General features: G+C 35.3%; 1 protein-coding gene, 2 long non-coding RNA genes and 2 pseudogenes across 5 annotated transcripts; 2 read left to right on the top strand and 3 right to left on the bottom strand.

Annotated features, from left to right (window-relative positions):
- Positions 1-14,260: 14,260 nt before the first annotated feature.
- On the bottom strand, positions 14,261-15,183 carry LOC143669112 (olfactory receptor 2M5-like; annotated as a pseudogene).
- A 508-nt stretch (positions 15,184-15,691) lies between these two features.
- On the bottom strand, positions 15,692-32,814 carry LOC143669064 (uncharacterized). The gene is made up of 3 exons (XR_013168675.1): positions 32,729-32,814; positions 26,330-26,379; positions 15,692-15,805 (listed from the first exon to the last, which is right to left on the bottom strand). It is a non-coding gene; the product is annotated as an uncharacterized LOC143669064 (long non-coding RNA).
- LOC143669062 (olfactory receptor 2M2-like) lies at positions 27,990-28,915 on the top strand (annotated as a pseudogene).
- A 6,410-nt stretch (positions 32,815-39,224) lies between the features above and the next one.
- LOC143669079 (uncharacterized) lies at positions 39,225-120,026 on the bottom strand. Of its 3 annotated transcripts, none has more exons than XR_013168682.1 (3): positions 119,970-120,026; positions 115,131-115,257; positions 39,225-39,421 (listed from the first exon to the last, which is right to left on the bottom strand). It is a non-coding gene; the product is annotated as an uncharacterized LOC143669079 (long non-coding RNA). The 3 variants fall into 3 exon arrangements; XR_013168681.1 differs by lacking the exon at positions 39,225-39,421 and adding an exon at positions 87,047-87,431; XR_013168680.1 differs by lacking the exon at positions 39,225-39,421 and adding an exon at positions 94,239-94,671.
- On the top strand, positions 74,880-75,815 carry OR14I1 (olfactory receptor family 14 subfamily I member 1). Its single transcript, XM_077144087.1, has one exon. The coding sequence runs from the start codon at positions 74,880-74,882 to the stop codon at positions 75,813-75,815; it is 936 nt and encodes a 311-aa protein (XP_077000202.1).
- Positions 120,027-144,179: the final 24,153 nt, after the last annotated feature.

Genomic DNA, 144,179 nt, shown 5'->3' on the forward strand with positions numbered 1-144,179 from the left:
ACAGTTCTGAGCACTGAACGAAGAGCACTGCTCTAATGTAGTCAATATATGTTGAAAATTTACTTCAGGAGTAAAGGAGAAATAATATTCTCAGACAAAGGAAACTAAGAAAATTTATTACAAACACTGCAACTCAAAGTAAAAGTAAAGGAATTTTTCTAAATGGAAAGGAAATATTAATAGAAGAAAGATCGAAATTTCAGAAAAGAAAAAAAAGAGCAGCTGCATGGGAAAATAAATAGGGGTAAATATTATATATTACCTCCTTCCCTTGAGTTTCTTTAATCATATTTAATGGATGAAACAAAAGTCACATCATATGATCTGTGACTTAATGTATGTAGAGGAAATATTTAAGACAACTATATTTTAAAAGTCCAGATGACAAAATGACCTAAATGACCGCAGGACCTCTAAAATTCACTTAGAATGGTAAACTATCAATATCCATATGGCATGATAAAAGCTGTACGTGTGCTGTATAATACCTAAAACACTAAAAAATATATACAAGCAATGTAATGACAAACATAAAAGTAAATTCAATGAAATCCTAAAAATGTTTAATTACCAACAAACAGGTTAGAAAAGAGAAAAATAAATGAGAAAAGAAGAAACAATGAGAAAATAAAATGGCAAGATTGAGCCATAATATAATAAATAACTTCAATGTAGATTATGTAAACACATCAATTAAAAGGCAATGTTTTGAACAGTTAATGAGAATAATAATGATAAAAAACATTACTCAACAATATTATGAGGACAGATAAAAACATGATCCAACAATCATAATTAGGACAGATAAACTGAAGAAGAATATTCACCCAGGTCAATCTACAAAGACAGGGCAAGTTGTTTTCTTTGTTCATTCTTTTATATTGAAAATCATAAGGCACAGACACTTTAGAATCTAATTCCAGAGATAATGCAATGAAATATCAAAAGAATTAGGTTGCAAAAATGGATTATAAGACATACAAAGAAACAGATGTTATATTTCATCAAAAGGAGAAGATAAAAGCTTTAAGAACTATCAATGAAGAACACCAGACCTGCAAATAACATACAAAGAATGGTTTTTAAATGGTCCTGTAAATGCACAGAAGTAAAGGACATAAGAAAAATGATACATGAATGTACATAGCATCATTGAAAGGAACCAAACAAAGCTGAAGACTATAGTCACAGCACTGAAAAATTTCCAAATTCACCAAAAAATAAATATATAACATCCAAGAAGCTCAATGAATACCAAACAAGGTAAATCCAAATAGCTATGCAGCAAGATGCATTATAATTAAAATATCAAATGTCAAAGATAAAGATAGAATCCTGAAAGCTTTGAGAAAAACAATGTGCCACATGCCAGGGAGCTTCAATTAGAATAAATGCCAGTTTTCCTTCATAAACCATGGAACTGAGAAGGCACTGGGATGACACATATAAAGAACTGAAGGGAAAACATAGATCAACTGATAATATTCCATCTGGCAAAACTCATTTTTCAAAATTGAAGCAAGATTAAGACATTTCCAGATAAATAAATGCTGGTGGAGTTAATTATCACTAGACTGTCCATGCAAAAAATACAAAAGACAGTTCTTCAGGTGGAAAGGAAAAGACACTAGAAAACAGATTAAATTGCATGAAGAAAGAAAGATCTCTGCAAAAGCTGAAAACATGTAAATACAACTGTCAGTGTTATTGTATTTTTGGTTACTTATTACTGAGTCTAAAATGAAAACACATAGAAAGGAATTATAAATTAATTGTTTGGACACATAAGGTTTAAATACATATTTTCTTAATAAAAACTACATAAAAGCAAGTTGTTGGGAGATAAAGAAACACAGGATATGCATGCTACTGATGTTATTTTAACATACAACAAAGATTGTTTCATATTTTATGCTATTGAATTTAAGGGTAATCATGAAGAAAATATTGGGGGGAAAAGCACAGAAGGAAATGGGAAATTACTATAAATCATTCACTAAAAAATGGTTACCTAAAAAACACAGGCAGTAATACAAGAATAGAGGGAGTAAAAAGGTCTAACCACTCACATGCTCCCAGGGAGGCCTTGGAAAATGTGTAACTTTTTACTCATGGGGTCACAAGTAAGTAGATGGTTCAGCTCTTTCTTCCTCCTCCCCTGTTCTTTAGTTACATTTTTGACTTTCTTTACCTCGCAGCCTTATGAAATAAACAGTGCTGAGCCTTTCGGGGTTTTTGAGTCTCCATCCTAGCTCAGGGTCCCACCTGATCCCAGCTTTAGCCATATCTGTCTCTCATGTTTTCTTTCCAAGTTCCCTGTTGCCTCCCTTCAGTCCTGACACTGAGCCGTTCTGGCCACGGCATTTTACAAATGTCCTGTAAGTTTGAAATTGCTACAAAATAAAATGATAAAGAAAAAAATGTCAGTGCTTAGAATATAATACAGTGGTACAACAACTTTAAGAGAAGGAGTAAAATTCTTTGGAAGAGAAACTATCAGATAAAGTAGACAAGAGTAAAGAAATTTACCAGCAAAAAATTGGGATGTTAACTATGAAAACATTAATCCAATGGGAGGAGAAAATGACAAATCTTCAATTATAGTCTTACATTTCAATACCCCACACTAAGTAATTGATAGAAATCCTATACATAAAATAAACAAGAATATGGAAGAACTCAACAACAAAATAAAAAGTCAGTCAATGAAATCAACTATTTCAACAGGCTAAAAAATTACATGACTGCATCAATTTATTCGAGAAAAGCATTTGAAATGATTCAAAAACCATCCATGATTAAAAAAAACTATCAACAAGCTAGATGTCAAAGGGAATATTCTCTACTTGATTAATATCTACAAAAACAGCAATAAAATCTGCAGCTAACATCAATGCTTAGGAGTGAAAGATTGAATGGTTTAGTGAAAGATTGAATGCTTTCCTTCCAAAATATGGGAACAGACACATTCACCAATTGTTTTCAAAACAATATTGGGAATTCTGGATACTGTAATATAACAAGAAAATAAATTAAAAGACATGCTGATTCGAAGAGTCCTCATTTCAGTGGAGTTTGCTTTCTGGAGACCTCATTTACTTCACTCTAAATGATACATTGTATCAAGTGTGCTCATCTTTCATTCCCCTTCCCTGAGATTCTCTGGTGAGTCCTCTGATAGCAGGATCATATCCAGCCTAAGTACACTCATTGATTGTATGTGGGGTGGAGGTGTGGCATGGTGCTAAATTTCTTGCATGCAACTTCAATCAGGAGACTTCCAGAAGACGGTGGAATGAGGACAGACAAAACTCATTCCCTCACCATAAAACAAGTACAGAACAGGAAGAAACTGCCTAAAGCAGCCATTCCAGCACTTGGGTGATCAGAGAAGGACCATAGCAATAAATGAGGCAGAGCTGGATAAAAAAGGAGAGATGCTACAACTGAGAAATAGGGATGAGTGTATACAATTGTGACCTCCCTTGAGGACTGTGACTGTGCACTGGCAAGACAAGGCAGCTGAAAAGTGGTGCACTCCTCCTTTAGCTGCTGATGACTTAGTCAGTGTTTACAGTCTTGCAGACTAGAAGCATTCCACATGGGAGCTAGTGAGGCAGCTGATTCATTAGATCAACATACAGAGACCCTGGTGTGGCACCCAGTGCCCACTCCCCATCACTGACGCTGGCTGCTGTGGGAACCCAGATTTTTGGGAGACTGGAAAGTCCTCACCTCAGGAGAAGAGGAAAATACAGCAGAGTTGATCTTACAGCCAGTAAGGAAAACTCTTAGGGTCGTTCAGCCTTGATCCTTTCTGCGTGGGAGACCAGCATGCTCTGGGATTGACTGAATACATGAACAGAGAGGCAAAGGTAAGGGCGAGAGATGCATTGTGATGCCAGGTGCCCTGAGGCTGACACCTGTCTATTCTTTACACCATGCCCCTGGGCCGGCTTCCAGCTGGTGAACTTGAACCTTTCTGTCCACAGACTGGAATATTTCTATGTAGGAATCTGGGAACCAAAGATCCATTGTACCAGCAGGCACAGTCTTTGCTGCAGTGCACAGGACCCATGCCCCACACCCAGAGCCAAAAACTTCCAGTGCATAAAGCCATGGAGAGACAGTGAGGGCTTCCCATTGGTAAACAAGGGATACACGATTATTCCTGAACTAATAGTTAGTTGAAGAGTGTTGCTTCCATGGGACTGGAGTGCAAAAGATATTAAGGAATGATGAGAAAGACAGACAGGACCGGGGGCCTGAAGTTTAGTGACAACAGACTACAGACAACTTTATTCTTAACCAGCAGGGAGTAAACCCTGAAAAGTATAATACTCTGCTTATATACTGTAGGGTTTATGTGACAAAAAGAATGCATGCATTTCATGAGAAAGCAGAGTATTTACTTTTCAGCGTTTACTCCCTACATACTGAAGATAGCCATAAAGAATTTGGGGTTAAGAAAACACAAACATTCTCTCCCTCCCAGACTGTTCTCCATTAAGCTGATAACAGTCTCCACAGTTTATTGCCACTGCCACTCTGAGGCCAGTTGCTCCCAATAAATTCCGCAGGTCTTCCATCAACCTCTGCCCCTACAGAAGAGGGCGAACTTCTGGGTCCTTCACACTTCACAGAACTTTCCCCTGGTCTGAAAGCTGCCCAGTTGGCTGCTGCAATCAGGGAGAAGTATTGTGGGAAATAGATGGCCCAAATTTGCCCCCTGCTACTGAAGACTGGGAAAGTGCAATCTGGCAAGGTGCTTTTTGACCAAGCCTCTAACAGCCTTCTTAAAGGGGTAAAACACTGCATGTGACCCTGGACTAGCTTAGGCTGGGAACTAATGGCAGACCAAGTGCCAAAGGAGATGTTCAATGCAGACCCAAATAACAACAAACTCTTAGACAAACAAAGGAAACCAAATTTCAAAATAATCTTACAAGATAGCAAGCAAATAACAAGAAACAAGCAAAAAAAAATCACTAGGCACATGAAGAAAGAAGAAGATATGGCCCAGCCAAAAGATCAAATTAAAAAGCCAGAGGAGACACAGAATTTGGAATGACTAATCAAAGATGTTCAAACAAATCTAGATAACTTCAATGAGATGGTTAAGAGATAAAGGCTATCAAGAAGACACTAGAATACCTTAAAAAAAGAATTTTAAAGAATGAATGAAAAATAGCAGTTTTTCTAGAAACAAAAGATAATGGAGAGCAAACTAAAATTATACCAGAGACACACAAACATAGACTTGAAGAGGCAGAGTAAAGAATAAGCCAACTAGAGAACAGAGCAACCAATTTAGAATGCAAAAAGGGGAGAAAAAATTGAAAAAATTCAACTGGATCTTGGGAAAATGATTGATAACACAAGTACACAAATAAAAGAACCACAGGTGTCCTGGAAGGAGAAGAAAATAGCAAAGGGTCAGGACGATTATTTTAGGAGATAATTGGGGAAATTTTCCCAACCCTTGAAAAAGGCACAAGTATGAATTTAAAAGAATTCTAATATACTTCAAATAGAAACAATCCAAATAAACTCATTCCAGGATACATGCTAACTTGATTGTCAAATGCTGAAGAGAAGGAGAGAATCCTGAAATCAGCAAGAGAAAAGTGACTCAACACATAGAAGTGAAGCAAAATATGAATAATTGCTGAGTATACATCAAGCAAAATGGAGGCAAGAAAGCAGTGGTATAATATATTTAGGAATGTAAAAGAAAAAGGTGCCAACAGAGAATTATTTATCCAGCAGAGCTGTCCTTCAAAAGTGAGAAAGAACTTAATATATTCACAGATAAACAAATGCTGATAGAATTTCTTAACAAGAGATATGTTCTGCAAGAAATTCTAATGGGAGTTCTGTTAGCTTTTGAAAAGAATGAAAGACAGGAGAGAGAGGTTTTGAAGTGAATATAGAAATAATGATTATCAGTAAGGGTAAGTAAAAGAAAAAAAAACAGAGAAAAATGCTTGATCTGGCAAATAAAAGCCAAGGGATAATGTGGTTGAAGTAAGGATGGCTTTTACAGTAATAACATTGAATGTTAATGAATTAAACTTGCAAATAAAAGCCACTGTTTGGCATAATGAATAGAAACATGATTCAACTATTTGCTGCTTACAAGAAACTCACCTTAGATCCAAACATACAATGTTTAAAGTGAATGGATGGTAAAAGACATTACATGCAACAAGTAACCAAAAAAAAAAAAAAGGGAGAAGATGGGGTAGCTATATTAATATGAGAAAAAATAAACTTAAAATGCAAAAATGTTATGAGACAAGGAGGACACTATATATTAATAAGATGGGCAATTCACCAGGGAGAAATTACAATCATAAACAGTTATGTACCTAATCAAGGTGTTCCAATGTACATGAGGCAAACACTAGAAAAACTGAAGTGAGTAATAGACATTTCTGCAATAACAATGGGAGGGTGGGCCATGGTGGCTCAGCAGGTAAGAGTGCTTGCCTGCCATGCCCGAGGACCCGGGTTTGATTCCCGGTGCCTGCCCATGTAAAAAAAGAAAAAAAAACCACAGAAACAATGGGAGACTCCAACAGACCATTCTGTTCAATAGATGGGGGACCAACAAAGAAATAGACAACCTAAATAGTGTGATAAATGAATTAGACCTAACAATCATACATAGATTGTTTCACCCACAACAACAAGAAAGATATTCATTCTTCTGAAGTGCTCATGGAGCATTCTCCAGGATATACTATGTTCTGAGGCACAAAACATGGCGTGATAAGTTTAAAAGACTAAACTTATTCAAAGCACATTCTCTCATCATAACAGAGTTAAGCTGGAAATGAATAACCACCAGAGACCTGGAACAGTCACAAATATGGAGTCACAAATGTAAACAACATACTCTTACACAACCAGTGGGTCAAGGAAGAAATTTCAAGAGAAGTCAGTAAATATCTCGAGATGAATGAAAATTAGAATACAGCATATTAGAACTTATGGGATATAGTGAAAGTGGTGCTGAGAGGGAAATGTAAATGAAGCTGATCTGGATAGGACTGAGGTATATATCAGTAAAGGGTAAAGGAAGATATCATCCATATTTTAAAATTTCAACTTCTGTGTAAGACTAAAGGAAGAGATGTTTATTTGGTACAAAATTTATATTTTGGGTGGTGTATTTCCTAATTTAACATGTGTGGTTAGTTGAGATGAACACCATAACTACATGGAAACTTAAATAGTGCATGAGATTTTGTTGGTTTGTCCAGATTAGTGTGATACCCCAAAATAACCCAAAGGTGAGTAATTTGGGCAGTGAATAAGGAAATATTTACAAATTCCCCTTGGGGGACTGAAGAGAAAGAAGGAAATAGTGAACTTCCCCATTTAGAGAGTTTCTGATATTCACACAAGCAGTGGGGACCAAAGCAATAGGTCAAGTCCTTAATCTCGGGGTTCACAACTATGGAACTTATTCTTGCAAAGGATAGGCTAAGCCTACTTAAAATCAGGCCTAAGAGTCATCCCCAGAGAAACTCTTTTGTTGCTCAGATGTGGTCTCTCTCTCTCTCTAAGCCAATTTGGCAGGTAAACACACTGCCCTTCTTCCTACATGAGACTCCTAGGGGTGTAAATCTCCCTGGCAGCACGGGACCTGACTTCTGGGTATGAGCTTTGACTCAGCATCAAGGGATAGAGAAAGGCTTCATGACCAAAAGGGGGAAAAGAGTAAAAAGACAAAATAAAGTTTCAGTGGCTGAGAAATTTCAACCACAGTTGAGAGATTATCCTGGAGGTAATTCTTAAGCATTATATTCATATCCTTTTTTGGTTTGTGGTGTATTGGAGTGACTGGAGGAAAGTACCTGAAACTGTTGAGTTGTGTTCCAGTAGCCTTGATTCCTGAAGATGATTGTATAAAGATATAACTTTTACAGTGTGACTGTATAATTGTGGAACTTTCTGTCTGATGCTTCGTTTATCCATGGTATGGACAGATGAGTAAAAAATTTTGGATAAAAATAAGTATATAATAGGTAAGACTAAGGGTAAAATAAATTGAGTAGATGGAAATACTAGTGGTCAATGAGAGGGAGTGGTAAGGTGTATGGTATGTATGAGTTTTTTTCTTTTTATTTCTTTTTCTGGAGTGATGCAAATGTTCTAAAAAAAATGATCATGCTGATGAATACAAAAAAAACCTCGTTACAAAGGAAAGCCCAGGACCAGATGGCTTCACAGTGGAATTTTACCAAACATTCCAAGAAGAATTAACATATTCCTGTTTGAATTCTTCCAAAAATTAAAGTAAAGGAAACACTCCTTAACTTATTCTATGAAGCAAACATCACTCTAGTACCAAAACCTCATAAAGATACTGCAAGAAAGCAAAACTTCAGCCAATCTCCATAATGAATATAGATGCAAAAATTCTCAACAAAATGGTTGCAACTTGAATCCAATGACACATTAAAAGAAGTGTACACCATGATCAAGTAGGTTTATTACAGCTAATCATGGGTGGTTCAACACAAGAAAATCAATTAATGTAATACAACACAACAAATCAAATGGGAAAATCACATGATCATCTTGATTGATGCTAATATTGCATTCGACAAAATTCAGCATCCTTTCCTGATACGAACTCTTCCAAAGGTAGGAATTGAAGAGAACACCCTCAAAATGCTAAACAGCATATAGGAAAAACACACAGCTAACATCATGCTTAACAATGAGAGACTGAAAGATTTCCCCCTAAGATCAGGAATGAACCAAGAATGCCCACTGTCACCACTGTTATTCAACATTGTGTTAGACATTCTAACTAGAGCAATTTGGTTAGAAAAATAAATAAAGTGTATTCAAATTGGGAAAGAGGGAGTGAAACTTTCATTATTTGTTGATAACATTATCCTATATTGGGAAAGCCCTAAGGAAACTGTGACAAATTTATCTGAGCTAATAAATGAATTCAGCAAAGTGGCAGGATACAAGATCTTCACACCAAAATCTGTAGTGTTTTCATACAAAAGTAATGCACTATCCAAGGGAGTAATTAAGAAAAAAATTCCATTCACAATAACAACTAAAAGAATTAAGTACCTAGGGATTCACTTAGCAAGAGATATAAAGGACCTCTACACAGAAAACTATGAAACAATGCTAAAACAAATACAAGAAGAGCTAAATACATGGAAAGACATTCTGTGTTCATGGATAGGAATGCTAAATGTCAAGATGTCAGTTCTACCTAAATTAAACAGATCCAATGCAATACCAATAAAAATTTCAACAACCTGCTTTGCAGAATTAGAAAATGTATTAAATTTATTTGAAAGGGAAAGGGACCACAAATAGATAAAAACATCCTGAAAAAAAAGATGAAGTAACAGCAATCACACTGTCTTTAAAGCTTCTTATAAAGCCACAGTGGTAGAAAATGTCATGGTTCTGGCATAAAGATAGACATATTGATCAATGGAATTGAATTGAGAGTTCAGATATAGACTCTCAGCTCTATGGTCAATTTGAATTTTTACAAGGACTCCAAATCCACTTAGTTGGGACCACAATAGTCTATTCAATAAATGGGCATGGGAGAACTGGATATCCATATCCAAAGAATGAAAAAGGAATTGTACCTCACACCCTGAACAAAAAATTAAATCAAAGTGGCTCAAAAGTCTAAATATAAGAGCTTGTATCATAGAAGTCCTAGAAGAAAATAAAGGGGAACATCTTCAAGACCTAGCGATAGGAGGTAGCTTTTTAGACCTTACACCCAAAGTGCAAGCAATGACAGCATAAACAGATATTAGGGAACTCCTCAATATTGAATATTTCTGTACTCCAAAGTATTTTGTCAAAAGGGTAGAAAGTCAGCCAACTCACTGGAAGAAATTATTTGGTAACCACACATATGATGGAGGTTTAATATCTGGTATATATAAAGAAATCCTATGACTCACCCATTAAAAGATGAACCTAATTACAAAATGGGCAAAAATAACTGAATAGTCATTTCTACACATTGGAAATACAAATTGCTGAAAAGCACATGAAAAGATGTTCATCTTCATTAGCTATTAGACAAATGCAAATTAAAGCCACAATGAGATATCACTTGATACTTATAAGAATGGCCATTATTAAAAAAAAAACAAAGCAGAAGACTACAAGCATTGGAGAAGATGTAATGAAATAAGAACCTTATTCATTGCTGGTGGGAAGGAATAATGATAGAGCCACTATGGAAGATGGTTTGGCAGTTCCTCAAGAAAACAAAATATTGAGTTTCCCTATGACCCAGCAATTCCAATACTTGATATATACCCAGAAGACCTGAAGCAGTGACATGAACAGATGTGTGCATACCAGCATTCATAGTGGCATATTCACAATTGCCAAAAGATGGAAACAATCCAAGTGCCCATAACAAAATGTGCTATATACAGATGATGGAATATTACTCAGCAATAAGAAATAATAGATCCAAATAGACATACTCCAAGACACTTACTAATCAGAATGTCAGAGGTCAAAGAGAAAGAGAGACTCTTGAAAGCAGCAAGAGAAAAGCAGTCCATCACATACAAGGGAAACCCAATAAGATTATGTGTAGATTTCTCAGCAGAAACCATGGAGGCGAAAAGACAGTGGGATGATATACTTAAGTTATTAAATTACCAAATGAGAAAAATTGCCAAACAAAAATTCTATACCCAGCAAAATTGTCCTTCAAAATGAGGGAGAAATTAAGACATTCTCAGACAAAAAAATCACCGAGAGAATTTGTGTCCAAGAGACCAGCTCTGCAAGAAATACTAAAGGGAGCACTAGAGACAGATATGGAAACACAAAAGAAAAAGGTGTGGAGAAGAGTGTAGAAAGAAGGAAAATTAGATATGACATATAAAATCCAAAAGGCAAAATGGTAGTAGAAAGTACTACCCATACAGTAATAGCAGTAAATATTAATGGATTAAACTCTGCAATCAAAGAACATTGATTAGCAGAATGGATTTAAAAAATGGACCCATCTGCATGCTGTCTACAGGAAACATATCTTAGAACCCAGGATAAGCACTGGTTGAAAGTGAAAGGCTGAGAAAGATATTTCATGCAAATAACAACCAGAAAAGAGTGGGGAGTAGCTATACCAATATCCAACAAATTAGACTTCAAATGTAAAACAGTTAAAAGAGACAAAGAAGGATACTAATCACTAATAAAAGGAACAATTCAAAATGAAAACATAACAATCATAAATATTTATGCACTGAACCAGAATGCCCCAAAATACATGTGGCAAACACTGAAAACACTGAAAAGAGAAATAGACACATCTACCATAATAATCGGAGACTTCAATTCCCCACTCTCATCAATGGACAGAACATCTAGACAGAGGATCAATAAAGAAACAGAGAATTTGAATATTACAATAAATGAGCTAGACTTAACAGATGTTTATAGGACATTACACCCACAACAGCAGGATACACGTTTTTCTCAAGTGCTCATGGATCATCCTCAAAGATAGACCATATGCTGAGTCACAAAGCAAGTCTCAATAAATTTTAAAAGACTGACATCATACAAAACACTTTCTCAGATCATAAAGGAATGAAGTTGGAAATCAATAATAGGCAGAGCCAGAAAATTCACAAATATGTGAAGGCTCAACAACACACTCTTAAACAACCAGTGGGTCAAGGAAGAAATTACAAGAGAAATCAGTAAATATCTCTAGGAAAATGAAAATGAAAACACAACATATCAAAACTTATGGGATGCAGCAAAGGCAGTGCTAAGAGGGAAATTTATTGTCCTAAATGCCTATATCAAAAAAGAAGAAAGGGAAAAAATTCAGGAATTAACTGTCCACTTGGAAGAACTAGAGAAAGAACTGCAAACTAACCCCAAAGCAAGGAAAGGAAAATAAATAACAAAGATTAGAGCAGAAATAAATGAAATTTAAAAAAAAGAAATAATGAAGCCCTAAATCACATGACAACATGGATGAACCTCAAGGACATAATTCTGAGTGAAATAAGCCAGACCCAAAAGGAAAAATATGATATAATTTCACCAATATGAACTAACTAGAATATGGAAACTCATAGTCATAAAACAAAGAATATAGTTTACCAAGAGATGGATAGAAGCTAGAGAATCGTGAGCAGTTGCCCAATATGTACAGAAATTTTAAGAAGTTGAACTTAAATGTTTGGAAATGTATAGAGGTGTAGTTACCTCATTTTGGAGATTGTAAGTAATATTGTTGAATTTTAGGTCAGTTTGGTTGAAAGGGATTGTTTAGAGTCATGTATGTCACCAGAGGAAAGCTAGAAGTTAAAATATTGAATTGCATAACAGTGAATCTTGAGATGGATATTGTTTAAGATTAACATTATACATATGAATCAATTATTTCACAAATTAGTACAAATGTATAACACTTCTACAAAGATTTAATAATAGAGTGCTATATGTGAAAAAGTACCTAATGTATGCCAAAGCCTGTAGTTAAACATAATATCTCAATATTCTTTCATCAATAGTAGTAAGTGTACCACACCAAAGCTATGGATAAATAATTGAGGGGATAAGGGGTATGGGGTGTTTGAGGTTTTAATTATTTTATGTCTATCTGTTATGTTTCCTTTTGGAGCAGTGAAAATTGTCTATAATTGAGTGTGAATATTATTGCAACACTAGGTGATGACACTGTGAGACATTGATTATATACTTTGGATGGATTATATGCTATGTGAATAGCTCAAAAAAATCAGCAGTTAAATAAAATATTCATCAATGCAAAAAAATCCTCAATTAAAATCAGGTGAACCTCTCTTTATAAATATATCCTTATGCCATGATGAGGGAAATCTTAGAAGCATAGTATTTATTCCTCAGAAATTCCCCTATAGGAATAACTTAGGTTGCCCTCAGTAACAACCTGAAAAAAAATCCTTGACTTATTATTCTTCCCCTGTTTTACTGTCCCCAAACTTTCCCTTCTGCTCTATGAGGTTAATCCCCAAATAAACTACCTGCATGTCTGTGCTTGAATCAAGCTCTGCTTTGCAATAATTTATCAAATTAAGTATTTTAATGAACACAGAAACTTGATTAAAAATCATCAAACACATTTCCAAATGATTTAGAATTTGAACCCAGAATTTGCATCCAATCTATTTAGAGAATTTGAGAAGAAGCATATCAAGTTGTGCATGGACCTAAAATTTGCCAAGGACAAAGAAAAATGAAACCTTAAATGAAAAATGTCATTTAAAAGTTTATGCAAACATTATAAATTTTTAATCAGAAATGAAACACTGCTTTTACTTTCCACTATAAATCATATAACCAACATTGATGCTAAAATTATTTACACAGAAACTTTGGCAAAGGACACCAAAAATAAACAACTTTAGTGTATTAGAGTTTGGATCTGAAGAAAAAGCTAAAAAAATTGTTAACAAAAAGATAAATTAAGTATAATAAGTAATGTTCATGATTTCTAAAAGAAGTCATCATGACGAAGCAGGGAAACAAGTAAAAATTAAACTCAAACTATGAAATGTTTTCTTAACTGTAGAAATGTAATTATGTCTCCAGTTTCATAATGAAAATTTATTTTCATAATAAATTATACAGAATATTTATAATGAAATCTGTTCTGCTCCAATATATTACTTTTCCTGAAATAAAGAAAAATTTGAAGAATGCAATTGTGGAGTAAAAACATCCTTAATTATTTAATGAAAATTCCTTCCATATCCACTTGAAATCTGATGTGAATGGGTTGTTTTATAATCTTATTAAAGAAAAGTTTAATGGAGTCAAAGAAATTCTGATCTGTGTCATATACAGATAGAAGACTTTAGGTGTTGAAGCCAATCAGGAACTTTCTGCATTGGTCTAATTTCATGTATACTTGATGCTAAGTAAATCAGGCAAATCAGGTAAACTATTGTTTTTATCATAACTGGTTGGCTGCAAAGCCAAATGTTGATAATAACACAATAAAAATCAGTAAAGTAATGTATATACTTATTTACCATAGGCCAAATTATATATCCATTCATTTAGATAATTACAAATATTTTTTAATTTACATAGTGCAAACATAGTCAAAATTAAAAATTGCTAAGAAAACATATCACATTGCCCAAAGAAGTACTGAATTTGTTGGCTGAAAATTGCAACCAGATTATTCCGAAACTTTTAATATTATCATGTAACTTAGCTATTAGGCTTTACCCAGAACAGTCTTCAGAGCCTTTCCCACTTCCTTGTTCCTTAGGCTATGTATGAATGGGTTCAGCATGGGAGGGAGGGTGGTAGAGAAGACAGAGGGACCTTCATCTTGCTCTGAGGTATGGAAGGCTCAAGGAATCATGTAAATAAACATGGTTCAACCAAAGTAAAGAAATACTACCATCAGATAGGAAGAGCATGTGGTAAGAGCTTTATTCCTCACCTTAGATAATTCAGTTGGATAATACCAAGGAAGATAAAAATGTAGGAGACCAGAATGAGGTCAAAAGCAGTGAGGAGAAACACAGTTCCAATCACAAACACCACTTTCTCATAAACTGAAGTGTCCTCACAAGACAGCTTTAGTACTGCCTGTAGCTCACAGAAGAAGTGGAGGACTTCTCTTGAGCCCTCTTGGAAAATTCATAGTATATGTTGTTTGGGTTAAGGTGTTAAATGCACCCCCTAACCAGGACACAATGGCCATCTGCAGGCACAGTTGAGGATCCTTAATGATCACATATCTCAAATGGTTACAGATAACCACATATCAATCATGAAATATCAGAGTGAGCAGAATACGTTTGCTGCCTATAAGAGCTGAATGGAAATAAGCTTGAGTCCCATAACCAATGTAAGTCATATAAGATGCCCTTTATAAAGAATTTGTATAGCCCTTTGAAACAGTCCTGGAAATGAGGGAGATATTCATAAGGAAGAGTGGGCTGAGGAGAAAGCACATGGGACCATGGAGCTGGGGATTCAGAGGCAGGAGAAGGACCAGGACAGTGTTTCCTGTGATGGCGACAACCTAGAAGGGGAGAATAGTACAATCGAAGAAGTCAACATGCCTTGATCTTGGGAGGAGTCCAAGAAGCTGAAACCCACCATGGAGGTCTCATTTTCTCTCTTCATGCTTCCTATGCAGCTGAAAGGATGAAAGGCAGAAATATGTCAGTGTACTCTGGGGGAAATTTTTTCATAAAGGAAATAGATTTTCATATTTTTTACTTCTTGATAAAATTAACATCCACAATGTAGTCCTGAAGTTGATCCAATCTTGAAGAGAAAGCAAACTAAGATAAGCATTTGCATTTATTAGTAAGGACAGTGATTAATGACAACAATATATGTATTAATATTTGATTTTAACCACAGTTGACTTTCTACATTCATTAATCTTAGCATGTATTGAAAATATTGTTACTTCAGGATTTGAGGTTGTACTATATTCCAGGTTGTTTGAGACAGATTTGAATGTAAATGTGATTAACTCCAGTAGTTTTGAGGTAGAGCATAGAGATTATTTTCACAATATAAGTACTCAATATTCCAATTTTACAATTTATTCTATTCTGTGCTAGACAACATTTAGGAACATAGCTATTGCTTTGTCATCAGTGTCTAGGCAGCTAAACTGGAAAATAATGCCATAAGCAGCAGCTCACACAGCTTGACTGGAAGAGGCTACTTCTCTGTATCTTGGTGGAGTGTTCAGAAGGGCGACTGCAGGCTCCTCATTGATGTCTGATATTCTCTGGGGCACATCACATCAAGAGGTGTCATGAGACCCACAATCACAGTCTACCACATATCTTATGGACATCAAAAAATGCATAGAAATTGGCAGGCCTGTCCTCCTTACCTGTAAAATGAAGATTATGAGAATTGATAGCTTTACTATGAAGTCCAAACTAAGCTTACATTTACTTGCTGGTTGCTGTTATATGGAAAATTCTCATACATTTTCAGTCATGTTACATGATCTTCTGTTAGGAATGGCACATCATTTCACATCTAAAGACCCATATTTCTTTCTGAATGAAGACAGTTCTTTCAGGTTGCACAGTAATGCAATTAGATGGCAAGGTTTTCAAGTATTTAAAAATGTACATAAACCAATATTCCTACCACCATCATTCTGGGGAACACAGCAGCACCAACAAGTCATAAAATTCTAGACTTCAACAGATCTGGCGTAGGTCTCTCCTATTTTTTTCTTCCCAATTTTATCTAAGAAATATTGAGTGAGAATGTGCTATGTTTAAGGCACTATGCTGGTTGATATGAGATATGTAAAGCTTAATAAGATATTGTGGTTCTATGACAACTTAGAGCTTAGTGACAGAAATAAAAGAAAAATAAATGTATAAATAATTGTGAACCAAATCAGTGACACCACTGATAAATCTCTTTTTTCCATATATCCAGCACTTGACTCTAACTGTACATCTATATTTGTACAGCATCTTTTGTGCTGATGGACTAATAGGATCAACATCAAAAGGTACACAAGGAAAAGTCCTCAGTGCCCACCACCCAGCAGGTGATGTGCAAGCTGCCAGACCTGTGAGCCCACACTGGAGACATACCCCAGACTGCCTCTGATTCTGAGATGAGCTGGATGTATAAATGTGATACACATATTTAGGACTCAAGGGCTGGTATTCTAAGTGCTTTGGTTTTACTCCGTCAAGTTTGGGGAGTGAGTGGTGATTTTTTTATGAAGTTAAGGGTTGGACAATGTGAACTTCTGCTGTGGAAGATCATCCAGGAACCTGTGAGCTGCTAGATAATGAAGCTAAAGGTGAAGCCCTGTCTTATTTCATTATGACCAAAAACATATATATATATATATATATATATACAGTTATTCTGTTTCACTGCTTCATCAGCTTCATTGACCTCATGAGCAAAAACCTTAGACACAACCTATATGTCAAAAGGCAATCACTTGCCTATTTTTCTGCACCATGACCATTACTTCTTATAATGTGATCATATTTTGATCCTCTGTATCCTAGTTCTCTGAAAGTGACAAGATTGTCACATTACTTGCTTTCTTGTACCTCATATTCCATAACCCTAAATTTCCAAATGGCAATGAGCTTGGCTGTTTGGAAGAAGAGGTAAATGAAGAATCCTGGCCATGTGTAATCAGCAGCATTTTTGCCCCAAGAGTAGTGTCCTTTGGGACTTCTATACTTGGCCTTCAATTATTTTGAGCTTTTTAAAAATCAGATAGAACATTCTCAGGACTAAATTCTAGAAAATAATTATCTGCTCCTTCTATTTGTTGTTTTGAGAATAACATTACCTTCCTGCTTCTCAGCCCCAGCATGTTCTAACAATTATGCTATAACTTCCCACTGCTCTCATCCAGGCTGCCATAATTGGCATTTGGAAGGCCATATTTGCTTTGGATAGGCTGAAAGATTTATTACAGAAGGAGATTCACAGAGTTGAAGTCTTTTCTCTAGATAGAACCTTTCCATGAAAGGGAAACATCTAAAACTGTCACAACAGAATTGTGTCAGTCATACTTACGGCAAATATAATTTACAGCTTGAAGCATTAAGGATTAAGAAAAACTATGTTTTTAATTTTTCACAGGATTTATATTATATTTTCACTATTTCATGTTTGAGTATTCATAAATACTTATTGATGGTGCTTCTATAATTGTGTATAAAATTCAGTAGATGAGAAGTTTATTGCCAACTACATTTACTCTCCTTAAATAAAATCTAAAAGTGACTTTACAGATAATATTTCCATCAATTACTACATTTTCTAACCAGGAAAGCACTAAATCAACTGAGTGAGAGACATATAACCAGGATAGTCCATCAAAATAGAGTTCCATTCCTACAAACCTAAGACCAGTCTGTTTTCAGAGGATGAAGTATGTTATACAAAGAACAAAAGGAAGATGAGACACTAGACTCTAATACTAAATTAATAGAGGGAGTACATTAGTTTACATGATAGCTGCCTGAAAATATGTCAGTAGCTGCAGTTCAGTAACCTCCCAATTCCGGTAAATGAGAGGAAGTTCTATCTTCTTTCATATGTGCATCAGAATGAACAAAGGATTTAATAATGGGCTAGTACTCAATGAGCATATCCACAGGTATGTGACACTCATCATTATGCCTCCAGTGCCCAAATTGTGATAGGTCCTAAGGTTTTAATTAATATCTGGTGAATAGATTAATTCAAGCAAGTAATTTTCCCTACTACTTTGTCAAGAAATTCAACCATTTCATCTTTACAGTCACCTGGTGGTTTTATACTCTTAATGTGGGCACAGGCCTTCCCATGGCCCAGTGACTGAGCACGCAGAGATTCTGCCCTTGACACAAAGCTTAAGTTACATATTTCTTCCTGAAAATTTCACCTAATTAGAAATCCTCTAATTCTGAAAGATTTTGTTACACGTAGAATTTATTTTCAGAATCAATCACTACATTTGGACACACATAAATTCACCCAAAAAGTATATTTTATCACACATAATGAGTCCATTATTTTAGATTCTATGTGATTTAAGATAGTATTGCATGGATTATGGATATACTTGTTAATATTTATAGACTTTAAGTTGGATGTATAGATATCTTTCCTAACAAGTCCTTGGGAAACACACAATTTATTGGTATTCATTTTTAAATTAAAAGTTTAAAGTTTTCCCCTAATTTTGTTTAAAGCTCTATTCTATGTAGGAAAGTAACTATACCCTAAAGTAACCATTAGCAGAATCATTTTACCTGCTGCCATCATAGACTGCACATTATGTTCTTGAACACAGACATTAAAATAATCATAGTGATAACTATAAAATTCCACCCCTGAGAAAAAGTATGAAGAAACACAGAAGAAATAGTGAGAATGTCAGATATGGGTACCTAATTTAGAGTTGTTTAGGTGAGGCCCACTTGAGTAGGTAACATACACTTTAAACTTTAGAGCCTTTTCTTCTTTTGCACAACTCCAAGATATTTCCCCTCATCCACAGAGGAACTGAAGTGTGTAGAAACTGAATATCATGACTCATTCTATACAGCAAGTGGAGTCATTATCTTTAAAAACATCCAATCAATGATCATCAAAATTTTTTGTGAGTAGAAATCTAAAACTCTGTATTTATCATGGATATTTCAAATAGCTTTGCTTTTCAAGAACCAGCATTTTAGGTAATTTTCTGCATTTTGTTTTCAAATAAAAAAATGAAACAAAGCTAAATTTACCACCTTAGACAGATAATGTGTATATCAATTCCACGTTTTGAAAAAATTCATTATTTGTATATTTTCTTTTAGGTATTTTAGTTCCTTCTTTGTTCTTTCCTTATCATTTTATTTTCATTAACCATTGAGTTGAATACTTCATTTAATTGAATACTTCATTTATTTACTTTCATTTTGCCTGTTTCATAATAATTTTCTAAGGATGTTAATTATTCTGGAACATGGTTTCCTTTATATATTTATAAAGGAAACACATTTTTAAACACTCAAAATATTTATAGCTGTTTTATCTAGTCACGTTGTCTCCTTTATGATATTAGAGGATCAATCTTCATTATTTCATCATTAAATTGTTGTTTATCACAATATTTTAAAAATACCTTTTATCTTGTGAACAATGTTCCCATATGTTACTAGTTTTCCAAGAGATTTTTAAAATAAATATTATTTAAGATAATTGTAGATTCATAAGCAGTAGTAAGGAATAATACAGAGTGATCCTGAACATGATTTATACAACTCTTCCAATGGTAACATCTTATAAAACTGTAGTGCAATGTAACACCAGGATATTAACACTGATATCATCAAGACACAGAACAGTTCTATCACCACAAGTAGTTCTCATGTGGCCCTTGTACATTTCAAGATTATTATATAAATGAAATAATATCTGTTGGCCTGGTTTTCCTCATTTAGGATAATTTCTCAGATGTTCGACCAGCTATGAATCAAGACGTCTTTGTTTTAATTGCTGAGTGGTTTTGCATGGTATAAATGTACCACAGTTTAAGCATTCACCTGTCAAATGACATCTGTGCTGATTTGAAAATATTATGTGCCCCAGAAAAGCCATGTTCTCTTAATGCTTATTCAGCACTGTTTAGAGGGAACCCTTTGATTAGATTGTTCATCTGGGGATATAATCCACTCAACTGTGGGTGTCACCTTTTGATTAGATGGAACTATGACTCCACCCATTTACGGTGGGTCTTCATAAGTTTACCAGAGTCTTTAAAAGGGGAAAAATTGGGGGGAAATCTGAAAAATGTCAAGGCTAACAGAGCCAACGTGACACCCAGATGTTTGGGCCCAACAGATATTGCCATGTGTCTTCTCATGAGATGCTAAGCAAGTCAGGACCTGGAGATGGCCCCGGAGAAGCCAAATGAGGGACCCCCATGGGAAACAGATTGAAAGCAATGAAGCCCAGGAGCAAAAGACCAGAAGATGCCAGACAGGTGCCTTCCCAGCTGACAGAGGTGTTCTGGTGCTATGTACAGCTCGAGCAACTGTCCAAACAGGGTCAGAAGGGGCATTAGGAGATTGATGAAAAAACATCACACAGAGTTAAGAGGAAGTGGGGGCTAGGTGGTTCATTGCCTGACTGAATGCAATGACCCCGAGAAGTCAGGGCCCATTTATTTTTTACTGTTTAACAATAGAAATTTAGATAAGGCAGTGCAATACATGAGAATGTGCTTGACATAAAGAATAGATATACAAAACTTTCTTGAGAACAGAATGAACATTAATTATCTTGCTCAAAACTGCAGAGGCAAAACTTTCCCACAGAAACCCCAGATTACATAAGATGCAGCCCTGGCCTGACCTCATCACACAGGAGACCAAGGGGCCCTGCCTCCAAGGTTACTCTGACGTGGCCTTGTCAGCAGTCAGAGGCCTGCTGCATGAGAAACCTGAGCTGGGCCCCAGCATTCTGGGTGGCATCAGCTCTTCCTCAGCAAACAACCTTTTGCTGGTGCCTTAATTTGTTCATTTTCATGACCTTAGAACTGTAAACTTGCAACTTAATACATTCATTTTTTAAAAAGCCATCCTATTTCTGATATATTGCATTCTGGCAGCTTTAGCAAACCAATACAAGCTTCACAGATGGACTTATTCCAGTTTTTATCAGTTATGATAAAACTGCTAAAAATAATTGTGTATGGATTACAAATGCCCAGAGTGAAATTGCTAAGTTGTATGGTAATTGCATGTTTAGTTTTTATACAAAACTAAACGATTTTCCAGTATGGCTACATCATTTCATATCCCCAAAAGCAAGGTGAGTGGCTCAGTTTCTCTAATCTTTGTCAACATTTGATGATATTGCTATTTTTTAATTTTAGTTATTCTGATAGCCATGCAGTGATGTCTCATTTATTTTTATTTTTAATTTTAATTTTTAATCCTAGTTTCCCTAGTAAATAATGATGTTGAATATCTTTTCCATATCTTCAGTGAAATGTATCTTTATATATTTTGTACTTTTTAAATTAGACTGTTTGTGTTATTCATGTTGAATTTCTCTATATATACATTTATACATAAACATACATATACATATATACATATTAATACTTTATGTACCTACTCTAAGAAATTTATTTAAATATGATGGTTCAACTACCCTATGTATGTATTAAAATATAATACTTTATGCATCTTCTCTAACAAATTGATTTAACTATGACATTTCAACTGGCCTAATATTCAAAGGAAGTAATGGCCTCATGATTGTGACAGTGCATGTTTGAGACTCATTGAAATTGCTGAAATAGAGGAGTTTTCATAGATTTTATTCTTCATTCAATGAGAAGCATTGTAATTAAAGGTTAATTCCCATTGACTCAGGTCAGTCAATTCCCATTGACTCACAATATTTCACATGAATATTGTGAAAGAAGATTATCGAAAAGCATACCCAAAAGTTATTCACAGAAAAGATAGTCTCTGTAAGTTGTGTGAAATATATTTGATGAATTTAAATGAATTACTGATGGAGTATACCAGGGCATATAAACTGTGATCAGTGTGGAAAGAATTAAAATTAAGCAGTGGCTTTATCCTATATTTTCAAATACGATCAGAGAAGATTAAAAAAAAGGAAATGATAGAAAAGAGATACAGAGCCTACAAATTATATTTATAGTTCATTTTAGGAATGGGGAAACACAAACACAAAAGTGTAGAACTAAAGGCAAGAGTATAAAGTGCAGGAGTAACCTGAATGAGGCAGAAGAACCAGAGGAGTAAGAGCCTGGGGTCAGACTGCATGACCAGACAGGAGTGATATGGATAGGTTGCTCGTGATTCATTGACATTGACAAAAAAATTAAGGGTTCTCTGCTAGCTGTGCATAACAACCAGCCCATGACATTAGGGTTTCTAAGAGAGATACAGTTTAATGTTAGATGGTGTTGTCAACATTACAATAACAAATAGAAGGAGCTACAATTTACCAATGTAAGGAAGTGGAGCTATGCCAGAACTAAGCTAACCATTGCAATAACAAATAAATGCTTATTTCTGAGCTGGCTCAATTTCCTTCATTGATAATAATGTGCTTACTTTGTTATTATAACACTCTAAAATTGAAAAGTGGGATGAAGTGAGTGCCAGCCACAAGGTTCTAACAATCACTAGGTCCTAAGATAAAGGCTATATAGTTAGTTCAGTAATTTCAGGATTTCTTTCTGATTATTCAAATATACTAGAAAGCATAAATAAATAGCTACATAATGATTCAATAGACATTATCATTTTTTTAATCCTAACTTTTCATTGACATCATGTGGAATGGAATATAAAGCCCTGAAGACTAGAAAGCAAGAAAACTTTAGGGCAAGTGTCTGGATGGGTTATGCACTTGATCAGTGAATGCACTCAACATCGGGTGAGGGCATAAAGATGATGTGAAGAAAGGTAATGGGTGCAAATTCCACTCTCAATAAGGGGGAATCATCTGGGGTTCTTTAAATGACATAAATTGTCTTAAGTAAATGTTCCTTCATTCAGGACATCATCTTACCCACCCATTAATTGATACACCTGCTGGTGTTCTGCAAACGTCTCGTGGTGAAGACAAAATTGTGGAAATCTTTCCATAATTGTTATTTATTGTTTGTCTTACAAACTAGTATGTGAACCTATAATGGGAGAGGCAATATAAATTTTGATGGTAGTGACTTCCTATTCAGAAAAATTCCTGTTTAAATTAAGCATATAATAGACATTCATTTTGGAATAAATTACTTATTAAATTAACATGCTAAATACCATAGTATTTCTGAGTAAGTACTATGTACTGAACATTTAGTACACTTACATGTACTAAAATATGTATTAAATGATTATTGTAATCAAATATTTTCTTTGGGATATTGAGACAAACTCTGATCATGGATTACAAAATAAAGGTAACAACCATTAAATGGAAATAACTAGAAGTCATGCAATACTAATCTTAAATTATCCATATGCTGAATTAGTTTCTGCAACAATAGATGGGCTGAAAAAATATCAGAGGGAAATTTTATGAAAAAATTATAAGAATAAAGTTAGAGATTGTATTTGAAACTGAATCCCAAGTGCCAGAAAGTATTAACAAGATATAAATCTAAAAAACTTCTAACTAGTTCAGTGCTCTGGAATGAAAAAAACAAGCAGTTTAAGAAATGGGTAAATAGCAAAGTTCTGTGTGACTCCAGTTCAAGGTTCAGTTTAGAGGTCCCTGAAAATGTCTGCTCTTGCACCAATACACATAACGCCAATAGGTATTCATAAAGATTATGCAAATATATTGTCTGCTTTAATTCAAAAGTCTTCCTTTGAAAATAACTTGCTATTTAATGTGATCACCAGGTATCACTTATAGCTTAGAATGAGTCAGGCATTACTATTAACAGAAAAGGAGAGGGAAGTGAGATCTATGTTTTTAGCTGACACAGATCAAAAGCTGTTGGCTCTTTACTTGTTGTTCATAAATGACAAATTCTTGAGTCACCAGATGTAATCGTTTATAAAAGCTGCTAGAATCCAATATACCTGAAATGCATTGACATTTAAAAAGGGAAATTTATTAAGTTGCAAGCTTACAGTTCTGAGATCATGAAAATGTCCAATTTAAGGCAAGGTTATAGAAATATCCAAACTAAGGCATCCAAGAAAAGGTGCCTGTGTTCAATAAGGCTGATGACATTTGGGGTTTCACCCTCAGCTGGTAAGTCTGAGAGGTGACACCTGCTAGCTTTCTCTCCAGGCTTCTTCAGTGGCCTCCCAGGGCCCTGTCTGTTCTGTTGTCTTTGCTGGTTCTTATGGCTCTAAAGTTTTTTCCAAAATGATTCCTTCTTAAAGGACTCCAGTAAGCAACCCCACCTTGAATGGGTGGAATCACCAGGTATCACTTATAGCTTAGAATGAGTCAGGCATTACTGTTAACAGAAAAGGAGAGGGAAGTGAGATCTATGCAAGACATCTCCATGGAAATCATCTAATTAAAAGTTACCACCCACAATTGGGTGCCTCACATCTCTATGGAAACAATGAAAAAGTTCCCACTCAGCAATATTGAATGAGGATTAAAGGACATGGCTTTTCTGGGGTACATGATAGCTTCAGACCAGCACACCAGGTTTTCAAAGAGAGACAGAGTTTTCATTAAGTGAGAAACTGGAGACTGGATGCCCTATCTCCCTGAAAATCAGTCTGACAAAGCTGTAATAATTCTAATGTTTTTATAGTACCAAAAAATTCATTGGTTTTAGGATGATGGGTACATTGTCTCCAGATGATGAGGTTAGAGATGACTTAGAATGGGGTGGTTTGTTCTGGATGGACTCAAGTCTTTTCATTAATCAACATTAGGGGCTCTGTTTAGTTTTCATAAGACCCAAAACTTGAGGAACTGGATAAAGGGTTATAAGTAGGGGGCCGTCACAAGGTTTTACAATCACAAGATTACAAGGCAAGGCTGTATAGTTATACAATCATTATCAGAGCTCAAGGCAGCTGGATTACACTTCAGAAATTCCAGGTATTTCTCTCTGTCTATTCTGATATCCCTTAAGGTAAAAAGGATCATACCTATAATGATTCAGTAATCATAATCATCCCCTTAATCCTAATTTTTCAGTTACAAAGTCACTAATGAATTGTCTTTCCTGTACTTCATCTGCTCTAGAGTTGGAAATCTTTTTCATTGATAACACAAAGTGATACTAAAATTTGTGACTCATGTCTCACATATACAACTGAGTAATCAGAATCAGATGTCCATATTCTTTTGCTCCTTTTATAATTGATTTCTTATTGCAAGAGATATGTTTATATAGGAATGGAATATCATCTAGTTGTTGAAGGATTTTGTGTTTATTAGCTGTACAGTTATATATTTGTAAATATATTTTTATATTTAGTGATCAGAAAGAATGCATATTTCATATAAACTCATTGGAACATCATTGTTAGATTTGAAAAGTGAAATGTTGTTTAAAATACATGGATGACTTACCTAAAAATATCACAGAACACATCATACAAATCACCAGTATCTGTTTTAATTTTTTCATGCTTTAAATGGTAAAAAAATTACATGGATTCTCATAAAGTGAAGAATATTAATTTTTCAGGAATGTTTAAAATGTGCCTGAAAACTTCAATTCTATTTTTCCCAGGTAACTGGAATTTAGAATACTCATTCCACTGATATTCAGTCATGGGTCTCCAGATGTTTCCTTTTCTGAGGCTCAGAATAAATGACTGTGTCCTTAATTCTTGCAGAAGATAAACTTGTGTAATTCCAACATAATTATGGGGATCAGTTTATTCTTGATACACTGACTAGAAAAATGGGTCTTCAAGTGTCTGGATCCTGACATCATGAAAGAGAACATTGGGCAGAATATTTAAGATACATTGAGAATCTTAAACCATTTACAGTCACAGCATAATTATTAGAAGATGATGGTGATACATAGGTGAAAGGGAAAATTATTCTCAAAACAGCTAATAATTATCCATTAGTAATTATTCTTGGAGAATTTAAACCTGGCCAAATAATTTTATAATTAAAGCCTACAGATAGAAGTCACTGAGGGCATTCCTCTGGGAGGGCTCATGCTCCTGATTGCACATGTCCAGGATTCACTGCATCCCGTAAACACAGAAGCTCATCTGTGCACTCCTAAATTATGGCACTCAAGAGGCAATGAAGCACGTAATGTAAGAAGGCCGAATTCACTTACCTACAGACTGTGGGCTTTTCCATGATGAACTGCAACATACATTGTGGCACCTAGAACATGGAATCAGCACAGGGCATGAAAGTATTTCTATGGCATTTTGTTCATAAGGTAAGTCAATGAGGAGGCAAAACAGGGGAGCTATACTGAACAGGTTGTCATATGTCTTTACAAGTCTGGTTTTATAACAGTATAAGGGGGACAGGATATATTGAACTTCATAAGCCAACACAATCACACATTTCTGGATTTCATTAACAACAATCCCAGTTAATTCACTATCTGACCCCATCAAGAATTTCTACTCTCTCAACTTTCAATATAGAAAGTTCATGTCTTAAGGATGTCATTCAAGATGGAGATGTCTTTTCTAGTTAAATCACCTACCCCTCCCCCTTTATGTAGCCTGTCAAACTGCATTGCAATATCTTGTGTTGGGGAACACAGGATTTTAAAGATATTAGAACCCTGCACATACTTTGGGTCCAGCAGTGGCTTAGGCATTGTACATCTCAATCCCATTCTTAAAAGAACACTTGAAATTTTTTCTGACCTTTGCTATTAGTACAATATTCTGAATAATGGGAAGTGGTGTGTACACTGTAACAGAAGAGGATTTTTGTTGTTGTTGTTTCTACAAACACACTTTCAAATTGGAAGACAGTCTGAAGTGTTGGAAAATAAATAGGCTTTTTTTTCCAAAATGAACCAAGTGATTATAAAATCCAAAATCTCCCTGAAATTTTACAGTGAACCTACCAATGTTCTTTCTTCTCTTTCTATAAGATAGAACAAATATATGAAGGATGGAATGGAATTTTTCTGGTGACTATACTAAAAAAGTTTCTAGGTCACCTCAACTTTCTAGCCTACCATGGGTCTCTCTGGTCAAACAATAACCTGGACTTGCCATTCTGGTCGACCCAATATACAGAGTCAGAGAAAGAACTTCCTTGAATGAAACCTTGTGGGCCCACCTCACATATTAGGTTTCCCTGGTTAACAACCCAGAAAGTAGGGGAGATAAATGAAGTAAAATTGTGCTGTGTAGATGCTGTCCTACCCAGAAAGGAAAGTTACACTTAATTAGACTGGCAAGAGGGTGAGTAATAATGATTACACAAAACATTAATAAGGCTTTTATATACATTAACTTGTGTGGTTAATGAAAATACAGATTTAAATGATTCTAGAGGTACATAAAATGTGTAACTTCACTTCATTAGAAATTGGAGTGATAAAATTATCCAAAATTTTTCTAAGCTGAAGGACAGGACATGTTGTACAGAGTAAGAAGTCTGTGAACATTCACATATTGATGGAGTATATTGGCTGTTTATGCAGTGTAACTAAAAGTGTCATCAAGCCAATCTTATATTTATCTGCCAATTTCTAGAGGAGTCAACTTTTGAATTGTATGCCTTCATTCATAAATTCAGGAAGGGATCTTTAGGATCACCCTTTCATGTTTGTCTTATAGACATTGTTATTATAATAATGACAAAGTAGACTAAAGTTTGCTCCATCCTAATTCTTCAAATTTTGAGTAGATATGACACCTGACTTTATACGAGAATCAGTTAAGAGAAAGATATTTTCTTAGTACTGTATCCTGTTGTAAACTCATGTACTTCTACCTTTGCTTGTCCAGATGTATATAAAAATGAGGAAAGGAAATGATACTTTCCTAGAGGGTTTTACCCTCCTTGGACTCTCCCTGGAAGTGAGACTTGCTGGTTTCCTCATCTGCACCATTCTCCTCTTCTACATCATTGCCACCACAGGCAACACCATCCTGGTTCTCCTTATCTCTCTGGATCACCAGCTTCGCAGCCCCATGTACTTCCTGCTCATCCAGCTCTCTCTATGGACATCTCTCTTATCTCCACAACTGTCCCCAAAATTTTAATCAACTTTTTCTCAGGGACATCAGATATATCATACATTGGCTGTGTGACTCAAGTCTATTTGTATTCCTCCCTTACAGGCAGTGAATGCATTCTACTCACACTGATGGCCTACGATCGATATGTGGCTATTTGGAATCCTTTAAGATATGTGGTTATTATAAATTCTGAAACTTGCCTTCAGATGGCCATTATGTCGTGGTTAAGGGGAGCACTTAATGGCCTAGTCCAAACTTTATATACAATGCACTTTCCCAGATGTGGCTCAAAAGAAATACACCATTTCTTCTGTGAGGTAGAGGCAGTTCTAAAGCTGTCATGTGAAGACACTTCATCTTATGAGAAAGTCATGTTCATAACTGGAATCATTTTGATCCTTATACTCTTTGGCCTTATTCTGGCCTCCTACATTTTTATCTTCTGCAGTGTTCCCCACTTAAATTCTTCTAAGATAAGGCATAAAGCTCTTGTCACTTGCTCTTCCCATCTACTGGTTGTGTTTTTCTACTTTGGCCCAACCATGTTGATTTACATGACTCCCAGATCCTTGCATACTTCACAGCAAGATGAGGGTCTCTCTGTCTTCTATACCATCCTCACCCCCGTGCTGAACCCCCTCATATACAGCCTAAGGAACACGAATGTAAGAGAGGCTCTGAGGAAAGTTCAGAAAAAAGTCTAATTCTAAATGAAGATAGTAATACTGAGAGCCCCTGATTACTTATGAATTCTAGGACAAATTCCCAGCCATCAATTACATTATTTATTTGTAGATCAGGATATATTTATTAATTTATCAATTTTTAAAACTGGCTATATGATTATTATTAAAATATTTTCTTATATAATTAGATGGGTATATTATATGGTCCATATCTAATAAATTTGTAGTCACTCCTTTTTCATTTTCTCTTGTCACTTATCCAGAAGTATGTAAATCCAGTATTTACATATATCAGCTGTGATAAAAGCAATAATTTACCTGATTTATTTAGCAACAAATAGACATAAAGTTAGTTCAAAAGGGCTAAATTTCTGCTGCTCCTATGAATGAAAATGGTCATAATTAACTATGCTCTTACATCAGTAAAATGTACTTGAAATAAATTATAAAGCAGCCCATTAATATGAGATCTCATGGTATTCAAACAATGTATTGGAATGGAATTGGATTAAATTACAATATATGCAATAATGATTTTATTCTTTTGCACAATTACAATGAATTCCTCAATTACATGTGCTTCTTTCTGGTCATTTGATGCTTTGACATAACAACACAAGCAACAGAGACTTTCATTTCATAACTTCTATTATTCTTTGTATGGAAAAAAAACCTTATCCTTAGAAGTTGGAGTTTTAATATCTTCCCGTGTTGAACAAGATGTGAGTTGAAAATTCTGCGGTTTGAACTTGAATTCCCATGCTTTTCCCTCACTGTCACAGATGATTTTTATAGCAACCAAAAACATGAATCAGGACTAATAATTTATCATTCGGTTCAGATCCAAAGACATGTATAGTAGACTTAGTTTATGTTGTTTCTGCAAAACTCTCCCTTGAAATCATTTTAGTGACAGTGATCATCACAAAAGATAACTGAATTATAGTGAAAAGAAATACTGTGTTTCTTCTTTGATGGAAACTGATGTGAGTGCATAAATTCCACATGACTATTTCTCATTTAACACTTCTTTCTATGATATGTCTCAGATTTTGATAAATGTCAAATAATTCCACAATTCTCTAGGCCTCTGTAGATAAGGGTATTTGGTCAAAAGCACGCCACTCCTCAAAGCAGATTGATTCAATTGCTATATTTGAATGCTGAATCATTTGAATATGTGTGAGAATTTCTGAACAAGTTGTGGTTTCCATTTCATTGCCTATTAGCTTTGTGTAGGTTCTCCCTAAAGGGTGATCTGACTGAAGCACAAATATGCAGGTAGTTGATTTGAAGCTAAGTCCAAGGAGTAGGAGACAGGTATTGGGAACAGTAATTTAGGAGAAAAAAGTGACTTCACATGAGAATTTCTGAGGAACATTCAGAATGCCTCTAAAAAATGCCTCATAGTGAACAGGAAGAGTAGTTTTCTATAAGGTCACATCTCTCTGTAACAAAAGTTTCCTGCAAGAAATTCAACACTTGGTCCTCATATTTCAACTGTACATGTGTGCATGTTGAGGCTGAGCCCAGAACTGAGGTGGTACTGTAGAAAGTCTGAAGTACAAATGAAATTTGAGCAGGGTGCACTTGTGAGGAAATACTTTTAGGGTGAAGTGAATGAAGCTTGCAGGAACAGCCCCCTGAACCATGACTGGATTTAGAGAAGAGGCTTAGAGGTTATGAATTACATCATCCAGGGCACTTGGCAAGGTCCTGTCTGCACCCTTCAGATGAGCTTGAGTTCTCCATGAAGCCAAAGCTGAACCCCTGTCTCCCAACAGATGCCCAGCTACAATCCATACCAAATAGTTAACATGGGAGGGGAATGATTGAAATTACACTTCTGATGCTATAGCTGATCCCATGTCCCTCCACAATTTTCTCCAAAAAAGATTCTCTCACATTGGCCACAATTTCAACTACTCTGAGATTATGGCATTCTCTCTGTACTGGTCCATCAACGTGGAATGAGAAGCCCAAAGGAAACAGAGAAGCCCAGGAAAAAGTCATAGCTTCAGATTCAGTGAAACTTAGAAATCCTATAAGCAAAAAAGAGGATTATTGTGACAGTGAGCAAAATTTACACAAGTGACATATTGATCACAATGGTGTCTTACTTCATCCTCAAGGTCACCAGCCTTCCTTCCTCTTGCTGTCAGGACATACACTAGCCAGGATCAGTTTCACGAAGGACACTGTCCCAACTGTCTCTGAGATGGCACCTGACCTGAGCCAGTCATCCCATTAAACTAATTGCTTCTGTGTGATTTGACATAGGGTAGGAGATGGATTCTATGGTCATTAGATATTTGCTGCCCTTTTCTCAAAATTGTATGCCCCTTATTCGATGCCATTTCATCTGGGATGTAGTTTCCATAAATTAGATTTCTTGTTAAAGCACACTGATGATGGTGCTGACAAAGAAACTTCAAGAAAGGTAGGAAAAGATGAATGTGGTGTATTTGTCAATGCTTGTACAGATGAACTACATTTTGCCCTTCCATGAATCTGTAGACAGGTATTCTTTTTTCTTCAGGTAACCTTGTTTTTTAATTCCAATATTATTTATTCCAGGGCTCTGATCAACTGTCTATGCAACCACCACAGGCTAGGCTCAGATAATTTCTTTCTCTATAAAATACAAGTGGCCTAGGACACTACAAACCACTGTCAATGCAGATACCCAGGACACCCTTGAGCAAGGATGTAAGGCAGCAAATTTTCACTTTTGTTTCTCACACATGGCTCATGCAAATGCATGCATGATCCTTCCCCATATTTCTTGTATTCAGTCAGTTGGACACAGAGACCACTAAGTGAGGATGCAAGAAGGAGTATCTCATGAGACGCCAGTGCAATAAAAGGTAATGCCTGGATGTTTTGCCACTTACCTACATACTTACGTATGCCTTCTGTACCTTCTGATCCCAATCCCAGACATATTGCTCCCATGTTGTAATTAATGTCTGTGGTGCATTTATGTGTCTGACGGTACCCAGAATAGGGGAGGGGTTTTTAAAATACATATTTTTTGTAAGCAACAAACAAACATTCTTGACATGGTTACAATCAATGGCTTACAATATCATCACATAGTTGTGTATTCATCACCAATTTCATTTTTTTGAACATTTGCATCTCTCCAGCAAAAGAAAGAAAAAAGAAAAAACTCCTACATGCCATATCCTTTACCCCTCCCTCTCATTGACCACTAGTATTTCAATCTACTCAATTCATTTTAACCTTTGTTCCATGGAGTAGGTTTTTACTTCTTGGTGAATAATCAGGTTCTTGATCCCTGTTATAACCTAGTAGAAATCCAAGATTATTATCTCTAGTTTCCACTATTTCTACTCCTAAAATGGCAGCGTCTTGATAAAGAAAATAAGTATTCACACAGTGATGCCATTATTGGGACTTTGTAGAATTCATTGTGATTCCTCAACTACCACAGATAAATCCAATAAAATTATATATGCTAAATTTAAAAGACAAGGCAATATTCAAGGCAGCTTGAATCTGTTACAGACCCTTCTTTTGCTCATGATATTATGAGAAATAATAGCCTCCCCTGTTAGATGATAGATGAGTGTTTTTCTATTTTATCTTGTTGTTGTATATTCAACTTCTAAAATCTAAAAGAGGCCACAAAGCACAACTTCCTATGCTACAGACAGAGCATTCAAGGGACATGATATGTCCTTTACTCTAGAGAGATTGTTTGGGATGACAGGGACTTTTATGATCTTAAAAGCTCTACCAAAATGGCAGAACCTGGAATATGTGAAGTGTTTACCTTTAACATGATTTGAAACTGATATATCTTACCAGGGAATCCAGAGATTTTGATTTACTTGCTTATCAGAGCCAATTAAGGTGGCACCATCAATAATGTACAATCAAGTGAGATTCTGTGGAAGGAAAGATAACTGATTACCCTATAGCCTATATTATGACAGAATGCAGAAGAGGAGTCATTACCTTGGCACACATAACAGAGAACTATTTTGATTATTTTTAGTGATGAGGTTTAAAAAGAAGACCCTCCTCACAGTAACAAGCTTATCCCAAAGGACAAATTGCACTTTCCATAAGCACAGCGATGCAGCAGAGCAACTGGATGTGGGCTACCTCTTGGTTAGTTCCATGGTAGTCCACTGCCATATGGCATAATACATCTTCTTAATTAGGGGCTGTACTGTGCATTAAATGAGGAGGTGATGGAAAGTAAAGTTTTCATCCTTAAATTCCCAGTGGTGGTGTAAACCATTACAATCCATCCCAAAATACAGAATAACATTTTAAATATCTGTCAATAATAATCAATTTCAAGGGCTTCCACTTGGTTCTTACTGCCACTGTGACACTTATGGCACACTCAGGAAGTAAATGGTAAGTCTACATCAATGGCTAAGTAGATCTATCAGAATTTCGGTGTACTTTAGAAACGTTAGCCCAACTGCAATAGCTTGCGGTAGGAATCCACTTGCATCTGTCTCATTCTTGCTTTTATGTGGAACTGATCATTGGTTTACAGATCAGTGTCAGTGTCAGCACAGACTCTGTAAATAGTAGCCCTCACATCGCTTTTTTCTCTTTCTCAACATATAATTCTTTTGAATACTAGCCTTTTTACCCTGGGAAACAACCATGGAAAGCATATTTTATATTATTGCCTTGGAAATGGCAGAGTATTTCTTCATGGAAACCTAGTCTCCTTCAAGCAACGTACTTGGGAGTGGAAGGCTAGGTTTGTTGTGAACTGATAAAAGCCTAGAAACTAAATTAAGGATCTTAGTTTACTATTATGTTACTTATCTTAGTTTCCTGCTTTGAGGAAACCTGCAATTGACTCAGGTATAATGCCCATACAATAACCCTAATCATTTTCAGCTCTGGTGTCCCTAACAGTTTTCCATTTACTGACCCAGCCTTCATCAGGTGATGGATTCAGAACATGAATAAATCACCTTGCACCCCCTACATCATTTGGACAACTGAGTCGGTGTTGTTCTAAAAATGGAGAAGACATTCTTTACATTCCATCCACGTACCAGCAATGTGGGGGGTGCTGTGTTTGCATAAACAAGTCATCAAATATCAGGACTGAGAAGAAGATTCTGCCAGCATCTATGTGACTATGGAGTGCAGCATTACATTCATGTGGATCATGCTTAACATACAGTCACTGATAATAAAGAAATTTTTGCAATTTTAGAATACCTAAAATGGGAGAAGGGCTTGGTAACATATGTTACACTTCAGTGGTATATTGGGAAATAAAGGTTTTGGGAATACCAAGCTTATGATTTATGAATATCAATCTAAATATTTCCTAGTGTTTATCAGTGGATTAACAACTTTGGTTTATTTAATCATAATATATAAGAATCCAAAAGTCAGATTAATGTTTCTCTATTATTCTACCTCTGCTCATTTTCACTTATCCTAATTTCTCCAAGTATCTCACCTAATTCTGTTCAATGTAGACACAGTATCTTTATTTATTCTGGTTTCTAGCCTTCTTTAATGACCTTTACTCATTTTGTAATTTTACTATATGTTAGCAAATGTATTTAACATTCGAGATTTTCAAATAAATAATAATATTCTAATTTATTTTATCTTTTTGATCCTAATTCAGAATTTTGGATGTAGAAAAATGCTGAAAAACTATTTCATTAGTATTTATATTTATATTATTCCATGATTTGAAAATATTTTGAAATTCAAATATATCTGAAGTTCAACCTTGAAGTTTCTGTAAAGTTTCATAAATATATAATTGAATTAAAAGTGAATCAATATTCCATTGAAGTCCAAATGTTCACTCACTGCTTAAACTGACTTCCAGTTTCCTGTGTGACAGAGTAGCTTGTATTAAACTACCCTGGACACCATTGAAATGATTGTAACAACTTTAAAATATTTCACATTACTGTTTGAAGGGAGACCTTAAGTCAATGGCCTACATGTGCTCATCCAGATTTATGCTATTTTCAACTTGTTTATGGGGATATATTCAGTTTCTATGACATAATGCCCACCAAATAAGGACTTCCTGATAGCATGGATAAGAACACTGAATAGAAGTCTGAAGTTATATGCAAAGTATCATACACCCTCTATCATAACAGCATGATTATTAGATAATGCTGGTGATGAGCAAGAAGAAGGAAAACTATTCTCAAAATACAACTTATTATCCATTAGAAATTATTCTTCTGGAACTTCAAGTTGATGAAATAAATTCTATAATGAAGAGCAAGTATAGACATTCCTGAGGAGACTCCTGTGGGGGCACCCAATCCCCTGGATTCTTCATTCACTTCACCTCATAAATAACCAGGCTCACTTACCACTCCTAGGTTATACAACTCAAGGTGAAATGAAGCAGGTAAAGTAAGAAGGTGGAAATTGCTTACCTGAAGAAACATACCCAAATCCATTTCAATGAACACTACAACATACCACATGGCTTCTAGAATGTGGTATGAGCATAAGAAATGAATATTATTTCTAAAAGTTTATGCTCATGAGGTTGGTTTATAAAGAGGCAAAACGGGGCAGCAATAAATTAGAAGGTATTCAGGTGTGTTTGTAAATTTGGTTTAAAACAATATAAAGGTCATAATGTATTTAGCTTTATGATCCAACATGATAACTCATTTCTGGATGCCTTCTATAATGATAGTTCTGGCTCATTAACCATATACCCCAACTAAAGAATCTATTTTTACCATACTTTCCTGAAAGTTTAGATATTTTAATGACATTCAAGATGGATACTCATTGTTGACATACAGTCACCATGTCCCCCTTTATGAAACTTATGAACATAGCAAATTGTAAAGCAACTTAGGGTGATGGGAAGTGCATAGTTTTAAAAGTCTGAACATTATCTTGACCTAACAGGTACTTAGAATACATCAGTTCTCATTCCCATATCTCCTAAGAAAATTTGGCCTTTTCTTTTCTAAACTTCACTGTTAAGATACTACACAATCTTAAGTATTTGCATTCATTTAAATAGATGTGGCATAAATTTAATATTGAGAAATTAATTTTGTACCTTTCAAACTGGAAGGTAGGAAGATGTGTTGAAAAAGTAATGAGATTTTACCAAAAAATGGCCAACTGGCAAATATATGCAAAGTGACTTTGAGACATCATAATAAATCAACCAGTTATCTTTTTTGTCATTCTAAAATATAGAAAAGATGTATAAAGAGTTGTATGGAATTATTTTGGTGATCATAAGATCAGGTTATCAGTGTCAGCTGTCAGTAACTTCAACATCGTGCTCTGTGATCACTGTTGCAGTATTGAGACCCCTGGTCAAACACAAACCTGCAGCTGCCCTTCCGGTTACCACATGGTACAAAGTCAGGGAAAGAACCACCTCCAGTGAGACTATGGAGACTTCAATCTCATAAATTAGACATTCCTTTTCAGTACTCTAAACATTAGCAAAAAACTTAAATGACAAACTCATTGTATTACCTAAATACATTCCCGTGCAGAAAAGGAAGGTATTTTTTATTAGAATGGAGAATGGTAAGAGAGTGAGAAAATCCATTTCATACAAAATATTGTTATAGTTTCTTATAAGCAATAACTATACAATTAATGAAAAGCATAGATTCAGATGGTTGGGAAATAAGTGTATGGAGAAACCTTCTGATTCACAAGGAGTACCAAGAAAATATAAAATTTTCTAAGTGGTAGAGCAGAACATTTTCACATTAAAAAAATATTGAGAAGTTTAACAAATTTACACCCATCCTCATAAGAATGGAGAATTTTGGGTGTTTATGCATTGCAGTTGGAAGCACCCAGATATTCATATTTATCTGAAACATCTATGATCTATTAACAAATGAATGAAATAGGGATTTTAAAATGGAAGCCAAACAAAAATTCGGTAGATAAATAATATAATAACTGAAGTTAAAAATTCACTGGATGGTTTCAACAGCATGTTTGAAAACTCAGGAGAAGGAATCAGTGAATTTTAGGATAAGACTATTGAAGCTATTCAGGTTGAAAACAGAAAGGAAAAAAGAATGAAAAAAAATTCAAGCAGGGTTTAAGGTACCAGTAAGATATCATGAAGCTTACCAACATCTGCTTTTCAAATTTCCCAAATTTGATAAAATAGATGAATATACACATTCAGGAAGCTAAAGGAACTCCAAATAATCTAAACAGAAATAAATGCACACTAGGATAAATTACCATTAAATTGTCAAAGTATAAAAACAAGAGAGGATCCTAAAAGCAAAAAGAAAGAAATAACTCACCTTGTATAAAGGACCCTCAATAATATTAAATGTCAATTACATATCACAAACCTCACAGGAAAGAAAGCAGAGGGTTGATATTTAAACTGCTGAAAGAAAAAATTTCCACCAAATTCTATACAGTAACATCTAAAGAATAAAATACCAAAGAAAAAATTAACAAAAGAGATGAATCCTATAAAAAGAAACAAAAAATATATACAGACATTCCAAGTTCAAGTTTTGGAAGAATTAATATTATTATGAAGTCACTACTACTCAAGAGTTCTATAGATTCAATGCAATCTCAATGCAACATTTTTGCATAAATGAAAAAGCTAATTCCAATTCAATGGAATTGCAAGGGGCCTTGATTAACCAAGATAAAGTAGAACAAATTGGACATTTCACACTTACCAATCAAAATTTATTACAATGCCACATTTACCAAAACCCCCTGATGCTCACATAAAAGTATACATACAGGGCAATGGAAAAGAATCCAGAGTCCGGAAATGAGCCACACGTCTATAGTCGACTGATTTTTGACAACGATGTCAAGTCCTTTAAATAAGGAAGGAAGAGTCTCTTCAACAAATGTAATATCCCCATGGAAAAGAACAAAGTGGACTCAAACCTTAGGCCATAAAAATAATTAACTTAAAATTGACATAGATCTAAGACCTAAAACCATTGAACTCATAAAAGACAACAATGGGGACCCTTCATGACCTTATATTGGGCCTTATATTTGATTTCTTAGATATAACACCAAAGGCATGAGCAACAAAGAAAAAATAAAATAGACCTAACTAAAATTATCAAATTCTGACCACAAGGGACTTGTCAAGATAATAAACAAAATATACAGAATGGGAGGAAATAATTGAAACTCATATAAGTGATATGATTTAACAGCCAGAATGTATAAATAACTGCTACAACTCAAACACAACTCAACTGAGGTTAGACTAACAACTGAATTCAAACTGAATAGCTCTAAACAAGATATACATGTGTCCAATAAGCACATTAAGATTCTCTACATTGTTAGTCATCAAGGAAATTAAATCAAAATCACAAGGAGACACCACTTCACACCAGTTAGCATGACTTGTATTAGTAAAAATGGAAAATAATAAGTACTGGCTAGGATGCAGAGAAATTGGCACACTAGAACCTTGTTGGTGAATATTTTCTGTGCATCCAGAAAATATTTTTATAGTTCCTTAGAAAGTTAAACATAGATTTACCATATGATCGAGAAATTTCACTTCTTGCTATTTGCTGTAAAGAATTGTAAGCAGGCACTCAGATGTTTTTATACCAATGTTCATATCAGTTCTACTTACATTAGCCAAAAAGTGGAAACAACTCAAGTGTTTGTCAATATGTGACATGATGAACATAATGTCATGTATGTGTACAATAGAATATAATACACTGATAAAAAGAAATGAAGCCCAATATACACTATGACATGGTGTAAACCTTTAAACATCATTTTAACCAAAATGACCCAGACATAAAAGTACAAACATTTTATAATTCTATTGATATGAAATATCTAGAATGTTCAAATGTAAAGAAGAGGTAAATGGATTAGGGTTTATCGGAGTTCTGGGTGGTAAGTGTGAAATGGAGAGTTACTGCTTAATGAGTTAAGGGTTTCTATTTGCGGAGATAATATTTCAGAAATGAATGACGGTGATAACACAAAATTGTGAATGTAACTTTCACATTGAAGATAATGAATGTGGTTCAGATGGAAATTTTTTATTTTAAATATGCTACCAATGTAAAAATTTTAAAAGAAAATCAATATTCCACTGAAGACCTCATATTCACTTAATGCTTTAAATGAATTTCAGTTCTCTTCACGATAGAATACCTTTCATTATCCTAAATCCCACAACTCCCAAAACAATTACAAAAGCTGAAGAAATATAAATTAAATGTTTTTAAATGATAGGGAGCAAAAAGAGGAAATACCTGAAGGACTATACTCCTTGAGTAAAAAAAGCATAGGAAGTCAAGCCTTTTCCTTCTCTGCATTTCCAAAACATGATGCTGAGGGAAAGCACGCCATCAGGAAGCAGTTGCATGGGTAGACACAGATAAGAGTCTGGAGTCGTTAAGTTGGCTACAACTTGAGTTAAACACTTCCAGAGCTGGAGGCTTTGGAGAAGGCTGAGTGTCTCTTGGTAAATTCTCCTCAAGCTACTGACCACTCATCTGCCTGGAAATGCAAAAGAAAAGGAGTTATAACCGAGAAGATAAGATTTAACAAATGAATATGACTGATGAATCACTAAAATGATATTCTTTTAGTTTCCAGTGTTTTGGACAACTAGAAGGAAAACCTTGAAAATGCAGAATGGTAATACCTACCAAAATTTGAAATCTGTTCTGTAATAACTTGTTAAAATGTGCTTTGAAAATTGCTGCTTTTTTGTATATATATTATATTTCACAATCAAAAACATTAATAAAAATTGATGGAGATTAATAAAGATGTTCTGAGGTGAAGAAAAGCTGAGGGAGTTCACTACCACTGGACATGCCCTCAGGAAATTCTAAAGGGAGTCCTTCAAATCATAATGAAAGGACATTAGACAGTGGTTTAAAGCAGCATAAAGAAATAAAGATTTGCAGTAAAGGTAATCATTTGAGTAAATATAAATGCAAGTATTATTGTATTATATCTTTCTTAAGTAACTCCACTTCTTATTTCTTACATGTACTGTGATGTAAGTGCATAAAAAGGTATGATAAATATACATTTTTGGACATATATCATATACTAAAATATATGTGGTAACAAGTACAAATAAGATGGGGAATAGAGGGATAAAGGAAAAATATATGTCTCTGGTATTGAATTTAAGTTGGTATCAAAACAAATATGATTTATATATATTTCAGATGTTAAATTTTAACCCCAAGGTAACAAGTAAAATAAGTGAAAAATATATCAGATAGAAATGAGAAAGCACTCAATATGGTACAATACAAAAAAGAACATTATTATAAAATAGGCATCAACAGAGGTGAGGGGAAAAAAGGCATAACACTTAAAAGTTTAGATATTAAAATGGTAGAAGAAAATCCTGTATTGTCAGTAGTGACTTTAAATACAGTTTGATTAAATTCTCTAGTCAAAGGCTTGGATACACACCTAACAGTAGAGCCCCAAAATATCTGAAGTAAATTCTAATAGATTTGCAGGAGAAATTGATGGTTCCACATTAACAGTAGGAGATACTAATACACCACTCTCAATAATGGATAGCACACTAGCCAGAGGAGCAATAAGGAAGCACAAACCTTGAATGCTAGGCTAAACCAACTATACCTAGCACCCCTATGTAGAACACTTCAGCCAATGAAAAAAAGAATGCAAAGTCATCTAATATGCACCTGGATCATTCTCCAGTAAAAATCTTATGTTGTGTCACAAAACTAGTCTCAATAAGTTAAGAAAAGCATTGCAATCATACAATGCACATACTCCAACCACAATGGAGTGATGATAAATATCAGTAACAGAGGGAGAAATGGGAAATGAACAAGCATGTGGAAATTAAACAACCAATGGGTAAAGAGAAAACCAGAAGCAAAAAGAGGAATTATCTTGAGACAAATGAAAATGAAACTGCAATATATATGGAAGGCAGTAGAGGTAGTGCTGAGAGGAAATTTGTAGCTCTAAATGCTTACATAAAAAAGAAGAAAGACTTCAAACATGAGACCTGACCTCAAAATAGGAAGAGCTAGAAAAGAAGAGCAAACTAATCCCTAAGAGAGCAGAAGATAGGTAATAATAAATATTAGATTGGAGATAAATTAAATACAAAAAAGCAATTAAAAAATCAACAAAAACAAAAGTTTTTCTTTGGAAAGATAAACAAAATTTACAAACATTGTCTAGACAAACAAAGATAAAAAGGGAGAAGATACAAATAAATAAAATCAGAAATGAGAAGGGTGACATTATCACCATTTCCACTAATATAAAAAGGACTAAAAATAATACTATGAACAACTGCATTCCAATAAATTATATAACCTATATGAAATGGACATTGTCTTAGAAACATAAAAACTACATTGATTCAAGAAGAAATGGAAGATCTCCAAAATCCAACTACTAGTAAAGAGATTGAATCACTGATTAAAAAATAAAACCTGCCAACAAAGAAAAGGTCAACATCAGATAGCTTGACAGGGAAGTTCTGCCAAATATTCCAAGAAGACAATACCAATTATGCTAAAAAATATCAAATAAAGTCTATGAGAAAGGAAAAATCCCTAGCTCAATACCACAAGAAAAGAAACCTATAGATCAATTTCTATTATGAATTTTAATGCAATTCCTCTACATAATGCAAGCAAATTGAGTCTAGCACAATGACAAAAGAATTTTACACCATGATCATGTGGGATGTATCCCAGATATGCAAAGTTGCTTCAACATAACAAAGTCAATTAAAGTATTACACCACATTAACAGAATTAAGTTTAAAAAGCACATATCATCTTAATTGATGCAGAAAAGGCATTTCACAAAATGCTTCACATTTACTGGATAAAAACACTTAGAAAATGAGGAATAGAAGGTTACTTCTTCAGCATGATAGAGGATTATAAGAAAAGCCCACAAAACATATCTTAGTTCATGGTGAAAGACTGAAAGGTCTTCCTCTATTATCAGAAACAAGTAAAAGTATGCCCAACACTCTTATTCAACAATGTACTGGACGTTCTTGCCAGAGCAATTAGGCAAAAAAAAAAAAAAAAAAAAAAGAAAGAAAGAAAAGATAAAAGGATTAAAAAACATCAAAATTTGAAAAGAAGTAAAGATTTCTCTGTTTGCAGATATAAACATATATACAGAAGATATTGAAAAACTCACAAAAATCTCTTAGAGTTAATAAATGTATTCAGCAAAGTGGCAAGGTAAAACATCAACACCCTAAAATAAGTAGTGTTTCTATACACAAGCAATGAACAATCAGAAGGATAAGTCAAGAAAAAATTCACATCATAATAGCAACTAAAAGAATCAAATATCTAGGAATAAGAATAACCAAGGATATAAAGGACCTGTACAGAGAAATCTATGAAATATTGCTAAAAGAGATTAAAGATGAATTAAATAAATTCTGTGTTCATAGATTAGAGACTAAATATCATTAAGATGTCAATACTAGCTGTGCTGGTTTGAAACTGTTATGTATCCCAGAAAAGCCATGTTCTTTTAAACCAATCTTGTGAGTGCAAATATATTATTGAGTGGAACCATTTTAATAGGTTGCTTCCATGGAGATGTGTTGCCACCCATTAAAGGCAGGTCTTGAGCCACTTGCTGGAGTCCTTTAAGAAAGCCCAGAGATTTTAGAGAAGCTAAGAAAGAAAATACCCCAGAAGAGGTAAGAAGGACCCACAGGAGCTGAGAGAGCCATTTTGAAATCAGAAGTCAGGAAAGACGGACAATAGACATCACCATGTACCTTCCCATGTGACTGAGGAACCCCAAATGCCAGCTGCCTTTCCTCCCTGAAGGTATCTCTTGCTGGTCTCTTGATTTGGACATTTTTACAGACTTAGTATTATAACTTGCCACTTAGTAAATTCCATTTGTAAATGCCAGTCCACTGCCGGTATATTGTGATATATTGCAGTCTGGTAGATTTCACAAAGCAAAACGCTACCAAAAGCATTTTATAAACTCAATGCAATCCCAATCAAAATTCCAACACCTTCTTTGCAGAAATGGAAAATCCTCCCATCTAGTTTCTAGAGAAGGGTAAACAGTCCAGGAAAACTAAAGTCATCTTGTAAAAGAAGAATAAAGTTAGAGGACTCACACTGCCAAACCTTAAACCTCTTACAAAATGGCAATAATCAAAACAGCATGCTACTGCTACAAGGACAGACATATAGACCAATGGGATAAAACTGAGAGCTCAGGAATCGTGTCCCCTCACATTTATGGACATCTAACTTTTTATGAGATCATAAAGATCAATCAAGTGGGAAAGAACAGTCTCTTCCATGAAGATGTTGGGAAAATAGGATCTCCATTTGCAAAAAAAAAAAATGGAGGACTCATATCATATGCAAATATCAACTCAAAATGGATCAAAGACATAATAAAATAGGGGGAACAAGGACTAAAATACATTGAGTAGATTGAAATACTAGTGTTCAATGAGAGAGGGGTAAAGGGTATGACATATATGAGTTCTTTCTTTTTATTTTTTTATTTATTTTGCTGGAGAGATACAAATATTTAAAAAAATGATCATGGTGATGAATACACAATTATGTGTTGATATTGTGATCCATTGATTGTAGCTATGTCAAGAATGTAAGTCAAGAATGTTTATGTATTTTGTTGTTTACAATAAAAATATTTTAAAAAATCAACAAAGCGAAAAATTCTGTGAACAACTGTAGGCCAACACATTGGATAACCTAGGTGAAGGTTGACAAATTCCTAGAAGCATACCAACCCCAAAACTAATTTAAGAAGGAAAAGATTCATTTCCCAGTGCCTGCTCATTCAAACAAATAAATAGATAAATAAAATAAAATCTGAATATGCTTACAACAATTTAAGAGATTGAGTCAGTAATAAAAAAACCCAGGACCAGATGGCTTCACTACCAGTCATGGTGTGTTCTACCAGTCATTTAAAGAAGAACCGGTCTTTCTCAAATCCTTCCAAAAAATTAAAGAAGAGGGAACATTTCCCAATAGATTTTATGAGGCCAGTATTACCCTAATACCAAAGCCAGACAAAGACAATACTAGATAAGAAAACTAAAGACCTTTAAGAGCGTGATTGCAAAAATCTTCAACAAAATTTAGGAAAACGAATTTAGCAGCATGTTAAAAGGATTATACACTATAACCACAGAGAATTTATCCCAGGAATGCATGGGTAAGTTTAAAATATGAAAATCAGTCAATGTGATTTATTAGCTACATTAATAGAAAGAAAGTAAAAGCATATGATCAACATGATAAAGCTCATGAAAAACTCACAGCTAACATCATACTCAGTGGTGAAAGGTTGAAAGCTTTCCCCTAAAATCAGGATCAAGAGAAAGAGGTCTGCTTTTGTCATTGTTGTACAATATTACAAGTTCTAGCTAGAGCAATTAGTCAAGAAAATAGGTAAAAGGCATTCAAATTGGAATAAAAGAAGTAAAACTATCTCTATTCACAGACTAGATGACTGCATATCTAGAAAACCCCAAAGAATCCATATGCCAAGAAAAATTAGAGGCAATAGATGAATTCAGCAAAGTTGCAGAATACAAAGCCAACATGCAAAAACCAGTTGTATTCTGTACACTAGCAATGAAAAATCCAAAAAGTAAATTAAGGAAAGCATTCCATTTACAATAGCATCAAAAAGAACAAAATTCTTAGGAATAAATTTAATAAAAAAGACACAGGATTTTACACCAAAAATTTCAAAGCATCACTTAAAGAAATGAACTGATTAAGTGGGAAGACATTCCATGTTCATGGATTGGAAGACTTAGTATTATGATGACATTTCTACCCCATGGTGGGTTTCAGATTCTGTGCAAAACCTCTCAAAATCCCTGTGACATTTTTTGCAGAAATGGAAAACATATCCTACAATTCAGAAGAATCTTATGGGACTCAGAACAGCCAAAATAATCTTGAAGAAGAACAAAGTTTTAGGATGCGCACGTCCTGACTTCAGAACTTAATACAAAACTGCAGTTATCAAAATAGTGTGGTGCTGGCATAAGGATGGACATATAGACCAATGGAGTATATTAGAGAGCCCAGAAACAAACCACCACATGTGTGATCAACTGACTTTCAACAAGGTTCATATCATTCAATAGGGAAAGAATAGGCTCTTCAACAAATGGTGATGAGACACCTGGAAATCCACATGTGAAATAATGATGCTGGACCCTTATCTTACAGTATATTCAAAATTTACCTCCAAATGGATCAAAGACCTACAGTTAAGAGTTAAAACCTTACAACCCTTCCAAGAAAACAGGGGCAATAATTTAATTATGATATCAAAAGCACAGGCAGCAACAATAACAACAACAAAAACAGACAATGTGTACTTCATTAAAATGTAATCTTTTGAGCATCAAAGGATATTATCAAGAGAGTCAAAGACAACCCACAGAATGGGAGAAAAATCTTGCAAATCAAATATCTGATAAAGGTTTAATTACAGAATATAAAAAGAACTAAATTCAACCACACAAGACAAACAGCTCAATTAAAAATAGGCAAAAGACTTGAAAAGGCATTTCTCAAAGAAAAGATATACATAAAAAGATGCTCAACATCATTAGTCATTAAGGAAATGCAAGTCAAAACTATAATGAGATACCACTGATTCAAACAGATATGTGTACATCAATATTTGTAAGCAACATTATTCACAGTAGCCAAAAAGTACAAACAATTCAAATGTCTATCAACAGAAGAATGGATAAACAATGTATATCTACACAATATAATATTACCCAGCTATAAAAAGGAATGGAATTCTGAGTAATGCTGAAACATAGATGAACCTCATAAACATTATACTGAATAAAGGAAGCCAGACACAAAGGGACAAAAATTGTGTGGTTCCACTTATATGAAATGCCCAGAATGGGCAAATTCATGGGGTGCATGGGTGGCTCAGTGGTAGAATGCTCACCTTCCATGCAGGAGACCCAGGTTTAATTCCTGAACCATGCAGCCCCCCACACCAAAAAAAAAAAAAAGCATTCAGGCAAATTCATAGAGATGGAAAGTAGGTTAGAGGTTCCTGGGTGCGGGGAGAGAGGAATGGCAAGTACTGCTTGATGCATTCAAAGTTTCTGCTTGAGATGGTGAAAAAAATTATAATTAGATAGGGTAATGGTTCTACAACATTGTAATTGTGATTGATGCCACTAAATTATACACTTGAAAATGGTGGAAAAAGAAAACATAATAAAGCAGCTAAATATCAAACTCCTGGAAGAAAACATAGGGAAGCCCATCAGGACCTTGTACTACACAATGTATTCTAAGACTGTACACACAAATCACCAACAAAAGAAAAAAATAACCAGAAATTTATCAACATCAAAAGCTTTTCCTTTTTTCTTTTACATCCAAATATATTTAAGTACAAATAAAATCAATAACTAAAATAAAATATGCTAAAACAGCATAAAATTGTAATACAATTTAAAAATTTAGGTATTATGATGTCAGAAGGAATGAGCCCAATTTGGTTGACTTAATTTGAACATCAAAAGCTTTTGTTCCTCAAAAGAATTTATCATGAAAGTGTAAAGAAAGCCTACACAATGGAAGAAAATATTTGGAAACCACATATCTCATTAAGGATTAATGATATATATAAAATACTTAAAAAAAGATAACTCAGTTTAAAAGTAAGCAAAAGACTTACACACATCTCTACAAAAAGATATATAAATGATCAGAATACACAGGAAAAGATGGTCAACATCAGGGAAATGCTAATAAAAACCAGAATGAAATGCCATTTTACACAACTTAGAATCACTGCTTGTGCTGGTTTCAGAGAATGTTTGTCCCCTAGAAAAGCCATGTTTTAATCTATATCCCATTTCATAAAGGTAACATAATCCCTATTCAATACTGAATGTTTGAAACTATAAACAGATCATCTCCCTGGAGATGAGATTTAATCAACAGTGATTCTTAAACTAGATTAGCTGGGGAGGCATCTCTTCATCCATTTGGGTGGGTCTTCATAAGTTTCTGGAGTCCCATAAAAGAGGAAATATTTTGGAAAATGAAGGAGATTCAGAGACAGCAAAGAATGCTGCAGCACCATGAAACAGAGAGTCCACTAGCCAGTGTTTCGGAGATGAAGAAGGAAAATGCCTCCCAGGGAGCTTCATGAAACAGGAAGCCAGGCGAGAAAGCTAGCAGATGACACCGTGCTCACCATGTGCCCTTCCAGCTGAGGGAGAAACTCTGACTGTGTTCGCTATGTGCCCTTACACTTGAGAGAGCAACCCAGAACTTCATCGGCCTTCATGAACCAAGGTATCTTTCCCCGGATGCCTTAAATTGGACATTTATATAGACCTGTTTTAACTGGGACATTTTCTTGGCCTTAGAACTGCAAACTAGCACCTTATTAAATTCCCCTTTTTAAAAGCCATTCTGTTTCTGGTATATTGCATTCCAGCAGCTAATAAACGAGAACACTACTATTTTTTTAAGGAAAATGACAAGTGTTGAAGAGGATGTGGGGAAATAGGAACACTCATTCATTCCTGGTGGCAATGTCAAATGTTGCAACCACTGTGCTTCCACAGTTTATAGCCATAGTTTGTATCCATAGATTGACATTTCCTGAGATGCTAAGCATAGAACTACCATATGGCCTGAAAATTCTACTTCTAGGCATGTATCAAAAATAATTGAAAGCAGTGGTTCAAGCAGATATTTGCACACCAATGTTCATAGAACATTATTCAGAATTGCCAAAACATGAAAACAACCCCAGTGTCCATCAACTGAGAAATGGAAAAAGAAAATGTGGTATAACTACACAATGGGATATTATTCAGCTGTAAAAAAGGAATGATGTCCTTATACATGTGACAACATGGATGAATCTTGAAAACCTCATGTTGAGTGAAGTAAGCCAGACACAGCAGCACAAATATTGTATGATCTCACTGATGTGAAACAGTCAAAATAAGCAAACTCATAGAGTCAGAATCTACATAGCTACCCACAGATGAGGTGGAGATAGGAAATGGGGAGCTAAATCTTAAAATGTAAATGTTGGAAATGTTTTGGAAGTGGATGAGGGTAATAGCACAACATTTTGAGCACAATTAACAGCAGTGAAATGTGCATCTGAATATGATAAAAGAGCAAATGTTAGATTATATATGTATTAACAGAATACAAATTTAAAGAAATCCACAAAACTACACTGGACAGTGAACCATAAGTTAAGTACAAGTATAAAAATGTGCTATTATAAATCATAACAAATATTCTGCCTTAAAGTAAGTTGCTGTTGTTGGGTTGTTGTATGGGAACTTTGAATTATATGCCTGATTGTTCTGTAAGCTCAAATTTATCTAATGTGGAAAAACATTTTAGAAAGTATTGATTTATTTTTCATTGCATACATATTTTATATATACATACTTACTTTGAGTGACTTTTTTCTACTTGGATTTAGTGGTATTTTACCAGATAAACAACATTCTGCAAGTTGTTCAATGAAAACTGCCCAGATTGTGAATGAATTTCCCCCTGCTCCTTCCCACTGTATTAGCTATGTACATCAACTGAAGGGAAATTATTTCAAAACCTCAACACTCTCTCTTTCTTCATCTCCCCTTTTCTTTCTCCATATCATAATCTGCAGCATATATAGATAATTATGCACACATGTTAAATTATATAGATACAGTTATAGCTCTATCTTGTATAGGAAGAGTAGAGATATAAGTAGGGATAGAGTGATAGGTAGAGATATAGTTATATGGAGACAGACTTTAACATTTTTATCAAACAGAAATTTTGAGTTAGAGAATACTTTTCTTTTTCTTTATGATTATTTAACATTATTAGATAATTAAAAATTTTTAATGTGCTAACTCCCTTACTGATTAAATTCTTTTGGATTTGTTGTTTATTTCATAGGGGTTTTAACTACAAGATTTTAATCCTCCTCCTGTAAAGGGAGTAAATAAATATTCTGTACTATCATCCAAGCTTTGATGTGAACATCAAGTCACTTCAGCTAATGCAGGACAGTTTGTTTTTATACTATTTTAAGTTAATTGTGTATGTTAAAAAATGATTTGCCTAATTTAAAAAATATTTTTACATATGGTATGAAACTGCAACTAGCTTTGAAACTAGGTTTGAAATAAGATAACCAGACATGTAATGTATGACAATTTATATCCATGGAAAACATATCTCCAAAAAATATCACTAGGACAATGTATCTCATGAATTTAATATTTTTATGTTATCTCAAACAGAAGACTTCTGGAAAAGTTACAAAAATACATAAAAATATTTCTTTGGAGAAAGTTACTGGAAGGGAGTACATACTTATGCTTTATATTTGGGCTCCATCTTTAATCTTTGAATTATCAAGCTCTAGGAATTTTCTTACCATAAATATGCATTTCAATGTTTTAGAGATAAAAATATATAGGAATGATGCTGCACCTGAAAATGTAGTGAATTGATTCATGCATTCATTAATTTCACCACAAAGAATCTTCAGGCTTATACCATACTGGAAATAAAGAGTTATGGATTGTGATCCAGTGGTAGAATTCTCACCTTCTATGAGGGAGGGCTGGGTTCAATTCCCAGACCATGCAAGCCCCTCACCAAAAAAAAGATTATGGATTATATATTACTTTAACTTTAACTCCTGATAGATATTATTTACATAAATCAGTGCTCAGTTAATAATATTATTCAGGTTAGCATGGTGGAGAGTGTTAGGTCTTCTATTTTATCTAAAATATTCTTATGTTTTCCAAAAAAATTAACACATTCAGAATTTAATATGCTTACACATAAGAGATCATTTTGTGCACTTTGAAAAGATTAGGATTGTTGGTTATAATGGATGAATAGTCATCATTGTTGTATTCATACCCAATTCCTTGGTAATATTCACATTAATAACTTTCATAATATTGTAAAGATTAGCATATGTTTTAATTGCAGGACCCCAGACTGCACAGAAGAGTTCAGAATATATTCTTCTGGATGTGCTTAAAGTGTCTATTTTCCCTGCTGACTTGAAACTGCACAAAGTTCATTTTCAGACATGCTTCTCTTTCACACTTTAATTCTAGTTGATAATGGAATATCTGACAAGATACTGCACTCTTCCTTCTTGTTCCCCTGTTCCCTTTTTACTGTGAACTATCTAAGTGCATGTAACAGAGAGAAATTCTGCAAACCGACAGAAGGACAGCAATTGTCACTTGTTGACTGAACTGCTCTTAAAACTCAAATTTTCCCCCTCTATATAATCTTTAATTTATTTTGCTTAAATCAAACTTTCAACTGGGTATATTATATGTAGACATTAGTCTGGATGCAGTGGGGATCAGTCATCACCAAATGCATGCATTTTCATGATATACTATGAGAAAGCCCAAGATTAAAACTGTATAAAAGGGATTACATACACATTTTATCATTATAACAGGGGTTCATTTTCTCATCTTTGCAATACCTAAATATGTAGTATAGATCTTAACAAAGAGACTATAATGGTCAAACATTCTTTAATTCACTAACTGAAAGGAAATAACATACATAAAACAAGATACCCACATTTTTTAATGCACCAAAATTAAGTATGATTACCGAGAAATTTAAATTAACTTTCTGAATACTGATCTGGGAACAGTGTGCAGAGTTTCTCCAGCCTCAGCCTGTTTCACTAGCATCTGCTAATCCTGGTGCTGCTATCATCTCACTGTGTGCTTACATGAATGCTATTATTTTGGCTAAAGTTTCTGGGACTCAGTTTATTAAAGCAATGTATCAAATAAGTGGCCAGTATTGTGTGAGTACCCTCCCCATATATATTTATTATCCTAATATCATTACTGTCTTTCTCAAAAACCAAGTGGGCAAAGCAGAAGAATAGAGGTGATAATCATGGAGTGAGATGAAGAAGAAAGAAAATAAATTCATAGAAATAAAGACTCAATAGTTAATAGTTTATTTTCTTACATTGGACAGGTAAGCCAAGGTTTCAAGTAAGGGTCCAATGGTGCGTCATGTATAGGCAAAGAAGGCTGGGCATATTTAGTTGATAGCATCACAGTTATTACTATAAATATTCTGTTTTGTAGCAAGAACTTCTGTGGTCAGTTTTATTTCCAAATATCAGAACACTGATAACAGAAAATACCCCTGAAAACATAGCCATTTGCATCAAATGATTGCAGGGCCCAGGACAAATTTCATGGGTATAATTGGTTCTAGATGATGAGGAAATAAAGGTCAAGAAAATACTGTGCATGATCAAAATTACTGTATATTAGGAAATATTAATATATTGGTGTCTGTCAAAACAATTTGTGAACAGTACGGAGATAATTTAAAAATAATGAAAATTGCCATTCTCCTAACTTTCTGCAAGTTCTTATGGTGAAAGGCCTTACAGATCAAGGAAATCACAGCCCAGTCTAACCATAGGAGACCACGCAGCCCTGCTCATCCTCCTGGTTTTCCTCTGAAAAATGGAGTGATTTTCAATAGTTGGGCCAAACTCACAGATTTTCTAATTAATTGAACGGTGAATAAACTACTTTTCAAAATTGTCTACAGTGTCAAAATGATTGCAAACTGATCATCAGACTGGTCCTAAAGCCGGGCTCAGGGCCTGTGAGTTCCATGATCTCCAGCACATTGCTTCATCTCTCATGCCTCATTTTCTTCACCTGCTAGCATTCTAACAATGGTGTCCAACCACACTCATGAAAGTGTGACACATGACACAAGTAACTATTTGTACTGATGCCTAAAATATGGTCCATATTAGGAAGCGCTAATGAAAAAGCATCAATTGATATGATAGCAAATGATAGTGATATGCATCAATAAGAAAAAGAATAACCAAATTGTGGTTTATCCATACAACAGAATACTACTCAGAAATACAAAAAATGATGAAATAATGGTACAACACATGCATGAATCCTACAATATATTTAGCAATTAAGTAAATCACTCCAAGATTATGTACTATTTTAAAATTTATTTAAAATTCAAAAAAGGCAACTAATTTTGGTGATAGAAAGTAGATAAGTGGTAAATCTCTGGGGACAGGATAATCTGTGGGGATTGAAGAAGAAATGATTAAAAAGACCAGGAATAAGATTGAAAAGAGTTGCTTAAAGTCATATATCTCATTGATTAATATAACAAATATAAATAAGCTCTCTCATGAACTACTTCAAAGATATGGCACTTATAAAAAAAAGTTAATAATAGAGTGTATATGGGAAAATAAATATTGCATTTGTGGTAGTTAGATTCAGTTGTCATCTTGGCCAGGTGAAGGCACCTAGTTCTGTTGTTGTGGACATGAGCCAATGGTACATGAATCTCATCTGTTGCTGATTACATCTGCAGTTGGTTAGGAGGTGTGCCTGCTGCAATGAATGATGCTTGACTTAATTGGCTAGTGCTTAAATGAGAGAGCTCAACATAGCACAGCCCAAGCAGCTCAGCATACCTCATCCCAGCACTTGCAGCTCAGCTCAGGCCTTTGGAGATGCAGAAAGGAATCACCCCAGGGAAAGTTGTTGGAACCCAGAGGCCTGGAGAGAAGGCCAGCAGAGATCACCCTGAGCCTTCCCACATAAGAAAAACCTTAGTTGAAAGTTAGCTGCTTTTCCTCTGAAGAACTAATGAAATAAATCCCCTTTTATTAAAAGCCAATCCATCTCTGGTGTGTTGCATTCTGGCAGCTAGCAAACTAGAGCAGCATTCTATGAACTATATCTAACAGGAGGTATTCTCTTTGGTGTGGGTATATCTATCTTACCTTTCTCTTTGGAGTAGTGAAAATTGTCTAAAATTGAGAGTGATGATATTAAGATAAGACATGAGAATTTGATCATTTATTTTGGATGGACTGCCATGTGAATTCATCTCGACAAACTCTGCAGATTCAAAATAAATAATAAACAGAAAGATTCACATCCTAGAGGAAATGAGGAAAGAGAGGTATACCTATTCCATGTTGGTAAGACAGCAGAATGGGGCAGCCCCTCCAAAGCGTAAAGTAGTGGATCCACAGGAGGCTAAGTATAGGGTCACCACATGATTAGGCAATCCCATTACTGGAAATATACTTAGAAAAACTGAAAGCAGGGACTTATATATAAATTTATATGCATTATTACCATAATAATGGCAACATTATTCATGATACCCAATGAATGGATGTGGCTGACAGCATGTCAACTGAAAAGCAGAGAGGAGAATTGGTTGTACCCATACAATGGAATATTGTGTGGCTACAGAAATGAACAAAGTAATGAGGAATACAATGAGGTGAGTGAACCTTGAGAACATTTTATTGAGTAAAATGAGCCGGAATGAAAAGGAGAAATATTGTATTGTCCCTTTTAGAATATACTAATAAGAAAATTAGGACCTATAGTAAATTCTTAAAGTAGTCACATTTATTCCTGAGCCTCAAGTCTTATTTCCAAATTCTAAGATGCTGTGCTCTATGTGTATGACCTGGTATTTCCCTGGAACTTTGGGTACCTGTATGACATTGACTCAAATTTGGAGTTCTGCAGTTCTCAGAGTCTGCATTGTTCCACACAGCAAGTATTAAAGAATCCAAAAGAGAGATCAGACTTCAATTAGAGATTAGAACAAAGGTGATCTGGTTGAGGCTAAGGTAAATCAGAATACAGCATAAAGGATTATATTGTCTGTATTTTAGAATTTCACCTGCTTTATAAGACCAAAGGAAGAAAGAAGCATGGAGCCCACAGAAGTGCATGGATGGAGAGACAGGGACTAGGAAGTAAGCCAAGCTTCATTCTTTGAACACACTACCCTCACCATCACAGCCCCATGACCCACGACCCACCCCACACCCCACACACCTGAACCCTGTCACCTGCTCCCACTCCCCACATTCCAAGCCCCTTGCCCCCCCCAACCACCATGGGCATACCTGCCCCACACAACCAACCCACCTTTCCTGCACCCCTCCCAAAAGTTACCTCCCCCTTCCTGCTCCCTGCAGGTGTCACCAGCACATAAATCTGTATGCTCAAACTTCCATACCCAGGATACATCTGGCCCCTACCTATTGTGTCTCACAGCCTCACACCACCACCATCCCCGAGCTCTGCACATTAGTTTATACCACTCCTAGATGTGCACATGCACATGGCTGCCAATTACCTCCTTCAGCTCTGGGAACATGAGTTTACAGCACTCCTAGACCCTCACATGCGCACAGCCCTCAGTCATGCTTCCCAGCTCTGAGAAAGCACTGACCTAGACAGCTGAGTTACATCTGCCCCCAGCCCATGAAGGCATAAGGCTGACCTGCTGCCACAGTGCCGTGCATGTGCACAAAGGGCCTCATGACCTAGACCAATGCACCCGAGGTTTGTGCCCCCCAGACCAGTTGACACACACAGCTCCATTCTCCCTGGCTCCGGGGCACCCATATTCACAAGTACCAGCATAACATCTCCAACATGTGCCTAAACCTGCCCCTCCCTATACCCTGCATCCTGCTACACATCCACCCCACAAACACAAGGCTTTAGACTATTGAAGGAAATCAACTCCCAAAGTAAATCAATCAAGATATACATGCAATGAAAACAATAGAAGATGACTAAGCATATTATAACACAGACAGATATAGCCTTGCCTAATGACCAAATTAAAACACCAGAGGAAACACAGATGTTAGAACAACTAATCAAACTAATCAATGATGTTCATATAACGCTACTTAAGAAAATAAGTGGGATGGCCAATGCTGTAAAAGAAATCAAGAAGACAGTAGAATAGCATAAAGAGGAATTTGAAAGAATAAATTTAAAAATGGCAGATATCACAGCAATTAAAGATTCTGTTGACCAAATACAAAAAATATACTAGAGACACACAACAGCAGATTTAAGAGAAAGAAGAAAGGATAAGTGATATAGAGGACAGGATGACTATTTTCAACACTCAAAACAGCAAGCGACAAAAAGGATGGAAAAAGTTGAATTGGATCTCAGGGAAATGGTAGACAAACCAAGTGTACAAATATAAAACTCATTCATGTCCCAGAAGGGAAAAAGAGAAGTGAAGGGCTAGTTGAGGATATAATGGGGGAAAACTTCCCAACCCTTATAAAGGACATAAATATACAAGTCACAGAAGTCCAATGAACTCCAAACAGTATAAATCCAAATATGACTTCCCCAAGACACATACCCAACAGTCTGTCAAATGTTGAAAAGAAGCAGAAAATTCTGAAAGCAGCAAGAGAAAAACAATGTACTACATGCAAGGGGAACCAAATAAGCCTGAGTTCGGACTACTCAACTGACTCCATGGAGGTGAGAAGGCAGTGGTATGCTATACTTAAGATCCTGAAAGAGAAAGACATTCAGCCAAGAATTCTGTACCCAGACAAATTGTCCTTCAAAACTGAAGGAGAGAGTAAAATTTTCGCAAACAAATCTTGAAAGAATTTGTCAACAAGAGACCAGCCCTAGAAGAAATGCTAAAAGAAGTTCTGCCAATTGAAAACAAGGCAGGAGACTGAGGTCTGGAGGATGGCACAGAGGTGAGGCATACCAATAAAGGTAACTAAAAGGATAAAAAGAAAAAGAAGGAAAAGAATGTATATATCTGGCAAATAAAATCAAAATATAAGACGATGGATTCACGAATGCTTTTTCAGCAATAACTTTTAATGTTAACAAACTAAACTTACCAATTAAAAAACACAGATTGGCAGAATGGATTAAGAGCTATAATTCAGCTATATGCTGCCTACAAGAGACTCACCTTAGACACAGGGATACAAATAGATTGAAAGTGAAATGATGGAAAAAGATTTTTCATACATGTTGTAACCAAAATAAAGCAGCACCAGCATCCTAATATTGGACAAAATAGACTTTAAATGTAAAGACATCATAAGAAACAAAAAAGAGACACTATATATTATTTAAAGGGACAATTCACAAAGAAGATATAACAATCAAAAATGTATATACTCCCAATCAAGGTGCTCCAAAATACATGAGACAGACATTGGCAAAACTGAAAGAGGCATAGATGTTTCAACAATAATAATGGGAGATTTCAGTACACCACTGTCCTCTATAGATAGAACAACCAGACAGAAGAGCAATAAGGAAACAGAGAAGTTAAACAACGTAATAAATTACTTAGACCTAACAAACATAGGGTCATCGCAACCCAGAATGCAAGGATATACATTCTCCTCGATTGCTCATGGAACATTCTCCAGCATAGATTATATGCTGGGGCACAAAACAAATCTTTGTAATTTTAAAAACATTGAAATTATTCAAAGCACTTTCTCTGATCACAATGGAATGAAGCTGGATCTCAGTAACCACCAAAGAACAAAAACATTTGCAAATATCTGGAGACTAAATAACACAATGTTAAACAACCAGTGGGTCAAAGAAGAAATTGCTAGAGAAATCAGTAGCTATCTGCAGATGAATGAAAATTAGAATACAACATATCAGAACTTATAGGATGCAGCAAAGGTTGTGCTGAGAGGGAAATTTATTGTCCTAAATACCTATATTTAGGTATTTAGAAAGAAGAAAAAATCGAGGACTTAACTGCTCACCTGGAGAAACTTGAGAAAGAACATCAAACTAACCCCAAAGCAAATAAAAGAGAAATAACAAAGATTAAAGCAGAGTTAAATGAATGGGAGAACAATAGAAAGAATCAATAAAAGCAAAAGTTGGTTCTTTGAGGAAATCAATAAAATTGATGGTTTCACAAGCAACACTGACAAAGAAAAAAAAGAGAGAGGATGCAACTAAATGAAATCAGAAATGAGGAGACATGTGTTAGTACAGACCCTGAAGAAATATAAGAAATCATAAGACCATACTATGAACAACTATATGCCAACAAACTAGGCAACTTAGATGAAATGGTCAAATTCCCAGAAACACACAAGCACGCTACACTGACTCAGGAATAAATAGATCTCAACAAACCAATCACAAGTAAAGAGATTCAATCAGTCATCAAAAATCTGCCTACAAAGAAAAGCCCAGGGCCAGATGGCTTCACAAGGGTATTTTATCAAACATTCCAAAAAGAACTAACACCAATCCTGCTCAAACTTTTCCAAAAAGTTGAGGAAAAAGGAACTCTACCTAACTCATTTTATGAAGCTAATATCATTTTAATACCCAAACTGGGTAAAGATGCTATAAGAAAAGAAAACTACAGGCCAACCTCCCTAATGAATATAGATGCAAAAATTCTCGACAAAATATTAGCAAGTTGAATTCAACAACACATTAAATAATTACACATGATGACTAAGTGGAGTTTATATGAAAATCAATTCATGTAATATAGCACATTACAAATCAAAAGGAAAAAATCACATGATCATCTTGACTGATGTTGAAAAAGCATTTGACAAAATTCAACATCTTTTCCTGATAAAAACACTTCAGAAGATAAAAACAAAGGTATTACCTCAATATGATAAAGGGAATATATGAAAAACCAACAGCCAGCATCATACTCAATGGGGAGAGACTGAAAGCTTTCACCCTAAGATCAAACAAGGATGCCCACTGTCACCAGTACTATTCAACATTGTGCTAAATGTTCTAGCTAGAGCAATCAGGTAGGACAAAGAAATAAAAGGCATCCAAATTGAAAAGGAAGAAGTAAAATTTTCATTATTTGCAGATGACATGATACTGTGCTTGGAAGATCCTGAGAATTCTACAACAAAGTTGCTTGCTCTAACAAACAAATTCAGCAGGGTGGCAGAATATAAAATTAAGGTGGAAAAATCAGCAAATTTCTATACACAAGGAATAACCTAGTTGAGAAGCCAGTTAAAGAAAAAAATTCCATTCAAATTAGCAACTAAAAGAATCAAGTACTTAGGAATGAACTTCACTAGGGATTTAAAGGACACGTATATGGAAAACTACATAACTTGGCTAAAAGAAATCAAAGGAGATCTAAATAGGTGGAAAAACATTTCCTGCTCATGGGTAGGAAGGCTAAATATAGTTAAGATGTCAAATTACCCTAATTAATCTGTGGATTCAACACAGTATCAATAAAAATTCCATCAACCTACTTTGAAGACTTGGAAGAACTAGTTCCCAAATTCATCTGGAAGGGAAAGAGACACTAAATAGCTGAAAGCATACTCAAAAGGAAGAAAAAACTGGGAGAATTAATACTTCTTGACTTTAAAACCTACTGATAAAGCCACAGTGGTCAAAACAGCATCATACTGGCACAAAATTAGAAGCATTGGCCAATGGAATCAAACTGAGAGTGAAGAAATAGTCCACCGAATCTATGGTCAACTGATTTTTGACAAGGCCCCTGTATTAGTTAGCATTCTCTAGAAAAACAGAATCAACAGGGAACACTCACAAATCTAAAATTTATAAAAGTGTCTCACGTGACTGTGGGAATACAGTGTCCAAAATCTGCACGGCAGGCTGTGAAGCCAATGATTCCGATGGAGGGTCTGAACGAACTCCACAGGAGAGGCTGGCCAGCTGAAGCAGGAAGAAAGCCTGTCTCTTCTGAATCCTCCTTAAAAGGCTTCCAGTGATCAGATTAAGCATCACTCACTGCAGAAGACACTCCCCTTGACTGATTACAAATGGAATCAGCTGTGGATACAGCTGATGTGATCATGATTTAATTCTATGAAATTTCTTCATTGCAACAGACAGGCCAGCCCTTGCCCAACCAGACAAGCAGGTACCACTTGGCCACGTTGACACGTGAACCTGACCATGACAGCCACCAAATCCTCTGAACTGGGACAAAATAGTCTTTTCAATAAATGGACATAGAACAACTGGATTTCAAAAGCCAAGAGAATGAAGGAGGACCCCTAACTTACACACTATACAAAAATTAACCAAAGTGGATCAAACACCTAAATATAAGAACTAGCACCATAAAGCTTGTAGAAGAAAATGTAGGGAAACAACTTCAAGACCTAGTAATAGGAGGTAGTTTCCTAAACTTTAACCCAAAGCACAAGCAACAAAAGGAAAACTAGATGCATGGGAACTCTCAAAGTCAAATGATTCTGCACCTCAGGAGACTTTGTCAAAAAGGTGAAGTGGCAGCCAACTCAAAGGGAGAAAATATTTTGAAATCACATATTGGAGATAGGTTTGATATCCTGTTTACACGAAGAAATCATACAACTCAACAACAAGAGAGCAAACAACCTAATTATAAAAAGGGCTAAAGATATGAATAGGCATTTTTCTGAAGAGCAAATACAAATGGCTCAAAAGTACATGAAGAAATGCTCATTTTCACTGGCTACAAGGGAAATACAGAGCAAAACTACAATGAGCAGCCACCTCACACCTACAAGAATGGCTGCTATTAAACAAACAGGAAACTATAAATGTTGGAGAGGATATGGAGAAACTGGGACACTTATGCACTGCTGGTGGGAATGTACAATGGTGCAGCCACTATGGAAGACTGTTTGGCAGTTCCTTAGGAAACTAAATATTGAGTTGCCATATGACCCAGCAATAGCACTATTTGGTATATACCCAGAAGAGCGGAAAGCAATGACATAAACAGACATTTGCAAAGTGATATTCATAGCAGCATTATTTCCAATTGCCAAAAGATAGAAACAAACCGAATGCACATCAACAGATTAGTGAATTAACAAAATGTGGCATATATACATACAATGGATTATTAGGTAGCAGTAAGATGAAATGACATCCTGAAGCTAATTACAAAATGGATGAGCCTTGAGGACACAATGCTGAGTGATATAAGAGACACAAAAGGATAGTTACTGTATAATTCCACTTTTATGGCCATGGTAAAGGCAAAATCAGATGATTATAATACAGAATATAGCAGACTTGTAGATACATTTGATGCTAGAGATGGACACATTAGATGCTATACATTTGATGCTAGAGATGGACACATTAGATGCTAGAGATGAATGAATGAGGTTGAACTCCAATGTTAGGTAATAGATAGAAGTGAAGATGGTTCTCTAGTGGGTCTATAAATAATATTATCATATTGAAAATGAACAAGATTGAAAAGGGTTGCATAGATCTATGTGTTCGACTGATTAACACTAGAAATATAAATGAGTTCTTGAAAGAACTACTTCAAAGGTATGGTATGTGTTTAAGTCCAGGGCACAGGGGGAAAACTTCTATTGCATGCTACGGACTATGTTTAAAAGGAAAATATCAGAACTACCACAGCAACAGCAAAGGTAAATAATGGGTGGAAAGAAAGAGAGTTAAGGGGAGGTTTAGATTTCCTATTTGGTGAGGGTGTGTTTATTGGTTTTCCTTCACTTGGGAATAATGAAATTATCTAAAATTGATACTGTTGATGGATTGTGGACTTTGGGTATTATACATGATCCCTGATGAATGTGGGTGGCTGAAAGATGCACAAACTGAGAAGTAGATTGGTGAACGATGGCGTATACTTATGAATGAATGTTGTGCTGCTACAACAAAGGAATGAAGTTGTGAGGCAAGCAACAATGTGAATGAATGTGTGCAACATTTGCTGATACAAAATAAGCCAGAAACAAAAGAAAAACAATGGTACAGTCATCTTTAGAAGATGCTTACAAGAAAATAGGGGCCTAAGGTGTCAGTTTTTATAGCAGACACATTTAGTCCAGAGTGGCAGTTATTATTTCTGGATGTCAAAAGTCTCATATATATATATATATATATTAGAGATAAGAAAAAAGCCAATCAGGTTGGGGTAAAAGTAATTCAGAACACAGGTGTAAGGAAGAAAATGTCTATAGTTTAGAACCACACATACACTTTGAGACCAAAGGAAGAAAGTTATATTTGGTCTGGAACTGAAATTTTCTGTAGCACACAATCTAACTCAATTTATCTGTATAGATCATTTGAACAATTGAAACACAGGGAGCCCAGAAGGAAAAGGTCCTTTAATCCTGTGTAGATTGTTGCAATTCCTGGATACATCCTAGAGTATATTATGTAGATAATCAAAAAGTATTGGCAATGTTCCCTGAGGGAAGGGAGAAAAATATGGAACTATTAAACTTTACCATCAGGAAATCCCCTGACACTGTGTCAAACTATAAGGACACCCAAATCAATAGGCCATGCCCTTGACCTTGAGACTTACACTTGTGAAGCTTATGTAGGTAGCAGAGAAGCTTAGCTTACCTGTAGGTATACCTAAGACTTACTTCTGGAGGACCTCTTTTGTTGCTCAGATGTGGCCTCTCTCTCTCTTAGCCCAACTCTACAAATGAAATCATTGCCTTCCCCACTATGTGGGTCATGACATCCAGTTTTGAAAGTCTCCCTGGTGACATAGGAGATGACTCCCAGGGATGAATCCAGACCTGGCACCATGGGATCAACAATTCCATCCTAATCAAAATGGGGGGAAAGAAGTATAACTAATAAATATCAGTGGCATAGAGTGTTAAAATAGAATGGAGAGACTACTCTGGAGGTTGTTCTTATGTAAGCTTCAGTTAGATACTGCTATCTATCATAATCTGCCAACCCCCCAACAAGACTATTCCATCCAAACCTAGAGGCCACCTAAGGCAATATATAATATTGCACAAGGGTTCCATGCACCAGTGTAACTTTCCAGAAACCTACAACCTCCAAATGGTTCCCTGGCCCAGATATGTCCTGAAACCTGGAGGGCCCAGCATCTCCAGAACATCAGATAGTTTCATCTTTCTACCCCATATTAGTGACAGACCCTTCCAACATGAAAAAGTTAGAATGACCATAGCCCAAACACCCTAAAGAGAGGGATGGAAAGATCAAACGTGATGGTGGAGTGATACAGAGAAGATAGGATTTAACAAATGAATAAGATTGCTAAATAATTAAATTGCTGTATCTTTTAGTCTCAAGTATCTTAGAGCAGCTAGGAGTAGAAACCTAAAGTTACAGAATTGTAACCCATGTTGTACTCTGAAATATATTCTACAACCAATTGTGTTGCTGTGCTTTGAAATTTATTGCTTTTTTTGCATTAATGTTATTTTTCACAAAAAAAAGAAAGAAAAAATGTCGATTGTGGTGATAGAAAAATGTTTAAGCCTTCTAGCCTCCTATATTCTGTACCAGCTAGAAGGAAAAATCTAAGAGGATTTTATGGTAGCTCATGACAGACTCTGGGATCTGTCTTGTAACTACTTGTTGAAGAGTGCTTTGAAAACTGTTGCTCTTTTATTTCCTTGCTTTGTATATATGTATGTATACATAAATTGTATATATACACAATTTTAAAAAGTTAAAAACTATTGAATTCTTTGGAGGATTGAAGAGATTTGTGCCACTCTTAAGGAATGAAGGATACAGGTGTGAACATTTTCACCACATTCCCCATCAACTCTTCTATTTGACCTGTGCAGAAAACAGATGGGTCTTGAAGGATGACAGTGGATTATCATAAAACTATCTGGATGGTGACTCCAGTTGTAGCTGCTATTCCAGATGCTTTATCATTGCTTGAGCAAACCAACACAATCCCCAGTATCTAGGATGCAGCTCATGATCTGGCAGATGCTTTTCTCTCAGTAGCTGCTATTAAGGACCACCACCAGAAAATGTTTGCTTTTACCTGGCAAGGCCAGAAGGATACCTTCACTGTCCTACATCAGTGGTATACCAACTCTCCCACCCTATGTCATAATCTTGTTTTCAGGGAACTTGATCATTTCTCCCTCCTATAAGTCATCACAGTCACCCACTATATTGATGAAATCATGTTGATTGCACCTAGTGGGCAAGAAGTAGCAGCTACACGAGACTTATTGGTCAGGCATTTGAGAGTCAGAGGATGTTAGATAAATCCAACAAAAAAGCAGGGTCCTTATACCTCAGTACAATTTCTAGAAGTCCAGTGGTGATGGGTATGTTGAGATATAACTTTTAAGGTGAAGAATGAGCTGTTGCCGCTGGCCCTTCCTATAACCAAAAAAGAGGCACAATTCCTACTTGGTCCCTTTGGTTTCTGGAGACTACATACTCCTTATTTAGGGGTGCTACTCCAGGCCATTTCCAAGTGACAAGAAAATCTGCTAGCTTTAGAGACCTGAACAAGAGTAAATCCTGTGACTGGATCAGGCTGCTGTGCAAGCTGTTCTCCCACTTGGGCCAGATGATCCAGCAGATCCAGTGGTTTTAGAAGTATCAGTGGCAAATAGAGATATTATCTGGGAACTTTGGCCCCAATAGGAGAATCATAGTGCAGGATCTTAGGATTTTGGTGTAAAGACTTTCCATGCCCTGCAGATAACTACTCTCCTTTTGAGAAATAGTTTTTGACTTGTTTTAATTTGTAAGCTGCCAGAATGTGATATAACAGAAATGGAACAGCTTTTAAAAAGGGAATTTAATCAGTTGTAAGTTTCCAGTTCTGATCCTGGAAAAATATCCAAACTAAGGCATCCAGGGATAGTTACCTTAATTCAAAGATTGATGTGTCTGAAACACCTTCATCAGCTGGCAAGTCATGTGGCTGACACCTGCTGGTCCCTTGCTCCTGGGATGTTTCTTCCAACTTCTGTTCTTTTGGGGGTTCCTCACTTTGCTTCTCCTGGGCTGGCTTTCATCTCCTATTTTCCCTTGGTTTTCTACAAGTTCTGTCTTGCTTAACGTCTCATGGCTACATCTGCTGGGTTCCAAGTGTGTCCGAACATCTGTGTCTATGTTCTCTAAATGTTAGCATTTGTGTCAGCTCTGCTCTGAGTTTCTGTCAGCTTTGTCATTTCTGAGGTTTCTCCAAAATATTTCCTGTGTTAAAGATCCATGCAGCATGGGTAGAGTCATATCTCTGTCTAATAAAAAATGCCACATCCAAAATTGAGCATGACACATCACCATGGAGATAATCTAATCAAAATGCAAGCTGTATGGTTATACAATCTTAACCAAAGATCAAGATTACTGGATTTCAGTTCAATAACTTCAGGTATTTCCTTCTGGCTGTTCTAATACACTAGAAACTTTAAAAAAATTTATATAATGATTCAGTAGTGATAGTCATTTGTTAAATCATAATTTCTGTGTTATAATTATTCTTATTCATTTGCTTAATTTCTCAATCTTCAGGAATATTTGGGTGCTGACCATATTATCTTATCCATGCTGAAAATGGGTGTTGACATTGTGGGATTGTTTTAGTTTGCTAATGATGCAAATCCAGAAATGAATTGGCTTTTATGAAAGGAACTTGTTAAGCTGTAAATTTGCAGTTCTAAAGCTATAAAAATGTCCAAACTAAGGCATCCAGAGAAAGAAACCTTGACTCAAGAAAGGGAGAGTGATGTTGGGTTTTTTTGTCAGATGGGAAGGCACATGGTGACATCTGCTAGCTTTCTCTCCCATCTTCTCATCTCTAATGGCTTCCTTTGGGGCATTCTCTTTCTACATCTCAAAATGTCTCTGCCTGCATCAGGTCTGAAGCTTTTTCCAAAATGGTTCCCTCTTCAAAGACTCCAGTAAGTGACCCACCTTTAATGGGTAGAGACACATTTTCATGGGAAACCATGTAATCAGAAGGTCCCATCCGCAATTGGGTAGGCCACATCTCCATGGAAACAACTTAATAAAAAGGATCCTACCCAACAATACTGAAAATGGCTTTTCTGGGATACATAAGAGTTTCAAACCAGCGCAGGGTTAGAGGAATGGAACTGGTTACTATACTTACAGAGAAAACAATACGTCTGAGTTTCAGGACTTATCTGACATGGGGAAAATAATTTCTTTCTTCCCCCTTTTGGTCAAGAAGTCTTTCTCAGCCCATGATACTGGGTGCTGGCTCATCCTGGAAGCATTCCACAATGCCAGAGAATTTTATACCCTTGGCAGCCATGTCCCAGATAAGGGTGAGGGTAGTGAGTTTATTTGTAAAGTTTGCTGAGATAGAGTCCACTTCTGATCAACAAAAAAGGTTCTTTGTGCATGACTCCTAGGATTAATTATAAGTAGGTTAGTTCTGGCATTGCAGAAACAAGTTTCATTAGGGCAAGCCACAAAATCAAGGGTTTGGTTATTAAATTGGGAATCCCTTGTGCTTGAGAGAATAAGAGGAATTCCCCAGGTGGGTAAATTTAATATAGCAATATTTTTCTTCCTGTCACTCAAGGGATTTTGCAAATACTTTTTTAAAAATTTTCTTCAAAAAAAAAAGAATACTCTGGAATGTATAATGGTATTATATTAAGCTATATAGAATTACAAGATCTCATTCCCTTCTCTAGGCTCCAGGTATTTAGGAACTTAACAAGTTTAAACAAGTTAAGTTAGATAGTGTGCTACAGAAAATTTAAATTTTGGACAAAATAAATATGTCTTCCATTATTCTCTCACAGAAGTTGAAGTTTTAAAAAACAGACAATATCAGCCCTTACCTTGTAATCTGCTTTACCTTAGTCCTAACTAGATCAGTTTCATTAACATATCTAATTCAAGTCTGATCTATTTTTCACCTTCTTTAACAGTTACTTTGTAGAGTACTGCTGACTTTCAGAGCTACAGAATTCTAACACTGAGTCTTAGGTGTCACACAGGTACCCAAAGTTCCAAGTAAATACCAAATTATACACATAGAATACAGCATCTCAGAATTTAGAAGTAGCAATTAAAACTCTGTAATAAGTGTGTCTGCTGTAAGAGCTTACAATATAGGTCCTAATTTTCTTATAAGAAGATTACATAATTTTCTTTTATATATACATTTTCTAAAAGATATAATAGCATATATGTCCTTTTGTTTCTGGCTTGTCTCACTCAAATGAATGTATTCCAGTTTCATTCATCTGGCTGCATGCCTCAAGACTTCATTCTTTTATGTAGCTGCACCATATTCTGTCATATGGATACACCACAGATTGCCATTCTGCTCATCAGTTTATGGACACTTTGGCCCTCTCTATCCAGTGGAAATTATGACAATGCCACCATAAATAGCAGTGTGCAAATGTCTAATCATGTCTATTTTCAGCTCTTCTGAGAATACTCTGAGTAATGAGATTACATAATCATTTGGTGACCCTATTTTTAGCCTCCTGTGGATTTTCCACACTGCCCTCCAGAGAAGTTGTACCTTTTTACTGCAATACCAGCATTGGATAGGTTTAAATCTCTCTTCACGTCATCTCCAGCACTTTCATCTTTCTGTTTATTTATTTGTTGAATCTGTAGATTTCACTGACATAAATTAACGTACCACGTATTCCATCCAAAGTCTAAAATCAATGCCTTGGTGTATCCTCACTTAGTTGTAAAAGCATCATCACTCTCAATTTTAGACAATTTCATTATTCCAAAGAGGAAAAATAGCAACTGGACAGTCATGCACACAAAAAGAAAACCAAAAAAAGAACACATATCAATATCGCCTCCAATTACTTACCCCTAGTATCGATGTGATTCCAGTAAGGTATTACTGTTAAATAGAGTCCACAGTATGCAATAAGTAATTTTGCCCCATATACTAATCTATTATTAATGCTTTGCCCAGGTGTCATACATGTGTAGTAGTTCATGCATGTATTTACACATATATTTGTTGTGTTGATCAGTGAGATACGTGACTCTAAGCAACCCCCTTCATTCAAATTCACCTTCAATTACTGGTAATTCCAATGATGAAGTACCATCACCTCTGTCCATTCCCAAACATTTAAGTTCAACCTTGTTAACAATTCTGTACATGTTAGGAGTTGGAGGGAACATTTTCCAGCTTATCCAATGAGGCCAGTTTTACTCTGATACCAAAGCCAGACATAAATATCACGAGGAAATAATACTCATGAATATGGACAGAACAATCCTCAACAAAATACTATCAAATTAATCCAGCAGCATATAAAAAAAAAGTTACTATGCACTATGATCAAGTGAGATTCATCCCAAGAATGAAATATTGGTTTATCCAAAATTCAGTTAATACAAAACATCACATAAATAGACTTTTTATGATATATATGAACTCCCCAGTAGATTCAGAAAAAGCTTTTGATAACATCACTCCACAAATTAAGAATAGAAGGAAACTTTCTCTAATTGATAAAGGACATCTATGAAAAAAAGGATATGAGATCAATATAAAACTCAATTACTTTACAATTTGTGCAGAACAAAACAAACAATTCAAAAAAGAAATTCAACTCACAATATCATTAAAAAATAAAATATGGTAAAATAAATGTATCATAAGAAGTAAACAACTTATACTTCATAAACTAAAAAACATTTTGAAAGACATCAATGTAAGGTTATGTATTTCAATTATTTTGACTTACCCTAGTTTGAATTTGAATGCTTCTTGGTTTTGTTGAAGAATTTTAGGATCAGGAGAAATTCCATACCAAAAAATATACCCTGATTTTAGGAAATGGGGTAGTTTTCAACATCCATGAGTGGATTTTTGACTATATATAAAAATGTTGCTGACGTTGACCTCAACTTTTGTAGGGGAAGTCACATGTTAGGGTAGAAATACTAGAAATGGATGGATTTACATTCACTGTGCCACTCTTCTTGAAGTAAATTATCATCCATTACCAAAAGACCCCAGTGCTTGTATCGCTTAAAATAACAAATATTTATCATACACATTGAATCATAGTTCAGTTATGATAAGGCTCTCTGTCTTCTTTATTTCAAGATCCAGGAAAAAGTAGGCAGCTGTTTTCTGAGACTTTGCCAAGCTCATGGTAGAAAGAAAACATACCTGGCTACTAATTGCATGCTGGCTCTTAAAAATTCTGCTTGATAATGCATGTTACTTCCTTTCATGTGTATTTATCAAATAACATCAAAGCCAACCCTAATAAAATGTTTATATCTGATTCCCAAAGTCTGGAGCTCTGTCAAGATGAGCAGGAACATTTTGAACAATGATACCGTATACCACATCCCTAAAACAGAGAGTACCTAGTCTCATCAATCCATGCTGTGATTCTTTCTCAGAATGCTTGAAACATCAGCAATGACATTAAAAGCAGCTATGCAGACTGGGGTACATTGCATGTTAGTGTGTGTGTAAGATGGAGGAAGGGAGGATTATTATTTGTTTTCTTTGAGATTTAAACCTCCTGCTGTTGTCCTTGTCATTTACTGGAGTTAGTCAAGGTTCCTATAGATATCACTAGGTTTACACTTATTTAAATTTATGTATTCACTTCTTTCATATGGAAAACTGTACTGTGGGTCCAACTTTCTCTATTTTCTGGTAGTGTCCTTTGGGGATATTCTCTAAAATAGTCTCTCTTCATGCCCTATTCTTCAGGGCATAATAGAAAATCTCCATTGTTGGGATGAAAATTCCTTATAGAGCTAGAGGTGTTGGACTAGCTCTTTTGAGAGTGTAGATGTGTGGCACAGCTCTCTCCACAAGAGAGACACAGCTGAGTCCCAATAGGGGAGATGCTGGCACAGTTACCATGATAGATCCATTAACAATTGCATAATCACAGGAAGAATGAATGAACTCAGGTCCTAGACAAAGAATCCAATCTGGCCCCAAGTTTAAACAATGGCTCCAAGTGAAACAGATTTCACCTAGGAAGTAATTATGCTGCCAAACCCAACTGTCTCCAGTTGGATAACATACCTCACATTCAAGACAGCAGTATACTGAAAGGGGTGACACAATAGCAATATTGCAGTTAAATTTCACAATAAATATCAGCACACATTTTTTTGGTTTCTAGTAAATAAAATATAGGGCGATTCAAACACTTCCATAAAGAATGTGGGAACAATTTTCCTAGGTGTTTTCACTTTATGAAAATTAATTTTGCTGTTTTGTTCTCTTATTTGTACACTTTTTTGATATTTATGATTTTTCCATTTTACTGCAATAATTGATTTGTATGGTTGTCCATCCCCATTCTTTCTCCCCTGTTTTACTTTAAAATATTACAAACTAAAAATAATGCTCATTATTTTCTTAACATAAGTATAGTGACCATTATAGGGATATACAGTAATATTTTATGTTTCTCCTGTTTATGGGCCTTTGAAATTCTTATAGCTGAATAACTTTTTTTTGCTATTCAGACATATATAAGCATATAGCTTATTTTTAGGACAAATTTATATAGCGTTTGTTGAAAAGAATTGCACATTTTATGTGGAACTGATTTATATTTTCAATCACCTGGGAAACTGAGTTTCTGCTCACCTAGGTAACGTATAGCTTCTCTAGCTAACATGTAAAATACTACTACTGAATGTCTTTAATGTTTTTTTCTTGATAAGAAGACTTCTGTCCTTGATTAAGTAAACTGCATTATTTAGTGCCATCAACAATTACCATTTGTCTTGATTTTTTTCACTCACTCCCCTCCCTTAGATCTCCATTATCTCCTTATCCAGCATAAATCCATCTTCATGATTGCACCTTGTAGTAGAGTCTCATTTTCCCAAACCTCCCTGTTCTCAATGTGATAACCTAGTAGACTCCACCTATTTTAACCCACTTCCTTGGTGTCTGATCACATTATGTGAAAGTGATTGGAGAAAAACAGAACTTTGCTGAATGTTCTCACTTTAAACATATAATCATGAGTTTCAAGTGTGTTGTCAAGTTCCAAGAGCAGACTCCATACCTCTAGTGCGTTTACCATTCCTCTTTCTAGATGGATATTTCACACCCTCTCAGGTTTTCTGAGTTTTCTTATTTCTTCCCCCTTCACATCACTCTTTGCTAAAGTCTGAGGGTAAATATTTCATGTCATCCTAGCTAGAGATAAAATTATCCTCTCCCAATAATGTAAGCCACTTGAAAGTAGCTTAGTGTAAGTTTTGTATACCTAGACATTACATATAAGTTTTGTATACCTACACATTACATAATCTGCATTTGTGATAAATAGATATCGATGTCTTTATGCCAAGATTTCCTCCTTTCCCTCTTTTCCTCACTAGAAGCTTTTTATTCCTACTCTTGCTCAATCAAGAACAGGAACTTGACCCCTTTAGGTATTGCCTCAATCCAAGATTTCCTAAACAAATAAAATTCCACAAAATACTATCAACCTCTACCAAAAGGTAGCAGTGTTAAAGGGATTCATAAACATTTAAGAAATAAAAAATTCCAATCCATTCTACCTCTATAAAGGCATAAAAAGGAACTCCCAAATGATTTTCAAAGCTAGTATAACATTGACCTCTTATTGATATTGCCATGCTATACATTCATACTAGATCTTTCAAATTTTATCCTTTTATCCCCTTGAGTAGTATTTTAATCATTCTACATATTTCAAAATCACACATTGTTAATTTAATTCTTAGCTATTTTACACTTTTTTGTCCCTTTTGCAATTGCAACATTATGTAAATACATCTCTAGAAGTTTTGTTTGTATGTTTGCATTCATTTCTCACAATTAATATTGAGATACTTTACTGACTTTATTCATGTTAAAATTAAAAATTTGTACAAAATTTGGTGATATCTCAGAGAGTTTTATTAAATCAATTTATGACTTGGGGAGATTCCAATCACCATGAAGAACAGAGGAATTCTGTTGAACAAGGAAAGCCATGGACAGGGAAAGGGAATTTCATTGGTTAATGCAGACTTTGTTTCCTAGTATGGCTAGGGCAGGAGGTTCTTAGGAATGAAAAGGTTAGCCGGCACAAGGATTGGCAGTTGGTGATGGCTTATTGGCTCATATAAAGTCCATTTTCTGGCCAAGCTGGGCATTTATAGGGAATAGAAACTTAATTAGATTTTGGTTTTGCTGCCATAGACCTAGCAGACTGCCTTCCAATTGGGTTCACTAAATTTTATTTATCATTCATTTCTTTGTTGTTGCTCTCAATTTTCAGTAATTTCTATCAGGTTTCCATAAAAACTGCAATTACCCACTTAAATGGTCATTGTACACCATTCTTTCCAGTGTTTATAATACCTACATATATTTCATGTCAAATTGTTTAGGAATGTAGGTCTCATTGGATATTAAATAATAGTGATGATTTATGGGAAGAAAACATAGTTGTCATCAGGCTTGAGGCCTGTACTGCAATTCACTAATTTTATAACATTGGCCATTTCATAAAATGTCATTTCTGCCACAGTTTTTCTTTAAAAAAAATGAGGTGACAAAATATGAACCTCTTACAATTCTTTTGCAGTAGATTTCTGCAATTACTTAAAATTTCCAACCACTATATTTGTTGAAACACATAATTGATTTAGTCATCCTTTTGACCTATCACTAGTTTCTGAACAAATACATTTTGCAGACCATGAGAAGCATGATAAATATCTTTTTTTAATCCAGTGATTTTCCAGTGTTTTGGTTTCAATATGAAAATAAGCTGCTAGAACACTGAAATCAATTGGATACATACATATCCGCTTTGAGATGGGGTAGTATTATAACTGCCTAATGATGAAGTAAAACAATGACTTTTAATATCATATATTTTCTATGTATGTATACATTAGGATTCTGTATTTGTCAGAATTTTGTTGTGAAGTGTGAAATATGAACTATTTGATTTTTTCCTCTTCATAACTGACTTTGTTTTACTGTCTTAATTAAAACCTTCACATATCTTATGGTCCCCATTTTCCATGGAATTTGAATTTTGTTACTGTTCAGCCCAGAATCTGGATTCTTGTCACTAGGTATTATCCCATTTGAGTTGGGGAAAGGTTTGCATCCACCTGAGACCAATACCACAGAACTTATTTCTGGAAGCTAATCCACTGCAAACCCCAGAGGCCAATCTCTGTGAGCACCAGGTAGAGAAGATTCTTTCCTTTATATATTATGCATCGGTTTCTCTCCATCACTGAATTTGTACATGAAATCAGGCAATTTATTTCTGTGATTAAAAATGAAGACATAGGAATTGTTGCTTTTTCATCATTATTCCATAAACTGACTACATGTTGAGAAGCTAGATGTTCTTTTATCAAGGTATTACTGTTCTTATACTTCTTAAATTTTAACTTGCTTAAGAAAGGGAATTTAATATGAGTTTTATGTAATCAGTCATTCCAGGCAACAGATGTCATTCTTAGAAAAAACATTGAGAAAAATGTTTGATTAAACTTTCTTTTATTTTTCCATAATAATTATGTTTTATAAATATTTTCTCAAAGATACAAGCAAACAAAGTAATTACACACGAGTTGTTTACTTAAATAATTTTGTCATTTTAATCTATTTTACAGGTACCCAAGATCAGCTTGGGTTTGGAAAAATGAAGCAGCTCATTTATGTATTGGTATTTGTTCCCCAATGTTATCTTATTTCATTGATATAAGTGGAAGGAAAGGAGCTCTGCATTGGAGTCAGGGTGATCGAGAGACAGTTCCACTAATGTGCATAAGGAAACTTCTCTTAGATCAAATTTAAATGGTTTCACAGTTAGTATGGCAAGTGAGATCATTTCAGTGAGGGATATTTTACAGTTGGGGCCATTGAAACCCAAGTTTATTTGTAGCTTTCCCAATGTGAAACAGCTAAACTTTGGCAAAATTAGACTAGAACAACAGGTCTCCTTCAATCCCATTACTTATTTATAAAATCAATTTATAAACTTGATTTACTGTTCATGTGAGTGAATTGTTGCATGTCTGAAGGAAGTATATTTTGAGTTAGGATACTCTCATGGAGTCTAACTATATACTTGGATTGTATGGACAGAAGGAAGAAAACTGGACCCAGGTGAGTAAGAAAGACCAGGGCTCCAAATGCCCTGCCTATTCCATTACCAGCAACTCTCCTGGCCAAGTAAATCACCTCTGAGGTCACTGTAAATACTAATAAATTGTAAGGAACTTGAATGACAAATAACTGCTTTACAGCATATATTTAGTTCCCTGAATTGAAATGCATTCTTGTTACTTAAGCCTTGGAGATAATTTGAGAACACAGATACATTTCCTGCTGCTGATTAGGCCTGGGAGATTATATGATCTGGGGCTTTAAAGATGAGCTATATATCCTGGTTTAGGTATTGGGATAACTTGAATGAAAACCACCAAACAAGCATTTAACATATTTTTTGCTATATTCTATTAAATAAATAGGTGGCATAAAAACTCACTCAGATTAAAAATTGCTAGCATTTTAAAAACATTCTTTTGAATAAATATTACAATTATGTAGAAAATAATAGAGAATAAAATAGCCAACACCTGGGTACCCAGTACATTCCTTTATTAAATCATAGTAATTTACATATTTTCTTGAGTTGCTATTGGTTTTAATGTGTAAGGTCACTTATTGGATCTGTATTACCAAAGAAGACCATTTCATCTCATTTCAGTGAATTTTAAAGGCAATTAGAAGAGACAGATTCAATTCCTCATACACAAAATTATTCTGATCAACACTTTGCCATCAATATACACAGTACTAAAATTTTATGAAATTTACCAATTTTATGAAAAGATAGAATAGAGCAAACACTAGTTTATAACCACTACTTAGTTTAGATACTTATTAATATTTTATTACACTTGCATCAATGATTTAAAATAAAAGATTATTGTAGATAAAGTTGGCATTCAACTTTTATTTCATTTTCTTATTGCTTCCCTCCTCTGTCTCATGTACCTGAATTGGCAAGTTATATTAATTCACAAACCTGTTTTACATTAGTCATAAATAATATGCTGTGTTCTTCTAAATGTTTAAAATCATCTCATTGGGATCACATTTTACACAATTTTTTATAGCTTGCTTTTTCTGAGCTTATATTGAGATTTTAAGATTTATATATGTAGAATTCTTACATACATTTTAACTGACACAGTGCATTCCATTCCGGAATATAACAGGGTATATCTCCCATTCCTCTATATGTAGGTATTTTGATTACTTTTTATTTAATTTAAACAAGTTGGAACAAATCTTAAAATATATCATTTTATAAACTTGCGTATTTGTCAGAAGTGACTGTTGCCCTAAATCTTGCACATTTTCAACTGCATTAAATATTCCCAAATGATACTCCATATAAGCAAGACAGTTTATACACCAAATGACAATAAATGGCAGTTTCCATCTTTCCATATGTCTAGACTTTAATTTTCAGACTTACACGTATTATCTTTTCCAGGCCAAAAATCATAAGAGAATGTCTTATTCTGATTTTGCCTTGCCATTACTGGAAAGTTTGGAGATGTTTTTGATTTCCTAATTGGTCATTTGTGTTCCTATTCTTGAACTTCTTATTTATACATTTTGCCCATATTTTTCTTTTAGATTAATTTGATTTTGTAATTCATTCTTAATCAGGAATAGAAATCCTCTGTCATACACATTGCAAATATTTTTTTCTGGTCATTTGTCTTTCTGTGGGTGTGGTATTGTTTTTAAACATTTGTTTTAATGATGGTTAAACATTTCAAACATAATATATTATTTATAACACTTGGAAAGAAAGATTATCCTCAAAATTTGTCAAAATCATTTTTCTTCCCTTCTAATTTGTCTAGTTGTAAAAATAGCCTTTAGGTGCTATATATAATTTACCACTACTAGAATAAGATAATTAAGGTTGACTTAAGAAGAATAACTGATAATTGATTTTAAAAATTGCTTAATGTTTTCTCTAATCTGAAACAACTTACTTAAATTCTTTGATTGATAATAATTTAGGGATATGTAGACAAAATCTAACGTGTAGAACATTTTGATGACAACACATACATAATGATATCCTATGTTTACCACTTTAAGTTAAGGGGAAACTTAGTCATACAGTACTATGCTGCAGCATTCATTTTTATTTGTATCATCTGAATTGTTCCATATTTTTCCTTCAACCATCAGACCAATTCCTCTGCTCAATGGACAATCTCACAGAAGTGACAGAATTCCTACTCATGGGTTTCTCTGATATGTGGAAACTGCAGATATTGCATGTGGGGCTGTTTCTGCTGATTTACCTGGCAGCACTGGTGGGGAACCTTCTCATCATAATGGTCATTACTCTTGATTTGCATCTTCACACACCCATGTACTTCTTCCTGAAGAACCTCTCCTTTTTGGATTTGTGCTACATTTCAGTCACTGTTCCTAAGTCCATCCACAGCTCATTGACTCATAACAGCTCCATCTCATATCTCGGCTGTGTGGCTCAAGTGTATTTTTTCTCTGCTTTTGGATCTGCTGAGCTAGCCTTCCTCACTGTTATGTCCTATGACCGCTATGTTGCAATTTGCTATCCCCTCCATTATGGAACCATGATGATGTTGGGAAAATGTTACCAGATGTCAGTCATTGCCTGGCTAAATTGCTTCTCCTATGCAGCAGTCCATACTGGCAACATGTTCTGGGACCCCATCTCAAGATCCAACAAGATCCACCAATTCTTCTGTGATATCCCACACATATTAGCTCTGCTTTCCTGTAAAAGTTTCTTTGTTGAGTTTGTGACCCTGGCTCTGAGCTCATGTTTGGTCCTTGGATGCTTTATTGTTATGGTCATCTCCTATTTCCAGATATTCTCCACAGTGCAAAAGATACCTTCATCCAAAAGTCGAGTGAAAGCTTTCTCCACCTGCTCCCCACAGCTTATTGTCACAATACTCTTCCTCACCACAGGACTCTTTGCTGCTTTGGGACCAACTGCCAAAGCTTCATCTATTCAAGACTTGCTTGTTGCTATGGCATATACAGTTTTGCCTCCCTTCTTGAATCCCATTATATACAGTCTTAGAAATAAGGACATCAAGGCAGCTATATGGAGACTCTTTAGGAAGATATATCCTAGTGGGAAGTAGAACATCCTGGTCTTTGCTAGTGAAAAATCTGTAACAAAAGACCAGAAAAGCATACCAAGTTATGAGAGCAATGAAAAATCTATTGAGAGAATGACAACCCTTCCAATCCTTTATGATAAAGAAATGCAAATGTTCATCCACAAAAAAAATTCTATCACTGTCAATTCTTTATATTTATATGTAAAGTACAATATATATGTATATACAGTAAAAAACATGCAACTTATTGTAAAGTTTTGAGTTTTGAAAAATGCATGGATTAGTATGACCATCTTCAAAATGTAGCTACAGAAGAGTTGCATCACTCCCCCAAATTATGCTGCCTTGACCATTTGTAGTTCATCTCTTCCTGACTCCCAGCCCCAGGAATCTTTGTTTTGTTAGCACTCTAATTTGCCTTATCTAGAAGGTTACCAAAATGGAATCATACAGTATGGAGTCTTCTGAGTCTGCATTTTTTTCCTTAGTAAATGTATTTGAGATCATCCATGGTAATAATAGGTATATTAATGATTTGATCCTTCTTGTTATTAAATTTTCCATAGAAAGAATTAATACCCTTTTTAATTTTTTATTTATGCATCTATTAAAAGACAATGTGTTGGGGTGCATGGGTGGTTCAGTGGTAGAATGTTCACCTTCCATGCGGGAGACCCAGATTTGATTCCCAGACCATGAACCTAAAAAAAAAAGACAATATGCTGTTTCCAGGTTTTGGTAATTATAAACACAGCTGCTAAAAAGATTAATGTAAAGATTTTGTGTGAATAAATCTTTTAATTTACCTTGGGAAATGCCTGGGATTTTAACTTCTGGGTCCAATGCTAAGTGTATTTTATTATTATTATTTTTAATGTATTTTTAACTTTTTAAAATATATACTTATTTTTCCCCAAGCATTTGAAATTTCTGCACTCCAGCCACCAATATGTGAGAGTTTCAGTTACTATGCTTCCTTGCCAGGACTTGGTATTTTCTGTGTTTGCTTTGTTATTGGTTTTATTAGCCATTTGAACAGGTGTGGGCATCCATAACCCATTGTGGTAGTTATTTGTATTTCTCTAATGACTAATGATGATGAGATAATTTTCAGATGCTTATTTGTAATCTTTAAGTCTGGTTTTGTGAAGCATCTTTTCTAACATTTTGCACAGTTTTATTTAGAAGTTTTGCATTGTTATTATCAAGTTTTGAGAGTTCTTTAAATTCTTGGATATACCATTTGTCAGATATGTGATAGGTAAATATGTATTCCCAGACCACAACTTATTTTTCACTCAGAGTTTTGTTCAGCAAAAAATTTTAAGTTAGATATAGTCCCATTTAGCACAATATTCCTTTATGGATTATATGTTTTTAGCCATTTCTAAGAGTTCTTTATCCAACACAAAATCACAAATGATTTTATTTCTTTTTGCCTAGCAAAATTATAGCATTAGGTTCTCCATTTAGGCCCATGATCTATTTTCATTTGATTTTGAATATCATATGAGGGATGTGTTTAAGTTCTTTCTTTTCCTTTCTAATAAAGATGTCCAAATGTTACAGCACATTTATTGCAAGAGCTGTTCTTTTATAATTTACTTTCCTTTACAAATTATCAAAAATAAATTAGTCATGTTTGTGGGGAACTATATCATGACTTTCAATTCTCTTTCATTTATCTATTTGTCTATCCTTTTGCCAATCCCACATTTTCATTATGTCAATCACTTGTATAATAACATGGAAATTAGATTGTGTTTGTCCAACTTTAATCTTTCTTCTCAAAATTATCTTGTATTTCTAATCCCTTTACCATTTCATATAAATTTTAAGGTTAGCTTTAACAGAATCAGTGTTAAAATGAAGTCTACAATTATTTTTCTTGTAATCATTTTATGCTTTCTTCTCTATGAACTCCTTAGAAATATACCCATGCTAAAATGTCAAATAATTCCTACTAAATGGTTCTCCAAAATATTTGAAGTGTATATTGTTTGTTTTTGTTTGTAGACAGTTTCCAAAATCAATCTTGGTTTCTGAGCTGAATTTCCAAACTTATTCATAAATAATGCATCGTGGCCATCTTTCCATTTTCATTCACCTATATAGGAAGGCTCTCATTCACATAGTTAATACTTGACTTAAACATGGATTCTCTAGTATCAGCATTTGTCTGTTACTTTTCTTCTCCTAAATTTGGTTTTAACCACTTCCAATATCATCATCAGAAAAGGTCCTGTAACATCCACTTTAGGATGAGTTTCACCTATTCTAATCCACTGGATTGTTTGAGGGAATGCTGTACTTTCCATTTGATAAAGATCTCTAGAAAATGGGAGACTCCATGGTTTTGAAAGTAGAAGAGGTAGGGCTTCCCTGGATGCAGAATGTTTGAGCCTTATTGGTTTTTTACTTGTTTGTTTTTGGTTGCTTAGGGGGGTAGATTTGAGAAAGTTTAAATATGGAGTTGAGCTTTCATTCTACAGACCTGGGAGAAGCCACAGAAACATTTGAGTTTCAGTGTCCTCATAAATATTTTTCTCAAAAATACCTATCAGCCTACAAACAAATCTCCAGCTGAGCCATTACAGATATGGTTTGAAGCATACAATAATACAAATATTTTAATGGCCACCAAAATGTCTAGTACCTAAGGTGCTGTCAGCTCTGACACTGGTACTTAGGATGTGATAATGAGAATAGCAATTCTCTAAATAAAAAGGACCCCCTTAAATAGAATAGCATTGTGGGAAAATCAGCTTAGACTATGACCATAAAAAGCAACTTCGAAGCCACCTAAAGAAACATTGATGAAACAAGTGCAAAAACAAAATTAAGCAAAAACTCCCAAAATATTTAGTGTAAAAAGGATACCTGTAAAATATCTTAACATGTCATAAAACCCACCACATGAAAAGATTGACAAAATGCATTACTTAAAGATTATACTTTAAGTATATTTTTACAGTATTTGTCAAAACATATAAGGAAGCTCTGGCTAATGTCATATTGGCAGAATATATTTAGATAATGGCTTAAATTTCATTATTTAAATTAAAATAATCAGACTGCTTTACATTCCATAGTTTCAATTGAACTCTTACAAATTGACAGGTTAAATACAGTTTCAACATCCAAACATGGATGAAGCATTTAAGCCAGAAAATGGACTCCAAATGCCAAATGAACATCTGTAAGCATACTCAATCCTATTAATAATTCAGGAAGGCAATTTAAAACAAAATACAAATGTATTTCAGCAATCAAAATAAAAATTACAGTAACATTGGCTTTGAATAGTGTGAGGGGATATATTACTTTCATATGTAATTTGAATGCAGTAAATTTGCAAATGTAATTTGACTGCTCCAGTCAACACTTAAAATGTGCATACTCTTTGTTCCACCATATCCGTTTTGGTGAATCTACCATAAAGTACAGCACATGGTAGTATCTGAATTTAATGTCCATCTATCTATTTATACATTTGTCCATATCTATCTATCACTTGTCATGTGTCTCTATCACTGTCTATTTATATTTATCATCTGTAATCTATCTTTTAAAACATTGGTGGGAACAAGAAAAAAATCTATAAGCAATATTGTTTTTTTTTGTCCTGAGCAAGAAACTGACTTTTTTCTGCCATTTTAACTACTCTACTATTTGTGAGGGCTTACTTTAGGTAAATATCATGCTACACCCAATTCAACCTTTCTCCTTTGGGCCTAAATTTTTGGCAGCCAGCCTGAGTCACCTTGCTCCCATGGAGGCCATCCCTGCTTTAACTGTGACAGATATGCCCTGGCCTCTGCCTGATAAGATGATGCGTGGGTATCACTAGTTGGGTAAGTCTACCTGATCCTAGAGTTTAGTATTACAAGATATAGGTGCCATCTTCCAATGTGGCCTTTATAAGATTGAAAGTAATATTTAGACTCTGCCTTTACATTTTATTTAACTTCTCAATGTATTCTAAACTGAGTGGGGAAATGTGTTATATAAGTTGGATCCCCTAAAGTAACACTAACCAACAGAGAATCCAGGCGTGAGACAGTCACACACTGGCCCTACATAACTCTTCCTTCTCACCAGGGATCATTGAGTCATATATAAACTTTGAACTATACTGCCATTGTTGACTTTTCCATGGGGAAACTCGTCCTCTTTACCTGAACAGGGATCCAGGCAATAGTTCCTCTCTTCCAACTACCATCACAGGCAGATAGACTCATACATGCTCCATCCTATAGATCCTTCAAGGAGAGAGTCAAGCATCACTAACTGAATACATCTCTCACTACATAACTCAGGGGCAAGTTCAAGAGAATAAAATGTCTGTCTCCATTAGGGTAAGGTGTTGGTAACTCCATAACAAGCCTCCCTGCCCACTTCAACGGTACTTTCGCATGTTTGTTTTGTTCTGTTTTTTATTTTTTTCACATTAAGATATAACTTATCCAAAGAAATTCAAATTGAAGATACATTTAAAATCAATTCATATATTGGTAACTTGTGTACTTATTATCAAGTATGACATTCATAAAAGTACAAAATAGTCTCTCAGAATTTCAATCAAACCCTGGCTTACCTCATGTGTCATTATCATAACAACACACATATAAGGAGACTAGGAGAGATTTATTAAAGATGGCTTTTACAAACATTTACACAGTGAAAAAAAAAGTTATGCCAAAAGATAGAAAAAGCAGCAAGGGGGCCCTAAATTTACTTTGAAAATTCTGCCTGAGGCAGTACCAAAGTGAAGAATGATGAATTCCTGGTCTGACTAAATATTTAGTCTCTTAACATTTAAATTCTGAATTCTAAATATATGGCAATGTGTTTAGTTGGTATACTCTTTTCTCAGAGAATAACAGTAAAGGCATATGTGAGGAATATTACATATATTCAGGGTACTTTCACTCCAATGTCTGTTTAAAATTTACCTTATTACATAAGATATGGAAGTCAACTTCATTATTTTTTAAATTTAAATTTTTTTGAGAACTTATGGCACTTGAATGTCTGGTAGCAAAATAGAGAAAGGTACTATTTTAACAAAAAAAATATTAATCAGCATGTGATGAGGTGAATTGCTGAAATTGTGAGAATTTATGAATTATGAATACTGTAATTCAAAACAGCAAATAGTTATCAACTACCTTAATTTGCTGGAATTACACTTCTTCTGAATAACAGCTTCTTCTTAGTATCTGATCAATAACAAATACCATAATATTTACAGGCAACAGTTTTTGTAAAAATAGAATATATGAAGAACAAACCAAGGTAACAGTGGTACTAGAAGTGCAGTTATTTGGCCAATGAACACAATGAATGCTCATAACCAGTGGTTCCCAAGTTCTCTGTGCAGGTGACACAGGAACTGCTGAGGGGCCGGTTTAGAAAGGAGGCTGAGAAAGCCCAGTGAGCATGGTTTGGGCACTGCCACTGTACAAACAGAGAAGCTCCATTGTTTGTTTTATAATGTACATTAAGAATGTGTGAATATCTTTTTGTCTTTTTTGCTTACTCTTTGTATGGAATCTTTTTCCAGCTTTTCACTTTCAACCTATTTGTATCACTAGGTCTAAGGTGAATCCAATTAAAAAAAATCCTGTGTTTACAAAGAAAATTCTGAAAATCATGGCAACAGATTTATATCTATGCTTTTTCCAGGCACACCAAAGGCATCTCGGAAAACTAAGACTGGGATAATAATCAGCTTTCTTCTTCCCCTAATTGAGAACAGAATAACTTGTTGACTAATGAAATGTACTATAAAGTAAAGCAACAGAAAACTAGCTAAGTAACCTCAGGTTAACAGAAAATACCCTTAGGTCAGCTAACCAAGGGACTAACTGCTGACTTGGTCTAGGCAAAACTGCAACAAGAAGGAGGTACCCTCTCAGCCAGGCCTCTGCAAAAAGCTGTTTCTGAGAAGCCAAAGCTTCTCAGAAAACAAAGCTCACTTCCTTTAAGCATTACTGAGGACAGAAAGCAGGGGCTATGTGCAGCTTTTTCAATAAGACTGAAAGGCAAGTAGCCTGGTTCCGGGTGCATATGCTTAAGGCTATGTAATAAACATACAATTTTTAATGTTAAATCATTAACTATAACTGACCAGTCTGAGGATATGCATAGTATCACAAGTCCCTAATAAAGTGTTACTGAATCTATGTTAATGATTTAATGTTTTCTAAGCAGTGTGTTCTAAATGGTAAAAGTCAGGGCAAGAAAGTATGTAAATTAAATTCCACTCAATGCTAAACTTTTATTCAAAGTTGCAACAGATTTTCTTTTTAATAAAATATGTTCTGCACTTAGGAAATAACAAATCATTAAAATATAAAATGTGATTTTGACTAATATCAATACCCAATATTATGAGTTGAAAGTCATAGTGAAATTGCTATATATAAAAGGAAAAACTGCTTACATGATTTTATACACATTAATGTATGTGACTTTCACTAGGGAAGAATAAAGGCTGCCATTTTAATATGTAAAAATTTTCATTATTTAAAAGGAAATGGAATTCTGAATTTCCACTTCTACATTTGATCCCCACTGGTTTCCTGGAAAAAGTAGTCCTAACCACTTTAATAAACCCCAATTAAAATAGAATAATCATGTAAAATCTGGGACAATCTATCATCTCAGCATCTACAGAATTCTGAGTGTCACATACATTCACTGATACAGGAGGACAAATCTGATCATGTTTACAGAATTCCACAAAGAAACAAAAAACTTAAAAAGCTAATGAAAATGCTCCACATTAGTTTTTCTTTATTGATATTTCTAAAACAAGAAATGCCTTCCCTTCTCACAATCAGTAATTTTTTATGAAGTTCTATGCAAGTACATACTGTTTTGTAAATCACCCAGTTTCTAAACTGCAGCAAAATTCAGAGGGAGGTGAAGGATTTTTACTCCATAGAAAAGCACTGAATTCAGAGTAATAGGAACAAATTTATCATCATTTAATTTAATAAAAATCTTTTAATCAAGTATGGGCACTTGCTTGTGAAATATACACTGTCTAGACCAAAAAAATCTCAGAAAAACCACATCATCCTAACAATTTTTCATTTGTTTGGTTATCAAACATTCAAGAGCAGCATCTCATATGAAAGTAATCAACAGCAGCAACAAAACCAGCTTTCCCCAGACTTTCTAAACCACTGACCACACTGCAATTTTAAATTATTGGCAACCACTAAATTGATTTGTCATAGATTAACTTGGCACATTCCCCAATAAGTATAAAAGAATGTATTGACTCATTTGTGTGTTGTGAGTGTAAAGTATATGAATGATTGGCTGCATTCCAAACTCAAGCATGAATTTTTTCCTTTTCCATTATATCGTAGTATCTCTGTCTCTTCTCCCCTTCATGAATACTGTTATGGGAAGGTAGTATGCATGTTTGTAAATATGTTATCAAGCTTATTTCTAATTGAACATAGCATGGATAAAGAGTGTAGGAGGGGTGGAGAGTGTTTTCATTATTTTCCATACTAAGTTGATAATGTTTTCTGTTTAAAGATAATTATGTTTGGTGGTGTAAAAAGTTTGTAAAAGTGAATTTCCTGTGTTTTTTAAATCACAACTGCCTAATTCAATTTTTCCCAATTAGACAGATTTATTGCACTGAGAGAATATGACTTTTACAGACTAGCTATACTGGCTAAACATACACCAAATTGGAAATTCAACAGGTAGTATTTATGATGGTGAGATCAACTATTTAGATATTGAAATTGAAATTGAAACTTTGAATTGAAAACATAAGCAGTGTACTTAGATTTAAAATAGCATTACTGTTCTTTCTAGTTATAAGGTTTTTGCACAGAACTTTCCTCAAAGCCTCTTTTAGATCCTTATTCCTTAGACTGTGTCTGAGGGGGTTCAACACTGGGATAAGGATGGAATAGACTATGGAGAGACCTGGGTTCTGCTCTGAGGTGTGCAAGGAACTGAGGATCATACTGATGACCATGGCTGGACAAAAGTACAGAAACACCACCATAAGATGGGAGGAACAGGTGGCAAGAGCTTTATTCTTCCCCTTGGAAGAATTTACATGGAAAACACTAAAAATGAGGAGACTATAGGTGGTGAGGATGGGACCAAAGGGGATGAGGAGAAATAAAATTCCCATGACTAACATTATTCTCCTAAGTTGAAGTGTCCCCACATGACAGCTTGATGACTGCTGGGAATTCACAGAAGAAATGGTAGATTTCTCTTGAGCCACATATTGGAAACTTCATGGTATATGCACCCCCTGACCGCAACACAATGGCCATCTGCAGGCACACTTGAGGATTCATAATGACCATATACCTCAAGAGTTTACAAATAGCCACATATTGGTCAGAAGTTATCGCAATGAGCAGAATACATTCACTGTCTCCCAAGGCAAAGTAGAAATAGAATGAGTCCCACAGACAATGTAGTAAATACCCAGTGTCCCTGAGAAAAAGTTGTTTGCCATCCTGTGGACTGTTGTGCAGATAAAGCAGATGTTGCAGAGGAAAAGCTGGCTGAGCAGTAGTTACACGGGGCTGTGAATCTTGGAGCTGAGAGATGAGGTGGCCCAAGGTGGTGTCCCTGTGTTGGCAATGACACACAAGACAAGGGGAGCAGTGAAGGTGTGAGAGCCAATGTGTTTTGTTCCTCGGAAGAGTCTAAGGAGGTAAAACCCATGATGGAGGTCTCATTTGCTCCCCCCATGTTTTGTACTCAACTGGAGGAACCAAGAGAGAAAGATGTCAGTGTACCACAGGGAAAATATTTACTATGAAAAAAGATTTCATTTAATTGACTGTGCTAAAAAATTCCATTCTGCACAAAATCAGAGTAGAACTAAGCAGGAGACAATGTTTACTATTTGGCTTTGTCTTCAAATGAAATGATAAAGTCTAATAAGATAGGTATTAAAAAGTGAACCTAGAAGTTCTACATTATTGAGTGAAGACATACAATTAAAATGCAGAAACATATGGATATTTGACAAGCAGATAAAGCAGGGGAAGTGTTGGAGGAATTGTTATTTCTCTGGGTGCTTTCAATTTCCCTGGGTAAACAGCCAACATACTCCATTGATATGAGAATGGGCACAAATTTGTTGAACTTCCCAGTATGCAAACCAATGTAAACATGTTCTGTCCTATAACTTAGAAAATTGTCAGATAATTTTGTGGCAGACCATATCCCTGTGAATAAAGAGTTGCTCCTCACGCATATCTTTGCAACCATGTGAAGCAGTGCTTGTACTAACTCCAACGTTAATGCACATAGAAAAGCAGAATATCATTCTGTATAAAGTGTAATTGCTCATTTTCTCACTTTTCAAATAAAGCAATACATTTACCTTTGGTGCAGGACAGCATCCATGAAATATAATAATAAATTCACTTCTCTACTTTATGTTCTGCTTAAAGAAAGTCTAAAAACTAAGAGAAGTTGTTCCCAAATAGTTTCATTAATGGAGGATCTGTGCTGTGTCTTTGTATCATGGATTGACCTAAGTCAACTCCAACCTGTTGTTTTATTTGACCCACTAGAGTAAGTGTGACAATAGGACACACTGGTGAGGTAATTGGATGCTGGCACAGTGCAAGCTTATGGTCATTATACAGTGCATATCTTTTGTATAATGTGGTCACTGTGCACATTTTTTGCTCCATCTTGAAGATTGAAAAGAAAGTTAATTGATGGTTAGAAAAACTGTATACTAACATTTATATTTTTGCTTTATCTAGTAAAATGGGAAGAATAATAACTGGTAAGCAGAAGAACTCCATACACCCTTTATAGTTTTGCTCTATCTTGTCGAATAAGAAGAAATAAAGTTATTAGGTCTACGTCAAAGCCTGAAACTAGGCTTGTGTATGCTTGGCAGTTTTACCCTTCATAGAAGAATTGGTGTATTTTGCAAAATGCAGTGCTGCCTTTCTACTTGAAAGAAGTATTGTTCATTTCAAAATAACAAGTTATTGAAACTTGGTTTAAGTGAATGCAACTGCTTCACATAAGTCAGTATTTTGTACTAACAGTTCAGACTGTAGAAATAAAGCCCAAGCATTCTCAGAGGGAATGGGAAGGACATCTAACATGTTCCTAGCAACTCCTAAGTTCAAGCAAGCAGCAGAGGTGTGAGGGTTTTTAAATGAGACATTTTCAAACATGCAGGGTTCTTACAGTTTGTAAGACGTATAGGTTTCATAAAGGAATATATGGTGGTTATAAATGGAAAGGAGGCCTGCATTTGCATGACATGTAAAGTAGGGGGAAAGAGTGCTGATTCCCAAGTGAGGTCGGGTGGTGAATGATCCAGAATTTTTATCCCAGAAGACAATGTGGAACTATGTGAGCCAGTTGGATTATAAAACTATTGCATTTTACTGTATGGTTGCCCATAAATTTCTAAGAAACCAGAGATTTGCAAACACATGTAACAACCTGCAAAATTTACAGCTGCTCTACTTTGTCACATCATTGACTTACCATATGAACAAAAAGCTCTAGAAATGATCTTTATATCTGTTCTCATTCCACATTCTAGATGCCCTGTGATAAGTTATGGTTCTTTATTAAAATAGTCCACAATTTGTTTCCTCCAGCTCATTTTTTTCTGCTTTCTCATGCTACCTGTTCAATGTTACTTGAATCCCATAACAAAGAGTGCTAAATGAGCTTGGCTAGTTAAGAGGTAAGGTAAATGAAGAATACCAGCCACATGCAATGGGGCCTTGGTACTCCCAGAAGAGTTTCCTTGGGGACTTCTATCTGTGACTTTCAATTATACAGACTTTAATTTGTAAGGTTGGACTTCCTCAAGAATACATCTTAATGAGTAATTGCTTGATATTCTGAGGAAAGTGTTCCCTTTTTCCTGCTCATCATCAATATTTTCTAATAAATATGCTGGGATTGTAGATGGCATATGATTCTCTGTGTATCTTATGTTTTCTGAATGATGATCTCTTCCAGAGAAGAGATGACCTCTGGAATTTCTACTTTCAGTGGGCATAGTGTCTAAGAGACTAAACTTATCCCCCAATTCAAGTTGGAATTGGGAAAGTCTTTCTGTTGCAGTCTTTTATCTTGTATGTCAGAAAGAGAAACATCTGGAGATACGTCCTGAATTAGTTAAATTAGGTTTTAAATTTGCAGCCCAGTGGAGGATAGGTATGACACAATGGGAACCCAAGTCCATAATACATGAGAAAATATCATTTTTATTCAAAGGTCTCAGAGACAGAGGAGAACCATGAAGGGTCAGTTTAAAGCAAATCATTCCCTGTCCCTCTTCTCCAGATCCTCACCCAATATGAGCAAATTCCTGATGAGATGTAGAATTCATCCTGTAACCCAGCCGCAACTTTCTTAGCCTCTTCAGAGACTTTCCTGTCCATCCCAAAGGAATCATATGCTCTGTCCACAGCTAGAATCCCTTTACATCTGACCCTTGTCTGAACCAAGGCTCATACTCCTATGATTCAATTTTGTTTCATATTCATCACTCCTGCTCTTCTTACTTTTCTGTACTCCTTTTCTTCTTTCTTCAACCTCACTCTCATTAATTTAATGTATGTGCTTTTTTTCTCTCATTTCCTAAAAATAACAAATACACATTAGATATATGTATCTTTTATCATTTTTGTCTTATCTGATTACTTTTTTGAAAATGCAGGGTACAACCATTGCTTTCATGTCAATGCTTCCACTCAGATCACAGACTATTGACTTTGGAATATCCCTGCCACAATTCTTTTACATCCGCTGCACATATTGCCTCAAACTTCTAAAACACCTTCTGTAGATATATTTTGAAGATAGTTTTCAATAGTTTTCTTCCTTGATATCTCAGTGTGAACTTTGCTTTAACTTTAACGGTGCCTTTTGGGGAAAAATAGAGCAAGAAACCACCTTCATTCAACAACTACAATGTGTCTTAAACATACACTGTCAAACCATGAATAGGTATTTCATTTGATCAGTAGGCTGAGTCAAACTGTTAAACCAATGTTATAGCAGACACAGAAGTAGTATATTTAGAGATGAATATCACATACAAATTACCTGTAAGCATGATATTTTTATAAAATTTCTTGTAATCACGATTTTTATAATGTATATATATATATATATAATATATATACACAGTCTATTTTTAGAAGCATCAAACTTTCAAAAGGCCCTCTCTCTCTCTTACAAAAATACTGAATTTGACTGATATCAACATATTGTCAGAACCTTAAATTAGTGCATTTCCATTTTATCTTAGATATATCCTTGGATAGTCAGTCAAATTCTTGTTTCTTAACCATATACAGGAGGTTTCAGTATGGGAGTGAACATTTTATATAAATCAGACTGAACTTCACCCTATTCTGATAGTATAGGAAACAAGCGTCATATAGATGAAAATCATTGCACCAAATATAGACTCACCACTACAGTAGGATATAATGTTGAGACTCTAGATTCTGTTTATTCATAATTTTCTCATCTTTCCTGAACTATTTTAATTCTGCCAATTTTTATCAACATAGGAATTATAATAAATTTCAATTCCTTCTCAAATTATTCATTTATGAATTATAATAAATTTCAATTCCTTCTCAAATTATTCATTTATCTGAATTAGCGTGGGGATATTTCTATGGACTATTTTTCTCTTGTTACTTGGGATAATGTCCTGAATTTCAGCATGCTTAATGCACTTTTTTATCAAATGAAGGACATTAAAAATGAAAACTGTAGAAACTCTGTGATCTTCCAAAAAAATGCTTAGGCTTTCTTCTGCCAGGCTGGTAGACATGAGCAGAACACTAGTTTAGTCTTACCTTGGCTTGGTTTTTGGATCTAATATGTCTTATATATTTCAGTTCTGCTCTTATTTCTAGGATTTTTCTTTTACTATCAATATATTCCTACTCCAGGTTGTGGCTTTAACAATTAAAATATGACTCTTTTGCCATTTTGTCATCTCACCTGAAAGTCCAGGGAATTTTCTGAGGCCCTTCCATCATGGTGGGACCTAAATTTCAGGCATCCTTTAAAGATCTCTGCTTAGGTCTTTGGTCTCCTAGGTAGCTTGCTTCCAGTATTCCTGCTATGCATTTCCCAGCAGATGAGTGGTCAGTAACTTGAGAATTTACAAAGAGACACTTAGCATTCTCCAAAGCCTCCAGCTCTAGAAGTGTTTAACTCAAGTCCCAGCCATCTTAATGACTCCAGACTCATCTGTGTCTACCCATGCAACTACTTCCTGATGGTGTGCTTTTCCTCAATGTCATGTTTTGAAAATGCAGACAAGGAAAAAGCTTGACTTCCTATGCTTCTTTTACTCAAGGAGTGTAATCCTTCAAGTGTTTCCTTTTTTTGCTCTCTATTGCTTAAAAATATTTAGTTTATATTTCTTCAGCTATTGCAATTGTTTTGGTAGTTGTGGGGTTTAGTATAATGAAAGGTATTCTATCACGAAGAGAACTGAAATTCATTTAAAGCATTAAGTGACTATGAGGTCTTCAGTGGAATACTGATTCTTTTTTAAATTTTTTATACTGGTAGTATATATAAAATAAAAATTTCCATCTGAACCACATTCATATCTGCAATATGAAAGTTACATCCACAATTTTGTGTTACCATCACCATCATTCATTTCTGAAACATTATCTCTGCAAATAGAAATCCTGAACTCATTAAGCAGTAACTATCCATTCCACCCTTGACACCCAAAACTCTGATAAATCCTAATCCATTTACCTCTTCTTTGCATTTGAACATTCTAGGTATGTCATATCAATAGAATCACAAAATATTTGTACTTTTATGTCTGGGTCATTTTGGTTGACATGATGTTTAAAGGTTTGTCTGCATCATAGTGTATAGCAGGACTCATTTCTCTTTATCTGTGTATAATATTCCATTGTAATATTACAAAAAAAGTTGGAAGTCAGGGTGCTTCCAACTGCAATGACATTTTGCTTATCATTTCACATATTGATAAACCCTTGGGTTGCCTCCACCTTTTAGCTAATATAAGTAAAACTGATATGAACATTGGTGTACAAACATCTGAATGCCTGCTTACAAGTCTTTAGCGCAAATAGCAAGAAGTGAAATTTCTGGGTCATATGGTAATTCTATGTATAACTTCCTTAGGAAATGTAAAAATATTTTCTGGATTCACAGAAAATATCCACCAACAAGGTTATAGGGTGCCAATTTGTCTGCATCCTAGCCAGTACCTATTATTTTTCATTTTTATTAATACAAGTCATGTTAATTGATGTGAAGTGGTGTCTCCTTGTGATTTTGATTTAATTTCCTTGATGGCTCACAATGTAGAGAATCTTTTAATGTGCTTATTGGACATATGTATACCTTGTTCAGAGCTATTCAGTTTGAATTCAGTTGTTAGTCTAACCTCAGTTGAGTTGTGTTTGAGTTGTAGCAGTTATTTATACATTCTGGCTATTAAATCATATCACTTATATGAGTTTCAATTATTTCATCCCATTCTGTATATTTTGTTTATTATCTTGACAAGTCCCTTGAGGTACAAAATTGGTAATATTAGTTAGGTCCATTTTATTTTTTCTTTTGTTGCTCATGCCTTTGGTGTTATATCTAAGAAATCAAATATAAGGCCCAATATAAGGTCATGAAGGGTCCCCACTATTGTGTTCTAGAGATTTAGGTCTTAGATTTATGTCACTGAACCACTTTAAGTTAATTATTTTGTATGGCCTAAGGTTTGGGTCCACTTTTTTCTTTACCATTACATTTTAGCACCATTTGTTGAAGAGACTCTTCCTTTCTTATTTAAAGCACTTGACATCATTGTCAAAAATCAGTCAACTATAGACGTGGGGCTCATTTCTGGACTCTGGATTCTTTTCCATTATTCTGTATGTATATTTTTATGCAAGCATCAGGGGGTTTTGGTAATTGTGGCGTTGTAATAAATTTTTGATTGGTAAGTGTGAAATGTCCAGTTTGTTCTACTTTCTCTTGGTTACTCCAGGCCCCTTGCAATTCCACTGAATTGGAATTAGCTTTTTCATTTATGCAAAAATGTTGTATTGAGATGGCATTGAATCTATAGAACTCTTGAGTAGTAGTGACTTCTTAATAATATTAAGTCTTCCAAAACTTGAACTTGGAATGTCTGTATATATTTTTAGTTTCTTTTTGTAGGATTCATCTCTTTTGTTAATTTTTTCTTAGATATTTTATTCTTTAGATATTGTTGTATAGAATTCTTGTGAACATTTTTTCTTTCAGCAGTTTAAATATCAGCCCTCTGCTTTCTTTCCTGCATTGTTTGTGATATGTAATTGAAATTTAATGTTATTGAAGGTCCTTTTTACATGGTGAGTTATTTCTGTCTTTCTGCTTTTAGGATCCTCTCTTGTTTTTATTCTTTGACAATTTAATGGTAATTTATGCTGGTGTGCATCTATTTGTGTTTAACTTATTTGGAGTTCCTTTAGCTTCCTGGATGTGTATATTCATGCATTTTATCAAATATGGGAAATTTTAGAAGCAGATGTTGGTAAGCTTCAATGATATCTCACTGGTACCTTAAACCCTGCTTAAATTTTTTTTCATTCTTTTATTCCTTTCTGTTTTCAACCTGAATAGCTTCAATAGTTTTATCCTAAAATTCACTGATTCCTTCTCCTGAGTTTTCAAACATGCAGTTGAAAATATCTGGTGAATTTTTAACTTCAGTTATTATATTATTTATCTATTGAATTTCTGTTTGGCTTCCATTTTAAAATTCCTATTCCACTGTTTCTTTAATAGATCATAGATGTTTCAAATGAATATGAATATCAGGGTGCTTCCAACTGCAATGCATAAACATCCAAAATTCTCCATTCTTATGAGGATGGGTACAAATTTGTTAAACTTCTTAATTTTTTTTAATGTGAAAATGTTTTGCTCTACTACTTAGAAAATTTTATATTTTCTTAGTACTCCTTGTGAATCAGAAGGGTTTCTCTATACATGTATTTCTGAACCATTTGAATCTATGTTTTTCATTAATTGTATAGTTATTGCTTATAATAAATATAATATACCAATATTTTATATGAAATGGAATTGCTCACTTTCTTACCATTCTCCATTCTAATAAAAAATACCTTTCTTTTCTGTACGGAAATGTATTTAGGTAATACAATGAATTCTTCATTTCACTTTGCTAGTTTTTAGAGTACTGAAAAGAAATGTCTAATTTATGAGAGTGAAGTCTCCATAGTCTCACTGGAGGTGGTTCTTTACCTGACTTTGTACCATGTGGTAACCAGAAGGGCAGCTGCAGGTTTGTGTTTGACCAGGGGTCTCAATACTGCAACAGTGATCACAGAGCACAATGTTGAGATTATTGGCAGCGGACACTGATAACCTGATCTTATGATCACCAGAATAATTCCATACAACTCTTTATACATCTTTTCTATATTTTAGAATGAGAAAAAAATGTAACTGGTAGATTTATTGTGAAGTCTCAAAGTCACTTTGCATGTATTTGCCAGTTGGCCATTTTTTGGTAAAATCTTATTAATTTTTCAACACATCGTCCTTCCTTCCAGTTTGAAAGTTGCAAAATTAATTTCTGAATATTAAACTTACATCACATCTATTTACATGAATCTATTTACATGAATGCAGATACTTCAGATTCTGCAGTATAGTAAACTAACAGTTAGAAAAGAAAATGCCAAGTTTTATTAAGGGATACGGGAACGAGAACTGATGTGTTCTAAGTACCTGTTAGGTTAAGATAATGGTCAGACTTTAAAAACTATGCACTCTTCCATCACCCTAAGTTGCTTTACAATTTGCTATGTTCATAAGTTTCATAAAGGGGGATATGGTGACTGTATGTCAACAATGAGTATCCATCTTGAATGTCATTAAAATATCTAAACTTTCAGGAAAGTACGGCAAAAGATAGATTATTCAGTTGGAGCATATGGTTAATGAGCCAGAACCATCATTATAGGAGGCCATCCAGAAATGAGTTATCATGTTGGATAATAAAGCTAAATACATTATGACCTTTATATTGTTTTAAACCAAATTTACAAACACACCTGAATATCTTCTAATTTATTGCAGCCCCGTTTTGCCTCTTTTATAAACCAACCTCATGAGCATAAACTTTTAGAATTATATTCATTTCTTATGCTCATACCACATTCTAGAAGCCATGGGCATGTTGCAGTTGTTCACTGAAATGGATTTTGATATGTTTCTTCAGGTAAGCAAGTTCCACCTTCTTGCTTTACCTGCTGCATTTCACCTTGAGTTGTATAACCTAGGAGTGGTAAGTGAGCATGGTTATTTATGAGGTGAAGTGAATGAAGAATCCAGGGGATTGGGCGCCCCCACAGGAGTCTCCTCAGGGATGTCTATACTTGGCCTTCGTTATAGAATTTATTTCATCAACTTGAAGTTCCAGAAGAATAATTTCTAATGGATAATTAGTAGTATTTTGAGAATAGTTTTCCTTCCTCTTGCACATCACCAGCATTATCTAATAATCATGCTGTTATGGTAGAGGGTGCATGCTACTTAGCATATAACTTCAGACTTCTATTCAGTGTTCTTATCCATGCTGTCAGGAAGTCCTTATTTGGTGTGCATAATGTCAAAGAAACTGAATATATCCCCATAAACAAGTTGGAAGTAGCATAAACCTGGATGAATACGTGTAGGTCATTGACTTAAGGTCTACCTTCGAACAGTAATGTGAAATATTTTAAAGTTGTTACAATTGTTTCAATGGTGTCCAGGGTAGTTTAATACATGCTACTCTGTCACATGGGAAACTGGAAGTCAGTTAAAGCAGTGAGTGAATATTTGGTCTTCAATGGAATATTGATTGTTTTTTAATTCAATTGTATATTTATGAAACTTTACAGAAACTTCAAAGTTGAACTTCAAATATATTTGAATTTCAAAATATTTTCAAATCTGGAATAGTATAAATATAAATAATAATGAAGTAGTTTTTCAACAGTTTTCTACATCCAAATTTCTGAATTAGGATCAAATAGATATAATATATTAGAATATTATTTTTATTTGAAAATATCAAATGCTAAACACATTTTCTAACATGTAGTAAAATTACAAAATGAGGAAATGTCATTAAAGAAGAATAGAAACCAGAATAAACAAAGATACTGTGTCTACATTGAACAGAATTAGATGAGATACTTGGACGAATTAAGATATGTGAAAAGCACAGGCATAGAATAATAGAGAAACAATTGTTCTGACTTTGGATTCTTATATATTATGATTAAATAAACTGCAGTTGATAATCCACTGATAAACACTAGGAAATATTTAGAGTGATATTCACAAATCATGAGCTTGGTATTCCCGAACTTTTATTTCCCAATATACCATGTTTTTTTTGTCATAATGAAATAAGGCAGGGCTTCACCTTTAGCTTTATTATCTAGAAGCTTTCAGGTTCCTGCATAATCTTCCACAGCTAAAGTTCACATTGTCCATCCCTTGATTTCATAAAGATTCACCACTCACACCCCAAACTTCACAGTGTAAAACCAAAGCACTTAGAATACCAGCCCTTGAGTCCTAAATATGTGTATCACATGTAAACATCCAGCTCATCTCAGAATCAGAGGCAGTCTGGGGTATGTCTCCAGTGTGGGGCTCAAAGGTCTGGCAGCTTGCATATCACCTGCTGGGTGGTGGGCACTGAGGACTTTTCCTTGTATACTTTTGAGGTTGATCTCATTGGTCCATCAGCATAAAAGATGCTGTACAAATATAGATGTACAGTTAGAGTCAAGTGCTGCATATATGGAAAAAAGAGAGATTTATCTGTGGTGTCACTGATTTGGTTCACAATTATTTATACATTTATTTTTCTTTTATTTCTGTCACTGAGTTCTAAGTTGTCATAGAACCACAATATCTTATTAAGCTTTACATATCTCATATCAACCAGCATAGTGCCTTAAACATAGCACATTCTCACTCAATATTTCTTAAATAAAATTGGGAAGAAAAAAATAGGAGAGACCTAAGCCAGATCTGTTGAAGTCTAGAATTTTATGACTTGTTGGTGCTGCTGTGTTCCCAGAATGATGGTGGTAGGAATATTGGTTTATGTAAATTTTTAAATACTTGAAAACATTGCTATCTAATTATATTACTGTGCAACCTGAAAGAACTGTCTTCATTCAGAAAGAAATATGGGTCTTTAGATGTGAAATGATGTGCCACTCCTAATAGAAGATCATGTAACATGACTGAAAATGTATGAGAATTTTCCATATAACAGCAACCAGCAAGTAAATGTAAGCTTAGTTTGGACTTCATGGTAAAGCTCTCAATTCTCATAATCTTCATTTTATGGGTAAGGAGGATAGGTCTGGCAATTTCTATGAATTTTTCTGATGTCCATAAGATATGGGGTGGACAGAGATTGCGGTTCTCATGACACCTCTTGACCTGATATGCCCCAGTAACTATCAGACATCAATGAGGAGGCTGAAGTCGCCCTTCTGAACACTCCTACCAAGATGCAGAGAAGTAACCTCTTCCAGTCAAGCTGTGTGAGCTGCTCCTTATGGCATTATTTTTCAGTTTAACTGCCTAGACACTGATGACAAAGCAATAGCCATGTTCCTAAATGCTGTCTAGCACAGAATAGAATAAATTGTGAAATTGGAACATCGAGTACTTATACTGTGAAACTCCAGAACTACTGGAGTTAATCACATTTACATTCAAATCTTTCTCAAACAACCTGAAATATAGTACAACTCAAAATCCTCAAGTAACAATATTTTCATTTCATGCTAAGATTAATGAATGTAGAAAGTCACCTGTGGTAAGAATCAAACATTAATACATATATTATTGACATTTATCACTGTCCTTACTAATAAATGCAAATGCTTATCTTAGTTTGCTTCTCTTCCAGGATGGGTCAACTTTAGGGGAAATTTTTTCATGAAAGAAATTGATTTTCATATATTTACTTCTTGATAAAATTAATAGCCACAATTTAGTCCTAGAGTACACTAACATATTTCTGCCTTTCATCCTTTCAGCTGCATAGGAAGCATGGAGAGAGAAAATGAGACCTCCATGGTGGGTTTCACGCTTCTTGGACTCCTCTCAGGATCGAGATATGTTGACTTCTTCGACTGTACTATTCTCCCCTTGTAGGTTGTTGCCATCACAGGAAACACTGTCCTGGTCCTTCTCCTGCCTCTGAATCCCCAGCTCCATGGTCCCATGTGCTTTCTCCTCAGCCCACTCTTCCTTATGAATATCTCCCTCATTCCCAGGACTGTTTCCAAGGGCTATACAAATTCTTTATAAAGGGCATCCTATATGCCTTACATTGGCTATGGGACTCAAGCTTATTTCCATTCAGCTCTTAGAGGCAGCAAACGTATTCTGCTCACTCTGATGTTTTATGATTGATATGTGACTATCTGTAACCATTTGAGATATGTGATCATTAAGGATCCTCAACTGTGCCTGCAGATGGCCATTGTGTCCTGGTTAGGGGGTGCATTTAACACCTTAACCCAAACAACATATACTATGAATTTTCCAAGAGGGCTCAAGAGAAGTCCTCCACTTCTTCTGTGAGCTACAGGCAGTACTAAAGCTGTCTTGTGAGGACACTTAGGTTTATGAGAAAGTGGTGTTTGTGATTGGAACTGTGTTTCTCCTCACTGCTTTTGACCTCATTCTGGTCTCCTACATTTTTATCTTCCTTGGTATTATCCAACTGAATTATCTAAGGTGAGGATAAAGCTCTTACCACATGCTCTTCCTATCTGATGGTAGTATTTCTTTTCTTTGGTTGAACCATGTTTATTTACATGATTCCTTGAGCCTTCCATACCTCAGAGCAAGATGAAGGTCCCTCTGTCTTCTCTACCACCCTCCCTCCCATGCTGAACCCTTTCATATATAGCCTAAGGAACAAGGAAGTGGGAAAGACTCTGAAGACTGTTCTGGGTAAAGCCTAATAGCTAAGAAACATGATAATATTAAAAGTTTTGGAATAATCTGGTTGCAATTTTCAGCCAACAAATTCAGTACTTCTTTGGGCAATGTGATATGTTTTCTTAGCAATTTTTAATTTTGACTATGTTTGCACTATGTAAATTAAAAAATATTTGTAATTATCTAAATGAATGGATATATAATTTGGCCTATGGTAAATAAGTATATACATTACTTTACTGATTTTTATTGTGTTATTATCAACATTTGGCTTTACAGCCAACCAGTTATGATAAAAACAACAGCTTACCTGATTTGCCTGATTTACTTAGCATCAAGTATACATGAAATTAGACCAATGCAGAAAGTTCCTGATTGGCTTCAACACCTAAAGTCTTCTATCTGTATATGACACAGATCAGAATTTCTTTGACTTCATTAAACTTTTCTTTAATAAGATTATAAAACAACCCATTCACATCAGATTTCAAGTGGATATGGAAGGAATTTTCATTAAATAATTAAAGATGTTTTTACTCCACAATTGCATTCTTCAAATTTTTCTTTATTTCAGGAAAAGTAATATATTGGAGCAGAACAGATTTCATTATAAATATTCTGTATAATTTATTATGAAACTAAATTTTCATTATGAAACTGGAGACATAATTACATTTCTACAGTTAAGAAAACATTTCATAGTTTGAGTTTAATTTTTACTTGTTTCCCTGCTTCGTCATGATGACTTCTTTTAGAAATCATGAACATTACTTATTATACTTAATTTATCTTTTTGTTAACAATTTTTTTAGCTTTTTCTTCAGATCCAAACTCTAATACACTAAATTTGTTTATTTTTGGTGTCCTTTGCCAAAGTTTCTGTGTAAATAATTTTAGCATCAGTGTTGGTTATATGATTTATAGTGGAAAGTAAAAGCAGTGTTTCATTTCTGATTAAAAATTTATAATGTTTGCATAAACTTTTAAATGACATTTGTCATTTAAGGTTTCATTTTTCTTTGTCCTTGGCAAATTTTAGGTCCATGCACAACTTGATATGCTTCTTCTCAAATTCTCTAAATAGATTGGATGCAAATTCTGGGTTCAAATTCTAAATCATTTGGAAATGTGTTTGATAATTTTTAATCAAGTTTCTGTGTTCATTAAAATACTTAATTTGATAAATTATTGCAAAGCAGAGCTTGATTCAAGCACAGACATGCAGGTAGTTTATTTGGGGATTAACCTCATAGAGCAGAAGGGAAAGTTTGGGGACAGTAAAACAGGGGAAGAATAATAAGTCAAGGATTTTTTTTCAGGTTGTTACTGAGGGCAACCTAAGTTATTCCTATAGGGGAATTTCTGAGGAATAAATACTATGCTTCTAAGATTTCCCTCATCATGGCATAAGGATATATTTATAAAGAGAGGTTCACCTGATTTTAATTGAGGATTTTTTTGCATTGATGAATATTTTATTTAACTGCTGATTTTTTTGAGCTATTCACATAGCATATAATCCATCCAAAGTATATAATCAATGTCTCACAGTGTCATCACCTAGTGTTGCAATAATATTCACACTCAATTATAGACAATTTTCACTGCTCCAAAAGGAAACATAACAGATAGACATAAAATAATTAAAACCTCAAACACCCCATACCCCTTATCCCCTCAATTATTTATCCATAGCTTTGGTGTGGTACACTTACTACTATTGATGAAAGAATATTGAGATATTATGTTTAACTACAGGCTTTGGCATACATTAGGTACTTTTTCACATATAGCACTCTATTATTAAATCTTTGTAGAAGTGTTATACATTTGTACTAATTGTGAAATAATTGATTCATATGTATAATGTTAATCTTAAACAATATCCATCTCAAGATTCACTGTTATGCAATTCAATATTTTAACTTCTAGCTTTCCTCTGGTGACATACATGACTCTAAACAATCCCTTTCAACCAAACTGACCTAAAATTCAACACTATTACTTATAATCTCCAAAATGAGGTAACTACACCTCTATACATTTCCAAACATTTAAGTTCAACTTCTTAAAATTTCTGTACATATTGGGCAACTGCTCACGATTCTCTAGCTTCTATCCATCTCTTGGTAAACTATATTCTTTGTTTTATGACTATGAGTTTCCATATTCTAGTTAGTTCATATTGGTGAAATTATATCATATTTTTCCTTTTGGGTCTGGCTTATTTCACTCAGAATTATGTCCTTGAGGTTCATCCATGTTGTCATGTGATTTAAGGCTTCATTATTTCTTTTTTTTAAATTTCATTTATTTCTGCTCTAATCTTTGTTATTTTCCTTTGCTTGCTTTGGGGTTAGTTTGCAGTTCTTTCTCTAGTTCTTCCAAGTGGACAGTTAATTCCTGAATTTTTTCCCTTTCTTCTTTTTTTGATATAGGCATTTAGGACAATAAATTTCCCTCTTAGCACTACCTTTGCTGCATCCCATAAGTTTTGATATGTTGTGTTTTCATTTTCATTTGCCTAGAGATATTTACTGATTTCTCTTGTAATTTCTTCCTTGACCCACTGGTTGTTTAAGAGTGTGTTGTTGAGCCTTCACATATTTGTGAATTTTCTGGTGCTCTGCCTATCATTGATTTCCAACTTCATTCCTTTATGATCTGAGAAAGTGTTTTGTATGATTTCAGTCTTTTAAAATTTATTGAGACTTGCTTTGTGACTCAGCATATGGTCTATCTTTGAGGATGATCCATGAGCACTTGAGAAAAAGGTGTATCCTGCTGTTGTGGGTGTAATGTCCTATAAACGTCTGTTAAGTCTAGCTCATTTATTGTAATATTCAAATTTTCTGTTTCTTTATTGATCCTCTGTCTAGATGTTCTGTCCATTGATGAGAGTGGGGAATTGAAGTCTCCGATTATTATGGTAGATGTGTCTATTTCTCTTTTCAGTGTTTTCAGTGTTTGCCACATGTATATTGGGGCATTCTGGTTCAGTGCATAAATATTTATGATTGTTATGTTTTCATTTTGAATTGTTCCTTTTATTAGTGCATAGTATACTTCTTTGTCTCTTTAACTGTTTTACATTTGAAGTCTAATTTGTTGGATATTGGTATAGCTACTCCTGCTCTTTTCTGGTTGTTATTTGCATGAAATATCTTTCTCAGCCTTTCACTTTCAACCAGTGTTTATCCTGGGTTCTAAGATATGTTTCCTGTAGACAGCATGCAGATGGGTCCTTTTTTTTAATCCATTCTGCCAATCAATGTCCTTTGATTGCAGAGTTTAATCCATTAACATTTAGTGCTATTACTGTATGGGTAGTACTTTCTACTACCATTTTGCCTTTTGGATTTTATATGTCATATCTAATTTTCCTTCTTTCTACACTCTTCTCCACACCTTTTTCTTTTGTGTTTCCATATCTGTCTCTAGTGCTCCCTTTAGTATTTCTTGCAGAGCTGGTCTCTTGGTCACAAATTCTCTCGGTGATTTTTTTTGTCTGAAAATGTCTTAATTTTTCCCTCATTTTTGAAGGACAGTTTTGCTGGGTATAGAATTTTTGGTTGGCAATTTTTCTCATTTGGTAATTTAATAACTTAAGTATATCATCCCACTGTCTTTTCGCCTCCATGGTTTCTGCTCAGAAATCTACACATAATCTTTTTGGGTTTCCCTTGTATGTTATGGATTGCTTTTCTCTTGCTGCTTTCAAGAGTCTCTCTTTCTCTTTGACCTCTGACATTCTGATTAGTAAGTGTCTTGGAGTATGTCTATTTGGATCTATTATTTCTTATTGCTGAGTAATATTCCATCATCTGTATATAGCACATTTTGTTATGGGCACTTGGATTGTTTCCATCTTTTGGCAATTGTGAATAATGCCACTATGAATGCTAGTATGCACACATCTGTTCATGTCACTGCTTCAGGTCTTCTGGGTATATACCAAGTATTGGAATTGCTGGGTCATAGGGAAACTCAATATTTTGTTTTTTTGAGGAACTGTCAAACTATCTTCCATAGTGGCTCTATCATTATTCCTTCCCACCAGCAATGAATAAGTTCTATTTCATTACACTTCTCCAATGCTTGTAGTCTTCTGCTTTGTTTTTTTTTTAATAATGGCCATTCTTATAAGTATCAGGTGATATCTCATTGTGGCTTTAATTTGCATTTCTCTAATAGCTAATGAAGATGAACATCTTTTCATGTGCTTTTCAGCAATTTGCATTTCCAATGTGTAGAAATGACTATTCAGTTATTTTTGCCCATTTTGTAATTAGGTTGTTCATCTTTTAATGGGTGAGTCATAGGATTTCTTTATATATACCAGATATTAAACCTCCATCATATGTGTGGTTACCAAATACTTTCTTCCAGTGAGTTGGCTGACTTTCTACCCTTTTGACAAAATACTTTGGAGTACAGAAATATTCAATATTGAGGAGTTCCCTAATATCTGTATTTGCTGTCATTGCTTGCACTTTGGGTGTAAGGTCTAAAAAGCTACCTCCTATCACTAGGTCTTGAAGATGTTCCTCTTTATTTTCTTCTAGGACTTCTATGATACAAGCTCTTATATTTAGACTTTTGAGCCACTTTGATTTAATTTTTTTTCAGGGTGTGAGGTACAATTCCTCTTTCATTCTTTGGATATGGATATCCAGTTCTCCCATACCCATTTATTGAATAGAGTATTGTGGTCCCAACTAAGTGGATTTGGAGTCCTTGTAAAAATTCAAATTGACCATAGAGCTGAGAGTCTATATCTGAACTCTCAATTCAATTCCATTGATCAATATGTCTATCTTTATGCCAGAACCATGACATTTTCTACCACTGTGGCTTTATAAGAAGCTTTAAAGACAGTGTGATTGCTATTACTTCATCTTTTTTTTCAGGATGTTTTTATCTATTTGTGGTCCCTTTCCCTTTCAAATAAATTTAATACATTTTCTAATTCTGCAAAGCAGGTTGTTGAAATTTTTATTGGTATTGCATTGGATCTGTTTAATTTAGGTAGAACTGACATCTTAACATTTAGCGTTCCTATCCATGAACACAGAATGTCTTTCCATGTATTTAGCTCTTCTTGTATTTGTTTTAGCATTGTTTCATAGTTTTCTGTGTAGAGGTCCTTTATATCTTTTGCTAAGTGAATCCCTAGGTACTTAATTCTTTTAGTTGTTATTGTGAATGGAATTTTTTTCTTAATTACTCCCTTGGATAGTGCATTACTATTGTATGAAAACACTACTGATTTTGGTGTGAAGATCTTGCATCCTGCCACTTTGCTGAATTCATTTATTAGCTCAGATAAATTTGTCACAGTTTCCTTAGGGCTTTCCCAATATAGGATAATGTTATCAACAAATAATGAAAGTTTCACTCCCTCTTTCCCAATTTGAATACACTTTATTTATTTTTCTAACCAAATTTCTCTAGTTAGAATGTCTAACACAATGTTGAATAACAGTGGTGACAGTGGGCATTCTTGGTTCATTCCTGATCTTAGGGGGAAATCTTTCAGTCTCTCATTGTTAAGCATGATGTTAGCTGTGTGTTTTTCCTATATGCTGTTTAGCATTTTGAGGGTGTTCTCTTCAATTCCTACCTTTGGAAGAGTTCGTATCAGGAAAGGATGCTGAATTTTGTCGAATGCAATATTAGCATCAATCAAGATGATCATGTGATTTTCCCATTTGATTTGTTGTGTTGTATTACATTAATTGATTTTCTTGTGTTGAACCACCCCATGATTAGCTGTAATAAACCTACTTGATCATGGTGTACACTTCTTTTAATGTGTCATTGGATTCAAGTTGCAACCATTTTGTTGAGAATTTTTGCATTTATATTCATTATGGAGATTGGCTGAAGTTTTGCTTTCTTGCAGTATCTTTATGAGGTTTTGGTACTAGAGTGATGTTTGCTTCATAGAATAAGTTAAGGAGTGTTTCCTTTACTTTAATTTTTGGAAGAATTCAAACAGGAATGTGTTAATTCTTCTTGGAATGTTTGGTAAAATTCCACTGTGAAGCCATCTGGCCTGGGCTTTCCTTTGTAATGTTTTTTTTTTTGTATTCATCAGCATGATCATTTTTTTAGAACATTTGCATCACTCCAGAAAAAGAAATAAAAAGAAAAAAACTCATACATACCATACACCTTACCCTCCCTCTCATTGACCACTAGTATTTCCATCTACCAATTTATTTTACCCTTAGTCTTACCTATTATATACTTATTTTTATCCAAATTTTTTACTCATCTCTACATACCATGGATAAAAGAGGCATCAGACAGAAAGTTCCACAATTATACAGTCACACTGTAAAAGTTATATCTTTATACAATCATCTTCAGGAATCAAGGCTACTGGAGCACAACTCAACAGTTTCAGGTACTTTCCTCCAGTCACTCCAATACACCACAAACCAAAAAAGGATATGAATATAATGCTTAAGAATTACCTCCAGGATAATCTCTCAACTGTGATTGAAATCTCTCAGCCACTGAAACTTTATTTTGTCTTTTTACTCTTCTCCCCCTTTTGGTCATGAAGCCTTTCTCTATCCCTTGATGCTGAGTCCAAGCTCATCCCAGAAGTCAGGTCCCATGCTGCCAGGGAGATTTACACCCCTAGGAGTCTCATGTAGGAGGAAGGGCAGTGTGTTTACCTGCCAAATTGGCTTAGAGAGAGAGAGAGACCACATCTGAGCAACAAAAGAGTTTCTCTGGGGATGACTCTTAGGCCTGATTTTAAGTAGGCTTAGCCTATCCTTTGCAAGAATAAGTTCCATAGTTGTGAACCCCAAGATTAAGGACTTGGCCTATTGCTTTGGTCCCCACTGCTTGTGTGAATATCAGAAACTCTCTAAATGGGGATGTTCACTATTTCCTTCTTTCTCTTCAGTCCCCCAAGGGCACTTTGTAAATATTTCCTTATTCACTGCCCAAATTACTCACCTTTGGATTATTTTGGGGTATCACACTAATCTGGACAAACCTACAAAATCTCATGCACTATTTAAGTTTCCATGTAGTTATGGTGTTCATCTCAACTAACCACACATGTTAAATTAGGAAATGCACCACCCAAAATATAAATTTTGTACCAAATAAACATCTCTTCCTTTAGTCTTACACAGAAGTTGAAATTTTAAAATATGGATGATATCTTCCTTTACCCTTTACTGATATATACCTCAGTCCTATCCAGATCAGCTTCATTTACATTTCCCTCTCAGCACCACTTTCACTATATCCCATAAGTTCTAATATGCTGCATTCTAATTTTCATTCATCTCGAGATATTTACTGACTTCTCTTGAAATTTCTTCCTTGACCCACTGGTTGTGTAAGAGTATGTTGTTTACATTTGTGACTCCATATTTGTGACTGTTCCAGGTCTCTGGTGGTTATTCATTTCCAGCTTAATTCTGTTATGATGAGAGAATGTGCTTTGAATAAGTTTAGTCTTTTAAACTTATCAAGCCATGTTTTGTGCCTCAGAACATAGTATATCCTGGAGAATGCTCCATGAGCACTTCAGAAGAATGAATATCTTTCTTGCTGTTGTGGGTGAAACAATCTATGTATGATTGTTAGGTCTAATTCATTTATCACACTATTTAGGTTGTCTATTTCTTTGTTGGTCCCCCATCTATTGAAGAGAATGGTCTGTTGGAGTCTCCCATTGTTTCTGTGTTTTTTTTTCTTTTTTTACATGGGAGCACCGGGAATCAAACCCGGGTCCTCGGGTGCAGGCAAGCACTCTTACCTGCTGAGCCACCATGGCCCACCCTCCCATTGTTATTGCAGAAATGTCTATTACTCACTTCAGTTTTTCTAGTGTTTGCCTCATGTACATTGGATTAGGTACATAATTATTTATGATTGTAATTTCTCCTGGTGAATTGCCCATCTTATTAATATATAGTTTCCTCCTTGTCTCATAACATTTTTGCATTTTAAGTTTATTTTTTCTGATATTAATATAGCTACCCCATCTTCTTCCTTTTTTTTTTTTTTGGTTACTTGTTGCATGTAATATCTTTTACCATCCATTCACTTTAAACATTGTATGTTTGGATCTAAGGTGAGTTTCTTCTAAGCAGCAAATAGTTGAATCATGTTTCTATTCATTATGCCAAACAGTGGCTTTTATTTGCAAGTTTAATTCATTAACATTCAATGTTATTACTGTAAAAGCCATCCTTACTTCAACCACATTATCCCTTGGCTTTTATTTGCCAGATCAAGCATTTTTCTGTTTTTTTTTTCTTTTAGTTACCCTTACTGATAATCATTATTTCTATATTTGCTTCAAAACCTCTCTCTCCTGTCTTTCATTCTTTTCAAAAGCTAACAGAACTCCCATTAGAATTTCTTGCAGAACATATCCTTGTTAAGAAATTCTATCAACATTTGTTTATCTGTGAATATTTTAAGTTCTTTCTCACTTTTGAAGGACAGCTCTGCTGGATAAATAATTCTCTGTTGGCACCTTTTTCTTTTACATTCCTAAATATATTATACCACTGCTTTCTTGCCTCCATTGTGCTTGATGTATACTCAGCAATATTCATATTTTGCTTCACTTCTATGTGTTGAGTCACTTTTCTCTTGCTGATTTCAGGATTCTCTCCTTCTCTTCAGCATTTGGAAATCAGATTAGCATGTATCCTGGAATGAGTTTATTTGGATTGTTTCTATTTGAAGTATATTAGAATTCTTTTAAATTCATACTTGTGCCTTTTTCAAGGGTTGGGAAAATTTCCCCAATTATCTCCTAAAATAATCGTCCTGACCCTTTGCTATTTTCTTCTCCTTCCAGGACACCTGTGGTTCTTTTATTTGTGTACTTGTGTTATCAATCATTTCCCCAAGATCCAGTTGAATTTTTTCAATTTTTTCTCCCCTTTTTGCATTCTAAATTGGTTGCTCTGTTCTCTAGTTGGCTTATTCTTTACTCTGCCTCTTCAAGTCTACTTTTGTGTGTCTCTGGTATAATTTTAGTTTGCTCTCCATTATCTTTTGTTTCTATAAAAACTGCTATTTTTCATTCATTCTTTCAAATTCTTTTTTTATGGTATTCTAGTGTCTTCTTGATAGCCTTTATCTCTTAACCATCTCATTGAAGTTATCTAGATTTGTTTGAACATCTTTGATTAGTCATTCCAAATTCTGTGTCTCCTCTGGCTTTTTAATTTGATCTTTTGGCTGGGCCATAACTTCTTCTTTCTTCATGTGCCTAGTGATTTTTTTTTGCTTGTTTCTTGTTATTTGCTTGCTATCTTGTAAGATTATTTTAAATTTGGTTTCTTTGTTTGTGTAAGAGTTTGTTGTTATTTGGGTCTGCATTGAACATCTCCTTTGGCACTTGGTCTGCCATTAGTTCCCAGCCTAAGCTAGTCCAGGGTCACATGCAGTGGTTTACCCCTTTAAGAAGGCTGTTAGAGGCTTGGTCAAAAAGCACCTTGCCAGATTGCACTTTCCCAGTCTTCAGTAGCAGGGGGCAAATTTGGGCCATCTATTTCCCACAATACTTCTCCCTGATTGCAGCAGCCAGCTGGGCAGCTTTCAGACCAGGGGAAAGTTCTGTGAAGTGTGAAGGACCCAGAAGTTCGCCCTCTTCTGTAGGGGCAGAGGTTGATGGAAGACCTGCGGAATTTATTGGGAGCAACTGGCCTCAGAGTGGCAGTGGCAATAAACTGTGGAGACTGTTATCAGCTTAATGGAGAACAGTCTGGGAGGGAGAGAATGTTTGTGTTTTCTTAACCCCAAATTCTTTATGGCTATCTTCAGTATGTAGGGAGTAAATGCTGAAAAGTAAATACTCTGCTTTCTCATGAAATGCATGCATTCTTTTTGTCACATAAACCCTGCAGTATATAAGCAGAGTATTATACTTTTCAGTGTTTACTCCCTGCTGGTTAAGAATAAAGTTGTCTGTAGTCTGTGTCACTAAACTTCAGGCCCCGGTCCTAGCTGTCTTTCTCATCATTCCTTAATATCTTTTGCACTCCAGTCCCACGGAAGCAACACTCTTCAACTAACTATTAGTTCAGGAATAATCGTGTATCCCTTGTTTACCAATGGGAAGCCCTCACTGTCTCTCCATGGCTTTATGCGCTGGAAGTTTTTGGCTCTCGGTGTGGGGCGTGGGTCCTGTGCACTGCAGCAAAGACTGTGCCTGCTGGTACAATGGATCTTTGGTTCCCAGATTCCTACATAGAAATATTCCAGTCTGTGGACAGAAAGGTTCAAGTTCACCAGCTGGAAGCCGGCCCAGGGGCATGGTGTAAAGAATAGACAGGTGTCAGCCTCAGGGCACCTGGCATCACAATGCATCTCTCGCCCTTACCTTTGCCTCTCTGTTCATGTATGCAGTCAATCCCAGAGCATGCTGGTCTCCCACGCAGAAAGGATCAAGGCTGAAGGACCCTAAGAGTTTTCCTTACTGGCTGTAAGATCAACTCTGCTGTATTTTCCTCTTCTCCTGAGGGGAGGACTTCCCAGTCTCCCAAAAATCTGGGTTCCCACAGCAGCCAGCGTCAGTGATGGGGAGTGGGCACTGGGTGCCACACCAGGGTCTCTGTATGTTGATCTAATGAATCAGCTGCCTCACTAGCTCCCATGTGGAATGCTTCTAGTCTGCAAGACTGTAAACACTGACTAAGTCATCAGCAGCTAAAGGAGGAGTGCACCACTTTTCAGCTGCCTTGTCTTGCCAGTGCACAGTCACAGTCCTCAAGGGAGGTCACAATTGTATACACTCATCCCTATTTCTCAGTTGTAGCATCTCTCCTTTTTTATCCAGCTCTGCCTCATTTATTGCTATGGTCCTTCTCTGATCACCCAAGCACTGGAATGGCTGCTTTGGGCAGTTTTTTCCTGTTCTGTACTTGTTTTATGGTGAGGGAATGAGTTTTGTCTGTCCTCATTCCACCGTCTTCTGGAAGTCTCCTGATTGAAGTTGCATGCAAGAAATTTAGCACCATGCCACACCTCCACCCCACATACAATCAATGAGTGTACTTAGGCTGGATATGATCCTGCTATCAGAGGACTCACCAGAGAATCTCAGGGAAGGGGAATGAAAGATGAGCACACTTGATACAATGTATCATTTAGAGTGAAGTAAATGAGGTCTCCAGAAAGCAAACTCCACTGAAATGAGGACTGTTCGAATCACCATGTCTTTTAATTTATTTTCTTGTTATATTACAGTATCTAGAATTCCCAATATTGTTTTGAAAACAATTGGTGAATATGTCTTTTCCCATATTTTGGAAGGAAAGCATTCAATCTTTCACTAAACCATTCAATCTTTCACTCCTAAGCATTGATGTTAGCTGCAGATTTTATTGCTGTTTTTGTAGATATTAATCAAGTAGAGGATATTCCCTTTGACATTTAACTTGTTAGTTTTTTTAATCATGGATGGTTTTTGAATCATTTCAAATGCTTTTCTCGAATAAATTGATGCAGTCATGTAATTTTTTAGCCTGTTGAAATAGTTTATTTCATTGACTGACTTTTTATTTTGTTGTTGAGTTCTTCCATATTCTTGTTTATTTTGTGTATAGGATTTCTATCAATTACTTAGTGTGGGGTATTGAAATGCAAGACTGTAATTGAGGATTTGTCATTTTCTCCTCCCATTGGATTAATGCTTTCATAGTTAACATCCCAATTTTTTGCTGGTAAATTTCTTTACTCTTGTCTACTTTATCTGATAGTTTCTCTTCCAAAGAATTTTTCTCCTTCTCTTAAATTGCTGTCCACTGTATTATATTCTAAGCACTGACATTTTTTTCTTTATCATTTTATTTTGTAGCAATTTCAAACTTACAGGACATTTGCAAAATGCCGTGGCCAGAACGGCTCAGTGTCAGGACTGAAGGGAGGCAACAGGGAACTGGGAAAGAAAACATGAGAGACAGATATGGCTAAAGCTGGGATCAGGTGGGACCCTGAGCTAGGATGGAGACTCAAAAACCCCGAAAGGCTCAGCACTGTTTATTTCATAAGGCTGCGAGGTAAAGAAAGTCAAAAATGTAACTAAAGAACAGGGGAGGAGGAAGAAAGAGCTGAACCATCTACTTACTTGTGACCCCATGAGTAAAAAGTTACACATTTTCCAAGGCCTCCCTGGGAGCATGTGAGTGGTTAGACCTTTTTACTCCCTCTATTCTTGTATTCCTGCCTGTGTTTTTTAGGTAACCATTGTTTAGTGAATGATTTATAGTAATTCCCCATTTCCTTCTGTGCTTTTTTCCCCCCCAATATTTTCTTCATGATTACCCTTAAATTCAATAGCATAAAATATGAAACAATCTTTGTTGTATGTTAAAATAACATCAGTAGCATGCATATCCTGTGTTTCTTTATCCCCCAACAACTTGCTTTTATGTAGTTTTTATTAAGAAAATATGTATTTAAACCTTATGTGTCCAAACAATTAATTTATAATTCCTTTCTATGTGTTTTCATTTTAGACTCAGTAGTAAGTAACCAAAAATACAGTAACACTGGCAGTTGTATTTACATGTTTTCAGCTTTTGCAGAGATCTTTATTTCTTCATGCAATTTAACCTGTTTTCTAGTGTCTTTCCTTTCCACCTGAAGAACTGTCTTTTGTATTTTTTGCATGGACAGTCTAGTGATGATTAACTCCACCAGCATTTATTTATCTGGAAATGTCTTAATCTTGCTTCAATTTTGAAAAATGAGTTTTGCCAGATGGAATATTATCAGTTGATCTATGCTTTCCCTTCAGTTCTTTATATGTGTCATCCCACTGCCTTCTCAGTTCCATGGTTTATGAAGGAAACTGGCATTTATTCTAATTGAAGCTCCCTGGCATGTGGCACATTGTTTTTCTCAAAGCTTTCAGGATTCTATCTTTATCTTTGACATTTGATAGTTTAATTATAATGCATCTTGCTGCATAGCTATTTGGGTTTACTTTGTTTGGTATTTATTGAGCTTCTTGGATGTTATATATTTATTTTTTGGTGAATTTGGAAAGTTTTCAGTGCTGTGACTATAGTCTTCAGCTTTGTTTGGTTCCTTTCAATGATGCTATGTACGTTCATGTATCATTTTTCTTATGTCCTTTACTTCTGTGCATATACAGGACCATTTAAAAATCATTCTTATGGTTATTTGCAGGTCTGGTCTTCCTCATTGATAGTTCTTAAAGCTTTTATCTTCTCCTTTTGATGAAATACAACATCTGTTTCTTTGTATGTCTTATAATCCATTTTTGCAACCTAATTCTTTTGATATTTCATGGTATTATCTCTGGAATTAGATTCTAAAGTGTCTGTGCCTTAAGATTTTCAATATAAAAGAATGAACAAAGAAAACAACTTGCCCTGTCTTTGTAGATTGACCTGGGTGAATATTCTTCTTCAGTTTATCTGTCCTAATTATGATTGTTGGATCATGTTTTTTGTGGAGAGCCGCCTCCCGGGTCGGGCCTAGTGGACACGCCGCAGCCTGCTCTAGAGTTCCCCCCACCCATCGAGTGAGCCAAGATGGCGCCCGCATCCTGCCTCCGCGTATGACGTACGCGCCCGCCAACCCTGTCTACCAATCACCCTTGTATACGTGGCGTTAGCCCATTGGGTTTGGATTTTGTATATAAAGGCGTTACCCGGACGGGGAAAGCGAGACGACCCGCAGGGAGCCGTACCTGACGGCCGCATAGAGGTTGCTCCCCCGTGGGGTATTTTAGCTCGCGCAGAACCTGTTACAAAGAATGCAAGCTTAGCTCCAGTAAAGGTCTGTGCTCACAACCGCCGCGTGTTACGGATTCGTGTCTGCCATTCAAGTCGGTTTGTCTGCGTCTGTCTCTCTCTCCTCTGTCCCCTTCGCCGGCCGGGGGCTTGACGCTGAGCGAGAAGTCCCGGACAGTTTTTATCTGTCCTCATAATATTGTTGAGTAATGTTTTTTATCATTATTATTTTCATTAACTGTTCAAGACATTGCCTTTTAATTGATGTGTTTACATAGTTTACATTGAAGTTATTTATTATATTATGGCTCAATCTTGGCATTTTATTTTCTGATTGTTTCTTCTTTTCTCATTTATTTTTCTCTTTTCTTACCTGTTTGTTGGTAATTGAACATTTTTAGGATCATTGAATTTACTTTTATGTTTGTCATTACATTGCTTTGTATATATTTTTTAGTGTTTTAGGTATTATAAAGCACACGTACAGCTTTTATCATGCCATATGGATATTGATAGTTTATAATTCTAAGTGAATTTTAGAGGTCCTGCTGTCATTTAGGTCATTTTGTCGTCTGGACTTTTAAAATATAGTTGTCTTAAATATTTCCTCTACATACATTAAGTCGCAGATCATATGATGTGACTTTTGTTTCATCCATTAAATATGATTAAAGAAACTCAAGGGAAGGAGGTAATATATAATATTTACCCCTATTTATTTTCCCATGCTGCTGCTCTTTTTTTTTCTGAAATTTTGATCTTTCTTCTATTAATATTTCCTTTCCATTTAGAAAAATTCCTTTACTTTTACTTTGAGTTGCAGTGTTAGCAATAAATTTTCTTAGTTTCCTTTGTCTGAGAATATTATTTCTTCTTTACTCCTGAAGTAAATTTTCAACGTATATTGACTACATGAGAGCAGTGCTCTTTGTTCAGTGCTCAGAACTGTACCATTTCCTTCTTGTCTCCATAGGTTGAATTGAAAAATGCTTGCCATCATATGAATTGGTGTTCTTCTATAAATAATGCTACATTTACTTTTGGCTTATTTAAACATTTTTTATTTAAAATTTTTTGATACTGGTTTTCAGAAGGTTAAACATGACATGTCTTCACATGAATTTTTTGGGCTTTTCTATTCAGGGATCACTCAGTTTCTTGAATCTGTGGGCTTAAATCTTTTACTAACTAGAGGAATTTTCAGCCACTATTTAAAAATTCTTTCTCAATCTTACTTTTTCTCCCCGTTCCATGTGGGTCATTGTTGGTACATATACTAACTATTTTTGTTGTTGACAGATTCTGGATTCACTGTCCTTCTTGATATTACTTTTCTCTCTGTTGTTTAGACTAGGAAATCTATTGATCCGTTTTCAAGTTTCCTGATTCCATCCTCATTTATTTCTACCCTTCTATTGGTCTGATCCAGTAAGATTACTACACTTATCTGCTTCAGTTCTCTACCTTAATTATATATATATATATATATATATTATTTCTTTGTTGAAATGGTGGCTTCCTTAATTGTTGTCATATAATTCTGACATCAGATTCATTTTGTTACTAACATCTATTGAGTCTTTTTCATATTGTGAAATGAGAGACTGCCATCTGTTTCTGTGAAGAAGGTTTATCACTGAAAGAGGGAGGAAGCATGATTGTGATTTTCTGTTGGTGTTCTGTTTGACTACATTGGGTATTTCCTGAAATATTCTGCTAGTTTGCTATGTCCCAAGCCTTTGCCTTGGAAGACAGAGTGTTATATGACCTTTGTCTGTCCCTGTTGGTGGTTCTGGATTGGAGGTTTCTTCAGTGACCTAGCCAGGATGTGATGGAGGCAGTAAGTAAAGCCAAGGAACTCAATACCACATTTTTCTTCAGTTCAGGTAACCAGTCACCCTTCTTTACAACTGTCTTCTTGTGCTATTTGCTATGTTTATATCCAGCATTTTTTTTGAATGGAGGATGATCTGATGCTACTTAATCATGGCACAACAAGAAGTCAAAGACACTTTTTAAAGCATGGATGGCTGTTGCACTTAATCAAAGTCTTTTCATATACATTGAGATAAGAACATAGTTTTCTATCCTCTTTCAGATAATGTATTGACATATTTTAATTATTTTCAAATATTGAAATATCCTTTTCAATTCTAATATAAATTCAGTTTTCCTTCTTTATTTTCCTTTTGTGTCTGTATGTGCATGTATTTGCTGAATTCTACTTGTTACTAATTTTAGTTTACTACTGTGTTTATGAGAGAGATTCTCCTGTAATTTTGTTACTTATAATGTCCTTAGAAATTTTTTCTCCAGTTGCTACACTTTCTATGAATTGTGTTGAGAAGTGTTCCCTCCTTTTGCTATTTCATGGAATATTTCGTATGATATTTATGCTATTTATTCCTCAACATGCTGGAAGAATTCATTAGTGAATCAATCAGAGTAAGGATTTTTCCTTGTGGAAATATTTTGTATATAAATTCATTCTTGAATGGACAAAGGAATTTTAAGATTTTTTAAAAACTTTTATCAACTACTGAGCAGTGGTCTTTACTTACAAAGCTTTGATGTACATTTTTCTTAAAATTTTCCTTTTTACTATACTATAGGAGAATTACTCCTTAGAGTATCCTAATGCTTGGGTGGAAATTATGCATCATCCTTTCCTATATATTTTATTGAAAATGGGAACATTCAAAACATTCATTACCTTGATATCTTTAATTAAGAAATTTTTAAAAAATGAAAGTGCCAGTTTCTCATCAGAAACCATGGAAGCAAAAAGGCAATAAGATACTATATGTACAAAGTGCTGAAATAGAAAAAAATTCCAACCAATATTTTCTGGTGAACCCTTGTTTTTAACCCTCATCACCAAGAAAATCAAGCATGCATTTATTTATGCACATATGTATTTCTTACATTCTTATATTACCAGAGATCTCTGAAATTGAATGTACTTTATAGATGAGGAATTCAATTGATATTGAAGAAAATTCATTTTCTCTTTCTTGGTTTGTATCACTTTGGGTACATTTTCCAGTGTATCTTTTAATATAGTGTAATGACAGGCTAAGGACTGTTTTTTTCTCTTTGATCCTCAGTTACTTCATCTCTAAAAAATTATTATGATATTGTTGTTCATCTAAAATGAGGTAGCCTGAAGAAATAAGGATATATATGTAGAAGAAGGCCTTACATAATATAAGGTTGATCCCTACTCCATATTATCCTAGTACATTATTGAGTTATTCCACCTGTTTCATCCAAATCTCTTATTTTGGGAAATTTCCAACATACCTTCACTATCAATCATAGACTTCATTTTCATGGTTGTCATGATCTCCTCTGAGATTTCCAGAGTTGGTGACAGATTCACCCCCAGTTTTCAAGTGTAAAGATATTTTATACTCATACTAGCACGCAATGCTATTTTTGGCACCTGGAAGCATTGCAATTATTAAATTATTCCATTTAACTATGAAATAACTCAGTAATGCAGGTGTGGTTAGGAGACTCAGTCGAATTCAGCAACCAGAACCTATTGCCAATGTACAGTATAGCCCCCTGCAATTACAAAAGAATAGACAAGGGTAGGCACAAATCTAAATGAATGGGCTCATTTAGAACACCCATCCTCAGCAATGTTGGAATTGCACAGGACTTGTTATTGAGGGAATTTAAATTTCATTGAAAGATGGTAGGCTGAGGTCAGCACCACCATAGAATTCTTGGGAAATATATATATGTATTACATTCTTATGCAGTGTATTGCAGATTTTATCTTCAAGAGAACCTGTTCTCCTATACAATCAGTGGATTCTGGGTCTGAAAACTGTTGTAAATCTCTAAACTGTGATAAGATAGGTGTTTTCCATGGTGGTACTGATTTTAGCCTGCTGCATTCTAATGCATTTTGGGAGAAATTTTAAAGATCTGGCCTACTAACAAATAATTACTAGATGCAAGAGTGAGGATTTCCATCATGTCACCTTTGAATTTACCTTTAAGAGAAAGATGGCTTGTGTCATATGGTTGTAGGCGGCAATAAACTTAACATAATGGTAGTCATAATTGCAATGGTGCCAGATTCAAAATAGTCACAGAAATAACATATATCTTAAACACATAAATTTAAAAACTGTTTTCTTGTGAATGCTTTCTTTTTAATCCTGATCACCAAAGATAAGGAAAAACATCATTTTCATGTAGAGAGGACAGAAATACAAAACACCAAATTGCCCCACACATATTCATTCTCCTTTCTCCCATAGTATAGTCTGCAGAGACACTGACAGACTTGTCATTCCACAGAAACGTACATATGCCTCCATGAATGATGGCATCATGCAAGTTGCAGCTAAGTAGCAAGTTTAAACAAGGACTCTGTATCTACCGAGCTATATATATTTGCCTTCAAATACTTGCATTCCAGTGAACTTTTTAAAGTTTTAAACTCCAGAGAATGACAACACAACCCCTAAATATAAAATGTCATGTCCTTTAGACAACTTACTCATGCATAAGAGGTTGAAAGCTTGTTATGCTTCTTTGGATATTTGAGACAGATTATACACACCAGGAAATACTGCTCAAGAAACTGGTTACAGATAACATGGAAATCCAACAGCAACTAATGGGACCTAGAAAAAAGTGAACTTGTGTCACTGTCACAGCCTGCATGTAGGTTTCCAAAACTTTGAGACAAAAAATTAAGCAAATGTAGTGGTACCAAGGGTCCATAAGTAAGTGGTGATGATGCAGGACTGAACCACTGGAAGAATCACAATAGAAACACCTAGAATTCTAAAACAAACCAGTGGCTTCTGTGATTGAAAACTGTTTGCTGTCATTAAATCAGTGCTCTTAGATCCTGACCATGGGAAATTAAGTGATTATGTACAGCTGCTGCTGTTCTTGAACTAAATTCTGATGCTTGAAAGTCAAATTTTCCAACCAACACAATACCAACGTGTGGTGATAAGGTTATGGTCCAGCTGGAATTAGACCTGAGGACATCCAGAAATAGATGACTGAGACTCAATGTCACATGCCCCCACATGTGTCACTCAGCATCTGCCATAACTTCATAGGCAGATATTTATCACTAATTGACCAAGAGAAACAACTTTGACTTCGTTAAAGAATGGGTTAACTTGAATTACTTGAGTAAGCCACAAAGTGAACTTTTGCTGTACACTTCTCATCAATGACCCCTTAAGAGGCAGTGATGAGTGCAAATATACACATTTTCATAAGACCCATGATGTGAAACACATTTCGTGCCCAATCTAATTATAGAAATCACATGCTGATGACAAGCTTTCCTTTATGGTACCTAAATAGAATTTTACTTTTGCCAAAGGGAAAGAATGAAGAGAAAGAAAATTTGAAAGAAACCTTCCTAACCTCACTTTTATGTGACCACACACCTGTTTTTACAAATTCAATTGAAATGCAAATAATTACTTTCTCCATAAGTCAACACCAGTAGTGGATTCCATTGCTACTAAAATAATTAAAAGTAGGAGTTGGCAGAAGACACTTTGGTGTTTGTTCTATGTTTTATGCAGATGACCCACTTTGAACAAATATGGGATATGAGATCTTATATATGAACACAAAGATGGTCTGGAAGTGTATTTGTTCAATTTAGAAATATTGGCTGTGGAAAAAAATTTTTTAAAATGTCCCCTAAATTCACAGCTAAGTTTAAGCTCACAGATACCATTGCCATTTATGTCTTTTTCACCTGGAGCACAAAATTCAACCTCAGATTTCTTCTGGAAAATTATGGGATTTTTTTTTTACCAGAAAAAGAAGATACAGAATGGAGGTTCAGTAAATGATGACATTTAAATAATCCAATTGTCAAAGCTTTAATTCAGATATTATCTGTTTTCCATCTCCCTATGTTCTTTTAATAATGGATTATTTTAAAATCCAACTTGTGCATGTATTCTCAAAGTCTGAGAGTAGGCGACTAAGAGCATTCTCATTTAAATATATCACAAATAACCACAGAAATATATCATGGATTTACTTTCTTGGCTGATTTTATATCTAACTGATGCTAATCAAGTCCAGCAAATTATTTTTATATCATAGCTTATCAACTGAATTGTTAAATTATACAAAAAAAACTACTTTGTCTAAATAAAAATTATAAAAATGGATGTATGGATCAAATTTATATTCCCCATATTAAATACATACAATGCTGTAAAATATTTTAATAATGAACTATTTCATAAGGTACTATTGTGTACTATTTCTTCTAAAATTGATAATTTAAGGCATATTTTCCAGTATAAAAATTTCATAAATATTATACTTGGTAATTGCATTATGAGTCATGACATTTTCTTATCTCTAATTTTATCATGTTAATTAATATTTATGTGATACAAAAAATGTTCCTGAGAGCCTCTTTCAACTCTTTACTCCCTAGGGTGTACATTATGGGGTTCAACATGAGTATGAGGGTGTTATAGAATACAGAAAGACCCTCATCCAGCTCTAACTTGTGCAAGATTCTAGGACTCTTACAGATGAACGTAGTTGGGCAAAAGTAGAGAAACTCCACCATCATATAGGAAGAAGTGGTGGTTAGATCTTTACTACATCCCTTGGAAGAATTTACATGGCAAGCACTAGCAAAGATAAGAATGCAGGAGGTAAGGGTAAGGCCAAATGGGATGAAGAGTAATAAAATTCTTAGTATGAGTGCTACTCATATGAAACCTGAAACATCCTCATATGACAGATTTTACACTGCTTGGAGCTCACAGAAGGAGCACTGTACATCTCATGAGCTAAATCTGGTAAATGCACAGCATATGTGGTTTGGACTACAGAACTAATTACCCCTCCAAACCCAGGACACAATGACCATATGAAGGCAAACTTCAGAACTCATAACGACTGTGCCGGTTTAAAGCCATATTCTTTTTTTTTAACATGGGCAGGCACTGGGAATTGAACCTGAGAAGGTCACATCTCCAGCCTCATCAACCTGGAAACAGCCTAATCCAGAGGGCTTACCCAACAAGACATCTGCTCCCACAAGATTGGGTTAAAATAACATAGCTTTAGGGTGGGCCATCGTGGATAAGCAGGCAGAGTTCTCACCTGCCATGCCAGAGACCCAGAGATACAAATTTAAGAAATGAAATCCATTGTTTGTCATGGAGAAGTTCAGAGAGGACCTGCAGATGGTTAGAGAGAGACGACAGAGTGTCTGTGTGTCACCCACATGCTAAGGAGTATGTGACAGAGAACAAGGTGATCTTTCCAATGCTCCTCAATGTCCCACCCCAGTGTTTGAAGACAGAAGGGCCACTGTGTGAGCCCTTTAACTGGGTGGGACTGCTGCTCCCTCAAGCACTTAAGATGATATGCATCCTGTGACTATCCCTCCTTTGTAAAGCAGAAGTAGATAACTTGTTCTAATTTCCACAAGTTTATAGCTACAGGAGAATTTTGCCTTAGGATAGACTATGCCTGTAACTGATTTAGATAAGACTTTATACTATTTTTGAGTTAATATTGCATTTGTATTGTTATTGAAATGGGTTGAGGCTTTTGTGATATTGTGATGGGATGAATGCACTTTGTATTTGTAAAGAACATGACTTTTGGGGGTTCAGAGGGAGGAATGTGCTAGTTTGAAGATGTTACGCTCCTCAGAAAAGTTATGTTCCTTTAGTACAGTCTTGTGTGGGCAGAAATATTGTTGAGTGAGACCTCTTTATAAAGTTGTTTCCATAGAGATGTGACCCAACCTATTCAAGGTGGATTTTAGTCTGCTTACTGGAATCCTTTAAGAGGGAGAGATTTTGGAGAAAACATAGATAGTTGGAGACAGAAAAGCACCCCAAGGGATGATAAGCTAAGGGATGAAAGCTAGTGTTTGCCCCCAGAGAAGCTCTGAGAGGACCCACAGGGCATAGAGAGAAAGCTACTGGTATCAGAAGCTGAAAGCAGTGAACTTGGAGGAAGGACCAGCTGATACCTGCCACATGCCTTCCCAGCTGACAGAGGTGTCTAGATTTTGGCAGCCTTTCTCTAGAGTCCAGGTATTTATTCTTTTTTAGTTTCAGTTTTCCCTTCTGCTAATTTGGATTGCATCTTGTCATGAGAAGGGCCTCCCACATTTTATTTGGAACAGGATGGCCCTGTGGCTACGCAGTCCAGACTTTCAGGAAACAGTATGTTGTGTGACATTCAACAATGCTTTGGATAATCTTCACAAAAGGGCCACAGTTGTGAAATGCTAGGAGTGGTTAAACCCCTTGAATCTCAAGGTCACCAGAGAAAGTTTTATAATAAATATGGGACCAATATGTCCCTTCTCCCTTTGTATCACAGAATTAGAAGCAAAATTATGGGTAGCTACTCTGTGATACTCTTGTTGGAGTTAGATTTTTCTTTCTTCCTTTTTTTTTTTAACTGTTTTTGACAATTGTACTGCACTTCTTTGGACTGCCAGACCTGCATATCTGTTTATATCACAGTGTATTTTGGCAATTTAACATATTTATTCCAACTATGAATTATGTTCAAATATTTTCATTGTAGACAACCATTTTAGTTTGCCGAAAATGTATTGAGTGGCCTCTTGACTCTCACCTCTTTCCTTGTGAGAGTGCCCACATGTGCACCTAATAAACTTTCCATTTGCTTAATTTGTATTGTGCTGTGCCTTTCAATCCTATAAATTATTGGTTTATTTAATACAATTCAGTAGGAATTTTATTTTGGTTTTTAAAAGAGGAAATTTATTAACTTGCAAGTTTCCAGTTCTAAGGTTGTGAAAATGTCCCAATTAAGGCAAGTCTATTAAAAAGTACAAATTAAGGCACCAACAAGAGGTTTCCTTCACTCAAGAAAGTCTGATGAAGTTCAGGGCTTCTCTCTCAGATAGAAAGGTACAGGGTGAAAATGGCAGCGTATGCTAGCTTTCTTCCAGGCTTCTTGTTTCATGAAGCTCCCCCAGAGGCGTTCTCCTTCTGCATCTCCAAAGGTCTCTGGCTGCGTGGTCTCTCTGGTTCTCATTACTCTCTCCAAAATGCTTCCTTTGTTTTTTTAGGATTCCAGTAAACTGACCAAGATCCACCTGGATTGGGTAGAGTCACATCTCTGTGTAAACAATCTAATTAAGTTTCCAACATACAGTGCTGGATAGGGATTAAAAGAAATGGATGCCTTCACAAGATGGATCGGAATTAAAACATGGATTCTCTAGGAAACATAATCCTTTCAAACCAGCACAGTGCCCCAGTCTTTATCCTCTATCTTTCCTTCTGGTGTCATACATATCACCAGCCAGCCCTCCTCCCTCAACCATACTCACACTCAGCTTCCTTTGGTGCACTTACAGTATTGAGACATCACAGAATTCTAAGTTTCTTTCTATCCCTTGGAAATTCTAGAATGGTTAGCAGAACATTTGATTGTGACTACATACAATACAAATTAGAAAATATTCAAAATGGAATGTTTAAACTTTATATATTTTTAAATTTTTTATTAATTTTTAAATTAAAAAAATATGACAAAAGGAAACACAAACATTCTTAACATATGATCATTCAGTTCTACATATACACTCAGTAATTCACAATATCATCACATAGTTGCATATTCATCATCATGATCATTTCGTAGAACATTTGCATAAATTCAGAAAAAAGAAATAAAAAGGCAACAGAAAATATATATATACATACCATACCCCTTACCCCTCCCTTTCATTGATCACTAGCATTTCAAACTAGTTTATTTTAACATTTGTTCCCCCTATTATTTATTTTTATTCCATATGTTCTATTCATCTGTTGATAAGGTACATAAAAGGAGCATCAGACACAAGGTTTTCACAATCACACAGTCACATTATGAAAGCTTTATCATTATACAATCATCATCAAGAAACATGGCTACTAGAGCACAGCTCTACATTTTCAGATGGTTCCATCCAGTCTCTCCACTACATCTTGAATAACAAGGTGATATCAGTAGGAATTTTTAAATGCATACATTGATATGGATGAACATTGAAAGAAAATTTGTGAGATGACATCTATACATTTTGGTTTCTAGTCAAAGAGGAAGTATTTGGTTACAAGGAAAGAGGAGAGAGGGAAATGAGTCAATAAACTAATGGGGAAATGAGCATTTATGAAAGAATCCCATTAGAGAAACTAATAAATATCATCTGAATACTTTGTGAAAGGATGAAAGTACTTATGTTATACATTCATATTACTTAATGTCAAGGGACTGAAAACCTTTAAAGCAGACCCATTATTGTTTTAGCTCATTATTGTTTCAGCACTAATTTGTTTGGTTTGTTTGTTTCTACTTTCATGTCCTCTCCCACGAACTAGTATATAACCCCCAAAATATTGAATGCACAAGTCTACAATTAAACCATGGGTTACTTGAGTGAGAAAAGAAAAAAAATTAAATATGACAACTTCTACACAAGCAAATTAGTCATGCAACTAGCATCTGTGTGAAGCACCATAATATTCTGGAGACAAGGAAGAAAATGAGACCATTTCAATGAAGAAAAAACTGGGCATGAAAATCATCACACTGTAATATGATAACATGCTTCTGGAGCTCACAATATTCTGCTTAAAAACATTAGAGTCCTAGACTTTGTTCACTCATATTTTACTCATTTCAAATTAAGGATGAAAAACTGAATTTAATGATTTTAATTATCCACAGAAGCAGAATCATTTTGTGTAAGATATTAAGGCACTCATAGTTTCATGTCAATTATAAATGTTCATAAGTAATGAGTAATTTCACTGCGTGTATTAATCAAATATAGACAGAACAAATACTTAATAGGTATATTCAATATAATGCTAACATTATATTGAACTTATTTTAAATTATTATTGAAAATTGGAAATAATTCAATTTTTTTTAGAATGACCATTCATTATATTTTTCTAAGCAGTGAGATGTGTTCTTTGGGGATGCAAAATTGAGTGTAATTTACCCTTAGGTTAGAAATTCACCAACTAAAATGGAAAAGAAACACAAGAGGTCATATTTATCATGAGAGAGAAAAAAGTTTGTAGAAAACAAAAGGGAGTATAGTGTTTATTTTCACATACTATGATATAATCACTATTCTTTGTCAATATGTGTCTTATTATTACCATCATTTTAAAGAAGAAAGAACTGAGGCTCAAAGAATTTAATTAATTTGCTCAAAAGCACATACCTGGTTTGTGTAGAAACTTGGCTATGTCCAGCTCAAATCCTTGAACTTGGCAATGTGCAGTCCTAATTAAAATACTAGAAAAATGTGTCTAGGGTAATATCTAGTTTGGAGAATGGAATGCAGAAGGCTTTGACAAATGGACCTAAGGAGAATATCCAATAAGAAATTTCTATTCCTCAACTCTAACTGGTTTCCCCAGAGTACCTCAACATTAACAGCACCATGAAGACAGGTATTGGCACATCTTATAGAGATCTCACTTGAAATATTTCCTGATACAGGGTATATCTGCTTCCTTATTGACATCATTTTGTTGAGCTACATCATTGCCTTCATTGGAAACATGATTCTGATCCTACTAATTTGGGTGGGGTCTTGATTTCACACTCCTATGTACTTTCTCCTCAACCATCTTTCTGTTATAGATTTAATTCTCATCTCCGTCGCAACCCCTAAGATGGTTATTGACGTCTGGGTGCAAAGGAGGACCATCTCACAGATTGACTGTGGAATACAGATGTTGTTATATGTCGCCCTGACAGGTTCTAAACTTACCACTTGTCTCTAATGTCCTATGATCATCATGTTGCCATCTTCAATATACTTAGGTTCTTTAATCCTCATGAATCTCAGAGTCTGTCTACAAATGACTACCTTCTACTGGGTGGGTGGTTTTCTTAAATTCCTTGGTCTATCCTATGCATAACATACACTTTCCACTCTTTGACTCTGTACATTCACCAGAAATTTCACCAATCTTTTGTGAGACTCCAGCTATCCTGAAAATCTCCTGTGATGATACCTCTATATATGAAATGGCTTTGTTTGTCACAAGAATTGTGTTCCTCCTCATCCCCTTTGGACACATTCTGACTTCCTACACCATCTTTTTCTTGCATGTCTTTCACATGATTTCCCCTAAAGGATGAAGCATGGCCTAGGCTACCTGTTCTTCCCATGCCACAGTGATAAGCCTTTATTTGGGTTCAGGTGTGTTTCTTCTTATGATACCTCCAACCCTGTATTCAGCACAGGAAAGCCAGGCTATCTTCCATTTCTACAATATTCTCACTCTCATGCTGAACCCCACCATCTACAGCCTGCAAAACAAGTTTTGGGGCTCTAAGGAAATTGCTGAGGATGAGTGTCAATTTTCAAATGGTAGCTAGAAGACTTTTGAATTGTAACAACACAGTTTATCAACATCTTTCACAAATTGGTTTGATAACATAATAGAATAATTAAATAAACTTTTATTTAAACCCTTGATAATCTTTGGTTCCAAAATTAGGAAGCAAAATAACAGATATGGGACACCTGTTGTTTTCAATAGCATACAAATATGGAGTCACCAGAAGATTTAGCTAATAAATTGCACAGTCATGGCACAAATTCTTAAGGATTGCTATTTTGAAATTTGGTTGTTTCATGACATTTAAAATATACCCAGTTTCTAAACTAATTGGATAGATATATGTTTAGGACACTGGACCCCATAATTCAAAATTCTGCACCCCACTCAGATGTAATCTCTTTTAAATTTTTACACAGTCTTTTCTAATTAAGTTCATCTTTATGTAAGTAACTTAAGTATAAATATACACACTGTTGATAATAAATAGCTATGTGAGTGCCTGAGTGTTTGCAGAATGATTATTGGATAGGAGGAAAGAAACAGTTATAAAGGACAGAGATGTTTATTCTACAACAATAAAAAGGAAGATTGTAAAAGATGTTGTAACAATTATAAACATATATGCACCTAACAACAGAGACACAAAACATATGAAGAAAATACTGACAGCTTTCAAGGGAGAAATTGACAGTTTTATTGACCAAAGATTTTAATATAATATCTTGAATAAAATATAGAACATTAGACAGAAGATCAATAAGGAAATATAAGAATTGAATTTTACTTTAAACAAAGTAAACCTGACAGACATACATAAAATACTTCATCCAACAATCAGAATTCACATCTTTCTTGAGTGCACATGAATAAATCTTTGTGATAGACCATATCTTAGAATACACAATTTTCCTTAGTGCACATGGATCATTCTCCAAGATAGACTATATATTAGGTCATAAAATAAGTCTCAATAAGTTAGAAAATATTGATATCATGCAATTTAAATCCACTGACCACGATGGAATTAAGCTAGGAATAAAATAACAGAAGAAGAAATGGAAAAAATCACAAACGTGTGGAAATTTAACAACATGGTTTTAAATAACCCATGGGTTAAAGAGGAATTCACCAGCAAAATTAGGAAATTTCTTGAGATTGAATAAAATAAAAATATATAAAATGGAAACTTATAGGATGCATCAAAGGCAATATTGAGAGAGAAATTTATACCTTTAAGTGTTTTCATTAAAGTAGAAGAAAGTTCAAACCAGAGTCCTAGTTGCAAACCTGGAAGAAGTGGTAAAAGAAAAGCTAAACACAAAGAGAGCAGAAAGAAAGAAATAACAAAGATTAGATTGGAGATAAATGAAATAGAAAAAAATAGAGAGAATCAACAAAACAAAACTTTGTTTCTTTAAAAAGATCAGTGAAATTGACAAAACTTTAGATTGATGAAGAAAAAAAGAGAAGATACAAATAACAAAAACCAGAAATGAAAAGTGGAACATTAATAATAAGCCTGCTGAAGTGAAAAGGGCTATAAGAGGATGCTATGAACAAATGTATGCAAATAAATCAGATAACCCAGATGATATGAACAAACTCTTAGAAGCACAAAAACTACCTACATTGTCTCAAGAAGAAATAGAACATAGTAGCAAAGCTATTACTAGTAAAAAAGATTGAATCAGTGTCCAAAAATCTACCAACAAAATAAAGCCCAGGGCCAAATGACTTAACAGGGGAATTCTGCCAATCATTCCAGGAAGACTTAACTCCAATTATGTTCAAACTCTTCCCAAAAACTGAAGAGGAAAGAGCACTCCCTAGTCCATTCTATGAGATCAACATCACCTTCATATGAAAGCAAGATAAATATACAAGAAAAGAAAACTACAGACTAATATTTTTCATGAATAGATGTAAAAATCCTCAACAAAATATTAACAAACCAAAGCTAATAGCACGTTAAAAGAATCACACGTCATGGTCAAATGAGATTTATCCTCCAATTACAAGGTTTCTTCACATTAAAAAAAAAAACCAATGTAATGTACCAACATTAATGGGATAAAGGAAAACAACCACATGATCATTTCAGTTGATGCAGAAAAGACATTTTATAAATTGCAGCACACCTTCCTAGTAAAACACTTAGCAACCTAGAATTACAAGGAAATTCTTTAACATGATAAAGAACATATATTTAAAGCTCAAAGATGACATTTTTACTTAATTGTGAAAGTCTGAAAGCTCTTCCTTTCATGTCAAGAACAAGACAAGGATGTCCACTGTCATCACAATTAGTGACACTGTACTGGCAATTCTTGCCAGAGCAATGATGCAGGAAAAAGAAATAAAAACCATTCCAATTGGAAAGGAAGAAGTGAAACTGCCTCTATTTTCAGATGATATGATCCTATAGACAGAAAATCCTAATAAATTCTAAACAAACTTCCTGGAGCTAATAAATGAATTCAGCAAAGTCGTGTAATACAACATCAGCACCCTTAAACCAGTAGGTGCTTATGTATATACAAGCAATAAATTTTTGGAAAAATAAATCAAGAAAAAATATCCATTCAAAACAGCAACTAAAAGAACCAAATATCTAGGAATAAATCTAACCATGGATGTAAAGGACTTGTACACATTAAACTGGAAAACATTGATAAAAGAAATCAAAAAAGTCCTAAATACATGGAAATATATTCCATACTTATGGATCAGAAGACTTTGTATTATAAAGGTGTCGATCCTACCTAATGCAATTTATAAATTCAAAGCAATCCCAGTAAAAATTCCACCAATGTTCTTTGCAGAAATGGAACAGCCAAAGATAAAGCTCATAATAAAAGTTATAATTTGTATTAAAGAACTAATTATAACAATGATAATCTATAGTTTTATTTTCATTCCTTCCTTCTCAAATGGATCAAAAATAGAAAAAAAGTTTATAATTTAATATTGGCAACTTCATGGGGAAAATGATGTTTTCATGGGCAAAACTGCTACACATATTTATAGAACATAAAATTCACTTTCATGAACTTATACAATAAACAATATCTGTAACATAGTAATGGTAATGTAAATTCTTATATACAATATACATCATTGTCATGGAAATTAAAGTATCTCCATTCTGTGAGATTTTTTTGCAACTATTTAACAAAGTAAATAGATGTGGCAATGACATGAAATGTTCTTCACATAATACTGATCAGTGAAAAATTACACAAAATGCTATGTAGAATATTATCCTTTGGTGTGTTGTTTGATCTGTGGGCATGTGTATGTCTGTGTGTGCACACATATTAAGATGTTATAGTGGAGTTTCTATACTACCTTCTGTTCTAGTTTGCTAGCTGCTGGAGTGCAATATACCAGAAACGGAATGGCTTTTAACAAGGGGAATTTAATGAGTTGCTAGTTTACAGATCTAAGGCCGAGAAAATGTCCCAATTAAAACAAGTCTATAGAAATGTCCAATCAAAGGCATCCGGGGAAAGATACCTTGGTTCAAGAAGGCCGATGAAGTTCAGGGTTTCTCTCTCATCTGGAAAGGCACATGGCGAACGCAGTCAGGGCTCCTCTCTCGGCTGGACAGGCACATGGCGAATACGGTATCATCTGCTAGCTTTGTCTCCTGGCTTCCTGTTTCATGAAGCTCCCCGGGAGGCGTTTTCCTTCTTCATCTCCAAAGGTCGCTGGCTGGTGGACTCTCTGCTTCGTAGTGTTGCAGCATTCTCTGCTCTCTCCGAGTCTCTCATTCTCCAAAATGTTTCCTCTTTTATAGGACTTCAGAAACTAATCAAGATCCACTCAGATGGGTGGAGACATGTCATCCCCTAATCCAGTTTAACAACCGTTCTTAACTAAATCTCATCAACCAGGGAGATGATCCCATCACAGTCCCAAATACACAGCATTGAATAGAGACTATTCTACTTTTAAGAAATGGGATTTATATTAAAACATGACTTTTCTTAGGGGGCATACTTCCTTTCAAACCAGCACACCTTCCAAGATAATTCAGACTAAAAAATTGATGATTAGAAGCTAAGACTTTCCCCAACAGAAACACACATTAATATAAACACAGCAGCAGATATTTACCAAAAATATGTCTTCTCAATCATTACTTGATTAATTACCATTGATTCCTCAATACATAAGAGAAAACTAGAGATATTTAACTCATTGAATTCTTAGATGTGCAACATGCTTGTTGAAAAGTTACTTCCTTCCTTCCCAGCGTGGAAGCTGATAGGGGGTGCATGCCAGCCAGGGAAATAGGGAGTTTCAAAAAATTGAACACCCATTTAATAAACAAATATTGGTGTTATCCTGGATCTATGTCAGGCTCCATGCTAGAGAATGTTAATATGTGGACATTCAGACAATTAACATGGATATTATATATAGTATCAAATATACAAATATATGTTTAATAGAGTGTTTTGATAATAAAAATGATAGAACAGTTTATTTTTTATATAGTTCCCAGCACAAGTGACATCGAAATGTTTTTTTAAAATAATATAATTATGTTTAATCTTGTTAAAGTATACATAACACAAAAATCATTTTAAACATTTTAATTAGATTATTATTTGCCATTATATATGTTGACAATACTATGCAGCTTTTATCACTACTTCCAGGTTATTTTCATATTCCAAAACCCAAATTCGTATTCATTTAGCAATAACTCCCCATTCCCCACCCTCTTCAGCCCTGGTAAGCCCCTCTTCTGCTTTCTGACCCTACGAATTTACTTATCCTAAGTATTTCTTAACAAAGAAATCATGTTTCACTTGTCCTTTTGCATATAGCTTATTTCACTAACGTAATGCCTTCAAGTTTCATCCGTATTTTAGCATGTACTAGTTTTTGGACTCACATGTCTACTTCATCCAGGAAAACTGCTGTATATATTTGTGTATTGGGTAACAAGTTAAAAAGGATCAAAATTTCTTTTAGTCATACCATGAGCTTAATGATTCCTGTTCCAACGGTTCCATTTATTTCAAATTTCTGCTTTTAGGGTGGGCAATGGTGGCTCAGAGCAGAGTTCCTACCTGCCATTCTGGAGACCCGGATTTGATTCCCAGTGCTTGCCTATGCCAAAAAAACAACAAAATTCTGCTTTTAGTTAATACATAATATTGCAAGTTTTCATATAAATTCATCACTGAATTAAATTATTTCCCTGGCTAGGGTGCATGCCCTACTTTTTTTCCAACTTTGTCATTATTTCCAGGTTATTTTCATCATCCCAAATCAAAAAGCTTACACATTCAACAATGACTCCACAGTTATCACTTCCTTCACCCCTGGTAACCACCATTCTGCCTTCTATCCCTATTATTTTGCTTTTTCTAAGTATTCCATAAGATAGAAATGATACAATTTTTGTCCTTTTGTGCCTAGCTTATTTCTCTCAACATTATGTCTTAAAGGCTCACCCATGTTGTGGTATCACCTTTCTACCTCATCTAGGGAAACTGCTGTGTATTGTATAAACCAGCTAAAATGGGTCAAGATTTCATATAATAACACAATGACCTTTAAGGTACCTGTTCCATTGTTTCTATTAATTTTCAACTTCTGTGTTTATTTGGTACATAATATGACAAGAGTTTCTATAAATATATCCCCAGATAATCACAAGGAAATTATGGACTGAAGCTAAGCCTCTTCTGGAATTCCTCTGAATGTCAAATAAATGTCCAAATATTCCTCTGTTGAACAATTATGGAAAGTATCAAGATATTTTGACAAAGAGATATTTAGAATGAAAATCCTCTCAGTCAAGGAAAGACTCCAAGTAATGTGAACTTTTAAACAAGTAGCCATGGATTTTGGAACATGAAACTGCCATTTTGTACTACATAAATGTTCTGGAATGTTAGAGTCATATCTACACTTGGAAACAGACTAAGAGAGAAAGGGAAGAAGCCCCTTAAAATTATCAACACAAAATAATAATTCAGTTTCATCTCCTCCTCATAGGGAAATTCAATTTTAACCCTATATTTCTCCCTGAACAAAGATCTCCAGAGCTTCATAAAAACAGTACAAGATCCCCTGTAGTGAAATGGTGAAGCTACCAGAAAAGAACGGAAAGATTACCATGGGGCAACATCATCATTCCTACACCATTTGGGTGTACTTATATCCAATTTCATTATGAAGTATCTCAGATTTTATAAAACCATTACTGACCCTCTCAGAACTTTCCATGACCTCCTTCTTTATATATGAAAATATGATCACTCTCCAACAGTAAACAGGAAATGTATGAGTCAGAGAAAGAGAGCAGGCCAGTAGATGTGGCTGGTGGGTTGGTGAGGTATATTGAATCACTCAGGGTCTTTGGAAGATGAAGACACAGAGGACAACACAGGCAGGAGCAAAACCAACATTAGAACCCAGAGCAAGACAATGGGACATGACTGTGCTGCTCCAACATTCAATGAATCTAACACTGCTAATGCTGGTACAGCTTCCCCTTCTCTGAGGCATCTGGAAGTTATTGACTCCTGCCACCCTCTCTAGTGACAACTCCGGGCAGGCCTGCATCCTCTCATCACCAGCTTTGTGCTTCGTAGTTCCCTTGTTTATTCAGCAAATAAACAGCTTCTTTTTCACCAAGGACAGGCAACAAGAAAAATAACCCAAGCAAAGTCCCCAGATGGCTCACACTGGATGTATCCTATCAATGCAAAGTAGCCTTTGTCAGTGCAGACATGTGAAAAGTGTTCTTTATACCAGCCTAATCTACCTAATGTATCACCCATTTTCTAACAAAGAATCAACATGGTAGTACTTAAGTGTTCTATTGTAATTAAGGCAGTAAGTTTTCAACCTGAGTTCATCTAGTGAGTTTACAGATATGAAATTTAATAACTTTCAAGTTAATTACAAGTTTATAGTGGTGTGGTTGTTAGATTCAGTTGTCAACTTGGCCAGGTGAAGCCACCTAGTTCTGTTGCTGTGGACATGAGTCAATGGTATGTGAACCTCATCTGTTGCTGATTTACATCTGTAGTCGTCTAGGAGGCGTGCCTGCTGCAATGAATGACATTTGACTTAATTGGCTGGTGCTTAAAAGAGAGATTCAACATAGTACAGCCCAAGCAGCTCAGCATACCTCATCTCAGCACTCGAGCTCAGCCCAGGCCTTTGGAGATGCAGAAAGGAATCACCCTGGGGAAAGTCGTTGGACACCAGAGGCCTGGAGAGAAGGCCAGCAGAGATCACCCTGTGCCTTCCCACATAGAAAGAACCTCAGTTGAAAGTTGGCTGCCTTTCTCTGAAGAACTAACAAAATGAATTCCCTTTATTAAAAGCCAACCCATCTCTGGTATGCTGCATTCTGACAGCTAGCAAACTAGAACAAGTGGCTTTTCTCCTGAGCTGAGGCTGTGAACAAATTGGATCATCCGACTAAATTAGCAGTAGTTTTAGAAATGAAATTTCTGAGGAAGTAGCAAAAGCCTTGTCTTAATTAGGTGGCCATCAGGAACAGAAGAGAAGAGCACTTTGGCATGTTTTCAGGAGCAGCATGTGTGGTCATAACTGCAGCACATGTTCATTCCGGTCCTCCTGCTCCTGCACACAAAGCTTTTGGGGGTGGTTCACTACTTCCTCTTACTTGCTAATTCTTGGGACTCTTTGATTGATCTCAAAGACACAGCCCCTTTGTTTTTCCTGTGACATTTCCTCATACATAGTTACACCCATCACAAAACAGTTTCAAGACAGTGCCCACACCAAAGCTGCTTTGATTGGCAAAGGGCTGCTATGGTACAAGAGTGGCTACACCTGATGGTTTATTTGCAGTTCACCTCATTTTGACTTTTAAAAGTCTTACCAAGTTTCTCAGAACTATCTTTACTACCTCATTTTGGTTTATCATCCTGCTGCTTCTAGTTGTGTATAAGCACTATTGTTTTAGGTTCTTTGATGCTGGGGCTAATCCATGAAGTGAGTTGGCTTAAATAATGGGAATTAATCAGCTCATGCTTTTGAGGCTAGAAGTCCAAATAAAGGCATCAACAAGGTGAAGCTTTGTTCCCAAGACTGGTGTTCTTTGGCTTGCTGCTGGTGAGACTTGGTCCCTGTTTCTTCGGTTACACAGAAATGCACATGACAGCTTCTCCTGGCCACTCCCTTCTTCACATCCCATTGACTTTTTCTCATTTCATCTCCTGGCTTTCTCTGTGTCTGAATTTAATTCCAGTTAAAAGGAGTCCAGTAATAGGATTAAGACACATCCTGATGGAGGTGAGCTTCTCCTTAACTGAAATAACCTCATCAAAAGATCCTACTTACAATGGGGTCGCACACAGGAATGGAAGAAGTTTAGGAAAATGGTTTTCTGGATACATAGATCCAAGCTGCCACCATCACATATGTCTGAAGATGAATCAATTTGCCTGGCTAAAAAGACCTTGGAGTGGAATTTGAAACTATTAATTGAGGGCTATTATGTTGATATTTATCTTATAGGAAGTAGGAAAGCATTAACATTTTGAGTAGTTCGATGGAGAAATGAAGGCACAGTTTGAGAAATGCTGCTAAGATTGCAATTAGAGTACATATTATGTGCAAAGAACTGGGTTATCAGTTAAAAATCTATCTGCCCTTAGGGAATATTTGAGGAAAAAATCTGTTTGTGGTTGCTGAAGTGCAAATGGTACGTCCTTATGATATACTTTGATCTTTGTGTGTATTCCAGATGAGATCATCTAAAAGCATAACCGAAAGTACTTCTCTTACTTTAAAGTTATAGAGATGTCTTGGAGCAGTAAATAAATCCTATTTCTCTGGAATTGTTTTTTGTGATTAGAATCTTTTGGGGTTATTTAAATTCACAAATGAACCATACATTAAGACTAATAACAAAACACAAAATTTTCAAAAAAATTTAGACTTTATGGAAAGGGTGACAAGGCTAAAGGGAAAACTGGAAAGTTTAGATGGGCTGAATTGCACAAAAGTCACTTTACTTAAAATCAAGACTTTTTTGCCCCTCTTGCATGGGCCTGCTGCAGATGGGAGTCAGGCAATCGGAGAATTGGATCATGGTTTTCATGTCTTTATCCATTTGTCTCATTCCTCTCTAGCCTTATACTTTCCTAAACTTCAGAACTAGAACGTGGATAGAGAAAAGAGATCCAGGACTAAGAAAGCTTTTACTTGAAAATTATCATTGTTGTGATAAACCACATTTGGACAATGTTTGAAAATGACTTTTCCCTCATGGTTTCTTCAGAAGCCCCCAAAATGCTGAGGGTCTTTTACCTGCAGTTACTTTGAGGAGGATGAATGCAGTTTTATTCTGTCAGGTCAAGTATCCCTTTCTGAATCACCAGGCATGCTCAGAAACCCCACCTGATTTTCAAAAATGACTATTCCCTCACACAGGCAGCTCCCTTACATAAGACCTAAAGTCAGCCCCAGAGGTGCTCTTTTCCATGGGTCAAAATCTAGTCTTTAAGGGGAATGACACTTTCCTGAGAAAAGCTCTCAGCTTAATTCATCCAATGCAGCACCCCTGTCATTCCCCAAAGCAACACCATAACTTTCTTTCACTCTATAGACTTCCCATGCAGACACTAGATATTAGACATCTTGAGTTCCTCAGATTTTTTCAGACATACATCAATATCTTCTTTTTTCCATACATTTGGTTTGACACCCAATCATACTACCTCTTCTTTCTCTGAGAAGATGGCTCAGAATATATCTACAGATTTTTTAAAACCTCCTTGTTGTAGAAGTCCTACTTTTTAAATATCCCCTGCTGATAAATGGTTAATATTTGCAAGTTAATGTGTGGACCATCTCCTTTAGAATAACATATATTGTGGGCTTGTTATTGATTTTGGATTAAGAGAGCAAAAATCTTGTAGCTCTTAGTTTTATATTAACATATCTGTGGTTATATACTGTATATTATTATGAAACCAAACATGTTTTTGTGCTTGAAGCACAAAAAATATATAATTCAGCTCAGTTGGCCATATTGCCTCAGCTTCTTTCCTCTACAAACTCTTCTCAAATCACTGTCACACACTTCATGTGAACTCCACAGGTCTTCACCCAGTTCTCATCTTTCCACATGCTACCCATTGTCATGAATTGAATGCTCCAAGCTATTCATATGGTAAGAATTCCATCTTTTACATGTCCTTTTCTCAGTAAAGGTTTTCTTGACAATTGGATCTACATAAACCCACCACCCACGTTTCTATATCCAGATAATTTGGCCATTTCTGCATAATATTTCAAAATTTGCAATTATTTAATTTTCCATATTTCATTGGTTTATTGTCTTCCTTGATAGAACTAAGCTTCCTGAGAGCACGATGTATGTGTTTTGTCAGTATAAGCTCAGTTACAGTCAAAAAGTACACAGATATCATGTAATATTTGTTGAGTATATAAGTAAATGATTAATTTGGAGATTGTGATAACTTGAACTCCAAAACAGCACAGAGGTAGAGAAATGTGTGGCCAGGAGTGATAGCAACTTGTGGATATTTCTTGGAGAGAGTTTGTGGATGCTCTTATCAAAACATATGTGCTTCTCCAGTTTGAAGGAAAATCAATAGAATGTGAACCCCAGTCAGGGAGTGAATGCTTACTCTTGCGCATTTTGCAAATTGCATTTATGTTTATGCCCTTGAATTGTTATCAAATAAAATCTATTTGATATATTTCAAATCAATAATTATGTCTTATCTATTAACAAATATTATATATTGGGAATTTAAAATATATAAAGGTATATTTTCTGCATTCAAGATTATTTTTAAAATATATTTGTCCTTTCCTTTTCAGCTAACTCCAACTTGTACTCAAATCTGTCATCTCAATCTGTAGTTAGTTGCCTTAAACCAACACAAGACACAAGATCTCTGTTTATTTTTAATTTAACTCAAATCCTTTTTTGACTATGAATCCCTGCACACAGGGATTCTTTTCTGAACTATTACCCGGATGTGGCCTTGGGTTGAGCCCTATTTCAAACTTGACTCTTACAATCTCAATGCCAATGCACAAAATTCATCTTTTCCTGAGATCTAGGAATCCTTAGATTTTTTCTTCTGCAAACTGTTTAAATCTACATGAAATATAAATAAAAGGACTTTGTAAGATGTTATGAAAATGTAATGAAATAATAATTATGTAACCTGAGATTTTAGTTTTAAATTATTTAACGCAGTAAGTATCAATAAATTGACATATTGGAGAGAAAAAGGGATGAATGTGTGTGTGTGTGTGTGTGTGTGTGTGTGTGTGTGTGTGTGTGTGTGAATGCATATGCAAGCATGCACAAATTACAGGCTTCTTGCCCTGATCCCCAGGTGTAAAAATAAAAGTTAATACTCAGATACTCTTGCTTCTAGTTACCTGCATGGCTTCAAGCAATTTTCCAGCTTGAAATAAAAAAAAGAAAAGCTTATGATTTCTAAACAAAAATTTGGCAATTGATAAAATAGGTCAGAAATGTAAGGGTAAGAGACAACTACAGGGGGAAGATCTTGTGTGCCAATTTTCAATACTTACCTTCTTCACTTTCTGAAAAAAATGAGGTATATTAAGAATTTGCTCTGAAATACATTTATATACCTATGCTCACAGAGAAGCATTACCTTCCAAGATCTTCATGAAATTTGCCTGTAGCACAAAAGAGACAAAACCTTGGTAAGGAATGGTTTGCTAAAGTTTTCATTGTTTATTACATGTAAATTCATTAGGGCTAGTAAAGATCAATGGTAAAATCTGAATTATGGATTTTCAAAAATAATAGATTAAAACAGTTTTGTCTTTGCTTTAACATAATCCAGAGGATTATAATGTGAATTTTTGTCCAGTGATACACACTCTTATCTCCTTGCATTAAAAATGTTGCTTTCTGTCTACTTCACTGAGTGGCCTGTAGCCATTTCAGAAGCTAACACCAAAGACATCACTGAGGTTTGGAAATAACTCTAGTTCTCCCATTTGAAGAATTAAAATCTAAATGCAGTTAGTTCTGCTAAAATTCTGGCTTTGAAACTGTGAAGTGGTTCCAATATGGTTAATATAATGAGGAACAATTTGAGCATTTAGTGAATTTTGTATTTGCTTATGTGCTATGTTGTGTGGCAGAAAGTGCACCCAGTAAACCTAGATGCATAGGAATAACACACACACATACACACACACAGGAAAAATGAGTCACAGCATCCACAACTGGTGCTGTAACTTTGTTTCTGACATCAGAAAAATCTTCCAGTATTTCAGGATAACTCAATGGCTACCACCTATTCCATGGCCAGTGAAGCACAGCCCCCTCATCTCCCTCCCTTTAATTTTCTCCTCTTTCATCTCAGCTTATTTTATCTTTTCCAAATCTGTTCTCAGTTAATTTTCTCTTATTATTTCTCTTTTCCCTCATGCATTGTCTATCTATTTTTTTCTCCTCTTCTGCACTGAGTGTGTATGTCTTGCTTTGGGGAGATGCCTGGTCAATCATGTACGTGTCCATTCTTCTTCATGCTCAAGTCCTATATTTACTGTACTTAGGTATTTCTTCATCTTTTGAAAGATAGAAAATGAAGCTTCTGTTTACTTAGGTTACTATCTTCTTTGACTGTCTCACTGAAAAAGTTCAGGTCTTGTGCCCCTAACACCATGTTCTCACAGGCCTTGTGGATAGTTCACATTTCCCTGTGATTTTTCAACATGCCTTAGTTTCTGTGGTTTAGGAAAACTGGAATACTCTGTCAGGATCTCCATCAGCAGTTCAAGGTGTACCCCAGTGAGCAAAGCCAACTTCATGATATGCTCCATCACCATTCTCCATAAGTCCTCTAAGAGCCAAGACCCCTCTCTCATGGGAGAAGCAGGTAATCTGGATTGGGGTCACCTTGACAATACCTGGGTCCTTCCTATATGTTTTGTGGTGTCGGTTTCTGGTTGTTGTTTTTCTGAATCTCAGTTCTAGGTATATTTTTCTAGATAAACTCTGAGATTCCCCAGATATGTTTCATCAAGAAGATGTAAGCCTGCACCCTATTCCATCTATGCAGAATGAAACAATCAGCTATCTTGGAAGATTCTTGGCATTAACTTTATTTGATATTTCCACATTTCAGCTCAATCTCTCATGGTCTTGCATCTGTCTTTTTTCTGCCTGTGTTTGTGTATGTCTCTTTCCTGCCATCTTCCTCTAGATCTGTAAGTTACCTCCATCCTGCTCTGTGGACAGCAGAGCATGAGGTGGTGATTCTGGCCCTGAGTTTGCTCTTCAGATGTTCTTACTGTTTCACTGATATACTGATCACTGTGACATATGAGGAAGGATTGGACACGATGTCCGCACTCAAGTGGATAAGCATGCAGTGGGCCCATTTACAAATCTGAATTAGAGAATTTGAGAGATGAACACAGGTAGAAATTGTTCAGCCTTTTCCTTTCTGGAGTAAAAGACAGACTGTACTCATGCACGTATGAAAATTAACAGACACATAACTGTATATTAAAACAGAAATATTCAGAAAAACAATTGAATCTATGAGGTTACGAAGATGAGCTTCTATGTCTTAAAGACTATAATGAAAAGGAATTGAGAGATCCTGAGTTTGGGCCCAACTCACATAATGTGAGAAAGAATAAAGCCAGGTGGTTTAAAGTTTTCTCATTTCTAAGCCAAAGGAGCCCGTGAAAGTTTTGGCCATGGCCTTACCTGGCCAGGAGTCCTTGGTCTTGACTCGCAAGACAAAGAATTGAAACTCGAATCAAGGTTGGGAGAGCAAGATGGTTTATTAAAAACAGTGAGTAACAACCTGTTGTAAGATAGCATGTGAGAGATCAGGACATAACACCACACACACATGCACACACACACAGATACATGCCCTCTACTCCTTGGGGTATCTTGCTGCCCTTTTGATAATGCATGAGGCTGTCACTAGTAAAAGAATTTGGCTACACTGGTGTTTGGTTAAGAAACATGGGTGAGGCCTCAGTTTGAACAGTTGGATTCATAAATAGCACACCCTTCTCGGATTTAAGCAGTTATTTATTGATTAATAGAAGCAAGACAGAAGAATAAAGCAAGTTACATCACAATGTGGGAATTCACAAACACCTGAAGAAGGGGATCCCAGAAACAGCCTTCTTAGAGTCTGATTGGAAAAGTCCTGAGCACAGCATTCTCCTGTTGGATAAGATTTCCAAGTCTAACTGCTTGCATGTAGTTTATATGGTGTTTTGAAACAACAGTGTAAAAATAGTGTAATTTTACACTATTTTTTGCACAATTTTATAATAATTTTACACAATAGTATAAAAATCAGCTTGCATAATTTGGTCCAGGTGGTCCTCTGGGAACTGGCTAGGGACTGAGAGGAGTTTCCTTGGACCTAGATAACTTTATCAAAGTACACCTCCTTCCTGGGGGATGGCCAGTCCTCCCAGCTGGAGTGCATATTTTAACAATTCAGCACCAACGGTCCACATTAGTTGAGCAGAGTAACTCTACAAACTCCATTTCCCTCTTCTTTATGCTTCAACTGGTGAATGAGAAGTTGTTTTAGACAAGTGGTTTTTAACTAGAGGAGATTTTTCTTCCCAGGGGATATCTATTCACTTCCTGGAGTCACTTTGTTTGCTCACTATTCAATAGTGTCATATGGAAGAAGGAAGAGATGCTGTTAAACATTCTACAATGCACAGGACAGTCCCCATGATAAAGTATTGTTCTTCCCCAAATGTGAATAGTATCGAGGTTGAGAAACCCATTTAGAGAGAACCAATTTAGACACAATGACAAATCTCCAGGCATGTGCTCCAAATCCCATTGTGATCCACACTTTCTCAAGTCAGACTCACTTTTTATTCTGTGCTATGTCTATATGTAGAAGGCAGCACCAGAGAGGATGAATGCCAGAACAGCCACAGCAACAGAAATCAATGTCTTCCAGACTGGGACTCTGGGAATCAAATCATCTAAAAAAACAGGACTACCAATAAATTCAAGATGAATTACTATCCAACCTATAATCCTGCAAGGGAAAACCCTTTATTAGCCACCCCCCCAAAAAAACCAAGAAGGCATCTAAGCAAGAATTCAGAAAAATTACACAAATTATCAGGAAAAATAAACAACAAAAAAATTAGGCAATCAGATGTTGTCTTCTATCCTGGATCTTATGCACTGTGCTAAATGGAATAGACTGTGCATATACTCCATCCTTATCCTAGCTGTGGATGTGGGAAACATTATCTGGTAGCAGTGGTTCTGGATGAAAATTAATTTCTGCCAATGATATGCACTTTCATAAGATTTGGGAGGCAAATATGGGACAGAGGTCTAATTCCTCCTCTTCTGGATATTTCTGCTGATAAGCACCCCATGGGAAATGTGGGACTTCTCTGGAGGATCACTCGGGTGTCTCTACCCAGCCTATGGGGATGAGAAGTATTGTGCTGTGACAGCAACTGCAGTGGTTCCATGAGGTGTATTCCAGTTTCATGGATCAGAGCTTCAAATGTCTATTGTCTATTGTCCAGCTTTGAGATCAATGGCATGCTTCCTCATGCTCTCTGGCATGTTTCCTCACGTGTGTAGGCTGGAATCTCCCTTGAAGATATGGACACCCTTTCATCTCCATCTATCCAACTGTGTATCAAGTTATTATTTCTCCTCTGCTGCAGGCAGAGAAAGTGAAACCATAATCCACTTTGTAAGACCTCTCATTCATTTCTCTATTTTACTGCAAACATGTAGAAGTTATGAGATAAAGATTCAGGATCAGAACTGAAGAGCCCACCACTAATACCCGGCTAAAACACCTAAATGGTGTTTTAAATATTTTTTTTCAAAATACAAGAAAAATGCTTATGATAGAAATTACCTCAAAGCAGCAGGGTACAGGCTATGTATGCTAATAATCCAATTGTACTAATCTGTATGATTGTATTTTCTTTCCATCCCCAAGCATCCTAAAGAATATTCACATGAAACACATTGTTTTGAGAATACATGTGTTAGTTTAATTAAACATCAATAAACAATGAGTGAGATCAGCCTATCCCATCAGACTATGGTTTGTGTGAGTCACTGGTATGATCCAGTCAGCATGTGTGGGAGTCACTGATTTATCCCAATCAAAATTTGTATGATTCACCAGTGTATCTGAATGCCTGGAAGAGCACCCGGTACAAAGTAGATGCTAAACACATATTTGTGCAATAAATGAATATTTAAAAGTAAAAATTAAGTGCAAATTTTGTTTAATTTTTATTCGTTCATTTACCTAGCCCTTTAATATCTACCAAAAGACATAATTTTAATTTAACTAGACATATTAATATGTCTATAAACTCTTCTTAATTAAGGAGAATTGAATACAGCTTGGATTTCCCCTCAATACTCCTTTATTACAGATGAGTTGTGAACCTTTTCTTTTCAGTTAATATTCTAAAACCAAGACTGTTTCTCAGACTAATTCAGTTGTTTTTCCTTTGGTAACTTGACAGAGTCAAACCTAGAATTAACTTGGCTGCAGATTGATAATAGTTAATTACAGAATTATATCCATCCTCTGAGTGTTTTACCAGCATCTAGCCTCAGTGGGACAAGCTGAATCTCAGAAGAATGGTTTCCCTGTTTAGTAAACTGCAGGGCAAATTACAGAAGAATATCTGGGAGGGGGATGCTCAGGATCCTCAAGAAACGTGATTGAAAGGAGATGACTGTTTTACATAGTATCTCACATCAGCAGAAGAAGTCAAATTTCAGATCGCCCAAAGAATGCACAAATGGGGTCAGGGGATGGCATGGCAGACCTGATTGTGCTGTGCTTTGGCTGTAGTCTCAGCACAGTCTGCTCTGGCCCTAAGACTCTGGGAGGTCATCAGCCATCACCTGTGCTGGCTGAGACCAAGAGAACAGATAGGTGTGAAAACTGCAAATTAGCAGATATTTTTTAAGCAGGAAATCAATGTGTGTGTGTTAATGTCAAGTGCTATATCAGTCTTGTTCATTTGGTTGTTGTGGTGGTCGGTTGTTGAGTATAAAAATGAAATAAACCTCAAGGAATTGTTCTTCTTTATTAAGACAAATTTAGCTTTTGCACATGCCCCTCTGTATGGACACAAGATAAACACTATTTCTTGAATTTGGATAATATATAGAGCTATAATAACTGGAAAGTAACTAAGAAATAGACCTTCAGAAACCAAAGGGTCATTTAGTTACCTCTAGGCAAGATTGTATGTAACAAGAAAAAAATTCTTGACTATGTTTATTTTCATATAATTTCAAAGAAAGGGACAAAATTAGATCTGAAATTACACTGGTTGCAGAGTAGTGGTAAGTGAAGTAGACAGCATTTTGGGAATTTTTAGCTCATTGCAATTATGATAACTCTAGCACTAGGAAATAATTAGTATTTAAGTAATCACTATATCAAGAGTTTATGATTTCCTCATTACTGAAAGTATTTAAGCAATGAATGGTGGTTAACAAATTTCAGTTTACTTGTACCTTTGAACATGGATTGTGGGAGTGTCTTTAGATCACTAAGAAATTGAGCCAAGTATCCTTGGACTTAGTCTATGGTAATACAATGCATTTTTGCTTTCATTGTTCTTTCTGAAACCAGACCCTCATTTTTTCCCGTGTTAAAATTAATTTATATCAAGTGGGCCATAGTGGCTCAGCTGGCAGACTTTTCACCTGCCATGCCAGAGACACGGGTTCGATGCCTGGTGCATGCCCATGCAAAAATAATAATACTAATAATTAAAAAAATTAATTTATATTGTCTCACTATTCATTTAAAATCAAGTCCCCTAATAATAGTCTTATGAAAAAGAGGGAAAGTCAAGGCCATAAAGGCCATTTTCTAAGATGGCACTCTATTTTACTGAGTATTTATAAGCTTTACTGTGACTCAAAATCCACCATCATATCTTCCTCTTACTGAACATAGCAATCTGTGTGGAACAAGTTAGTACTATTCTAATATCCTTACACGTTCATTCCAGTGGTTTTGAATGAGAAGCCAGAACGTTTGGAATACTCTGCCTTCAAAGACACCTACAAGCAGGTTTATCTTTTATGTTCTAAGTTCTAGGGACAGTAGTAGGGTAAGGTGATATTTGAGCAAATATTGGTAGGACATGAGAATTGAGCAGGTGGAAATTTTCAGGTGAACATTGCAGAGAACTGAAGTGCTAAACAGAAAGACAGGAAATTTCTTCCTAGTATGAAAAATACTAAGGAAGCCAAAGGGCCAGGGGCTGCATGGGCAAGGAGAAAAGTAGACAAAGAGATTGGAAAGGTAATGGGAGGCTAGAACAAGTAGAGCATCATAAACTGACAAGACTTTGGTTTTCCCTGTGTGAGCAGGCAGCTGCTAAGTGATTCAAGCAAAGGAGTAATGCACTTTGTTTTATGTTTAAAAGGTATTGCTGTTGTTGCTTTATTGAATATTAACTGAAGAATAGCACCATGGAAACCTGGAAGGAAACTTGCAAAAATTCAGGTGAGAGATATTAGCACTTTTTCTAAGGTGTAAGCGGTATTGGTGTGGTAATTATCAATCAGATTCTAGATATATTTTCAAATTAAGAACAGATGGCTTTGCTGAAGGATGACATGAGGGATCTGAGGGTGACAAGAGTTAATTTTAAGGACTCTGGTTTGACAAATGAGAGGATAGAGTGGCCATTAAAGAGATGAGGAGCACCCAATAAGTGAGCTTATGATATGCTAAACTTGAAATGCCAATGAAATTAATGATGGGTGATTGAGTTTATTAAAATAACTGTGCCAGTTTGAAACTTCCATGTAGCCCAGAAAAGCCATTCTCTTTAATCTTCATTCAGTAGTGCTGGGTGGAATCTTTTTGTTTGTTTCCATAGAGATTTGACCCACCCAACTGTGGTTAGATGGTGTGATGGTTAGATTCTGGTATCAACTTGGCCAAATGATCAGGCCCTGTTGTCTGGTCAGTTGTGCACTGGCCTGACCATTGCTGCAAGGTTATTTTGTGGCTGGGTGATAAACTGAAAGGCTGGTGTAGTAAGTCATGAGCCAGTTGATTGCAACTGGTTACATCTGTGGCTGATTACATGTGTGATCAACAGAGTGCCTCGCACAACAAGATAATCCAATCAGCTGGAGGCTTTTAAGCAACAAGAGAGACTCTTTCACTGCCCCTACAGTCAGTGAAACTCTCCTTCTTCCAAACCCTTCATCAAAGCTTCCAGCTTCACAGCCTGCCCTATGGATTTTGAGCTCTTTCATTCACACAGTTGTGTGGGACACCTTTATAAATCTCACATTTACATATTTCTCCCTTTTCTCTCTAGAGAACCCTGACAGACACAGCTTGTTACTAGGAGTGTTTCTTGAAAAACAGAATCTTAAATATGTGTTTTTACAGCTTGTTTTCTACTTTGATGAGACTCAGAGGCACTAATGACTGTTTCCAATAATCAAGACGACACTGGCCATCTATGGGGTGAGTTAGCAAAAGAGATAATCAAAATATCACCATTAGATTCTGCTAATTGTACACTTATAGAGGCAAGTCTCTGGGTCATAGTGTTTTTGACACTTTTACTGAGTTGTGGAATTAAGAGGTATAATGATGTTGATTGGTTGTTGTTAGGTATGCTGGATACAATGATGAGGGAAATGGATGAGCTGAAAACTTCAAATTTGTACCTTAAGCACTGTATGAACAGCATCAAAGTTTCATGTGTGCCTGGAAAGAAAATTTTATTTCCTGTGGTCACAGACTTGAGATCTCTGAAAATAAGAAACAAAGCCTCATTGTGGGAGTAGCAGATTTACAATGTAAGCTAAAATCTCAATCTTGCAGGGGGTGTGCTGTTAAACTAAGGGCTTTGATTGGAAAGACTGGGATCCTGACACTTGGCATCATAAGATATGGCTTGATAATGATAGTGATGGGGAGACAGGATCTCTGGAATCTGCTGAACCTTTTCCAGGTACATGTATAATGAACTGCCCTGAGGAAAGAACTTCCTGACTTCCAGCCTGCCTTGAGGAAACAGCTTCCTGGCCTCAGGTTTGCTTAGAGGAGTCTGCCATACAAACACCTGATGAGATTAACCCTTCACTCAGTGACTGCTAGTCCTGTAACCACCCCCCTGGGGAAAAAACCTTCACTCCTATGTCTGGAGTGACTAATCCAGCTTCACCAGATGAAACTGCAATGGAATGCCTTGAGGTAATTGGCTTGGAAGACACTTTTATTTCTTTACATGACCCACTCATACAACCCCTCTTTTCTTCAAGACCTATCACTAGACTAAAGTCCAAACAGGCCCCAAAAGGAGAGGTACAAAGGGTGACTCATGGAGAAGTATGCTATACTGCAAAAGAACATGAGTTTTCCCATCTATACAGACAGAAATCAGGAGAATGTGTGTAGGTAATGTATATTGATGGTGTGGGATAACTTTGGAAGGGATATAAAATTGAATAAAGATGAATTTATTGATATCAACCCACTAAGCAGAGCCTCTGAATTCAATGTTTTAGCTTGAAGGGTTAGAGAAGGCCTTAATATTTGTTTGGATGGTTGGCAGAAACATGGATCAAAAGGTAGCCAACATTAACTGAGGTTTAAATGCCAGAATTTAATTAAAGTTGAATGTAGAAGAGGGGTTCCAGAGGCTTCCAGAGATGGGAATGTTAGAGTGGATTTATCATGCAAGAACTGCTCACACCCCATGAATGTCCAGAGGACATGTCTTTCACCAAACCTTGAGAAATAAATTCATGAGACTAGCTCAATCATCCCTGAAGAAGCTCTGTAGTCAACCTTCTTTCTAGGTCTGATATTACTATGGGAACTGCCGTCACTGAGCTGGAATCCTTAAACACAATGGGGATGATCAGATCCTGAGTTGGCAAAACCTTTGTGGTGACAGTTAATCATCATAGACAAGGTAGGCGTGGCCACCATAATGGTGAGCAGGCTCAAAGCAGCAATCAAAATAATCTGACACACCAAGACTTGTGGTGTTTCCTAGTAGAACACGGGATACCTAGAAGTAAAATAGAGGTGCAGTTTACAAAATTCTTGATCAAGCTCTATAAGCAGAAGAATTGTAGATGAAGTGATCAGAAG

This window comes from Tamandua tetradactyla, chromosome 25, assembly GCF_023851605.1.
Source record: "Tamandua tetradactyla isolate mTamTet1 chromosome 25, mTamTet1.pri, whole genome shotgun sequence".
Classification (NCBI taxonomy): Eukaryota; Metazoa; Chordata; class Mammalia; order Pilosa; family Myrmecophagidae; genus Tamandua; species Tamandua tetradactyla.

Coding starts and splice junctions, on each gene's coding strand:
- OR14I1 (XM_077144087.1), top strand. CDS start 74,880: ATGGACAATCTCACAGAAGTGACAGAATTCCTACTCATGGGTTTCTCT.